At 41.8% G+C, this 144179-nt stretch overlaps 2 protein-coding genes and 1 non-coding gene across 8 annotated transcripts; 1 reads left to right on the top strand and 2 right to left on the bottom strand.

Moving 5' to 3' along the window:
* The first annotated feature begins 79702 nt into the window (after positions 1-79702).
* On the top strand, positions 79703-100890 carry LOC140592637 (NF-kappa-B inhibitor delta-like). Of its 4 annotated transcripts, none has more exons than XM_072716473.1 (12): positions 79703-79771; positions 84701-84843; positions 84961-84991; positions 85122-85381; positions 87228-87451; positions 87825-87930; positions 89799-89945; positions 91442-91493; positions 92414-92577; positions 93492-93608; positions 95381-95545; positions 95714-100890. In XM_072716473.1, exons 4-12 carry the CDS (start codon positions 85148-85150, stop codon positions 95783-95785), a joined length of 1281 nt encoding a protein of 426 aa, XP_072572574.1. In that variant the 5' UTR covers positions 79703-79771; positions 84701-84843; positions 84961-84991; positions 85122-85147; the 3' UTR covers positions 95786-100890. The 4 variants fall into 4 exon arrangements, 3 of the variants coding, with proteins under 3 accessions (XP_072572574.1, XP_072572572.1, XP_072572571.1); XR_011993008.1 differs by lacking the exons at positions 79703-79771; positions 95714-100890 and adding exons at positions 80055-80348; positions 94604-94748 and having other exon boundaries at positions 95381-95513; XM_072716470.1 differs by lacking the exon at positions 79703-79771 and adding an exon at positions 80060-80348.
* A 15563-nt stretch (positions 100891-116453) lies between these two features.
* On the bottom strand, positions 116454-116565 carry LOC140592911 (U5 spliceosomal RNA). Its single transcript, XR_011993363.1, has one exon. It is a non-coding gene; the product is annotated as a U5 spliceosomal RNA (small nuclear RNA).
* Positions 116566-123568: 7003 nt separating this feature from the next.
* On the bottom strand, positions 123569-143261 carry LOC111839115 (sodium/potassium-transporting ATPase subunit gamma-like). 3 transcript variants are annotated; one of them, XM_023802747.2, is made up of 9 exons: positions 142979-143261; positions 141831-141887; positions 141330-141356; positions 139590-139613; positions 132898-132921; positions 132324-132398; positions 127116-127149; positions 125976-126010; positions 123569-125699 (listed from the first exon to the last, which is right to left on the bottom strand). In XM_023802747.2, exons 2-8 carry the CDS (start codon positions 141880-141882, stop codon positions 125992-125994), a joined length of 255 nt encoding a protein of 84 aa, XP_023658515.1. In that variant the 5' UTR covers positions 141883-141887; positions 142979-143261; the 3' UTR covers positions 123569-125699; positions 125976-125991. The 3 variants fall into 3 exon arrangements, with proteins under 3 accessions (XP_023658515.1, XP_023658516.1, XP_023658514.1); XM_023802748.2 differs by lacking the exon at positions 142979-143261 and adding an exon at positions 142163-142283; XM_023802746.2 differs by lacking the exon at positions 142979-143261 and having other exon boundaries at positions 141831-142148.
* Between the last annotated feature and the right edge of the window lie 918 nt (positions 143262-144179).

Genomic DNA, 144179 nt, shown 5'->3' with positions numbered 1-144179 from the left:
ATATATATATATATATATATATATATATATATATGTGTGTGTGTGTGTGTGTGTGTATATATATATATATATATATATATATATATATATATTAGTGCTGGGGAAATAAACTCGTTAATTTTTGTGATTAATTTGGACAAAAATATTAAAGACAAATAAAAAATATTGAAGACGAGGGACTGAAAGAAGTAATTTGAATTGCGTCAGGAAATTCATTTTATAATCTGCCATACAGAAGAACTATTACAGTAAAATCCCGTTATAGTGGACTTGCTTATAACGGAATATCGTCTATAGGCCGTGCGCCTTTAAGAACATGCAGAAAAAGTCGGATTGTCAGGGTCAGCCCCTGTTTGACACTCTTTGACAATTCAAACCCAATGAATCTTGGCATTCTTGTCCTGGAATATGCCCATGCCAACAGGGAAGAAAACAATCCATTGATGATGAATGTAGGTGTAACCTGCTCATTCAGTAGATTCAGGTACTCAGCTGACTTTACTTTATTGGTGCATAGCGTTGCTGAACTGTAATAATGATCCAGTCATTGGCTCTTCAGTATTTGCTGATATAAATTCAAATGATGCCTTTTTTTTTGGCCAGGCAGTGTGCATATAGAGTGGTACCTTGGTTTACGAGCATAATTCGTTCCAGAAACATGCTTGTAATCCAAAGCACTCGTATATCAAAGCGACTTTTCCCATTAGAAATAATGGAAACTCATATGATCCGTTCCACAACTCAAAAATATTCATATAAAAATTATTAATACAAAATATAAAGTAAAAATACATAAAACAAATTAACCTGCGCTTTACCTTTGAAAAGAATCGTGGATGGTGTGAGGGAGACGAGAGAGGAGGGTTATTTTGTAGGACGACTTTCACTATAATTAACGGAATCACTGCTATCTGTTGGCTCACTGGAATCTTTTTCTGTTTGTGCAACTTTAACAAGGAACCCATCCCTCTTTTGCCTCATTTTCAATTTCGCAAAAATGTGGGCATTGCATTGTTCTTAAACAGATTCATCGCTCGCACTGCTACGCCCTTATTCAGGTGGTGCTTTTCTACAAAATTTTGACTATACAAGTGAGGCATGCCGACTGAGACCGAGCATGGGAGATGATTACCCACAATTCCACAGCGTGAGAAAGTGAATAACCATTGGTTCAGTTGTGATGACGTGCACTCGGCATCAAAACAAGAAGCGCACGCATGTGCTTCCTGTTTTGAAGATGAACGCACGTAAAAACAAGAAAAACAAGGAGCGCATGTGTGCCATATGATTTTTGATGATACTTGGCGCTCGTAAACCAGGACTTGCTCGGTTTCCAAGTCAAAATTTATTAAAAATCTTTGCTTGTCTTGCGGAACACTCGTAAACCGCGTTACTCGCAATCCGAGGTTCCACTATATATTTATACAGTGTATATATATATATATATATATATATACACACACACACACACAGAACACGATGACACGCTTCAGCAAGGATTCAGACGTGTATGTGAGTATTTGTCGAGGCAGTTATCTAATGGTGCGTTCGTTTTTCTCTTGGAACTCGGAAATTCCGAGTTGAGTGACATCACGTCCGACAATCTCCCGTTCGAGCTACCACATCTCGGAACAAACATGGCTGCCTACATGAACATGTTGCTGTGTGTTGCTTTATATTTTAGCAGATTTGGAGTGAGATTATTTTTTCAGAGAGACAAACAAACAAGAAACACAAACTAGTCAAGCCACATTAAAAGCTTTATAAAATATTTTAGCACATTCATAGCAATATTCTTTTTTCGAGAGGCAAATAAACTACGAACAAAAGTCTGGTAAAAATCTGATATTGCATGATAGGATACTGTTTACGGTCATGATATGGTATTCTCTAAATCGAACACGTGCAGTTACATTTATAACTATTAATACATTTAACAAAATAAACATTTTTAAAGATTCATAAAATAGAATTACTGTTGAGTGTGTAACTCGGCATGTTGAAATTACGTCACAGAGGCAACTTGGACAACAAAATCTTGTCCGACATCAACGTCATAAAAGAGGAGTGTTCCCGACGGGAAGTGTCGTTTTTCGTGATTTTTTTTATCAGAGTTCCGACTTGGAGAGAAATAATCGAAAGCACCATAAGGTACCCCTGACATACTGAACACACTGTGATGATTTGTACATGATTTGTACATGATAGTCTAATACATAGATATTTTCGCTTATATGTTATTTTTGCAGGCTACAATATTGTTTTGATTGACCTGCTACCCGACCGTGTGTAATGAATTACCCGCCCGTATGCCCACCTGTAAAATTCCAGAACATTAAAATCCGCCTGTTTCAGCAACTATCTGTGGGTACCCGACCCGGTGCAGGACTCTGTATGAAGTATAAGTTATTAAATCAACTAACAGTTAAATACTTTATATAAATACACTGAGCTTGGAGTAAGGGACGGAGTCATAGTGAGTTAGTTAATTATGGGGCCAGCTCATTGTTGTGTTTGCATTATTGACTTGTATGACTTAATCTGCAAGCAATGTCAGCTGGTGGACTCACTCATGGTCAAGGTTTGTGACCTTGAGGAGCAACTGGCTCTCACCTGACATAATACTGAGTATGAGGAGATAATGAGTATGCCACAAGAGGTCGAGAGAGCTGGGTGATCATAGGTCATAAAGGAAACAAAGGGCGTACACACTATGCAGAGACGGCATCACCTGAATTGAGTGTCAAACTGCTTGCACATGCTTCTAGCTTTGGAGCCAGAAGACACTTGGGTACACAGGAAGAGGGAGGTTGTGGTAGTGGGCAATTCAATTATGAAAGGGGTAACACTTTATAATAGTTCCGTAGTTAACAGGTAAATATGCAAGAAGTAAGCAGCAACAAAGGAGTAGTGCTTCATTAACACCTAAATTGGTACTATTAACTACTAAGGAATTATGCTTAATTACTCAATAGGTAATAAGAACATAAGAACTATACAAACAAGAGGAGGCCATTCGGCCCATCGAGCTCGCTTGGGGAGAACTTAACTAATAGCTCAGAGTTGTTAAAATCTTATCTAGCTCTGATTTAAAGGAACCCAAGAATTCAGTAATAGTGAACTAATTATTATAGTAGTTCGCTATTACTTCATTAGGAACTATTGAGTATTGCTGGTCTCATTGGGAATTATGTACTAATTATGGATTATTTCTAATAACTAATAAAAAATAAATAACTAATAAATAATAAAAGTGTTACCATGAAAGGTGTAGACAGTTATGTGTGCATGCATGAAAGAGAGACCCATATGGTGTCTTGCCTGCCTGGTGCCCATGCAGATGACCTTCCGGATCATACGGACAGGCTTTTGCCCCCATCCAGGGTGGATCTAGTGACTGTAGTGCATATTGGCACCAATGGCATAGGCAAGGGTTGGAGGACTGTTCTGCAAGAAAAAATTATAGGACTAGCTGAAATGCTTAAAATCAGAATGTCCACACTGGTATTCTTTGGAATACATCCTGTGCCACGCACAAGTCAGTCTAAGTTAGATGAGATAAGGAGATTAAACTTGTGGCTAAAGGTATGGTGAAGGTGTTTGGTGGTATATGGGGCACTGGAGGATCTTCTGGAACAGGTGGGACCTGAACTGGAGGGGAACCAGTGTACTGGGGAGGCATATGTGTAGAGTAGTCAAGGAATGTTTAAGCTAGGGATGGGGGGAGGGGGCAGGAAGTTTAGTTAAGAATACAGGAGGGAGGAGACAAAAAGCCCAAAATAATGATGGGCACTGTAAAAAGCCTGCCCTTTGCTGTCTGTACTTAAAAACTAGGAGCAAGAAACAAAACTCAAGATTTTATCACAGTCTTACGATATTATGGGAATAAGAGAAACATGGTTGAGTGACAATGATGGAGAAGAATATAATATGTATGGGTATGCGTTGTTCCGTAGGGACCAGGTAAGAAGGGAGATGCTGTTGCAGTATATATAAAAGAAAATGGGTAGGAATGGGAGTTCACTGATAAAAATAGAGCTACAGAAGCTATATGGGTAAAACTAAATGCTAAAAACTCAAATTACCTAACTGTCAGTGTTATAGAGCACCTAATGTAGATGGGAGGAAAGCAGAACGTCATACAACAATATCAGGAGGAGTAACAAAAATGATGTGGCAGTTATGGGTGATTTTAATTTACCTGGGATACAGTAGAACATCTATAGCTCTACTGTAAATGAACTGAAATGAAAGTCCAAAACAAAAATATACAATGTTATGAAGGCTAATTTTAATGGTATGAGACTGAAACTAGAAACTGTAAACTCGATTGAATTAGATAACAAAACTGTAGAAGAGGCATGGGATATTTTTAAAAGCATGTTACTGAAAGCACATACCTCTTTCCTGCAAACCTGAATCAAGGAAATTGCAACCATGGTTTACTACTGAAATCAAGAATAAAGTCATGAGGAAATGGTCTAATTACTAATTATATCAGAATAAAGCAGGAGTGTCTATGTCTACAGGTTGAGTTAAACAATATTATACTTACTAAGAGGTTGCATTAGAGGTTACGGGTTTAAAAGTTTTTTCAATCTTCTAACTATAAAAGAACTCTGAAGAAAGCTGAAGTCACTAATATGCAGAATAGTATGGGTCTTATAATTTAAAATAAAATTAATATAGTCAATAAGTTTAATGATTGCTTTGCACAGGTATTCACTGTAGAGGACACAAGTAACATACTGACTCATTTCTAATCCAGCTTCGTCTTTGACCAATTTATGTATAACTGAAGCTGATGTGCTACAAAGCCCAGCTAAGCTCAAAATAAATCACAGGGCCCTGATGGCATATTAACTATAGTTTTGAAAGAGATGAGGGATATTATTTGCTGACTTTTAACTTTACTATTTCAGAAATCCTTATATGCTGGTGTGGTGCCTTCTGATTCGAAGCATGCTAATATAATGTCCATATTCAAAAAAGGCGATAGAAGTAATCCCTCAAACTATAGGCTAATTAGTTTAACTTTAGTTTAGTTTAACTGGAAAAGTAATGGAAGCTATAATCCAAGTGAAAATGGTCAATTACCTGGAATCAAATAACATTCTGAGGGATAGCCAACATGGATTTAAGAGAGGTAGATCCTGTTTAACTAATCTACTGTGGAAGTAAAATTGGACATTAGTAGGCCCGGGAGGGGAGGCATATTGGGTCTGTTTTGTCTTAGGCCTTAGGCCAGAAGAGATTGTTTGAATACTGTGTGACCTCGCTTTGTGATAGCTGCCTGCAGGTGGCTCCGCAGAAGCTCGGACCTTGGAGGGGCAGACAGTGGAGCAAAGGGGGGGAGAAACCACTTGCAGGAAGAGACTTGAAGTCACCCCAACTGGTGCACAAAGAGTTATAGCTTAATAGAATAGTAGTAGTAGTCAATATATAATATGTTATGCAATTGATCGCATCATGTTAATCATACTTATGTTAATCATACTAATCATATGTTAACCATGTATTTTCAGGGACAATATGTCAACGTGTTAATCATTAATCAATGGAACACCCAAACATTAACAGTGATTCAATGTCATATAATTAGTGCTGTCAAATGATTAAAATTTTTAATCAGATTAATCACAGGGTTCCTGTGGATTAATTTTGATTAATCATGATTAAATATCATTCATTTTTAATCTATATTAATCACATTTCATTTTGCATGAGCAAACAGACTCAAGAAAAAAGGGAATATATATGCACTTAACATGTTTATTGAACATCTTGAACATGAGTCGGATGCATTCCATCTGCCACAGAAGTGCAATACCATAGACCCATATCAAAAAGCTATATTTTTTGCATAGCTGGACAACTTGTCGGATTTAAGGTACCTCAGTTTAAATGGTCTTTATCTTCGTTCGCTTACAATTAGCACGAACTACCGTAAATCCGACAAAAAACTCCACAGCAACACATCCACAGATTCGGACGGTATAGCGTGTGCGACCGATTTAATGAGGCACAAATGAGAAGTAGAGCTTAAACAGTACAAGACTACAACATTGGAGGCTAAGCATGACAGTAAAGGTTTCTTCCAATATTTTAACTCTAAGAGAGCACTAAAAGCTGAAATCACTAATTTGCAGGATAGTAAGGGCCTTATAATTGATAACGAAATTGATATGGTAAACGAGTTTAATGATTATTTTTCAAGGGTGTTCACAATAGAGAACACAAGTAATTTACCACCAATTAATACGAATACAGCATCGTCTATGACCAATATATGTATAACTGAGGTTGATGTGATACTAAGCCTAGCTAAACTCAAAATAAATAAATCGCAGGGGCCTGATGGCATCTTACCTTTAGTCTTGAAAGAGATGAGGGATATTATTAGCCAACCTTTGACTTTAATATTCCAGAAATCGTTATCTGCGGGTGTGGTACCATCAGATTGGAAGCATGCTAATATAACACCCATATTCAAAAAAGGGGATAGAAGTAATCCAGCAAACTATAGGCCAATCAGTTTAACTAGCATTACTGGAAAAATAATGGAAGCTATAATTCAAGTGAAAATGGTAGATTACCTAGATGCAAATAACATTATAAAGGATAGCCAACATGGATTTAGGAGAGGTAGATCCTGCTTAACGAATCTGCTTGAGTTCTTTGAGGAAGCTACAAGTGAAATTGATCACAAAAAGGCCTATGATGTGATTTACTTAGATTTCCAGAAAGCCTTTGATGTTGTCCCCCACAAACGGCTCTTGTTAAAGCTTAAAGCTGCAGGAATTTTAGGAACTGTGGCAGCTTGGATCAAAAACTGGCTAACTGATAGGAAGCAGCGAGTAGTTATTAGAGGCACTATGTCACAGTGGGCCTCCGTTTATAGTGGGGTACCGCAGGGTTCAATTTTAGGACCACTATTGTTCCTAATTTACATTAATGATATTGACACGAATACATACAGTAAACTGGTTAAATTTGCAGACGACACTAAGGTGGGCGGGGTAGCAGATACTAATCAAGCAGCAGAGAGGCTTCAACGGGATCTGGATTTAATTAGCGAATGGGCTGATACTTGGCAGATGAAATTTAACACAGATAAATGTAAGGTAATCCATGCAGGGAGCAGAAATATACAGTACAGATATTTTATGGGTTCCACTGAAATAAAGGTAGCTGATTACGAGAAAGATCTCGGTATGTATGTTGATGCTTCCATGTCCCACTCTCGCCAATGTGGGGAAGCAATAAAAAAGGCGAACAGAATGTTGGGTTATATCTCTAGATGTGTGGAGTTTAAGTCAAGGGAGGTGATGTTACACTTATATAATTCCTTGGTAAGACCCCACCTAGAATACTGTGTGCAGGTTTGGTCACCATACCTCAAGAAGGACATTGCTGCCTTAGAAAAGGTGCAACGAAGAGCTACGAGAATGATTCCTGGTCTTAGAGGAATGTCTTACGAGGAGAGGTTAGCGGAACTGAATCTGTTCAGCCTTGAGCAAAGGAGACTAAGGGGGGATATGATTCAGGTCTATAAGATTCTAACGGGTCTGGATGCTGTTCAGCCAAATGACTATTTCAATATTAGTCTAAATACTAGAACTCGTGGCCATAAGTGGAAATTAGCGGGAGAACATTTTAAAACAAATTTGAGGAAGCACTTCTTTACACAGCGTGTAGTCAGAGTATGGAATAGTCTTCCTGCTATTGTAGTGGAAGCTAAAACCATGGGTTCCTTTAAATCAGAGCTAGATAAGATTTTAACAACTCTGAGATATTAGCTAAGTTCTCCCCAAACGAGCTTGATGGGCCGAATGGCCTCCTCTCGTTTGTAAATTTCTTATGTTCTTATGTTCTTATGTAACTTTCCCTTCTGTTGATAAAGGGCGCAGCCATCTTGGATTCTGAACTCGTGATCCTCTGTGCTGCTCCGAGATATTTCTCGGGTGTCCGAGAAACGGGAGCGCATGTAGTCACTTCCGGCTTCAAAACTACGGAATCCGTCTCGGAATACAAGTTCCGAGGGGAAATAGAACGCACTAAAACTACCTGAAATGGGTTGACAGAGACATTTCAGTGATTTTGAATCATTCTGCGCTGCAGATGGGTTAATTGCGTTAAAAATTTTAATCAGATTAATCATGATGATGGATTAATCCGCGTTAACCCGTTAATTTTGACAGCCCTACATATAATTAATATCTATATACATATCTCATGTAGAGTCTAGAAGCCGAGGCTGTCTCCAGTAAGTTGCGTACAATGGATGGACTTTACCTTGCTTCCAAGGTGAACCAATGGAGCAGGAGAATTGTGTTTGTTATACGTTTCAGCTTAGTTTGTTGATGTTTCATGACCAATCAGGCCTTAGAAGCCCTGGGAGTTATGTTTTATCTACTGGTTGCTCTGTGTGCTGGGTGTGACTTGGTACCAAGTGCTAGAGTGTGATGGGAGCGCTTTGCTGAACTTGCTGGAATAAAAGAGATTTTCTTTACTCACCAAACTAAGAGGTCCAGACTTTTATTCTAAGTCCTTGATTTATAATTTTTCTACCACAGTTTGGTGCCCAACGTGGGCCAGCTGAGTTCTCTGCTTGTTCCAGACAGAGGGATCCTGCAAGAGAAGCGAGTACGGCCATAGCTTAGAGCCGGACGGGACCAGATCCTGAAGAGATTGAGGATTGGCCCAGTCCCTCGTCGAGGAACAACGGAGACCACGCTGTCCCAGACCTGAACATTCCTGAGACTGATTTGGCCGGACCTGTTTTGGTGAGATAAAGGCTTCTCTGTTTATTCATTCTTGCAGCTGCTTTGCTTGTTGCTGAAGGTTATGTGTTTGGTAGTGTTTGAGTGTGTTATGTGAAAGTCCACCTTGACTGAGGGGATCCAAGCACGGGGAAGCGCTGACCATGGTTAGAAAGGCCGGTGGGAGAGCGCTCATCCACCTGTAGTAGGTGTAGGAATTAATAGCTCAAATAAATTTTTATATTCTCCACCAATATGTTTGAATTAATTAAAGCTTAATTAATTATTATTTAATTCTGATTATTAATCAATTGTTATGCCGAATGGTCGGCTCCTCCAAACTCAATTGCGGTATCCCTGTGAGTCTGTTAATGTGAGACTTAAATGGGATTCACTAATTACCAGTATCGCTTAGTACCCTGGGTTAGAAGGCTCGTCCAGCGAGCTGCATCACCAGGTAATGTACACGATTGGTAGCGAAGCTCCCCTCACGGCCAATGAGAGAGAGTCTCGCGATGTTTCAGGCGAGTTTGAGGTTCAGAGCATGTAGCAAGATCGCACAATGGCAGGAACTTATTATGAGACACACAATGACGGAGGCTAAAGTTGTGTAAAAGACATGCATTTATTCCTAGCTAACACTACAACTGACATAAGACAGACATTACACCTAACACAAACAACAAACACGAAATAACGGAATAAAACAAACAATGTAATTATGAAAATGCAATGACCGGATTTAAATGAGTAACCTGAAATGGGAAATACTGTTCTGCAAAGCAAGCACAGTTTGTGGAAATACGACCCTAAAGTCTTATAGCAGGTTAACAGAACAGCTTAAGTTGTTAGAATGAAAGGAAGTTGGTTTACTTGGTTGAAGAGTGGGGGGGGGGGGTCTTGGCAGTTGATGGCAGAGCTGCTGAGCCGATGACACTCAGGAAGGCGCGGCATTTGAAGCAGTGGAGTGGAGCCCCTTTGGATTCTCTCTCCTGGTGATGCCTTTTCTTGGGTGCTGTTCTCTGTTCAGCTGGGCCTTCACCGGAGGGTTTCTGGTGGGCTTCTCTGCTCCCGGGCTGATGGTCTTTTCTGTACGGCTGCTGGGTGTTCTCTGCGCTGCTTTGTTCTGAGGTCCAGGTTTTTATGGTCTAAAGTTCATGAATAGGGATGACCAGGAATTTGAATCCTGGCCCAATGGCTGGCCATCCATTTGGCGGGCTTTCGGAAGGGGGTCTCTATCAGTCCTTTTGGGATTTATGGCCCGCCTGATTCTACCTTTACTGATGATTTTCATTAAGCTGTTATAACTTTTGATACATCCACTTTTATGGTAATCACTGACCAGATTTGGAATCAGGGGTGATTAACAATCAGTGTGATACCAAACATGCCATACCAGCTTCACAGGTACATACCTCATACCATCTGCATTAATTGATTAAACAATTAATTATTGTATCTATGTGACTGATTCACATCAGTATAGGATTCAGGGGTTTTGGGTTGCACCTCAACAGATGTTACACTTTGTGCAGATATTACATTGAATATTCCTATTACAAACAGCACATCTTATCCATAGATAGGCGTGGCCGTTAGTTTGTGGTAATATCAATATAAGTTGCACATCTGGAAACAACATATTTTGTTTGGTGTGGCTTGTGCCAATTCATCTTCTCCAGAATGGATAAGATACACCTTAATTCAGTTCTTTTAACATAGCATGGTAGAAACAAAGAAACCCACCAAGATCAGATAAGGACCACAAAGGAATGTTGGAAGAGAAGGGGGGGTTTTTAACACAGAAGACTCTCTTAAAGTTAGGACACATACAAACATAACGTATCTGTATATTGAGACTAGTAGTCGTGAGTAAATCAATATACAGGGTATACAAAAGCCAAACTTAAATGAAATTTCCTTTAGGGTGTTCATCTGTTGGGTGAGTGAGATGTAAGGCAGAGTGTATGTGGAGGGGGTTGGGTGCCAAGTCGAGGGACCCCTGTCCGTGAAGTCCACTCTGCTTGTCTGTAGGTCCCTAAATCTTTGGGCAATAAAAGTTGGAGTGCTAGCCTCCCTGGTTATCTGTGTGTGTGTGTTTGTGTGTGTAACCCCCCTTTGGTGCCTCTCGTACCAGGCTCGGCCTTGTCTCAGGCCACCTGGAATTTAGGCCCTGTGATATGTACATGTGTGATCCTACATAGGGAAAGGGTGATGTCCAAGTGGAGACCTGAGTGACCTATTACGTGGAAGAGGTGGATGCACGAGACCTTGGGAAAGTCCGTGATTTTGGTGGCGCCACTGTATATTGTGCGACGGGGCACAAGGAAGGCGGCAGGGAAGCCGTCACCCGCAGGGGGTCCAGACATGACGGTGATAAGGCTTGGTGCAGCAGGGGCTGAGGGCAGGGTTGTGTGTGCTCTGCGTGGTGCGGCATTGTGTGGTGAAGGCTGGACAGTGAATGTATTGCATGCGGTAGCACAGCACTGCGTAACAGGCCAAGGACGGGTAAGATTCCTGTGTGAGGACAGGAACAACCTAAGACAGGCGCTGTCATAGACCCCTGGAACTGGGCTGAGGCACTGTTCGGGGTTTGGCCCACTCTCGGTCCCACGGGAGTATAAAGGTGTATGTTGATAGGGTGTTTGGGTTTTGGAGAATGCGTACATGGTAAAGGGTGTGAGGTCTCCCAGGTGCAGTATCCTCAGTGGGAAAAACAATACATGAAGTAACCCAGTAACAAGGTGTCTTGTTTAGTTTAGTGACCACCCAGCAGCTGCGTGCTTTGTACAGACAGCAACTGCCTTGAGAAGGGGAGTTTGTAGGATATCAGGGTCAGAACAGATATTTCATAGGTCTTGTGTTCAACGCCATTTGTTAAAGGGTAGATATTGGGAGTGCGTCAACTAAACATTCACACCCTCCTGAAAGGGACTCAAAGATTGAGGGAGAGATAATGAGGAAATGTAATAAAGGGGTTAAGGGGAAACAATCCCCAAGGCAGATAATTGAACGGGTTACTGGCCTGAGACTAAAGAAGGCTTGTATAAATTGGAACCGTCAGACTGGGGGTAGATGGCCAAAGGAGGGCACTCTAAACATATGGGAAATAGAATGTTGTGAAACATTGCTGGAAAGGAGAGGACATGGTTGTTGTAACAGGGGAATGTACAGGCCAGAATATTATTTTCGGTGGAAATCTGTGGCCTTGTTGAAAGCTAGGAAACCTAGGGAACAGCTAAGTGATAAGGAAAGCCGTGTAATGGTTAGCAGAGAGGAAAGGGGGGCCGATCCAACTGCTGCTGTTTCTCCGCCTGTGGCTGCTGCTGATGCTGAGAGGAGGAGAAAGCCTAACTCTGATCTCCTGTATCCGGTCCTGCTTGAAGTGTCCCCTCTTCCACCGACGCCTCCTGCACCTCACCCTCCTGCCCAGGTCCCACCTCCTCCAGGAAGAGCAGAGCCCTCTGCACCTGCTGCAGAAGGGGGTCCGAGGCCCTCTGTAAAGCAGGAAGAGTCTTCCTATGACGAGGAGGATGAGGAAGATGACCAAGGGGACGAGGAGGAAGTATCCAAAGGCCGGGATAGTAAAGGTCGTTCATGCCGTCTGCAGCGTAAAAGGAAGGAAGAAGGAAAGCACCAATTTCCTCTTGTGGAGGTCCCGAACCCCCGACTCGAAGGTGGGCCTATCATGGTGGTGCAATGGAACTGGGAGCCTGGTGAAATCAAGGATGTGGCAGAGGCTCTGCCCAACCCACGGAAGAGTGGGGGGATTCAGTTCTACGCAGCCGTGAAGGACATGGATGGAGTGTACCAGCCCAGCGCTTGGGAGCTGAGCCAGGTGTTAAAAAAGAAGTTGGGGCCAGCATGGGCTGCTCTGGGAGTATCCTGGGACACTGGGATCCAGAGATTGGACAATGCTAGGTGGGCCCAGCAGATGAACTCTCTGGAGAATGCTTAAGTCCCGTTTTCCCACAACGGTTGACTGGTCCCGTTTGCATGCAGCTCGGCAAGGCGACAAAGAAGATGTGTATGACTGGGAGCTCCGCTTGCAGAGCCTAATGGAACAGTACTCAGGCGCAGGAGTGGAACAGCAGGGACAAATGATGGCTGCCTTCTATGTGGAAGGACTGCAGCCCGAGATCCGAGAGCTCCTGAAGCAAGTTTGCCCCGACTGGAGGGAGAGAAACATGGCTGGTGTGCGAGCTTTTGCCCAGAACATCGAGCGGAATCTGAAAGACACAGAGAAAAGGAAAAGCATCCAGGAAGAGAAGTAAAAAGGGAAAAGGGAGAAGGAACATGAAATGCTCATTCAGACGGTGGCTAACTTGGCTACAGGGAAACCCCAAGGCAGAGGACGAGGGAGAGGCCAGGGTCCACCTGGTCCACCTAGAGGAGGGGACAGGAAATTCTGGAACTGCGGGAGTCCCACTCACTTCTACAGGAACTGCCCTGCTCTGCCTCAGGTTGCACAGGGGAATCAAGCAGGAGGAGGGGGAGAAGTGAGATGTTATGTTTGCAAACAGCAAGGACATCTCGCCAGCCAGTGCCCCACTCTGGGTGCACAAGGCCCTGCATGGCCTACTCCTCCTGCCCCATAGGAGATTGCGGGGACAGGTGGTGAAGAGGGTCAGTTCATCGCCTTAACCCGACACCTAACAGATGATCCATTGCTTAAATTGAGGGTGGAGGGAAGGGAAATCCCTTTCCTCGTGGATACGGGAGCTACAAGGTCTACAATCAGAGAGGTGGAAATGTCGGGAGTCCCCACCACTGGCAGAACTGTAAAAATAATCGGTGCCTCGGGAATCCCCGGATTCCTAGAAGAAACAGAACCTTTCTTAGTGGAACGGAGTCCAGGGTCCATTGTGTGTCAGCACCAGTTCTTAGTGTCCCCCCATTGTCCTGTCAACCTGCTGGGGAGGGACTTAATGGGGAAGCTGGGGATGAAGGTAGAACTAGGGGAGGACGGTCTCACAGTGACCTCAGAGGCTTTGGGACTGTTTTGCTTATCAGAGAAAGTTAACTTTGCCGCTTGGTGGCTAGTGGATGACACAATCATGAGAGACTGTATCCCTGAAGGACAAGATCAGCCTGACAGATTGCATTGCACCGCTCAGTTCTTTGGGAAAGGAGGAGGGGCTGAGTGGACGAGGGATTTTGAGGCTGCAGGAGTGCTGAGAGAGACTGTTGTGCTTGATTATCTCGATGTGGCAGAAGACAAGTCTGCTGCGTCTGTCCGTTTGTCAGCTGGCCAGGACCAGTGGTATGTGGGAGGTTCGGTCCCCCATGTATCATATGGGAAAAAGGGGTCGCTAGAATGGAAGGATTTAGGCCTGACTGACATCCCAATGCAAGGAGGCAACATCCTGTTTGTTGATGGGAGTTCTTTGCGGCTGGAGGATGGATCGCCAGCGACTTCCTATGCTGTGGTGTGGTCCTGCGTTTGTTGCAGAGACCCTGGCTAAATTGTCCCATTGAGATGAATCACTTGTGGATGGGGGGCAGCTGCCTAGACATTGGTCCGCACAGGCGGCTGAGCTGTTTGCACTGCAACAGGCCTGCAAACTGGCTGAAAAACAGAAAGTCACTATCTACACAGACTCAAGATACGCCTTCGGGGTGTGTCACGATCATGGTGCATTGTGGAAGCAGAGAGGTTTTCGCACCAGCACTGGAAAACCCATTCAGCATCATCAATTAGTGGAGCAATTGTTGGACGCTCTCATGCTACCCGAACAGGTGGCAATAGTGAAGTGCCAGGCCCACACAAAGCGGACTGATGAAATCAGTCAGGGGAATGATCTCGCAGACCAGTGGGCTAAAAGTTTAGCTAAAGACTCCACTGGGTTTGGGAATAAGGTTTTGCTAGCAATGGATGTTGACAAACTATGCGTTGATAATGACCTTGTTTTGATTCAAACAGGTGCTACAGAGGGTGAGCTCCGCGGATGGAAATGGAGCGGTGCACGGTGTGATGGGAAAGGCGTATGGCGACATTCTGGGACTTACCGACCTTATCTTCCTAGATCTGCATATCCAGGAATGGCCAAAGCCATTCATGGCCTGGATCATGTGTCTCGTGACGGGATGGTGGCAGCTGTGACTCGGGTGTGGCATGCCCCTGGGTTTGCCGCAGCTGCTGCCCAATTCTGCGGGAGGTGTATGGTGTGCATGGTATTCAATGTGGGGAAGGGCATTCCAACCGACCCGGCAGTGACCCCGAGTCCCCAAAGCCCGTTTGATCACCTGCAGATGGATTTCATTGAGCTAACGCCATGCAGGGGATACAAGTATTGTTTGGTGATTGTAGATCTGTTTTCCAGGTGGGTGGAGGCATTCCCTTGCCGTCGCCCTGATGCTCTGAGTGTGGCTAAATGTCTGCTAAAAGAGGTGATTCCGCAGTGGGGCATCCCATCTAAAATCACCACAGACAATGGTCCTGCGTTTGTTGCAGAGACCCTGGCTAAATTGTCCCATTGGATGCAAGTTGATTTGAAACATTATTGCGCCTATCACCCCTCGAGTGGGGGGATGGTGGGGAGGGTGAATCAAACTCTGAAACTGAAATTGGCAAAAATTTCAGAGACGACTGGCCTGCCCTGGGTTGATGCCCTGCCCCTGGCTTTGTTATTCATGCGAGCCAGGACACACCGCCAAACAGGGTTGGCTCCTTTTGAAGTGTTGACAGGAAGGCCAATGCGTGTTTTGTTTCCCTCGCGATATGTCACACTGGAAACTGTGGATGGGGACTTGCTGACTTATCTTACAGGTTTGCGGCAAGCGATAGGTGCAGCCTGGGACCAGGTTCGTGCCTATTTGAGGACTCCAGAGGGAGAACCACTATGAACTGTGACACCGCTTGACCCAGGGAGCTGGGTGTTAGTTCGTGACCTGAGGAGAAAGAGATGGAACACGCCGAGATGGAGGGGACCACACCAGGTGCTGATGGTGACCCCTCATGCAGTGAAAGTGGAGGGAATCGACGCCTGGGTCCATCAGGTCCACTGCAGACGCGTGTCCGACCCTGGTGGTTCTTTCAAGACTGGCCCCTGAGAGGGTCACAACTGTGTTGCCTTTTTATGATAACTATTTTTATTGTGACTGTTATATTTGGGATTGATGCTATAATGTTTTGGAGAACCGCTTTTTCCAGCTGTGTCACCCACTCTTCTCCGACAGTGCCAGACCCACGGGTTCTGGATCGAGGGAAAAGGGGGGTGATGGATGCCAATGCTGTGGAGCTTTTGTCCCGAGCGGTGACTGCTGAACTGAATGTTTCTGACTGTTGGGTCTGTCATTATATGCCCCACACTGCTGCGGCGTGGCCTTTTTTCGGGGTTTCGTACACCTATAATGATATGGCAGTCCTAAATCAGACATGCTCTGGCCTTATATCTGTTATGGCTGGGCTGCTGACCCGTGAGCTAGGGTCATTGTCCTCGACCCAGCCACCACCTATATGTCGCATATCCGGTATCGCTGTTAAGTCGCGGGCAGTGGAGGAGTTTTTGTCATATACATATTTTAAAAATACCCTCAGAAACCTTGGACGGTCTACTTTTCAAATATATATAGGTAGAAACTAAATATATTTTTACAGCTTCGTAATACGAACAGAAAGAATAAGAGTGACTGACTTAAGCGTCTGCGTCTCGAAGCGGCTCTGATCGCCCACCCACTTGCAAATCGCGCTATTCGCATGATAATAACATGATAATCCGACAGTTAGTATTGGGTAAAGAAATATGTGAATACGCCCATTGTGACCGAAATAAACAAGAGCACATGTCTGGGTAGTGTTTACACTGATCGGCTACAATATAGCACACGGATACGTCTCTGCCGCTGAAGCTTTGCGCCAGTGTTGCCACTTTCAGCAGCGAAGGTCATACCTGCGTTCATGGCTCAGTGGGCTATGCCTGTGTGCCTGCAATCACGTGGTCGCCGATTCAAACGCAGCGTATTTAGAACGTGAATAGCGATCTTCAGCTGAGAGCGGTCCTACACGCTCCCGATACAAGTAAAACAAAGAAAGGTGACACGATGTGCTTTTTTGCCTATTTAACCTAATTTTAAAAACTTTAATACTTCTGACAATGGAAGTTTTGAAAAGAAGACAGATAACGGATTTAGTCAGTTTTTTTTCATGATTTTACATAATGATTTCAGCGAGATATAAACTGAAATACACGAGAAAGATACGCGGTCGACGATGCCCTCGTCCCCAGAGCGTTAATAATAGTCACTGCATCATATTTATCGCTTTCTATATTTATATAGTCACAGTTTTTCATTTTTCATTCCATCTACCAATAAACCGTGAAAGGGATTTTATTGTTGCTACTTTTCTTGCGTTTCAAACTGCCTTTCCAAAGTGATGGGTGTGGGGTGCAGTGACATTCCAGACTGATGGGCCATTGACAGTATGCAAACTACTACAGGTGTGAGGACACGTATCTCATCAATATTCATTGTGAAGGCCACTGACTTTGAGAAAAAGAGTGTCACTCTAAAGTGCTAACACTTTAGTAATCAAACCACATAAAATATCAGAATGTCACTTTCACCTATGTGTAGCCAACCCCTGTGTCTATAAGCTTCAGAGCTCAAAAGTCTTACCTAGAAATGTCTATAATGTGATTTTTTACAATTTCTCAGCATGTCTGAAAATAGGTTTTTGAAAAGTATATGTTTAAAGTTGATTTTAACAAAAAATAGAATAATAACATTCTAAGAGGTCTCAGATTATTGGTGCCGAGATTGTGCTGAATAAAAGCAAATGTAACACTTTGGGATAAATGTTTTTTAGATAGGTGAAATATTTTAAAATGTCAAGGCATGTCAGACTACCCCGAAAGTGGAAAAGAGGCCTCAGACCCCAGGGGGTTAAGGCCACACATGACCAATTACAACAAGAATTTGCTGGGAACAATCCAATCCTCTATCTGACTCAGGCTGATGAGTCCAATCACTGGGGTTTCACTACAGTTCATTTGCTGGTAGGTGTGAATAGTACGGGTGAGGGATGGGTTTGTTCAACCCAGGTAATTATCACATGGACTGTTGATGCAGCATGGGTGGCTGAGGACCCCGAATGCTACGGGGCGCGGGTCCGAGAGCTGACTGTAACTGCTCTACAATGTCGACGAAGCCCTGATAACTGTACTTATTCTGCTGTGTCCTGTCCATCGGACGCACATGTGAGGGCGTAGGGGACGACCCTGCCAGAGGATGGCTTGGCTGACATCCCTGTGAATGAGACTGTGTGTTTCCACCTGTTTAATTCGGCCCAGTCGTTAGCCCTTTCCTCCCCGCCTTTGCACTGTAGGGCTTATGTTAACTTCTCTGTCCTTGGTGATGTCTTGCTAGTGGCACCACCATGTTCAGTGTTTGTCTGTGGTCACAAGGACTCTCTTAAGGGTTACATTGTTTTGTCTATTTCGACGGCGAAGGTTGGTTGGTATTGTTATCTGGCTTATCTTGTTCCTCCGATTCGCGTGGTGCCCAGGGAGCAGATGTCTTTGGCTGTGCGTGCATATTCACGCAGCAAGCGGTCGCTGAGTCGGACTGAACAGTGGTTTGGGGTGTTTATTCCATCCCTTGGAGTGTCAGACCTTCAGACTGAGGTGGCTGCCCTGCAGACTGCAGTAGAGAAGGTGGCCAATCAGACACTTGATACTGTACAGGCCGTTCAGGGTGAATTGTCCACGGTTAAGCAGGTGGCTCTGCAAAACTGTATGGCGTTGGATATTCTGTTAGCTGAGAAAGGTGGTGTTTGTGCTATAGTGGGGAGAGAATGTTGCACGTACATCCCTGATTCCTCTCAGGCTGTGCACAAACAGATGTCCGCGATACATAAGGAGCATGGCCTGTTTGAGTACAGCTGGGACAATTGGTTCTACTCACTGATTCCGGGTTAATCTGGGGTGTTTAGACCTTTAGTTTTTGGTATATTGCTTTTGCTTGTAGTGTTGCTGCTAATCATTTTGCTGTTTAGGTGTTGCTCTAGTGTTCTATCTTCCCAGGCGAGCTCTGTCATGTTCCAGCGAACTTCCCCTTATCCATACGGGGATGATCCTCTCCTCCCGGCCTGGCTCTTCGACCCACAGCCCCAGGTCGTCATCGATATGACCAGCAACGCCAACTCTGCTGGTGACTCGTGGTCCATCCAACTGCCACCAGCGCCCATCGCCCCGCTGCGCTATTGTCCGGAATTTTACTACGCTGTGGACTGATTCTGTGTGAACAGCGCGGATTTCGCGTGTTCAAAAGGGGGGAGTGTGGAAGTAAAATTGGACATTAGTAGGCCCGGGAGGGGAGGCATATTGGGTCTGTTTTGTCTTAGGCCTTAGGCCAGAAGAGATTGTTTGAATACTGTGTGACCTCGCTTTGTGATAGCTGCCTGCAGGTGGCTCCGCAGAAGCTCGGACCTTGGAGGGGCAAAGGGGGGGAGAAACCACTTGCAGGAAGAGACTCGAAGTCACCCCAACTGGTGCACAAAGAGTTATAGCTTAATAGAATAGTAGTAGTAGTCAATATATAATATGTTATGCAATTGATCGCATCATGTTAATCATACTTATGTTAATCATACTAATCATATGTTAACCATGTATTTTCAGTGATTCAGGGACAATATGTCAATGTGTTAATCATTAATCAATGGAATACCCAAACATTAACAGTGATTCAATGTCATATAATTAATATCTATATACATATCTCATGAAGAGTCTAGAAGCCGAGGCTGTCTCCAGTAAGTTGCGTACAATGGGTGGACTTTACCTTCCAAGGTGAACCAATGGAGCAGGAGAATTGTGTTTGTTATACGTTTCAGCTTAGTTTGTTGATGTTTCATGACCAATCAGGCCTTAGAAGCCCTGGGAGTTATGTTTTATCTACTGGTTGCTCTGTGTGCCGGGTGTGACTTGGTACCAAGTGCCAGAGTGTGATGGGAGCGCTTTGCTGAACTTGCTGGAATAAAAGAGATTTTCTTTACTCACCAAACTAAGAGGTCCAGACTTTTATTCTAAGTCCTTGATTTATAATTTTTCTACCACACTACTTGAGTTCTTTGAGGAAGCTACCAGAGAAATTGATCACAAAAAGGCCTACGATGTGATTTCCTTAGATTTCCAGAAGGCGTTTCATGTTGTCTCCTACCAACGCCTCCTGCTTGAGCTAAAAGCAGCAGAGATTTTAGGAACTGTAGCAGCTTGAATTGAAAACTAGTTCACACAGGAAGCAGCAGGTAGTTATTAGAGGCACAATGTCTTAGTGGGCCTGCATTCATAGTGGTGTTCCCCAGGGTTCAATTCTAGAACCAATGTTATTCTTAATTTACATAAATGATATTGACACTAATATCTACAGTAAGTTGGTTTACAGATTACACCAAGGTGGGTGGTGTAGCACAAACTGAACTTCCATCCATCCATCCATCCATTAACTTGCGCTTGTCCGAGATTCGGGTCGTGGGGGTAGCAGCTTCAGGAGAGATATCCAGACCTCCCTCTCCCCAGCTACCTCTACCAGCTCTTCAGGGGGGATGCCGAGGCATTCCCAGGCCAGCTGAGAGATATAATCCCTCCAGCGTGACCTGGGTCTGCCCAGGGGCCTCCTCCGTTTAGGACATGCACAGAAAACCTCACCGGGTAGCCGCCCAGGAGGCATCCACACCAGATGTCCAAACCACCTCAACTGGCTCCTTTTGATGTGGAGAAGCAGCAGTTCTTCTGTGAGATTCTCCCGAATATCCAAACTTCTCACCCTATCCCTAAGGGAGAGCCCAGACACCCTGCGGAGAAACCTCATTTCAGCCACCTGTATTCACAATCTCATTCTTTCGGTCATTACCCATAGCTCATGACCATAGGTGAGGTTAGGGATGAAGATGGACCAATATATGGAGAGCTTTGCTTTTCGGCTCAGTCCTTTCTTAGCCATGACGAACCGGTTAAGCGCCTGCAGAACTGTAGACACGCTCCGATTCGTCTATTCAGCTCCCGATCTCGCCTACCCTCACTCGTGAACAAGACCCCGAGATACTTGAACTCCTCCACTTGACCCCTGACCTGAAGAGGGCAATCCACCCATTTCCGGCTGAGAACCATGGTCTCGGACTTGGAGGTGCTAATCCTCATCCCCGCCGCTTCGCACTCGGCTGCGAACCACCCCAGAGCACACTGGAGATCCCCAGCAGATGAAGCCAACAGGACGACATTGTCCGCAAAAAGCAGCAAGGCAATCCTGAGGCCACCAAACTGGACACCCTCAACACCCTGGCTGTTCCTAGAAATCCTGTCCATAAATACTATAAACAGGACTGATGACAAAGGGCAGCCCTGACGGAGCCCAACCCGCACTTATTACCAGCAATGCAGACCAAGCTTCTGCTCCGTTCATACAGGGACCAAATCGCCCACAACAGTGGACCCCGGACCCCATACTCCTGAAGCATCCCCCACAGAGCACCTCGAGGAACCCAGTTGTAAGCCTTTTCCAAGTCCACAAAACACAGGTAGACTGCATAGGCAAACTGCCAGGCCCCCTCCAGTACCCTCGCAAGGGTATAAAGCTGGTCCAGTATTCCACGGCCAGGACAAAAACAGCATTTTTCCTCCTGAATTCGAGATTCGACTATCGATCTCACCCTCCTCTCCAGTACCCCGGAACAGACTTTCCCAGGAAGGCTGAGAAGTGTGATCCACTTGTAGTTGGAATACACCCTCCGGTCCCCTTTCTTAAATAAGGGGACCACCACCACCACCCCAGTCTGCCAATCCAGCGGCACTGTCCCTGTTGAGAAGGCGTGTCAGCCACAACAGCCCCACAACATCCAGAGCCTTTAGGTACTCCAGGTGGATCTCGTCCGGCCACCACGTAGCTCTTTAACCACCCTGGCCACCTTAGCCCCAGTGATGGCCAAGTCCTCCCCAGCACCCTCAGGCTCTGTGCCCTCAGATGTCTCAAAGGCAGTGTACGTAGATGTATCTGAGGCAGGGTTGAGGAGGTCCTCAAAGTATTCCTTCCACCTCCGGGTGATGTCCCCAGGTGAGGTCAACAGCACCCCCTCCTACACCACTATAAATAGTAGGAACCAGGAGCTGCTTCGCCCTCCTGATATTCCAGATGGTTTGCCAGAACGTTTCTGAGGCCGACTGAAAGTCATTTTCCATAGCCTCGCCAAACTCCTCCCAAGCCTGGGTTTTTGCTTCCGCAACTGCCCGAGCTGCATTCCGCCTGGCCTGCTGATACCCGTCACCTGCCTCCAGAGACCCCCGGGCTAATAATTCCCGGTAAGCCTCCTTCTTCAGCTTGACAGCCCCCCTCTCTTCTGGTGTCCACCATCGGGTACGAGGGTTACCGCCACGACTGGCACCGTCCACCCTACAGCCACAGCTCTGTACGGCCGCTTCCACAATGGAAGTCTGGAACAGTGTCCATTCAGACTCAATGTCTCCAACCTCCCCCGGAATGCAGTTAGAATTCTGCCGGAGGTGTGAGTTAAAGCTCTGGGGAACAGGAGCCTCTGCCAGATGTTCCCAGCAGACCCTCACTATGCGCTTGGGCCTACCACGTCTGGCCGGCTTCCTTCTGAGCCAACTCACCACCAGGTGGTGATCAGTTGACAGTTCTGCCCCTCTCTTTGTGAACTTGCAGCACAAAATAAACAGCAGGATCATGATTTAAGTAGTGACTGGACTGATACCTGCTAGATGAAATTTAATGCAATCAAGTTTAAGGTAATCCATGCAGGGATCAGAAATATTGTGGTACCTCGGTTCTCGAACTTAATCTGTTCCAGACTCCGGATCGAATCCTAAAAAGTTCGAGTTCTGATCAAATTTTTCCCATAAGAAATAATGGAAAACCAATTAATTGGTTCCCGGCCCCCCAAATTTACACCTAAATATGTTTTTTTTTTTTTTTTTAAACATTTAAACACAAAATGAACAGGATAAAACAAGAAGAGCATTTTTTTCTTGATGGCTTCGAAAATGATAAACATCTTATCCCAACATTACCCCTGTCCTGCCCCGATCGTCCGCTCCTTCCGTCTGCCACGCCCCCTCGTTAACCTCGAGTGGGATCCCCATGTGATCAGCTGTTTCTGGTTGTTGTCATTAGTCCTCTGTATTAAGTCCGCATTTCAGTTTGTTTCCCCAGTCTGGTCATTGGGTGCGTTCGACTTGCTTACAGCACTGGCTTAAAGCAACGCATTCTGATCCTGACGCAATGCATTACGGTTAGATGCATTGCTACCTCTCACCTGGCTGCACAAACTGGAACCGCCTCCGTGACGACACACCTTTGCCCTTATTGGCTGAAGAGTTTAGGTACACGCATGACGTTTGTATCCCAGGCAGTTCCAATGTGTAATCTGCTATTTCTCCCGAATATCATGTAAAGCAGTGAGAACTGGTTTTCAGTTAATTTACCTGGTAAAATAAAGTTTAAATAAATGACATAAATGCTCTAATAGTACACGCAAGTGAAGGATCACACATGCACATATCACAGGGCCTAAATTCCAGGTGACCTGAGACAAGGCCGAGCCTGGTACGAGAGGCACCAAAGGGGGGTTACACACATACACACACAGATAACAAGGGAGGCCTGCACTCCAACTTTTATTGCCCAAAGATTTAGGGACCCACAGACAAGCAGAGTGGACCTCAAGGACAGGGGTCCCTCGACTTGGCACACAACCCCCTCCCCATACATTCTGCCTTACATATCACTCACCCAACAGACGAACACCCTAAAGGAAGTTTCATTTAAGTTTGGCTTTTGTATACCCTGTATATTGATTTACTTACGACTACTAGTCTCAATATACAGATAGGTTATGTTTGTATGTGTCCGTAGACAATCTTAGTGTTTTGTGTGCCATAGGTATAGCTACCATTGTATATATGTTCTCATGCTATACCAGAAGAATCTGGAAAATTAGTGTAACCAATGTGTCCTAACTTTTAGAGAGTCTTCTTTGTTAACAACCCCATTCTCTTCCAACATTCCTTTGTGGTCCTTATCTGATCTTGGTGGACCATCACCAAGTTTCTTTGTTCTAACATGCTATGTTAAAAGAACTGAATTAAGGTGTATCTTGTCCATTCTGGAGAAGATGAATTGGCATAAGTCACACCAAACAAAATATGTTGTTTCCAGATGTGCAACTTATATTGATATTACCACAAACTAACGGCCACGCCTATCTATGGATAAGATGTGCTGTTTGTAATATGAATATTTGATGTAATATCTGCACAAAGTGTAACATCTGTAGAGGTGCAACCCAAAACACCTTTATCCTATACTAATGTGAATCAGTCACATAGATAAAATAACTAATTGTTTAATCAATTAATGCAGATGGTATGAGGTATGTACCTGTGAAGCTGGTATGGCATGTTTGGTGTCAAACTGATTGTTAATCACCCCTGATTCCAAATCTGGTCAGTGATTACCATAAAAGTGGATGTATCAAAGGTTATAACAGCTTAATGAAAATCATCAGTAAAGGGAGAATCAGTCAAGTCATAAATCCCAAAAGGACTGATACAGACCCCCTTCCAAAAGCCCGCCAAATGGATGGCCAGCCAATGGGCCAGGAGTCGAATTCCTGGTCATCCCTATTCATGAACTTTACAGCATAAAACCCTGGCACCTCAGAACAAAAAAGAGCAGAACAACCATCAGCCCGGGAGAAGAGAAACCCACAAGAAGCCCTCCGGTGAAGGCCCAGCTGAACAGAGAACAGCACCCAAGACAAAGCTTCACCAGGAGAGAGAATCCAAAGGGGCTCCACTCCACTGCTCCAAACGCCGCGCCTTCCTGAGTGCCATCAGCTCAGCAGCTCTGCCATCAACTGCCAAGACCCCCCCCCCCCCACTCTTCAACCAAGTAAACCAACTTCCTTTCATTCTAACAACTTAAGCTGTTCTGTTAACCTGCTATAAGACTTTAGGGTCGTGTTTCCACAAACTGTGCTTGCTTTGCAGAACAGTATTTCCCATTTAAGGTTACTCATTTAAATCCGGTCATTGCATTTTCATAATTACATCGTTTGTTTTATTCCGTTCTTTCGTGTTTGTTGTTTGTCTTAGGTGTATTGTCTGTCTTATGTTAGTTGTAGTGTTAGCTAGGAATAAATGCATGTCTTTTACACAACTTCAGCCTCCGTCATTGAGTGTTCACAATAAGTCCCTGCCTCTGTGCGATCTTGCTACACGCTCTGAACCTCAAACTCGCCTGAAACATCGCGAGACTCTCTCTCATCGGCCGTGAGGGGAGCTTCGCTACCAATCGTTTACATTACCTGGTGATGCAGCTCGCTGGACGAGCCTTCTAACCCAGGTTACTAAGCGATACTGGTAATTAGTGAATCCCATTTAGGTCTCACATTAACAGATTCACAGGGATACCGCAATTGAGTTTGGAGGAGCCGACCATTCGGCATAAAGATTGGTTAATAATCAGCATTAAATAATAATTAATTAAACTTTAATTAATTTAAAACATATTGGTAGAGATATTAAAAATTACCTGAGCTAATAATTCCTACACAAGTTAGTGTTTTTTTTATTGTGCTGCTTTATTTGGTTTATTTGATCATAACATGGTTAAATTTGAGGTTAAGTTTACTGCCCGAAGAGCAAAGTCCAAATCAAAAATATATAATGTTAGGAAGGCTAACTTCAATTGTATGAATTGTATGATGCTTCCATGTCTCATTCTCGCCAGTGCGGGGAAGCAATAAAAAAGGCCAATAGGATGTTGGGGTATATCTCCAGGTGTGTGGAGTTTAAGTCAAGGGAGGTAATACTAAGATTATACAATTCCTTGGTGAGACCTCACCTAGAATATTGTGTACAGGTTTGGTCACAATATCTTAAAAAGGACATAGTGGCCTTAGAAAAGGTGCAGCGTAGGGCCACAAGAATGATTCCTGGTCTTAGAGGAATGTCATACGAGGAAAGGTTATTTGAGCTAAATCTGTTCAGCCTCAAGCAAAGGAGACTGAGGGGGGACATGATCCAGGTCTATAAGATTCTAACAGGTTTGGATGCTGTTCAACCAAATAGCTACTTCAGCATTAGTTCAAATACAAGAACTCGTGGCCATAGGTGGAAATTAGCGGGAGAACATTTCAAACTGGATTTAAGGAAGCACTTCTTTACGCAGCGTGTAGTCAGAGTATGGAATAGTCTTCCTGATAACGTAGTGCAAGCTGAATCCTTGGGTTCCTTTAAATCAGAGCTAGATAAGATTTTAACAACTCTGAGCTATTAGTTAAGTTCTCCCCAAGCGAGCTCGATGGGCCGAATGGCCTCCTCTCGTTTGTATATTTCTTATGTTCTTATGTTCTTATGGTTAATCGTCCAGTCTGTGAAGAAGGCATTCAAGTAAGAATTGCATTGTAGTATGACTCATTTCCTGGCGCGTACAATTTATATTAGGTCAGCGTTCACGGTTCGACTTCTGATATTCAGATCGAGTTCTAGGTCAAACTGGTTTGTTCGACTTCCAAGAAATTCGAGTTCTAGTGAGTTCGAGAACCGAGGTACCACTCTATGAAGTATAGATATTTTATGGATTCCATTGAAATAAAGGAAGCTGATTATGAGAAAGACCTTGGTGTGTATGTTGATGCTTCCATGTCCCACTCTCACCACTGTGTTGGAGCAATTAAAAAGGCCAATAGGATGTTGGGTTACATATCTAGGTGTGTGGAGTTTAAGTCAAGGGAGTTCATGCTAAGATTATACAATTCCTTGTAAAAACCCCACCTGGAATACTGTGTGCATATTTGGTCACCATACCTAGAAAAGGACATTGCTACCTTAGAAAGGGTTCAACATAGGACTACAAGAATGATTCCTTAGAGGACTGTCTTTTGAGGAGAAGTTAGCAGAGCTAGATCTGTTCAGCCTCGAACAGAGGAGACTAAGGGAGGAAATGATCCATGTATACAAGATTCTAACAGGTCTGGATGCTGTTCAACAATTGTTACATCAGTATTAAAAATTGAGGGGCAGTGGTGGCTTAATGGGTAGGGAAGCACACTTGTGATTGAAAGATGGCTGGTTCAAATCCCTGACCAGCAAGACACCACTGAGGTGTTCTGAGCAAGGTACCACCCCCAAGCACTGCTCTCTAGGTGCTGAATTAGCTGCCCTCTGCTATGTTGCAATGTCACATATGGGTTAAATGCAGCGGACACATTTCATTGTCGTGCACTGTGGTGTTTCAACAATTATCACCTAGTTCTAATTCAATTCTATTGGTTCAAATGCAAGAACTCATGGCCATAGGTGGAAATTAGTGGGAGTACATTTTAAACTGGATTTGAGAAAGCATTTCTTTACACAGTGTGTAGTTATAGAGTATGGAATAGTCTTCCTGTTAGTGTAGTGCAAGCTAAAACCTTGGGTTCCTTTAAATCAGAGCTAGGTAAGATTTTAACAACTTTAAGCTATTAGTTGAATTCTCCCCAAGCGAGCTTGATGGGCCAATTGGCCTCCTCTCATTTGTAAATTTCTTGTGCTCTTGTTAAGCCACATGTCTGAAGCAATTTAGGAAACTATTAATAACACTAGAGTTGGTCAACTATTCCTTTAAATAGGCAGCAAGATTTCCACTTAGAGACATAATACGTTCCACAATTTAAAAATGTGCTTGTGCTGCATCACACTGGGGGCAATAGTTTAACACTCTTCACAAAATAAGCATATTTTGCTATTTAATCTGCTACAGTCGAACCTCGGTACAACGGACCCCGTTTATAACGTTTACTCCAATACAACGTTCAAATTTCAATGTCCCGAATTCGTGTAATGCATTATTCCATTTGCCGGTATCGCTTAGAACGTACACCTTTACAGCGTAAACTTCGATATAACGTATGATTTTCAGAGGAAAATAGGCAAACTGACCGTCGTTACAACGTACAGCCTCATCTTCCGAGCGCGCGCACAAATCAGAATCGGCTGTTGCCGGCCATCTACATCGCTTAGCAACACCTAACTGTATGAACCTATCCTCACGAAGCATTCCGCGCAGGCCGGACTCCTTGCATGCAGCCCCCGTTTTTTCATGGTTTTGCATGGTGTCATGGTATCGAAATTAATTTCAGCCAATTGAATCATACAGGTGCATAATTTCGGTTTGACAATAGATTACAGTAAGGCGATTTGAACGATAAGCCGGCAGTGGATTTTGCGTTATGTCGGCTGTCTATGAGTAACTGATATTAACCTAGTTTGAAGAATATAGTTCCTATTCAGAATATTTAAGTTGCGTTGCGTTCGGTACGTTGTAACGAAGTTCGACTGTATCTGTTTTAAATAATTTGTCTTTAGTTCTGTTGCAGCTGATTTTAATACTCTCAGTAATAATTGAAGATGACCGAGATTGTAGGCCAGGGCCCGCAAAGGGCGCTGGTAAGCCGATATACCTTCTGACGACAAGGAAATCCATTCCAGTGGGGACATGGAACATCAGAACCATGTTTCAGGCTGGCAAGGCTGCAGCCATTGCCAAGGAAATGGAGCGCTACAACCTCTCAGCCCTGGGCCTGGCAGAAACAAGATCGACACAGTCGGGTGAGGTCAGATTTACCAGTGGCCAGTCCATTATTTATTCTGGACATGAAGAGGAGGCAGCAAACCATGCAGAGGGAGTGGCCATCATGCTGACAAAAGATATCAGAAAGGCTCTAACTGCATGGGAACCCATCAGCTCTCGCATCGTCTCAGCAACCCTCAATACTAGAAACAGGAGAGTGAAAGCCCACATAATCCAGTGCTATGCACCGACCAACGACACAGATGATGAGGTCAAGGACAGGTTCTATGACAGCCTAAACCACCTACTCTGTAGCATTGGAGCCAGGAACCTCATTATCCTGATGGGGGACTTTAACAACAAGATTGGAGGCCCAAATGAGGGATATGAGGCAATGATGGATAAACATGGAATGGGGACTATGAATGAAAATGGCGAGATGTTTGCTGATGTTTGTGTGACCAATAATTTGGTGATGGGGGGAGTGTTTTTCCCCACAAGACAATCCACAAAACAACCTGGATGTCACCAGATCATGTCACGGAAAACCAAATTGACCACATTTGTATCAATAAAAAGTTCAGAAGAACTATGGAAGATGTCAGGACAAGACGGGGGCAGACGTAGCCTCGGATCACCATCTCCTGGTGGGAAAATTCAAACTAAGGCTGAAGAGATATCATCAAGCAAAGGGTCAAAGAGCGAAATACAGTACACTGACTACCTCAGCAATGCTCAAGTGACAAAACAGTTTAAAGATATTCTCTCAAAGAAAAATGCGGAGATACTGCTTGGAAAGATGGAAGGATGGACAATAAACAAAGAGTGGGAACATTTAAAAGCTGCTTGGAGCTCAACATGTGAGGAGGCTTTGGGGAGAAGATCCCAATAACACTAAGAATGGATAACACCAGAAACCTTTAACATAATCCAGCAGTGGAGAAAGCTGAAGGAAAAAGTGATCAACGCAAGAACAGGATCTGAAAAAGTGATGGCTCAAAAAGAGTACAACCATTGCAACAATGAAGTACAGCAGAACACCAGCAGTGATAAGAGATCACAGATAGAGAGGCTAGCTAAGGAGGCAGAACTCGCTGCATCTCAAAGAAATATAAAATAACTCTATAACATTACAAGGAAATTGTCTGGGTCAGATGAAATTTAACATAGACAAATGTAAGGTACTCCATGTAGGGAGCAGAAATATAAAGTACAGGTATTTTATGGGACCTACTGAAATAAAGGTAGCTGATTATGAGAAAGACCTTGGTGTGTATGTTGATGCTTCCATGTCTCATTCTCGTCAGTGCGGGGAAGCAATAAAAAAGGCCAATAGGATGTTGGGTTTTATCTCCAGGTGTGTGGAGTTTAAGTCAAGGGAGGTAATGCTAAGATTATACAATTCCTTGGTGAGACCTCACCTAGAATATTGTGTGCAGGTTTGGTCACCATATCTTAAAAAGGACATTGCAGCCTTAGAAAAGCTGCAGCGTAGGGCCACAAGAATGATTCCTGGTCTTAGAGGAATGTCATACAAGGAAAGGTTAGTTGAGCTAAATCTGTTCAGCCTCAAGCAAAGGAGACTGAGGGGGGACATGATCCAGGTCTATAAGATTCTAACAGGTTTGGATGCTGTTCAACCAAATAGTTACTTTAGCATTAGTTCAAATACAAGAACTCGTGGCCATAGGTGGAAATTAGCGGGAGAACATTTCAAACTGGATTTAACGAAGCACTTCTTTACACAGCGTGTAGTCAGAGTATGGAATAGTCTTCCTGATAATGTAGTGCAAGCTGAATCCTTGGGTTCCTTTAAATCAGAGCTAGATAAGATTTTAACAACTCTGAGCTATTAGTTAAGTTCTCCCCAAGCGAGCTTGATGGGCCGAATGGCCTCCTCTCATTTGTATACTGTAGTTCTTATGTTCTTATATCAACAAAATAATAAACCGATTATGGGTAAGAATGGCGAACTACTTTTAACCCCGGAAGAGCAACTCGATAGATGGGTCGAGCACTTCCAAGAGGTTTTGAATAGACCATCACCAGCAGAGAAGACACATATTCTTAAGACAAGGACACTGCTAAAGATCCAGTGTGACAGACCAACAAATTACCCTACTTTCAGTGCCCAGTAAGGTCTTTAATCGGGTCATCCTCAACCATCTTCAGGAAGCTGTAGACAAGAGGCTCCAGGATCAGCAAGCAGGATTCAGGAAAGATCACTCATGCTCAGATCACATAGCAACGCTATGCATCATCATTGAACAGTCTATTGAATGGAACACGTCCCTGTACATGAATTTCATTGACTTTGAGAAGGCTTTTGACAGCTTTGACCGGACAGCACTATGGCAACTAATGGAACACTATGGAATCCCCACCAAGATCATAAACCTAATCAAGAACTCGTATGACGGCACCTTATGTACAGTCATGCATGCAGGCCAGCTTTCCCGGAGCTTTGAAGTCAAGATGGGTGTTAAACAGGGATGTATTTTCTCACCATTCTTCTTCCTCCTCGCAATTGAAGATGAGGGAAATAATGGAGGGGAAGAGAAATGGAATTCAATGGACAATGTGGGAGCAGCTGGATGATCTGGAATTTATGGATGATATAGTTCTCCTTTCACACACACAGACACAAATGCAAGAGAAGACACACAGACTTACACAAAATGCAATAAAACTTGGTCTCACTGCTAATACAATAAAAACACAAGTGATCAAGATCCACTCAAAAATCAGCAACCTCATTTTCATGAACAACACTGCCCTAGAGGAGGTAGGAGCTTTTACCTACCTAGGCAGTGTTGTGGATACCACCGGAGGGATGGATGCAGACATCAGAATCAGAATCAACAAGACTAGAGTGGTGTTTAACATGCTCAGAAAGATGTGGAGCTCAAAAAACATTTCCACCAACACTAAGATACGCATCTTTAATTCCAACGTGAAACAGGTGATGCTGCATGGATCTGAAACATGGAGAACAACAACACACAGACTGCAAACATTCATCAACACATGCCTAAGAAGGATACTAAACATTTGGTGGAAAGACAAGGTGAATAATGTGGACCTGTTAAAAAGAACAAGTCAAGACCCCATAGATTTACAAATCCGAAAGAGAAAATGGAGTTGGCTTGGTCACACCCTCAGAAAACCTGCCACAAATATTACCCGTCAAGCCCTGAAATGGAACCCCCAAGGGAAAAGGAAACGAGGCTGTCCCAGGAACAGTTGGAGAAGAACTGTAGAGGCAGAAATGTCTGAGAGTGGGCTCAACTGGGGAGAACTCGAGCAAAAAGCCATGGATAGAGTGGAGGATATTCGTCAACGGCCTATGCACCCAAGAGGGGCAAAGGGCTTAATGTAATGTAAAATGTAAATGAGATTGTGGGCAGTGAAAAAAAACTGATACTGTTTAAAAATGGCCAAAAACCTGGTCATAGAAAAGACAGAAATCCAAGCATTCATATCAAGTTCCCAGGCAAGTGAACTGGGAGGTCTGTGGTTCAGAGGGCTAAGCCTCTGTGCCTGTGGTCAGAAGGTTGCCAGTTCAAGCCCTACCTCAGCAGAATAGTCACATGTCCATAGGCCCATGATCAAGGTTTTTAATCCCCAGCTGGGCACCAAAGGGTGTCTGGCCATGCACTGTAACAACTACACTTGCTCTCACCTACATATAGAGAGCAAGATGGGGCAAAGCAAAAAGAGAACTTTAACAAGGAAGAGTCTTTAACAAAGAACATGCACTTTACAGCTACTTGGCCAGAGGTCACCAGAGAGTAATCTGGAGGATACAGCGGCAAGGATATCTCCCTCAGAGACAGAAAGAAACTCTGGGAGGAGCCAGACTCAAGGGGGAATCCCCTCCTCCATGGGTGGTGGTGGACCAAAATCACAAGTCCCTTATTACAAACATACAGGCTGAGATGAATGCTCTTCCCTTACACCATGCCAAGTTCATAGTTCATTACACCAGGTCTTGCTATTACGTGCCTGATGCCAGGCCTAATAAATTATTGGCTTTCAGACTGAGGCAATGTGACTCATTTTCAACAATTTCCTCAATTAAGACTAAGAATAGGGTCATCACCACCAACCCTATGGAAATTAACAAATACTTTTTTCAGTTTTATTTGGATTTATTCACCCCACCCTTTGATCCAGATTCGTTTCTTGATGCCTTGCCCCTCTGCTGGGTCTTGGGTCCAAAAGCCTCCATGCTTGATGCTCCACTTTCAATCACTGAACTTAAAGAGGCTTTGGACGCCATGAGTCCTGGGAAATCTCCAGGGCCTATTGGTCACCCTCCTGAAGTCCTTTCTGTCTTCTGGAAGCAGCTCTCTACTCCGCTCTTCCATATGCTATTTCTGCCTCCCATCTCCATTCTTAATCTCCCTTAATTTGTCCTTGGTGACTTTACTACTCTAACAAAGCAAAGACCCCACACACTATTCCAGCTACCACCCGTTGTCCCTGATGAACGCTGTTGTCAAGTTGCTCATGAAAGTGCTTGCTTGTCAGCTGCAGATGGTGAGGCCCAAACTGGCCTCATTAAGTCCCGCCATGCTGCCTACAACATACGTCGCCTGCTGCATGTACTTCATGCTGCTCCCTCCTTTCCCTTCCCTGCTGCCCTTGGGGCTGTTCCACGAAGCGAGCTAACCTCAAAAGGCAGGCTTATTTCGACAATCCTGGCTTAATTTTTCCAAATTCGGTTCCACAAACAAGGCTAACCTGACGCTCCGCTTAGTTACTATGTCAACATATGCTCTTGGACAAGCCTGTTCCGTGGCAGGTTAGCTGTGAAACTTAGCTTAGCTTGATGAATATGATTGGACATGCCATGTGATGTCACAGCACGACATTGTGCAGGGGTGGGATTATTCTGCAGCTGTTCTCTCCCTCTTTCACACATATCGACTCTCCAATATAAAATTATTACAGGTTACATGCAGGCGATTCCAATTACTCAGAAAGTATAAAATGACAAGGAGTGCATTGAAGGCTTTTACATGAATATCCATGGCATGCCCGTTTATTTATAATCCAGTTGATGAGGGAGTGCGGGTCATTCATAGAGCTTTAACCCTCAATGGTTCCTTGGGGTGCGTTCTGCACCCCCTGCCCATTTCTATGGCTACTACCATGTTGTTATTAAAATTACAGCAGTTATCCTCTAGGACATTGTAAGTGCACCAGTTTTACATACGGTCATGCAGAAAATGATAGAAAAAGTGTTTACGTCAATTATCGCTGGCGTACTTTCTTCGGGGGTGCAAAATGCACCCCAAAAAAAACTTAATTTATGACAGATGTCTGTGGAGATTCTCAGTTATCCAGGTCATGGTTATCCTAAAAAAGGGTTATGCAATAGCAACTGGACTTTGTTTTTCATAGAAGAAGTGTTGCACTCCATCCAGAGTGCTTTCTCAATTCTGACTGACTGGTTGGCATAGCAGGTTGATGAACCCTGTAGAATCCTCAAGTCGTTAGCACTAGATGGTCACCTGTGGGTTGTTGTTGTTCCCCCTGGCTTTCATGTGTTTCACTGATACCACCTGAGGCTGAGCGTGAACGACTGTGGAAGCGTCTGGGCAAAGTTGAAAGAACTGCATTGTAGGTAGGTGATAGACGTCTTAGGCCACCTCCTCTGTTCAACGACGGTCATTCATTTGAAGCAGTTGTCCTCCCGGTCCACCTACAATGCAGTTCTTTCAACTTTGCCAAGACGCTTCCAAAGTCGTTCACGCTCGGCCTCAGGTGGTATCAGTGAAACACATGAAAGCCAGGAGGAACAACAAAAACCCACAGGTGACCATCTAGTGCTAACAACTTGAGGATTCCACAGAGTTCATCAACCTGCTATGCCAGTCAGTCACAATTGAGAAAGCACTCTGGATGGAGTGCAAAACGTCTTCTATGAAAAACAAAGTCCAGTTGCTATTACATAACCCTGTTTAGGGTTAATTTATGACATTGATATGATCGACAAATTCAGTTAATTAGTGATAATTGCTACTATAATTTTTTATGTTATTATATTCTAGAACATTTTCGGATATTAAAAAAAGTCAGCCATTTTGTTTTGTTTACATTTCAACTGTTAGAAAAGATATAACACCATGGCTAGGTATTCCACAGCTGAAGCTCTTCGACACATTCTGCAAGAGGATACAGTCGGAATGTGCATTATATGACCAGTCCCCTCTGCTGCCCCCCCCCACTGCCGCAACCCCTTTAACTGCACTATCTCACTGCGTAAGCTGTGCAAGCATCATTCAGTTAACTAATAAATGTATCTTAACTTTAGTTAATTGAATTTGAGCTTGGTACCATTGAATTATATATGCCAATGGATAGGGGTGCAACTTGAACCCCAAGGACCTGGAACGTAACTTTCTGACAAGGACCCATTGAGGGTTAAGGCAACAGGTTCCACAAGTACTTCAGCCCAGAATAGATCCATTGCATTTTCCGGATGATCATTTGTACGAGCGCTATAGATTTAGTAGATACAGTATTACATATTTGTGTCAGTTATTGGAACCTTACATTTCTAAGAACACACGTCGCTCTAAAGCCCTTACGGTTGCACAGTCTATGTGTATCACTTTGCGTTACTTTACCAGTGGTTCATTTCTGTACAGTGTGGGGGATGCTGAACATTTAAGCAAAGCTACAGTGTGCCGTGAAATCAGGAAGGTTTACATTGCATTAAAGTCCTTTTTAAATATACTCATTTCCTTTCCTGGCCACAGAGGCATTCTTGGCATTAAGGAAGCTTTCTTTGGAACTAATGGTGCTGAATCTTTAAATATCTAGTCATGTACAACACATAAATCATTACCTGTACACAGCAAATACTGCATGGGTTTATAAGGAAGAGACAAATGTTATTCGCTGCAAAATTGTTTCAAGTTCATACGGCTAGCATTTCTAAGCAAACAGAAATTATTTCCTCATCCAAAAGTGGGGAGAAAAAGTCACTGAGTCTTATGGTCCGAATATTGCTCTGCTCACATGCTTTAACCTTCTGGGGTCAAGTGCATTGTCGGCGACGCAGCGTACTTATCGCGTCTATTTCAGTTTATATCTCGCTGAAATCTTAATGTAGAATCATGAAAAAACGCTGGCTAAATCCGTAATCTGTCTTTTCAAAATTAGGTTAAATTAAAAAAAATAATAATCAAACCATGTCACCTTACTTTGTTTTACCTGCATCGGGGGCGTGTAGTACCGCTGTCACCCGAAGATCCTTATTTACATTATAATTAGCCGCATTAGCGCGTATTCAAATCGCATTCGCATGGTAATTTGCTGAACAACGCAGCGGTGAAACGCGATCCAGATACATCCCCATCAGCGCCATAAAAGGGGGGAGGGATGTAGCCAGGTAAGGATGGTTGACATAAAATATTTTAGGACACTATTTGGTTCAGAATCTTTTTTTTTCTTCATTTCCCTCCTCTAAAACTAGGTGAGTCTTATGGTCCAAAAAATACTGTGCCTTTAACATAAGATTTCACATGACTGGAAGGAACAACATCTGAGGATGTTCCTCCCTCAGTCCCCTCAATAATAGGCTGGTTATGGTTCTGTGCAAGGGCCATCACCTCGGCTGCGGTACAGGCTGCTGGACGTGGGCCCCCACCGGTTGCAGTAGCCGCAGTTCTCTTTTTGGTGACTAAATTATACAATGCAATGTGGGCTTTAAATGAATTCTTTAAAAATGTAGTCTTTGTAGTCCTCATAGGCTTCCAATAATAAATCTTGCTCTGCTTGGGAGGGAAACGCAGCTCATTCCTTTCCTTCCATTCTTACTTATCCAGCATCGATTAACAAGGCTGCCTTTATATCGTGTGGATGCGCACAAGCCTCACTTGTCAAGCTTGGCTTGAATTAGAGGAGATTAAATACACCTGAATTTTGTTTGTGGAACTCAATGAGCCTGAAGTGAACTGTTAGGCTAACTCAAGCGAGGCTATTACAAATAATCCTTGATTTTATAAGCTTGCTTCGTGGAACAGCCGCCTTTTCTCTTTAGATGCAGAGAAGGCTTTCAATTGGTTGAATTAGACATTTTTGTGGAGGGTACTGGATAGAATGGGCTTCAGTTCTTATTTTACCAACATGGTCCAGACCCTTTACTCCTCCCCATCCTCAGCCATCCTGACTAACGCCACCACTTCTCCTCCCTTTCGACTCGTTCTAGGAGCCAAGCAGGGCTGTCTTCTATTCCCTTTACTCTTTAATCTCTCTTTAGAATCCCTAGCTGCAGCTCTCCGTCATTCAGACCTTATTTCTCCTATCCTGGTTAAAGGTGTCCCTCAAAAAGTCTCTCTATATGCTGATTGTCACGAGGCGTAACGCCCGGAGCGCAGACAAATGGGCAGGAAGCCAGGGATCGGGAACACGGGGTTTAATTGCAGACAAGGCACGCAACAATACAACATCAATGACCGGACTGGGGATACTAACACAGACGTGGACTAAATAAACAAGACAAGTCAAAATCAAATAGGATACAGGTGATAACAATTAGGAAATAACATGAGGTAACGAGGTGGGTGTGGCACACACGAGGATCGTACGGAGCTGGGCGTGACACTGATGATCTGCTCCTTTATCTTGGCATTGCCCCAGTTGATCTTTGTGTTCTTAATTTGTTTCAAACATAGGAATCCCTCTCTGGCTATAAGATTAACTGGGAAAAGTCTTCTCTTCTTCCACAAAATTCTGCCTGCCACTATTCTTCATTTCCTTTTTCTATTCCTCAAGCGAGGTTTTTCAGATAGCAGGGGTCTCATTTATAAAACTTTGCGTATAACTCGTACTAAAAGTGTATGTGTGCTCAAAAGACGAAAATGACGTACGCAAAGAAAAAGTCAGATTTATGAGAAAGTGCGCACGCACACCTCCAAGCAATATATGCTGTATAAATCTCACACTACCTGGGATTGTGCGCACGTGGATTTGCCGCATATTCCGCCCTCTACACGCCCCCATTCAACCATACATGGTCAATGCAAATCACCTCATGCATATTTAAGCATCCGATGTAAACCTGAAAACCTCATGGCATCATGGCAACCGAGAGGAAACGTAAGAAGAGAAATTTTTCTGAAACCGAGATAGATGTGCTTGTGGGTATGGAAGCCCGTTTCTGGTACCATGGAAAAAAATATATATAGTTTAAGTCGAAATTTCAACTTAGTTATCTCGTTATTTCGAGAGAAGTCGAAATTTCGGCTTAAATTATACATATTTTTTTCCACAGTGGCAGAAATGGGCTTCCATAGGTATAACAACCGGCCACCTGATGCATCTAAACATCGGCATCTGCATTTCAGTAAGCCGATCACATGCTCCACAATGGTGCGCGCACAAGCGTGAGCATCGTTATAGTGATGTTTCTGTGCACTCTGGGGGTTTGAAAGGAGCGCTTGAGAGGGTAGCCGCTGTCACCTGCATTTCATAACAGAACGATTCAATACATGAACAATGAATAGTTATTAATTACACAAAGTTTTTATCACCTTACCAAGAAGCCAGCCATCACGCACACCGCCAGCCTGCAGTCTGCTCCCTATATATACTGCTGTGTTCCAGGATAAACAAGCCATGTGTTGCACCAGACCATCGTGCAACCACGTTTGTCAGGAACATATCAGCGTCACAAATAACTTCCTCATTTATAGAATGCACATGTTTTCTATTCATGTAAATAAATTCGTTTTCATATGGAGCCCTCATTGCAACGTGAGTGTAGTCAATTGCACAGATTACATTTGGGAAACCAGACATTGCTGCAAATTGCCTGTTGATGTTAGCCTTTTCTCACACAGTGTAAGGGAACTTAATGTATCTACTAGTCATTTTAATAATCCCATCCAAAACGACAGGTATTATTGAGTTTAGTGATGGTTGTGATAACCCAGACCTAGAATACAATCAAACACAAGGATAAGTGGTTTGGAAAATGGATGGATGGATGTATCGATAGATTATTATTGTATTTCCTAAACAAGCTTTAGAAGAAATGCACATTAATTATAACATATACCTGTCGGCTAATTCCTACTAGTAACAGCCAGTTGCAAGGAACTCCAGAGTCGTCAGTACCTGTATTTGTACTGGGATTGCGTGGTTCCGTCGGGTTGGTCTCTCTAACATTGGACCCAGTTCAGCACATAGCTCCAAAAGCACACATCTAGGTAATCTAAATCGGCTTATGAGCCAGTCATCATCATGGGCCAAAAAATCTTCATGGTCCCTGAACACCGCCAGCACATCCATTATGTTATGTTGCGCATGAATGTGATTGCGGTATTTATGTTTTTTCAGCAATGAGACTAATTGTTTTACACCGTGTCCAAATGATCGTGATATTCACGACCACCAATTATCCATTTACATTTCATCAGCTGTGGCGCATAGATTAAAAGTGTAGATTAAGTTAAGATTTGAGTCTGATTATATATTTTACTTATATATTTATTCACTATTATAAATATGTGACTGAATAAGTGTAATTAAATGTATGGTGTATGACTCACAAGCACAAGGAATTATTATTTATGTACTGATGCCACTCACCCTCTTCACCCGCGGTTGTATTTTTTTCTCCAAAATGTTCACACGCATGAGTCAGAGTTGGCGTATATATGTGCACATTCTGCCATCAAGTTTGTTTCTATAGATTGCTACATTTGTGTAGAAAGAGGTGTACACATCTTTTAGGTCCCTTTTTGTGCGTACGCAATGGTTATAAATGAGACCCCAGGGCTTGAACATCTACCCCTTTGTCCCAGCGCTCACAGCTGCTGGCTTTCACTTCGTTTTGGAAAGTTGTGGTTTTCTCTTTTCATAAGAACATAAGAAATTTACAAACGAGAGGAGGCCATTCGGCCCATCAAGCTCGTTTGGGGAGAACTTAGCTAATAGCTCAGAGTTGTTAAAATCTTATCCAGCTCTGATTTAAAGGAACCCATGGTTTTAGCTTCCACTACAATAGCAGGAAGACTATTCCATACTCTGACTACACGCTGTGTAAAGAAGTGCTTCCTCAAATTTGTTTTAAAATGTTCTCCCGCTAATTTCCACTTATGGCCACGAGTTCTAGTATTTAGACTAATATTGAAATAGTCATTTGGCTGAACAGCATCCAGACCCGTTAGAATCTTATAGACCTGAATCATATCCCCCCTTAGTCTCCTTTGCTCAAGGCTGAACAGATTCAGTTCCGCTAACCTCTCCTCGTAAGACATTCCTCTAAGACCAGGAATCATTCTCGTAGCTCTTCGTTGCACCTTTTCTAAGGCAGCAATGTCCTTCTTGAGGTGTGGTGACCAAACCTGCACACAGTATTCTAGGTGGGGTCTTACCAAGGAATTATATAAGTGTAACATCACCTCCCTTGACTTAAACTCCACACATCTAGAGATATAACCCAACATTCTGTTCGCCTTTTTTATTGCTTCCCCACATTGGCGAGAGTGGGACATGGAAGCATCAACATACATACCGAGATCTTTCTCGTAATCAGCTACCTTTATTTCAGTGGAACCCATAAAATATCTGTACTGTATATTTCTGCTCCCTGCATGGATTACCTTACATTTATCTGTGTTAAATTTCATCTGCCAAGTATCAGCCCATTCGCTAATTAAATCCAGATCCCGTTGAAGCCTCTCTGCTGCTAGATTAGTATCTGCTACCCCGCCCACCTTAGTGTCGTCTGCAAATTTAACCAGTTTACTGTATGTATTCGTGTCAATATCATTAATGTAAATTAGGAACAATAGTGGTCCTAAAATTGAACCCTGCGGTACCCCACTATAAACGGAGGCCCACTGTGACATAGTGCCTCTAATAACTACTCGCTGCTTCCTATCAGTTAGCCAGTTTTTGATCCAAGCTGCCACAGTTCCTAAAATTCCTGCAGCTTTAAGCTTTAACAAGAGCCGTTTGTGGGGGACAACATCAAAGGCTTTCTGGAAATCTAAGTAAATCACATCATAGGCCTTTTTGTGATCAATTTCACTTGTAGCTTCCTCAAAGAATTCAAGCAGATTCGTTAAGCAGGATCTACCTCTCCTAAATCCATGTTGGCTATCCTTTATAATGTTATTTGCATCTAGGTAATCTACCATTTTCACTTGAATTATAGCTTCCATTATTTTTCCAGTAATGCTAGTTAAACTGATTGGCCTATAGTTTGCTGGATTACTTCTATCCCCTTTTTTGAATATGGGTGTTATATTAGCATGCTTCCAATCTGATGGTACCACACCGGCAGATAACGATTTCTGGAATATTAAAGTCAAAGGTTGGCTAATAATATCCCTCATCTCTTTCAAGACTATAGGTAAGATGCCATCAGGCCCCTGCGATTTATTTATTTTGAGTTTAGCTAGGCTTAGTATCACATCAACCTCAGTTATACATATATTGGTCATAGACGATGCTGTATTTGTATTAATTGGTGGCAAGTTACTTGTGTTCTCTATTGTGAACACCCTTGAAAAATAATCATTAAACTCGTTTACCATATCAATTTCGTTATCAATTATAAGGCCCTTACTATCCTGCAAATTTTCCTCTCATTCCAGACAAGGCTGGCCATTATTAAAATGAATGTGCTCCCAAGGATTAATTTTATCTGCTCTATGCTTCCTCTTCCTCCTCCACCCAGATACTGGGCCTCTGTTAATTTCAGCGTTTCTTTCAAATTATGAGACCTTCTCTTAAACATTCTACTCTAATCCGTGACTGGTTAGACGGGGGGATTGCCCTCCTTGATTTGGAAATATACCACCATGCTTTCACCCTAAGGCCAATCTGTAGCTGGATCAATCCTCCCAAAAATCCCCATGCCTGGCTACTTATTGAAGCAGAATATGTCCGATGTTGGGCCCTTTCCCAAAGTGGTACCCCTGCACTCCGTTGTTCCACATCCCTGCCCTGAATACTGGAGCCTGCCCCATCTCTAGCTCACCAGGGTCACACTCCACTATTTCCACTCTGGGTGACATTTTTAGCAGCACTGGTCTCAAATCATTCCAGTCAATTAAGTCGACATTTAATCTTCCTTGCTCTTCATCCATCTATCCATCCATCCATCCATCCATTCATCCATCTCCTACCACTTTTCCGGGTCAGGTCGGGGGGGCAGCAGCCTAAGCAGGGAACCCCAGACTTCCCTCTCCCTCGGTCGCTTTGTCCAGCTCTCCGGGGGAATCCCGAGGCGTTCCCAGGCCAGCCGAGAGACATAGTCCCTCCAGCATGTCCTGGGTCTCCCCCGGGGCCTCCTCCCAGTGGGACATGGCCGAAACACCTCAACAGGGAGGCGTCCAGGAGGCATCCTGACCAGATGCCCGAGCCACCTCATCTGGCTTCTCTCGATGCGGAGGAGCACTACTCTCGGAGGAGTACTACTCTACTCTGAGTCCTTCCCGAATGACTGAGCTTCTCACCCTATCTCCCAGTCACCCTGCAGAGGAATCTCATTTTGGCCGCTAGTATTCGCAACCATATTCTTTCGGTCACTACCCACAGCAACGTAGATCGACTGGTAAATCGAGAGCTTTGCCTTTTGGCTCAGCTCCTTCTTCACCATGACAGACCGATGCAGCGCCCCCATTACTGCTGACACGTGGATCTCCCGTTCCACCTTGCTCTTCATATTTTTTCTAATTCCAGCTGAGGTCTATGCTTAGGGCTTGTAGTCTCCCTTCCTCCTCTTCTCTTCCACCTCACCCACTGTGCAAGTTTGCTTTGACTCTTTCTTTCAGTTCTAAGCCTGTGTGCAGTCTCTATCCCCTCCTCTGTAAATCCTCTCATAAACCTCTCTCTGTCATTTCTGTCTGGCAGGTGGAGCTTTCCCCCACCCCCATGTTATCCAGGAGTATCATTTTTCACAATGTTAAAAAATGTTCTAAAAATCCCAATAATCAGCAAAAACAATTTAAATTTGTTCATAGATTGTACCCCACTTCCAGGAAATGCCATCTGATGAGATTATGTCATCTCTGTCCCCTTTCAATTCCTGGCACTTTTCATCATATGTTCTGGGACTGTTGTCCTGTTGCTGCTCTTTGGGATCATATGGCCAGATTTCTCTCATCAGTTCTTTCCTGTTCCATCCCTCTGTTCCCTGCAGTCCTTCTTCTTTTGGACTTCTCTTCTCTTTCTTTTTCTTGCTCGCAGCAGCGGCTCCTGATGTCCGCCTCCTTGGCGGCTAAGTTGTTATTAGCCTCTCACTGGAAATCTCCTGACCTTGCCATCCCCTCTTTCTGGAAGCCTTTAATTTTGTACTTCTTGAATTCTCTGCAGCTTGGATCAATAATTCTTCTAGCTCAACCAATCAGAATTAACTTCATGATGTTCAACTAGTCCAGAGCTGGCTGGTGGTTATTTCGTGAGACCGTATATCTTGAATCAAATTATTTGACTATTTACTATTTTTTATTTTTTTTGGTTTTCACTTTCAGCTGCACTCTCTCCGAGGATGGTGTGCCACTGATTATTTCTTTTGTTGGGGATTTTGTTTTCCTATTTTTTTTTGGGTACAGGTGGTGGGTGGGTGTTGTGTTTTGTTCTATGTTAATGTTTGCTTAATAAATGTTAGATCACACCCGCCGAGGCGCCCCCTGCTGGCCACGCGACTGCAGCGCCCGCCAAGGCGCCCCTTGCTGGCCATGTGACTGCGGCGCCCGCCGAGGCGCCCCCTGCTGGCCACACGCCCGTGGCCCTGCCTGAGACTGCCACTCTGTCCGTGGCCCTGCCTGAGGCCGCCGCTCTGCCCGCGGCCCTGCCTGAGGCCGCTGCTCCTCCCGTCCAGCCCGGCTCTCTTGTCCAGCCTAGCTCGTCTGTCCTGCCCGGCTCGCCTGTCCTGGCCACGGCTCCGGCTGCCCCGCCTGCGGCCACGCCCGCGGCTCCGGCTGCCCCGCCTGTGGCCACGCCCGCGGCTCCGGCTGCACCGCCTGCCGCCACGCCCGAGCCTCCACCCTCGGGGACCTGCCTTATGACTCCCTTGCCCCGACAAGGCCGACACCCCCCAGGACCCCGCCTTTCGGTATCCCGGAAGGGACGGGGACATAGGCGCCGGGCTCGGGTCCCGCCCGCCCTGCCCCCTGGCTCGCCTGTTCGGCCCCTGGCTGTGGCTAGGTGGCTGCCTGCGGGTCCTCCGGCTCGGGGTCGGCGGTCTCCGCCGGGTCCCCCCCTGGTTCCTCGGTGCCGGTCCTCGGTCCCGCCTCTGGCTCCGTGTCAGCCGCCTCTGGGCCCCCCTGCTCCGGCTTGGCGTCGGACGGCGCCTTCCTCGGCTCCGGCTGCGCCTCCACCTGCCGCGGCTTCCACCTCCTGCCTGCCTGCACCGGTGTCCCCTCCTGCTCCCTCCGTGTCTCCTCCTTCACTCCCTCGACCCGTCCTCTTGGCCCCTGTGTGGTTCCCTGCAGCTCCCTCCTCCCTCTTGCCTGCGGCCCCTCCGGCCGCTGCCCGTCGCCCGCCTGGGCTCCCTCGGGCTCCCCTTTGTCCCCCTTCCGGTCTGGTCTCCCCTGTCTGCTCCTCCTCCCTTCGACCCACCTGTGTCTGTTCCTCGTCCCTCTGTTCCTCCTCTGTTCACTCCTGGCTCCTTCGTGTCACCTGTGGATGTTTCTTCCGTGTCACCCTTTTCCGTTCTTTGTCAGGTTCTGTCCTTCTCCTTTTCTCTGAGTCTCCGTCCTGTTTCCTGTGCCCCATTGATGTCTTGGTTTTTGTCTTCCAGGTCCTGTTCCCCAGTCTCTTCTCGTCCGTCGCCCCCTCTCGGGCGCGCCCGGTGTGCGCGCCTTTGGGGGGGGGGGTTATGTCACGCCCCGCTCCGTCCGATCCTAATGTGTGCCACGCCCACCTCGTTACCTCCTGTTTCTGCCTGATTGTTCCCACCTGTTGCTCGTTACCCTTAGCTTGTCTTTTGTATTTAGTCCGTGTCTCAGTTAGTTTCCCCAGATCCGTCATTGTAGTGTCAGTGGATGTTCGTGCCTGTTTACCCTCCGTTACGAATAAACCCTGTTTGTCCGTCTTCACGGCTCCGCTCACCTGCTTTCCGGCTCGCCTGCCCCGCAACCCTGACAGTTATAAACATCATTGTCACATATTCCTTGGTTTCTGTTATATCAGCAGTATGCAAAGGTAATTACAGACGATGCTTTCACATGCACAGATTAAAGGGGAACAGGTTTGCTACAGGAGTCATGTGGTCAATATGCAAATGACTTCCTTATTTAAAGTCAAATATTGCGAAAATACTGTGGAAATACCACCACTAGGGGGAGCCAAAGGCCTACTTCTCCTTTGGGAAGAGTGTGACCAGGGGGGTATTCCATGAAAGTAGCTAAAGAAATACAGACTCCCCCGAAAAAGTGAGACTCAAACTAGCGCCATCTCCCAATTAAGCCTGAAGTCGTTCAACTAATGCAGTTCAGGCTTTTCTAATCAAGGCTACTTCAAGACAGACTTGCATAGTCTCACTTAGTGCACACACCTGAGATATTTAGGAAGTCCAAATGAATGGATGGCTGTGAGCTAGATGAAATAACGCAGAATGAGAGCAAATTGAGAGCAGCTTTTTTTTCCGCAGCAGAACAAACGCTTCTGATACAGTTATATGAAGAATACAAAAATATTATAACAAAAAAAAGGCAATACTGTAGCCATCAATAAAGCCAGAGTGATGGCTTGGCAGAATATTGCAGACAGACTAAATGCGTAAGTCATGTACATGCTATGAGTATTTGTGACTATAGTGATTCGGTGATACAGTGATTAACACTGTTGCCTCGCAGCAAGAAGTGTCCCGGCTTGAACCTCCCAGCCAACAGGCACCTCTCTATTGGTTTTATATGTTTGTTTTACTTTATAGTGTATTTCTTTATTCTTTGATCTCCATAAAGTACTTTAAATTGCATTTAAATTACACAAATAACTATCTTGTCTTTCCATGTTACTACTAAACTTAAATTGTTGATCTATGTGACTTGGCAGTGGGTTTTTTTTAAGCCATAACTACAAAGACTTTAGGTTGTTAATTAGAGATCTACTGACTTAGGTGTGTGTGTGAGCTCCACTGACCCACTTGTCTAACCCTTGACTTGCATATCCATCCTTTATTATTATATCTCAACAGAAGCACTCTCAGTGGAGAGCGAAGAACCTGGCAGCGAGTGGAAACAAAATATAAAAATATCTTCCAGAGTGGTAAGTATCTTGTAAAGTTTTATCACAATAGTTTACAAAATTCATAAATGTAGCCACGGAGAAAAAGAGCCAGGCTACTGGTTGGTGGGGGGGCTCCACCTGAGGACCTCACACCAGCAGAGGAGCTGTCACTGAGAACCAATCGAGGATGGCCTCAGGTGGAAGGAATAGAAGGGGGGATAACGTCAGAGATCATCCCCCCAGGTGCTCGGGAGAAATATGTAGAAGGTATTGTCCACTTCTTTCACTCTAGGTGTGCATCCCTTAATATTGACGTCTGATAACTGTTGGTATGTCTCTGCAGTGAGAGGAGATGTAATATTTCTGTCTGATGTTACGAACCCCAGTCTAGGGTTGGGGCGTAACAGAGGAAGGGAAAGGGGAATGGGGAATAAGGGAAACACAGGGTGTGGTGCACAAGGGAACACACGTGGACAAAGGGGTATTTTTTAATGTTTTTTATATTTTTGATACACACGACAGACACAGAACAGCAAACCTGGTGCAAGAGCTTCAGGAGTGATAAAGGCCAAAATAATAAACAAAACCCCAACTACCGAACGAAACCCAAATCTAACTGAACTACCAAAGAACACAAACAACAAAACCTATACCTAACTCCCTATCCAAATCAGTGGACACAAAGTATAACAAAACAAAACGGCAACCACTCCCTACGCACCAGATACATACACAAACACACATACAAGCCAAAGCGTAAAGTCCGAGGGGCGCGCGAAGTCGTAAACCAAAAACCGGGCGAAAGATCGAAAACCAGAAAGCAAACAAAACCAGGGCAGAAGTACAGAGAAGGGGCAAAGCGAGAAGTCGTAATCCGAGAAACCAAAACCGTCATACACAATAATCAATCAAATAGTAAACCAAAACACAATCCAAAATATGAGCAGAGCTCTCGAAGGATCTTGCTGTCCGGCTTTTCACTCCGGGAACCAGGAAGTGACGCAGGCGGAGCGATGTCTGGTGGGCGGCGTCCTGGTCGAGGGGGCGGAGCGAGCAGCAGCAGGACGTAACACCCCCCCCCACAAGTGTGAACCTCATAGGTTCCACAAAACACAGTTAATTACAAAATCACAAGCAGGTAGTAACACACAGTATATTACCCCAGTCTATACAAAAAAGGTCACATACGTGAGAGGGCGTCAGCCACCAAGTTACTGGCGCCTTTCTTATGGATAATCCGTAAGTTGAACGCTTGTACGATGAGGGACCAGCGCATTAGTCGTTGGTTGGAATTACACATTTTGTTTAGAAACACAAGTGGGGTGTGATCGGTAAAAACAGTCACAGGCTGGGGACTATCACCTACGTATACTTCGAAGTGCTGCAAAGCGAGTAACATCGCGAGGGCCTCTTTCTCTATCGTGCTGTATCCCAACTGGTGCTTCACGAATTTCTTTGACCAATATGAAATCGGATGGTCTAAACCCGCGGCGTCCTCTTGGAGAAGGACAGCGCCGGCTCCAGTACCGCTGGCATCTACCTCCAATTTGAAGAGTTTACCAAAGTCAGGGGCAGCTAACACGGGGGAACTAGTAAGCAGAGATTTTACCGAGTCGAAAGCAGATTGGCATTCAGCAGACCAAATCACTTGGGCATCCTTACGGAGTAAATTGGTTAGGGGTGAAACGACATCCGAAAAATTTCGGCAGAAACAGCGGTAATAACCCGCCATCCCCAGGAAGCGTCGAAGGTCTTTCTTTGTATTTGGTATGGGGAACAACGTAATAGCTTGGACTTTTGCGTCCACAGGCTTGACTGTTCCGTGTCCCACCAGTTTACCCAAGTAAGTGACAGTGCCCTGTCCGAATTCACACTTCTCGAGGTTTAACACTAACGAAGCCTCCTTTAATCTAGTAAAAACTAGGTCTAACACCGTCATATGGTGTTCCCACCAGTCAGAGTAGACAACCACATCATCTAAGTAAGCTTCACAATGTCTAACATCGCCGAGTACTATATTCATTAGTCGCTGAAATGTGGCTGGGGCATTACGTAATCCGAAGGACATAACCGTATATTGTAGGAAGGTGTCTGGGGTAGTGAAGGCGGAGATCTCCGAAGCACGAGGGGTTAACGGTACCTGCCAATATCCTTTCAGGAGGTCGAGCTTGGTTACGAACCGAGCGGACCCAATGCGGTCCACACAATCTTCCATTCTAGGAAGCGGAAAGGCGTCGGGTTTGGTTACCGCGTTGACTTTCCTATAGTCGGTGCAGAAACGAGACGTACCATCAGGTTTTGGGACAAGCAAACAGGGTGAACTCCAGGGACTGGAACTGGCGAGACCCGTTTCCAGCAGGTAATCAGTCTCCTTCTTCAATAGCTCCCGCTTACGAGGACTAACGCGATAGGGGTGCTGCTTGATGGGGGTATGATCTCCAACATCAATGTCATGCTCTAACACAGGGGTCTGCGAAGGGGTGTCGGAGAATAGCGACGGAAACTTGCGCACTAGGGCCTGGATATCCAATTGGGCGGCTCTGGGTAAGTGAGCAAGCCTTTTCTCGAGGGTTTTAAGGGCTTCTGAATTTGGTAGGCGTGCGCATGGCAAACAATTTCTCCCGAGGTGCAGATCATCGAGTTCGGGCGAGTACTCGCGCACCGGCACCGTAACCACAGCAGAGGGGAGCAAAAGGGAAGCGGACGAAGGAACGGGGTCAGCACGATCAACGTAAGGTTTTAGCATGTTTATATGACACAGGCGAGTTTTCCGCTTGCGGTTTGGGGTCTCAATGATATAATTTGTGGGACTTACTTTTTCCTGTATACTATAAGGACCTGAAAACCGGGCTTGGAGAGACGAGCCAGGCAGGGGTAAAAGGACCAACACGCGATCTCCCTCTTGGAAAGACCGTTCTTTAGCTGTCTTATCGAAACGCGTTTTCATCACCTCCTGTGACGAACCTAACGAGCGCTTGGCCAAGTCCCTGACTGTACCAAGGCGCTCACGCAGAGACTTAACATAGCCTAACACATTCCTAGTCTGAGGAGGTGGATTCGGGGACAACCACTGCTCTTGCAGTACCTTCAAGGGACCACATAGCGTATGCCCAAAAACAAGCTCGGCTGGGCTGAATCCAGTGGATTCCTGTACTGTATCCCGAATTGCGAATAAAAGCAAAGGAACTCCCTCATCCCAATCTTTTCCTGCCTCTGAACAGTAAGTTCGCAACATTGTCTTAAACGTTTGGTGAAAACGCTCGAGGGCACCCTGGGACTCCGGGTGATAAGCACTGGAGACCTGATGTCTAATTTTCAATTCCCGTAATACCTGCGAAAACAACCGGGAAGTAAAGTTTGACCCTTGGTCGGACTGTACATATCTCGGTAAACCAAATGTGGTACAAAATTTTATTAGCGCTTTCACCACCCCTTTTGTTTTTAAGCTCCGCATGGGTATTGCTTCGGGATAACGGGTGGTGGCACACATTAATGTAAAGAGATAACTGTTACCTGAACGGGTTTTGGGTAATGGACCCACACAATCAATAAAGACATGTTCGAATGGTTCCCCAATCGCTGGGACTGGGCGCAGGGGAGCGGGGGGAATAATTTGGTTAGGCTTTCCGACTAACTGGCAAGTGTGGCACGAACGACAGTATCTCTTTATGTCCGAATTTATCCCTGGCCAATAGAAGCACTTGGTTATGCGGGCAAGCGTCTTCCTAATTCCAAGGTGACCTGAACACGGGTGATCATGAGCTAAGGCTAATACTTGAGGTCTGAGGCGGCATGGAACAACAACCTGAAATACCGTAGCCCATTCCTTGGGAGACTGAGGAGGTGTCCACTTCCTCATTAACACACTATGATCCAAGAAGTAAGCTACTGAGTGGTCTGCTAAGTCTGCTTTCTCCACGGCCGGGTCAGCTTCCTGAGCGGAGATTAACTCTCCCTGTGTACACATGCTATCAGTGGCTTGGGGTGGAATAAGTTCTTCTAGTTTAGGTTCTGGACTAGAGCACGGGGGCAAAATGGTGATCTCCTGACCAGCCATAAAGGTGTCAGCTAGCTCAATGTCTGCAAATTTTCGAGCCTGGGACCGAGTGAGAACACAGGTGGGGAATACAGCAGGATATTCAACATCCAAATTGTCAGAGCAGCACCCTGGCTCTGACGCTACCTCGGGTAGTGGAACTACCTTTCCTCCCACTATGTCGTTCCCCAAAATGAATGTCACACCCGAAACAGGAAGACGAGGTCGAACAGCCACTTTAACAAAACCACAGAAATCATCGGTTTTCAAATACACTTGGTGCAGAGGCACTCTCACAGTTCCTAACTCAATCCCTTGCACAAGAACATCATAACCAGTGTACGTCGAGTCAGTAAAGGGTAACACATCGTCTAGTATAAAGGACTGAGCAGCTCCAGTGTCACGCAAAATGGTTACAGGGCACTTAACACCGGCATCATCGAACGAAACAAAACCAGAAAACACAAATGGTTGGAAGGCAGGTTCAACAGAGTGGGCTGGCGGCGAAGCATCAATAACACAATCAGCAACATTTACCTTCCTAACAGCCGAACGGGTATTCTTGCGCCGAAGCGCAGGACAAACAGATATCAGATGACCAACTTCATGGCAATAGAAACATTCCCTGGTTTCTACGCGTGGGGTAGAAACAGCCGTCTCAGGAGTCGACACCGATCTAGGGTGGAGTTTACGAGGCATAGGGGTAGGAACAAACACTGTTCAATGGGTCAGTACGAACAGCTAGGGTGGCGGCTTCCGCAAGAGACGTCACCTTTTGTTCATTCAAGTAGATAACCACACGATCAGGTACACAGTTTTTAAACTCCTCTAACAAAAGCAGCTCTTTAAGATGATCAAAGTCAGTCACACCACTAGCGGTACACCACTTATCAAAGAGGAGTGACTTCTCCCGAGCGAATTCCACGTGGGTTTGCTGGGCGGATTTACAAAGTTTTCGAAAGTTCTGCCGGTATGCTTCGGGCACTAACTCATAAGCCCTTAAAACAGTGGCCTTCACCACATCATAATCTAGACTCTGTTCTAATCCAAGAGCCGAACATACCTCCTGAGCTTTCCCTACGAGTTTGCATTGAAGCAAAAGCGACCAAAGGTGCCTGGGCCAATTCAAAGTGGTCGCGATGCGCTCGAAGATGGGGAAATATGCATCCACTTCATTTTCTCTAAATATGGGCACGAGTCCAATATGGCGACTCACGTCAAATCCAATGTTCTCCCTTTCAGGAGATCGAGTTAAACCCAGCGGAGATTGAGGATTAGGACGCACGTTCTCGTCCGGCGAACCTACACCGGCACGAGCGGTGGAGCGAGCAGTTTCAAGGGGCGAGCTTACCTTCCGCGGCGGAGGAACAGGCTGTGCCTGGCCTACCCTCGCCCTTTGCACGGCAGCGTCCCGCTCTGCTTCCATCTCCAAAGCCCTAATCCGTAAGAGTTGGGCCTGGCAGTCCTGCCTCTTAATCTCCAGTTCGGTTTCTCTCAGCCGAATTGTGAGGAGGATCTCCTCCTTAGACGAGCCGAGATTCTTGGGATCCATGCGAGGCCCTGGCACCGGGCCTCCGGCTTCCGCCGTCGTAGGCGACCGGGCTGGGCTAGGTGCAACACCCGAGAGATCTCCAGGCTCTGGCAGGATTCCTTGCATAACCAACTCGTCCTGCAGGACCTGCTTAATCACCTGCTTCGAGGCACCGACAGGGATCACCACGTTGAAGAATCCCGCTATGGCTACCAGGTCAGACTTCCTGCAAGCCTCAAATTGTTCCGCTGTGGGGTTCAGCGTAAACTCAAGCAGGTCGAACGTAGCCATACTAAACCTAGTTACACAAACTATCCCTACCACAGGTAAACCGCCAAGCAAAGCCGAAAAACACACAGCAATCGAGTGACACAAGCAACACAGGGGAACGATACAAAACAGTGAAATCCCAGATAATATCCCGGTGGGTAATATCCCAAACAATGGGATCCCGGACGAGCCCCCAATTTCTGTTACGAACCCCAGTCTAGGGTTGGGGCGTAACAGAGGAAGGGAAAGGGGAATGGGGAATAAGGGAAACACAGGGTGTGGTGCACAAGGGAACACACGTGGACAAAGGGGTATTTTTTTATGTTTTTTATATTTTTGATACACACGACAGACACAGAACAGCAAACCTGGTGCAAGAGCTTCAGGAGTGATAAAGGCCAAAATAATAAACAAAACCCCAACTACCGAACGAAACCCAAATCTAACTGAACTACCAAAGAACACAAACAACAAAACCTATACCTAACTCCCTATCCAAATCAGTGGACACAAAGTATAACAAAACAAAACGGCAACCACTCCCTACGCACCAGATACATACACAAACACACATACAAGCCAAAGCGTAAAGTCCGAGGGGCGCGCGAAGTCGTAAACCAAAAACCGGGCGAAAGATCGAAAACCAGAAAGCAAACAAAACCAGGGCAGAAGTACAGAGAAGGGGCAAAGCAAGAAGTCGTAATCCGAGAAACCAAAACCGTCATACACAATAATCAATCAAATAGTAAACCAAAACACAATCCAAAATATGAGCAGAGCTCTCGAAGGATCTTGCTGTCCGGCTTTTCACTCCGGGAACCAGGAAGTGACGCAGGCGGAGCGATGTCTGGTGGGCGGCGTCCTGGTCGAGGGGGCGGAGCGAGCAGCAGCAGGACGTAACACTGATCCCACAGCCACATCAGCCACATGAGCTACAGCACAACATCGATGACTGAACTGTAGAGGATGCTGGGATTGCTGCACTGTGCGGGAGTGGTGTAGATGCTGTGTGCACTTGTGTTGTGTTGTGCGCCTGTTGAAGCGGTTGACTGGAATTATTTGGAAGTATATTTGAGTGTTTGTGTGCCAGTACGGTTACGTGGGCGGTTGTTGTTTCATTTTTTACTTGTATATTTATTTATTTATTTATTTCCTCAGTCTTCGTAAGTACTTGTCTGTCCTTGTTAATAGGAAGCGCGAGTGTTATCGATAGCTGCGGGTGTCGCGTGAGTGGCATTTCTGTCTGCGTACCCTCGCTACAAACACCCGCGGGGTAATATTATCTAACACCGGTAACATTAACTCGGAAAGGACAATTGCTCCTGGTCGCCAGTCGGGGCCGGGAGGACACTTTCCACTTTTTTTCCCACTCCGGCAGTAGCCTGCTTTGAGAGGGTTTTTTGTGGTTTTTCGGCCTCCCTAGAGCAACTTCGCTTTATTTTAGTGAAACATGGTTCAGCAGGAAGTTAGTCTCGGATAGGTAATTGTTAATTTGGTTATTTTAAAGTTTAATTTCCAAGGTTGTTATCGCTGACACTGTCAGATAATTTTTTTTTTAAAAGTTCTGTTTTAACGCAAGTGTTAATTTAGTGTTTATTGTACTCAGCACGTTATTGTTTTAACCATACGTTAATTAGATCAACTAAAAGTTTAAATACGCTATATTAATATCCTGGGCTGGGAGTAAAGGATGTGGTCATAGTGAGTTACAGTAGGTAATTATAGGGCCAGCTCAGTGTTGTGTTTGCAAGATGTTTCCCCTTCTGGATGTTTGCGTCCAGTCGGACTTCATCTGCGAGCGATGTAAGTTAGTGGACTCACTCAAGGTCAAAGTTCGTGACCTCGAGGAGCAACTGGCTCTCATCCAACATAACAATGAGTTAAAGGAGAGAGCTAACACGCCTTTTAGGGAGACTGTGTGTATGTCACAAGTGGGGAGGGGGGAGAATGATGAACAGGAAGGTCGAGAGAGCTGGGTGAACGTAGGTCATAGACGTAGAAAAGGGCATACACAGTTCACCGAGGCGATGTTTAACCGCTTTCAGGTGCTTCCAGCTTTAGCGCCAGAAGAGACTGGGGAGGCAGGTGGGCCCTTGGACACCAAGGAGCCGCCTACCCCCAGGAGGAGGGAGGTTGTGGTAGTAGGGGACTCAGTTATTAGAGGTGTAGATAGTTATGTGTGCACCCGTGATAGAGGGTCCCGTATGGTGTCTTGCCTGCCTGGTGCCCAGGTAGGGGACCTTCTGAATCGTGTGGACAGGCTTTTGGCCCCACCCGGGGTGGATCCAGTTGTCGTGGTGCATGTTGGCACCAACGACATAGGAAAGGGCAGGAAGGCTGTTCTGCAGGATAAATTTATAGAAGTCACGGATAAGCTTAGAAGCAGAACATCCATGGTGGTATTCTCTGGAATACTTCCCGTGCCATGTGCAAGCCAGGCTAAGTTAGCTGAGATAAGGGGATTAAATGCATGGCTAAAATGGTGGTTTAGGAAAGAGGAGTTTAGTGTTATGGGGCACTGGAAGACCTTCTGGAACAGGTGGGACCTGTTTAAGCCGGACGGGTTGCATCTGAAACAATTAAGTCATGTACCAAACCTCTTAACTAAGACTCCAGAATGATATCCTCAGCCTCTGCATTCCAGTAAGTTAACAATTTCAGAACACACATTTTGCAAATCAACACACATAGTTCTCTACCTTACAGTTTTCAAAACTGAAATATCTTTTGTGTAAATTGGAAAATGTAACACTGATCAACTGGCTACACCTGATTCTCAGGTGTGAAAACACTTATCTCTGTTCACAGTATTCTGTGATACATTTTTGTCTTGTATGTTTCAAAGAGTCATGGAGTTCATGGGGTCGATTTCAATTTGACAAAAACAAGGCACAGGTCAAAAAATGTTCTAACGCAATGTGCAAGTATCAACGTTGTAGGACAATGAGGGGGTAAAATTACTATACAGTATGTGCTACCATGGGACAGAATGGGGTCATACATTAACATGCCATACTTGGCCAATAGAATACTGACCACATCATCACATTCTTTGACATCTTACGCAATATAATGATTCCCAATGACCATGGGGACAGAGCAGTCCAGGTTTGTCATCAAGTAGTTTATCAGCATCACCATCCACAATTTTCAGTGCTGTGTAAAATGGATGAGATTTTCATACGGTTTCTAGTTCACTGGGGACTCCATTAGGCTTTACCCCAAAAAATCCCAGGTGGCTGCTGTCATACTCATTCAATGTAATTTCATCTATCAGGCAACATAAAGTCACTTGTTTGCCAATATTCCTTGCTGGTTTGTCGGCAAGGAGTCGGTATGTCCTATACCAACACTAGAGGTCGACCGATATTGAATTTTACCGATACCGATAGCTAGGTTGGTCCGTACTTGCCGATAACCGATTAATTAACCGATAGTTTTTAAAATGGATACTGGATAAAAAAAAAAAAAACTAAATTAAAACACAACACTACATGTAAAATAGTACTAAACTTTATTACAAAAACCAAACAAAAAAACAGTACTGAATCATGAAAATGTGCTATATGAAATAAATATGAATATATTAATAAATATTGAGGTAAATTAAAGACATGCTTTCAAACTGAAAGAAAAAGTAACACTCCAAATAAATAAAAAAAAAGTTACATACAAAATGAATTATAATAATAATTATATAATTATATAATATTATAATTATATATAATATTAATTATATAAATGTATATTATATGTGTAGTCTCCCACTATATTTGCTTCTATTTTGAAAACTTTTTTCTCTCTCCATAGGCAGAGGTTGACCAAACTGTTTGTGTAATCTGTTAACATCGCTCATTATATACCCGTCTTTTTAGGCAAGAACCAGATAATGAGTGTCACGTCATGAAATGGTTTTAATACGAAGGGAGCTGTATTACGTGATAACAAATTTAATAAAAACATCGTAAGTTAGGCCTATAATAGTAATGATTTCATTTCAAACAACAAATATATTATATAGAGAAGGTGAGCAAAGTATCAACAGAGCTTTTTGAAACTCCGAATCAGTAAAACACTGCGTCGCAAAAAGATTCACTGTTTCGAAGCGCTCCAGTCGGATCCCCCCATCCCCCCGGCAAATCGCACCCTGTGCCTGAAGATAAAAAGAACTGAAATCGAATGCATTCCTGATGGTAACAATCATGACATTAAACATTTGGGTCGGACTTGCGTGTATTTTTGCCACATTATTTTAACCGCTTGATGTACTGCTAATGTTAGCGTCCTCTCAGCCTTGTCGACAAACATACTGCTGTTCTTTCTCCAATGCAGAATCTAATCAACAAATGAATTACTTTATATTGAGATGAAAACATGTACTGTAGTGTACTGTATACATACCTTTTCGCTGTCTGTGTTTTAAACGTGCATTTGAAGTGTCAGCGTTGTCCGTGCACCGCGCTCTCTCCAGGCAGCTTGCGCTCTCCTTGCAACTAACAGTATCACGTGTCAAAACAAAAACATGTGCTTTACAGCGATTTTCGCCTATAGAGCCGGCTCTTGCCATAGATATATATGTTGGCTCTCGCACTGTATAAGGACAACGGACCGTTCTCAGCCGCTTCAGCTCTGACGCAACCCGGAAAAACTATCGGCATGGATTTTTGCCGATAACCGATAGTTCCGGGAATCAACTATCGGTGCCGATTAATCGGCAAAACCGATACATCGGTCGACCTCTAACCAACACTGACTGAATTTACTCAGTGAGCTCAATTAGGGATCACAGTTTTGACCTGGGTAGTCTACTGAAAAAAAGAGCTGGCATATTTTGTGCATTCACTATAAGTGAATTTTTGAATAAGACGGTAATGCATTTGGATAAGATCTTATCAATGACCAGGGGCGTCGTAGTGGGGGGAAAAAGGGGACTGAGTTACCAGGGCCCCATGTGGGGGGAGGGCCCCTAAGGAATTTGGAATTTTATTTTCCTTTAAACATTAATATTATTCAAAGATCACAATAAATGTTGCTAACTAATGTAAATGTATTTTTTGTGGGAAAATAAATCGGTTGACGGATTGAATTGTGTCCTAGCTTACAGTGCCCGAGGACAAGCACCCTCACCCCTTGCAATGGTTTAGTCTTCACCGGACTTTTTAACTAGGCACATTTAATTTAGCGGTCATTCTGCTGAAACAGCTGAATCCGTGCTGGAAGATGATGCCAAAGAAAGATAAATCCGGTTTTCAAAAAAGAAAAGAGAGGCAGGAAAGAAACAAAAAAAATAAATGAGGGAAAGCAACTGCTTACAAATTTTTTTCCAAAGAAAGGTGAGCCCAAATGTGAAAGCAAATAGCCTACATTATTAAACACTTCAGTATCACCGCGAAATTACACATAGATTAACATGATGTAGTCTAGATAAGTCTAAAGATTTTTTTTGTTGTTTGCTTAACCCCCTGGGTTCTCGTCTATTTCAGTTTATATCTCGCTGAAATGTCCGTGTAGAATCATGGAAAAAACGCTGGCTAAATCTGTAATGTCTTCTTTTCAAAACGTCCATTGTCGGAGGTATTTAAAGTTTTTAAAATTAGATTAAATCGGCAGAAAGTAAAAGTAAACCATGTCACCTTTCTACGTTTTACCTGCGGTCATGGACCGCGTGTAGTACCGCCTTCGCGTGAAGATCGCTATTCACATTCTAAACAGCCGCACTTCCGCGTATTGAAATCGCATTCGCATCGTAATTTGATGAACGACGCAGACGTGAAACGCGATCCAGATACATCCCCGTCAGCGCCGTAAAAAGGGGGGGGGATGTGGCCAGGTGTGAATGGCTCATGCTTACACATGAGAGCTCCTAAATATTCAATGGAAGGAGACCAGAAATAGTGACCTGAGTTTGCTTTTTCTTATTTATTTATCCAACTGAATGTTGCAACTACACCACTTATTCATTTTCATGTAGCCAAGACTTTGGTGATAAGATATCTGGGATCAAAACTGCCACCATTGCATACTATGTACTTTTATAATGTTCCTGTAAGTGTTACAAACTGCATTTTGCAATGTCTATACTTTTGATGTCAAATTACAAACTTAACATAAATCTGACATATTTACAATATACATTAAAATAAAGATGAATGTAAAGACAAAACAAATATATAAGAAATAATTTATTTGCCATGAATTAAGTTTATGATATTTGAAGAAAAGTGTGATCAGTCAGTCAGTGAAAGTGTGTTTCCTACCCATAGGCTCAATAAATAGGCTACTTAATAAAAAGCTGTTCTCTTCAGCCAAATGCATAAGTGTTCAATTTTCATTCCAGTGAAGTCTTGTGTGATTAGGCTGTTTTTTTTGGGGGGGGGGGCATAGGCACTGTTTGTGCATAGGGCCCAGAATTTGGTGCTACGCCCCTGTCAATGACACATTAGCAATAATGCATAATGATTTTATTTCTGTAAAGCTTCTCTGAAAATCACCTGGCCATCATGGAAACACATGACAGGAGGATTGGGAAAGGTAGGATAATTTATTGTGTGGATGAAGTTAATTGACAGGAACAAAGGGGATAAGACTGGGGCAGTGATCAATAAAAAATGTCATTGCAGTAGACATAAATAGAAGAGAATTGGATGCAGTAGGAATTATATCAGGGACAAAAAAAAAACAAAGCGAAATAATATAAACCTTACACAAGAAAGATAGGGCAGGTAAAAGTACCAGAGCGATGTCTGACTCTTCCTCCCAAGATGGGCCTTAGCCATATATTTCTGTTATACTGTAGATACTTAGTGTAGATCTAATGTAACAGCATAGAAACCACACATTACAATTATTGAATTGCTAAAGCACATTTGCTGAAATCTTCCATCATTTTCTCAAAAAGGTAAACACAAAACTTAATTTTAAAACTACATTATGATTATAATGTTTTTTATCATGTTTGTTATTAAAGTTTTTTTCTGAATGCTTAAACACCAACAGTGATTCTTGAAGCACTATCGCTGAAACCAGTACAGCTGATGCATATACCAAGTGTGCCAAACTGAATGCACTTTCTCTGCTTTACACTCAGCTTGCAATTTTATAATACACTTCTAGCAAGACTATAAACATTGGTCTCTACATTATTACACTATTTTGCTAATTGCCTTTCCACTTTGACACGTGAAAACACTTTTAAATAATGAGTTCACTTACAAATCAGACCTTGAGCATTATAAATAGTAAATGTTTTTGTATAGATTATGTACTTATATATACTGTAGATTATGTACAGCTGAATATTTCATTTATTTTTTATCTTATTGTTTTTCCTTATTTTTTCTCTATATTTTGTTATCATGCACAGCTGCTTGGAGTGACCAGGGTTACATGTTGTATGTGTACAACTGTGTATGTGACGAATAAACCTCTTGAATCTTGATGTTTGGTTTGGGCAGCAATCGAGGCCAACTTTGGACAAAGAGTAAGAGGGGTAAAAACTAGAGGACAAGGAGGTGAAGAAGTAAGAGGAGGCGGTGAAGAAGTAAGATGAGGAGGACAAGAAGGAAGAGATGAAGTAGGATGGGGAAGACAAAGAAGACGCAGAAGAGGAAAGGGAGTTAGGAACACAATAACTGATGAAATCAGAATGACTGTGGTTGACCATGTTGTCAACCATGGGATGGGCATGAGGGAGGCTGGGCAACAGGTTTAACCAAATCTGAGCTGCTATACTGTTACAGGGATCATCTGGACATTTTGAAATGAGAATTGCTAAATTACTGTAAGTATTGTAGTCTTACTGGTAAACTGTTATATAATTTAAAAAGGCCAAATTAATATCCTCAAAAGATAAGGCATTGTTTCATTAACAATAACAGTGCAGAGAACTGGTGTTAGGATTTCTCAGACTTTGCAGTTGGCCCTCACATTCATGTAGACTTTGTCTGCTGTAGAGAGAAACACACAAAGGCCTTATTAGAATATTACTTAACTGTTTTTGTTTTATCCTAATACATATATGAAAAAAGTTTTGGATTAATCTCACATATATCAATATAATCAATTGATGAACAACCTGAAAAAGTGTCAGCAATTAAGTACGGAGTGTTAGCAATGCTGATTAATAGCAATTAAGTTATTATTAGATTATTATAATTCCAGATTATTACAAAACATTATAATTCACTGGTTTCAGTAGAATTCCTCTCCATGGTCAATAATTAAGTCTGTACCCATGTTAACAGTAATTATATTAAATGTGTGAAACAAAAAAGATGTTAGTCTTATTTGTATGGTGCCTTCTCATTGATGCTTACAATGGATGTGTACAGTAGGCTACAATCCCTAAAACACTGCTTAGGGAAACTGCATGCAGTCATTGCCTTTGGGATGAATTTTGAGAATCCCTGGGAGAATACTAATTTTAGTTCAGAATAGAAACTGCAGGTAGACCCAGAATAAATACAGCTCTGTTAGTCATAGCTTCATAGCTGAATGAAACAAATATATCTAGAAACTCATTATTTATGTCTTCTCTTTGATGCATAAATATTGAATTAATTCAATTAATAGCACTCATTCATCCATCCATCCATCTTATAAGTTCATCCTGATCAGGGACACTATGGGTTCTGGGGCCTATCCTAGGCAGCATAGGATGTAAGGCTGAGGTGCACCCTAAACAGAATGCCAGTATTTTAATTATTAACATCAAATAAGTGATGAATGAATACAATGTTCGTTTCTGATCCTCAGTCAGATTCGTCATACACCCCACACAGAATCAATGAGTAAGCATTAACATTAAATTTTTGTGTCTCCCGACCCTCATGACCAGCCCATAATCAGAGCGCCCCCCTGGGAATCCCCCCCATTGTCTCAGTTAACCACTGTGATTGGTCTGAAACATTCCCAGTCAGGCAGGCGACTATAGTGCCAATCGAAAGTTTTTGACCATCCTATATTTTAGCATTTTTGGATGAACTCCTTGTAAATATCCTGTCAGAACTTTTTGAAGAATAAGGAAGATGAATGAAAGCTGGCATGCATAATCACCTGACCTTAACCTCGTGGAGGTGATTTGGGGTTAAATGGTTCGAGACTCCAGCAGTGCTAGGGGGTACATTCAGAAAAAAATTACCTTGTCTTTAAGTCATAGAATGTCTAAAGTTGTTCTACAGTGATCCCTGGAAAAATGGTTGTTTGATAAGCCTATTTTCACTGCATAGGTGGTGTTTGTCATTTCATATTTTTCTTTAATGGCCATTCTTTACCATTTACATATACTGTATATGCTAGTGCAAAGTTTTGAACACCTTAAATTACTTAATTAAAGAAGGTAAAGAATGGCCATTAAAGAAAAATACTGAATGACAAACACCACCAGTGGCCTGCTGGAGGTCATTTTGTAGGCCTTTGGCAGTGCTTATCCTGTTCCTACTTGCACAAAGGAGCAGATACCAGTCCTGCTGATGGGTTAAGGACCTTCTATGGCCCTGTCCAGCTCTCCTAGAGTAACTGCCTGTCTCCTGGAATCTCCTCCATGCCCTTGAGACTGTGCTGGGAGACACAGCAAACCTTCTGGCAATGGCATGTATTGATATGTCCATCCTGGAGGAGTTGGACTACCTGTGCAACCTCTGTAGGGTCCAGGTATCGCCTCATGCTACCAGTAGTGACATTGACCGTAGCTAAATGCAAACTAGTGACAAAACAGTCAGAAAAGATGAGGAGGGAAAAATACCAGTTAAACCATTCCATTTAGGGGGTCTCATTGCTGCCCCTCTAGTGCTTTTGTTGTTAATTTCATTAACACCAAAGCAACTAAAATTGATTAACAACCCCCTCTGCTATTTAACTGACCAGATCAATATCACTGAAGTTTAACTGACCTGATGCTACTGTATACTCAGATTAAAAAGTGTTCCTTTAATTGTTTTTTACAGTGTGTGTGTGTGTATTATATATATATATATCTGTACTAAACCTCCGTTTGTGTTTTAATCAACTTGCCACTGGCCCCATCAACAGTCCAGGACAGCAATTTTTAATTTTGGAGATAATATTAATGAAATCACAAATTAATTAATTACAATCTGACAGGGTTGATTTATACAAGAATTCTACACCCCACTTTATTCGAAGCTCACATGCAACAACAAAAGTAAAATTTGCTTCCATTTTAGAACCCTGGCTTAACAAACAGAGCCATTAACTTTGGCTAAGGTATCCTCTAATAACCTTATGGTCCTCCTTCAAAGTATAACTGATTATATTATCTGGGGAAAAAAAGCAATGTTACCACTGAACTACTTAAAGATCTTTTAAAACAAGTAAAATCTCAATTTTCCTGCTTTGTTCCAGAAAGTGGCTACAGGCAGATATTGATTATGTAACCGCTTGTCGTATTCAGGATGGCAGGGAAAATTCTACTCAAGCAGAAATATTAGTTTTGCTTTTGAGAGTATTGACCACTCCAGCTCTAGTTGGGGGGGTGTGTGCAATGCCCCCATAAGAACATGCATGCCCCCCCTCTGCCACCCCCCTAAATTTGCATGCTACTTGGGTCTGAAATAAATGTATTATTATTATTATTGTCACGCCCCGCTCCGTCCGCTCCTAGTGTGTGCCACGCCCCCTCATTATCCACGTGTGCTTTCCTGATTGTGCCCAGCTGTTTCCTGTTTCGTTTGCCTAGTCTTGTGTATGAGTCCGCGTCTCCCCATGTATGCCAGATCCGTCATTGTATTGTTACCGTGTTTATGCCTGTCCGTCATCCCTCCCTTAATAAACCCCTTCTGTCCGTGTATACGGCTCCATTCGCCTGCTTGCCAGTTCGCCGTTGCCCGAACGTGACAGAATGACGGATCTCCACAACAACACGACGCGGGAGACCGAGCACCACCGGCTCGGTCTCCTGCAAGATTTCGTGTATTGGCAATCCCAGCCCGAGGTCCTGGAGGATCCGGTAGCCCTGGAGCTGGCCACCCGGGGCGCGGACCTCCTCAAGGAAGAGCGCCCGCCCGGACAACAGTACCCGCTGCAGAGGGCACGTAAGTGCCTTCGCCGCCTGAGCCAGCGCTTGGTTAGCAGCCGGGAGAAGCGGAGCAGAGAGCTGGCGGAAGCAGCTCCAACGCCCGCCTGCTGCTGATGCCGCCGCTCTGCCCGCGGCACCGCCTGCTGCCTCCGCCGATCTGCCCGCGGCTGCGCTGCCTGCTGCCGCCGCCGATCTGCCTGCAGCACCGCCTGACCCGCCTGTCCAGCCTGACCCGCCTGTCCTGCTTGTCCTGCCTGCTGCAGCTGCCGCCGCTCTGCCCGCGGCACCGCCTGCTGCAGCTTCCGCCGCTTTGCCAGCGGCACCGCCTGACCCACCTGTCCTGCTTGACTCGCCTGTCCTGCTTGACCCACCTGACCCGCCTGTCCTGCCTGCTCTGCCTGCAGTCCCTGCAGCTGCCACCACTCTGGCTGCGGCACCCGCCGCGGTGCCCCCGGCTGGCCGCGAGATGGCGGCACCCGCCGCGGTTGCACCCCCTGCTGGCCGTGTGATGGCGGCACCCGCCGCGGTTGCACCCCCTGCTGGCCGTGTGATGGCGGCGCCCGCTGGGGCGCTCCCTGCTGGTCGCGTGCTGGCGGCGCCCACCGAGGTGCCCCCTGCTGACCGGACGCCCGAGGTGCCTGCCCAGGCGGCCCCTGCTGGTCGCACGCCTGCAGCTACCACCGCTACGCCTACGGTGCCCGCCGAGGCGCCCCCTGCTGGCCGCGTGATGGCGGCGCCCGCTGCGACGCCCCCTGCTGGCCACGTGATGGCGGCGCCCGCTGCGACGCCCCCTGCTGGCCACGTGATGGTGGCGCCTGCTGCGAAGCCCCCTGCTGGCCGCGTGCTGGCGGCGCCCGCTGCGGCGCCCCCTGCTGGCCAAGTGACTGCAGCGCCTGCCGAGGCGCCCCCTGCTGGCCGCACACCCAAGCTGCCCTTCGAGGTGCCCCTTGCTGGCCATGTGACGCCGGCGCCTGTCCTGCCGGCACCTGAACTGCCCGTCTCGCCTGTCCTGCCGGCACCTGAACTGCCCGTCTCGCCTGTCCTGCCGGCACCTGAACTGCCCGTCTCGCCTGTCCTGCCGGCACTTGAACTGCCCGTCTCGCCTGTCCTGCCGGCACCTGAACTGCCTGTTTTGCCTGTCCTGCCGGCACCTGAACTGCCTGTTTTGCCTGTCCTGCCGGCACCTGAACTGCCTGTTTTGCCTGTCCTGCCGGCACCTGAACTGCCTGTTTTGCCTGTCCTGCCGGCACCTGAACTGCCTGTTTTGCCGGTCCTGCCGGCACCTGAACTGCCTGTCCTGCCCGCGGCCCTGCCTGAAGCCGCTTCTCCGGTCCTGCCCGCGGCCCTGGCTGCCCCGCCTGCAGCCACGCCCGCGGCCCTGGCTGCCCCGCCTGCGGCCACGCCCGCGGCTCTGGCTGCCCCGCCCGCGGCTCCGGCTGCATCACCTACGGCCACGCCCCCTGCTCTGCCCGAGTCTACACCCTCGGGCACCTCCTTCCTGACTCCCTCGCCCTTGCCCCGACAAGGCCAACACCACCCAGGACCCCACCTTTCAGTGTCCCGTAAGGGCAGAGGACACAGGCGTCGGGTCCGGGTCCCGCCCTCCCTGCCCCCTGGCTCGCCCGTTCGGCCCCTGGCTGTAGCTCGGTGGCTGCCTGCGGGTCCTCCGGCTCGGGGTCGGCGGTCGCCGCCGGGTCCCCCCCTGGATCCTCGGTGCCGGTCCTCGGTCCCTCCTCCGGCTCCATGTCGGTCGCCTCCGGGCCCCCCTGCTCCGACTGGGCGTCGGACGGCGCCTTCGCCGGCTCCGGCTGCGCCTCCGCCTGCCGCGGCTTCCCCCTCCTGCCCGCCTGCACTGGTGTTCCCTCCTGCTCCCTCCGTGTCCCCTCCGTCACTCCCTCGTCCCGTTCCCTTGGCCCCTGGGTGGTCCCCTCCTGCTCCCTCCTCCCTCTCCCCTGCGGCCCCTCCGGCCGCTGCCCGTCGCCCGCCTGGGCTCCCTCGGGCTCCCCTTTGTCCCCCTTCCGTTCCTGTCTGGTCTCCCCTGTCTGCTCCTCCTCCCTTCGTCCCGCCTGTGTCTGTTCCTCGTCCCTTTGTTCCTCCTCTGTACACTCCTGGCCCCTTCGTGTCGCCTGTGGGTGTCCCCTCTGTGTCCCTCTTCTCTGTTTGCTTGTCTGCGTTTCCTGTCCTTTGTCGGGTCTTGTCGTTTTTCTCGTCTTTGTTCCTGTTTTGTGTCTCTGTCTTGTTCCCTGGTTTTGGTTGATGTTTTGCTTTGTCTTTCAGGTCCTGTTCCCCGGTTTCGTCCCGTCCGTCGCCTCCTCTCGGGCGCGCCTGGTGTGCGCGCCTTTGGGGGGGGGTTATGTCACACCCCGCTCCGTCCGCTCCTAGTGTGTGCCACGCCCCCTCATTATCCACGTGTGCTTTCCTGATTGTGCCCAGCTGTTTCCTGTTTCGTTTGCCTAGTCTTGTGTATATGAGTCCGCGTCTCCCCATGTATGCCAGATCCGTCATTGTATTGTTACCGTGTTTATGCCTGTCCGTCATCCCTCCCTTAATAAACCCCTTCTGTCCGTGTATACGGCTCCATTCGCCTGCTTGCCAGTTCGCCGTTGCCCGAACGTGACAATTATCATTATTTACCTTTATTTATGTGGGCTAAAATTTTCTGCGCTGTGAATAGGCAAAACACAAACGTAAGCACATTTTCTTGATGGACTCTTAACATGGGGTTTGCCAGGTGGTCGAGTCGCGTCAATTGGTAAAAAGCAATGTTAACAACAGAAAAAAATAATCAAGCTTGAAATCAGAGTTAGTTACATATTTGTTAAAACAGTAAAATGTGACTGCAAACCATTGCATAAATAACTTATCGGTTTTCAAAATTGTCTTTTGCTTCTTAATGCTGGCAATTTAGTGTAAGTAATGCTTGGAGGACATAAAGTTCAAATGCATCTTCGGCCCCCTAACAGAACGACTGGCCCCAGTCTGACCCCCCCCCAACCCCCTTTGAAATCATCTTGAATTGCTGGGAATACACAGGGAATAAATATAACTCTGGAAAAAAATAAGATACCACAGCACAATTTTTTGTTTCACTCATTTCTCAGTTTATAGGAATGTGTCTGTGTGAAATATTCTTTTTTTTTTCTTTGCAAACGGCAGCCTGGTTCTGTTCTGTTTCTAATTCATGAAGTGCTTCTTCCTTACTTTATGGGATTTCAGTCTTACTTCTAGGAGCTGTAACTGTCTTAGCAGTGCACTTCACACCTGCACTTAATGTGTCACATTCCTTTTGAAGGTCACTTGATGTCATCCTACGATTCATGACAAAACTGTCAGAAAACGTAAAGGTAATTTCAGCCATTTGAAAATAGCTTCTGATCTCAACCTGGTTGTTTTTTGTTGTTCTTCTGTTTCACCTTGTTCTTGTGTAGTGCTGACTTAGAAATTTTGATCATGGAAGCAACCTGTCATGTAGCCTTCTACCAGTGGAACCAGGATTAAACCAGGATTTAAAAATGCAGTTTTTCTAAGAAATATGGAATGGTCTCTTAATTATTTCCAGAGCTGTCTATATATAAAGATACACTTATTAAAATGTTTCATTTTTTTCTGCCTAATGGCCTGAAATCATTCAGCCATTAAATCCAGTTTTTTTTTTCCAATCAGAGATGGTAACCACAAAAATCATACTCCTAACAAGTGTAACACTACAACACTCCCAAGACCTTAGACAGGATAGGCAGTTGAAAGATGGGTTGGATTTATGCGTAGAACTAACCAAATGTTCCAAATTCCATGGATAGTTTTCTAATTATCACCAAATATGATCTGATTCTGATTAAATCACAATAAAAGGCTATTCTTTGTAGACTACAAGTACTTTGACCTTGCTTACCTAATGCTTCTGGCAATGTCTGTCAAATTTCAGCATTGCTACTAGCAGTGCACCCTGTCCAAAATCTTGACCAATAGCGCAATGTCATAAGCTAACCCACTAGTCATCACTGGCTGTCCTAATAGAGAACCAAACACAGGCCCGTTGTTACGGTCCTAATGTTACCAGTTACGTTCAGCATGCCAAGGAGAATTTATGCTCCCTTACCCTAAGATGCTTATATCTGCTGTGTCTTTTAATTCCAGCTTTTTAAATATTCTATAAGCAAGGAAGCATGTATCTGATACACAAGAAATTAGTATGCATTTTAACCTTTAGACAACTAATTATTACTTCATTTGTGGTATAAAGGTTAAAATGCGAGGTGACATGGTGGTGCAGTGGTTCGCACTGTTGCCTCACACCTCTGGGACCTGGGTTCAAGTCTCCAGCTGCTTTACATGTGTGTGGAGTTTGCATGTTCTTCCCATGTCGTTGTGGGGTTTCCCCCCTCAGTCCAAAAACATGCTGAGGCTAATTGGCATTACTAAATTGCCCATAGGTGTGTGAGTGAATGGTGTGTGAGTGTGCCCTGCAATGGGCTGGCCCCCTGTCCAGGGTTGTGCCCATTGCTTCTGGGATAGGCTCCGGACCCCCCACGACCCAGTAGGATAAGTGGGTTGGATAATGGATGGATGGATGGAGGTTAAAATAAGCTGCTAGACTTATATGAGTCATGATAAGTTAGATACACGTATATAATCATATTCTGAAATGTGATTATATTCAAGTTAAGAAGAGAATGTCTTTCTGGGTATCAACTTCAAACTAAAAACTGTTTTGTAAGAATAATGTGAACTATGAGGATACAGAATGGACATGGACACAAAAGACCTGGCAAAATGTAGGAAAACCAAGGCATGGTGGAATCAAGAAAAACTTCTTAAGCAATGACAAACAAGCACAATTCCCAGAGTAATGGGCCAGTGCTGTCTTAATAAGTCAGTATAAAGACATTAATATGAAAATGTCTTAGTATTACTCACATCTCTGCTGTTGTTTCTCAATAGATGTGTATGGATTTGCAGAATTTTAGCTACCTTTAAATAATTATGCCTTTTCAATAGCTTTTTATTGCAACATTTCATTCAGTATTAATTATTAAATGAATTTAATTTCTCTCATATAGCTTATCTGTTAAGGAAGGTTAAATGTCCATCAACATCAAAGAAACCAGTTGCCTTGTTTCATGAAATTATTCTAAATAAGTCTACCAGAGATGTAGGATGGCTAATAGATTATTGCTGTACTGTATGACTTTTGTGAGATATTACATTCCAGTCAGGATTGGATGTGATATTTAATAAGAGCAGGCCACTATCTGGATTGCACTGAAATTGCAGGTACAAAAGCTGAGTCTTACCCTTCTCCTTCTGGCGTCTGCGGTGACGAGCACAGTGATATGCAATACTGACCAACAGCACAGTCAGAGCCAAATCACCAATAACGATGCCCACCATTGTGACGGGCTCAATCCTGTAGCAGTTGACATTATCGAGTTCTGCATAATAAATTGTTTTTAAAAAAGAAACATTAAATACCTCATTCTTTACTGGCAACTGGAAAGATAAGTTGGAAACTTGTTAACCCAATAATCTTTATTGTGGGTAGTAATAATAATATGGAAGGCTACATTGTATAACTCCACATTGTCAATAGAATAGTTTATACTTTATGCTAACTAGAATGTCCAGTCTTTAATGAATCACTCTTTAGGCTTTATGTTGACAGCTGTATTATACATATATGTAATAACCAGATACCTACCCGTACTTCCTTTAACCACATTTATTACCACTGAAAGGGAGTGAAAGGATTTATTGGAGAGAATAGAGAAAAAAGAAATATTAGTTAACACAGATTATGTTTTCTGCTGGAGATCTATACTTTCAAAAGTTACTAAACCCCTTTTCCTGTAAGACACACTAATTGCGTTGTGGTTTCTTTTTCCTGTGTGGGTTAGGTATGTGCAAAAAATTCAAAACTGCACTGCATTGAAGCAACCTCGCTATCTTTTGTGTTAACGCTGTCTCAGTAAAGTAGGGAACAGTTTAGCGATGTTTTAATCTGCATTTCATAAGTCTGTTTCTGTACTAATATATATATATATACATATATATACTGTATATATATATATATATATATATATTCCTTATGAACATGTCCTTGGCATTCATAACCATTGATGTTCATTTATAGATAAGCGCCATCACATTGTAGTAATGGGGTATATACTTTACCTCGTTTACCCTGTATGTGTGTTTTTAATGATTCACATCTGATGATTTTTATATAGTACAACTACCTTGGTGTTGGTAGGAAACAGGGTTGGACTGGAGTGGATTGAAGTACCACTTACCACAAAGAAAAATGAACGGGTACAAAAACAAAACATCTGCCATTTCCTGTGTGCTCACTTAAAAATGGGTTCCTTGAACATGAACAAAAACAATCCAATTAGACTTCATAATAATACTTACATGTTTACTTAGAAGTACACCAGGTAGCTAATTACAGGATGCCATTTATCAATCAGTATGATGTTTACAGTAAAAGTTGCATTAATACTAATGCTAACACTTTACTTGACAGGGCATAAATACTTAGCAAGTTACTACTGAAGTACAAATTGAGAACAAGAAATGAACAAATATAGCTGCTATTTCGGATAAAAGATGTCATGATTAATTAATGATTAATTAACATGAGATAAGTATGGAACAGACTTAGTTTGTAGTTTATTAATACATAAGTAATAGTTTTATAGCATAATACTATAATATTTATGCCCCGTCAAGTGTTACCATAACAACAACAATAATAATAATAGTTCTAAGAAGAGTACTAACTGCAACAGTACTAGTTCTACAATTACGGATTCCGCTTTACTTTAATAAGAACAAGTAACTTAGTTACTCAATTTCTACTAAAGTACAAATCATGAACAAATGTTGTAAGTGCATGACATATATTAACCGTCATGATTAATGACAAACGAACATGGGATAGGTACGTAAATCACAAATAGTTTCTGGTTAATTAACCCATTAAGTAAGAGTGTACTACTATACATTATTTGCGCCCCTCAGGTGTTACCCAATTACATAATAATTTAACTGGATATGAAAGTAATCCGCGATACGACTTACCTCAAAATATCAATTTAATACAGAGTCTAATTTAAAAATGTATAACAAAAAAAACTATAGACTGTTAAATGCTACGAACCAAAGAAGCCAGCCGTTAGTGCTGTCGGCGTAGGAAGTATTAACTTTCCAGCGAAGGTGTCAAAACATCATAGGCTATGTAACAGGCAGTTCTGACGGAAATGAAACCGATGAACAGTATTTAAGTAAAGTCGTAGGTTGTTGATATGGCTGGAATATAACTGAGGGTTTTAAATTATATGTAAAGTAATATGCAAAACTTAAAAGCGAAGTTTTTGATTTAGCCTACCAGTAATGGAACCAATAATGTCAGTTCGTGTTCGTCAAGAAATGTGTGAAGATGTGTGCTAAATGTCGATCACCGATTCAGATATCTCTGAATGTTAATCTTCCGTTTTGTGAGGTCATGACCAAAATCGGGATTATGAAAATATGGATCATCCATCCATCCATCCATCCATCTAAACGCTTATTCTGGCGAGGGTCGCAGGAGCGAATATGGATTTGTTTTTATTTCAGTCCTGTTTTTAAAAGCTAGTCCCAGATTATAAGCGTGTAGTTAATGTAACATTTTTCCCAAAATAAATGTTAAGAAAATATCATTAGGCTTTTTCATAGCCTAATTCTCACACATCCTTGAGAGAGTGTTTTAATTGACATTTTATTAAATTTAGATTTAAAACGAGACGTCAGGTTCAGATATCAAAAAGAATGTATCAGATATACAAGAAACTTTATCAGCTAATAATGTACATTTGAGGGAAAGCAGAAGGATGACTTACTTTTTACTACAGTATTGTTTATTTATTGGTTGGTTGCCTATCGAGGCTTTGAAGGTCCTAAGTTTCAAAGCTTTTGCTCACATTAGGTAACTAGCTCAATCGGCCTTATGGTGGCACTAAGACGCTCCTCAACTATGATGCAGCATTGTGATATTAAATGGAGAGAAATGTTCAGAGAAAATAGACAGCATAAAAGATATTCTGTTGATTAATTGGACTGGTAGTCTAATAGCCCAAATTATATCAAATTCATAGTTTTTGGATATTAATTTGATTAATTTGTTATATCAGTTTGTAAAGTTTAGCAAATCAAACTTTAAATAATAAATGACCCACTTGAAAGGCCATAACAATAAACAGTTTGGTCTAAACAGTTTGTGTGTATTTAATATTTATTTGTTTCCTATAAAATACAGATATACCCAGAGGTATCACTAGGCTGAGGCACTGGGGGCAGAAGCCCCAAATAAATCCAAATGAGCCTGAAGGATTTGTTTAGCTCAGATGTTTTAACACCTATGTTTGCAGTTTGAGAACCGGGGCTAAGCCCCAGATGTCTTAGGGTCCTAGCAACAGTCCTGGATTTACTTTATCGTATTTATGTACTAGTTTGATTAATAGTTTTTCGTACAGGTTTTGTGGTCTAGGGTGGTGATGATGTGCACAGTGGTTAGCACTGTTGCCTCACAACAGGACCAGCCCAAGGTGTTTTGGTGCCCTAGGCAGTTTGCCATTAAACTTTCTTACATTTTTTTTGCTTGTTCTTTTGCACATCCTAATCAAATTAAATTTAGGTCTATCTGGCATTTTCCCTCACCATCTGATCAAACTCACCACTACAGTAGGTAGCGATCAGTTAACATCTCAGCTCCTCTCGTCATCCAAGTGCCCAAAACATGCGGACTGATGATATAATTACAAAATCGATCATCAAGCTGTGGCCTAGGGTGCTCTGGCGCACTAATGTACACCCTTATTGTTGTGAATTCTTCCGATTTGAGACTCTTGCTCTGATAAAGTGGACTGTATTGTTTCTGTATGGGGCTTTTATTACAGCGGGTTGCCGGGTAAAACTGAAGGGTTTCCGTCTCTCTCTTTACTGCGCCGAGCTGAAGCAGAAGAAACTGCTAGTGTAAGCACTAAATGTTTAATTATATGAGTGTTACACAATTGCCAATACGAAGTTTATATGTGTTAGGGGAGATTGTTAAAGTTGTATAAGTGCTTGCCGCAAGTTTGCCTGGCAAATGAATATAACCCAGCCCGCGTTCGCCAACTGAATGCATCTAGTGTTAGGTATGCCAATGTTCTGATGAATGGATGAGTTGGTTAATGTCTGTATAAGTTAATGAATATAGGCTGTTCATATAGATATTGTGTAGTTCTAATTATAGTGATTTGTGCTTCAGTGCTGAATGTATCGCTGTAATAGTGGCACGTGCATCAATGTCTTTATTCTGTTTATGTCTATTATAGAGAATTCTGTCCTCAATTCAATCCACCTCGCACTCCTGTTCCTTTTGTGCTCCATCTTGTATGTGGGATTGTAATCAGCTACGGAGTAAAGAACCTGTGTCTGACGACTCAGTGCTCTCTGACCAGAGCCCTCCAGCGGTCGATCACACCACACACCGGCATCAGGGGGGTAGAATCCCCAACACTTATGTTCGAACTTCATGTTCGTTATGGACAAACTATGGCTAGCACTGAAGTCGATTATCAGAGCACCACTCGGATTCAGATTGGGCAAGCCATTCCTCCCATTCACAGCCTTCCAGGTTTCACTCTCATTACTCACGTTTAAATCCCCCAGCTAAATAATAGAGTTCCCAGAGGGGGCACCTTACAGATCCCCATCCAAAGACTCCAAGAAGATCGGATAGTCTGAAATGGTGTTCGATACATAAGCACAGACAACATTCAGAGCCTATCCCCCAAAATGAAATTGATGGAAGGCGACCCTCTCATTCACCAGAGTAAACTCCAACATACTGGCACCAAACCGGAGAGATATAAGTAGACTCACACCTGCCCAGCACCTATCACCAGGGGCAACTGGTCCAGCTCCTCTCCAGGAGTTTGGTTCCAGAGCCCGAGCTGTGCATTGCGGTGAGCTTCACCATATCTAGTCAGTATTTCTCTGCCTTCTGCACCAGGTCAGGCTCCTTTCCCAACAGAGAAGTTACGTTCCATTTGCCTATAGACAGATTTGGTCACTGATGATCGGTCCACCGAGGCCCCAGCCTTTGACTGCTATCCAATCTACTGTGGTATGCAAAAGTTTGGGCACCCTTCGATAAATAACATATTTTGGTCATTTTTTAATGGAAAAGATGTAAACACAGTCTCTGAGGAAATGAGAAAAATGCACTATATTTTCACCAAACATTGATGCATAGTTACTTTTTATGCCATAAATTGAAAAAAAGATAAAAAATTAAAACATTATTGTGGCACTCTGCAAAAGTTTTGGCACCCTACATAATCAGTACTTAGTAACACCTCCTCTGGCAGATATAACAGCTTGCAAATGCTTTTTATAGCCAGCTAAAAGTGTTTCAATTCTCGTACTTGGGATTTTCTCCCATTCTTCCTTGCAAAAGGCTTCTAGTTCTGTAATATTCTTTGGTCATCTTGCATGCACAGCTCTTTAAAGATCTACCCACAAATTTTCAATGATGTTTAAATCAGGGGACTGTGATGGCCATTCCAAAACCTTCAGCTTGCGTCTCTTGAGGTAGTCCATGGTGGATTTCGAGGTATATTTAGGATCATTGTCCTGTTGTAGAAGCCATCCTTTTTTCATCTTCAGCTTTTTTACAGATGGTGTGATGTTTGCTTCCAGAATTTGTTGGTATTTAGTGGAATCCATTCTTCCCTCCACCCGTGCAATGTTTCCTGTGCCACTGGCTGCAACACAACCCCAAAGCATGATAGATCCACCCCCATGCTTATTAGTTGGCAAGGTGTTCTTTTCATGAAATGCTGCTCCTTTTTTTCTCCAAACATGCCTTGTGGCCAAAGAGTTCTATTTTAACTTCATCAGTCCACAGCACTTGTTTCCAAAATGCATCAGGCTTCTGTAGATGTTCTGTTGCATACTTCTCATGTTGGATTTCATGATGGGGATGCAGGTAAGGTTTTCTTCTGCTAACTCTTCCATGAAGGTCTTGTGGAACAGTGCACCACCACTCCTGAGTCTGCTAAATGTTCCTGCAGGATTTTTTGCAGTCAAATGGGGGTTTTCATTTGTCTTTCTGACCAGCATACGAGCAGTTCTCTCCGAGAGTTGTCTTGGTCTTCCAGATCTCATCTTGACCTCCACAGTTCCCCTGAACTGCCATCTCTTAATTACATTTCTCACTGTGGAAACTGCAAGATGACAACGCTTTTCTATCTTCTTGTAGCCTTCTCCTGCATTGTGGACATCAATAACTTTCATTTTCAGAGTCTTACACAGCTGCTTAGAGGAACCCAGTGTCAGTGTCCACAAGTGTGTGTACAAGGTTTGAAGAGTCAGAGTATTTGTAAAGCTTTGCAATTGGCACCAGCTAACATTTACTAATGACAGCTGTTGCCATGCATCAGATCTAATGAACTGAATAAGGTCTGAAACCTCGTAAAAAGAGTCTGAGACTTTGGAACTCTTAGGGTGCCCAAACTTTTGCAGAGTGCCACAATAATGTTTTTATTTTTTTATCTTTGTTCAATTTATGAATGTATAAAAAGTAACTATGCATCAATGTTTGGTGAAAATATTGTGCATGTTTTCCATTTCCTACAGAGACTGTGTTTACATCTTTTCAATTAAAAAATGACCAAAATATGTTATTTATTGAGGGGTGCCCAAACTTTTGCATACCACTGTATATTGCACCTGACCCTTATGGTCCCTCATGCCAGTGGTGGGTCCACAGGAGGACGGAGACCTCAGGCTATGCCCTGCTGGGCCCCATGGGTAGAGGTCTGGCCACCAGGCGCTTCCGAACGACCTCCCCCTCCAAATCTGGCTCCAGAGTGGGGCCCCAGTCTGGCCAGGGTCACATGGTCCTTTGTGGTCTTTTGAATGTCACACTCCTAAAGTTGCTTGAACAGCATCATTCCATTATGAGGAATAAAGCTTTGCTCAGGAAGTTGTAGTCTACGGCTATGTGATATTGAAAAAAAATTACATTGTGATATTTGAAATTTTTGCTATTAATACTACAATATTTATAAAAAAAAAGGAGATGAAATTGACCTGAAATAAAGTATAGCTAAATAGAACATATTATCTACCAGTGTTTGCCAAATAAGTTGGTGGTGTTGCTTTTAGTTGTGCCAACAAACACAAAGCAGTGCAGACGAATCACTTGCTTTTGTTCAATATCCAAAATATTTCCTTATAACAGAAGATGACTCACTGTCTGTGAGTGAGTCTGATAACAAGGACAAAAATTATTATGACTGGCTCAAAGTGTGAATCCGGAGCTCATGCAAACGGACTGACATTAAAGTTTTAAATGATTTTTAAGATATACTTCATTATCTTGAAACGATCACTAAAATATAGTTTTGTACCCTATGACGGAGTAAACATGTTTTAGTGTAACTTATTGTCTTATCCTAGTTGCCAATCACAGTTCGTGTGACCTGAAAATTGCATGTGTATAACATGCAATGTTAATATTAATATTGCACATTCAGCACTATTGTGGTCCATCCATGATATGGAAAAAGTAAATCATGACAAGATTCTGACTGGACTACTGTAATGGGTTGTCTTCTGGATGTAACTGGCTACATAAACAGATCAGTCAGTGCAGAATGCTGCAGCCAGTTTTTGCCAGGACCAGGAAATCTGAGCATATTAGTCCTGTCTTGTTGTTGTTGTATAGGTTTCCTGTTAAGTTTTGCATTGATTTAAGATTCTGCTGCTAAACAATAAAGCTCTAAATGGCCTTGCCCACAGGTTACCTGTGTGAAGCTTTATATCCATACAACCCCCTCATTTGTTTCTATCAAGGGGTAGGTTATCAATTAGGGCGCTTTTCCACCGCACCAGGTACCGTACTTTCGGTACTTCCATAAAGTACCAAAAGTATGGTACTTCTTTTCTGTCGGTTTTCCACTGGCGTAAAAACTGGTACCGGCGCCAAATGACATCATCAGTGATCTCCCCCGACTGACATCATCACAAAGCGAGATGCGGTATTTCTTTCGCTGAATTCAAACATGTTATTATGATCCGTCACTTTCCTGTAGTCCTGCTTAAGTTTTTTGATTTTCAAGCGGCATTGTTCGGTGTTTCGCGTGTGCTCCATTTCTTCCAAGCGGCTTGCTATTACGGAAAATACTTTTTTATTCCGAGTTGTGTCATCCAAATCCCGCTGGATCTGTTCATCCGACCATATGGCGATTAAAGCCTGTGTTTCCTCGTTTGTCCATCCTTCCGTTTTACTTTTTAAATTTTTTTGTTTCTACTGCTTTTTATTTAGTTTCTCGCCGTTCGCTGTGTGTATTTTGTGTTTCAGCGGCAGGCTATTTGCATAACCAATCGACAGCAAATATGTTTGTAAGTCCCACCCCAAAGTACCAAAGAAGTACCCCAGCTGGTTTGGCACTTTCGGTACTGGTACTAGACCGGAAGTCAATGGAAAAGCGAAAGTGCCGAAAGTACTGTACCAAAAGTACCGTACTTTGTGCGGTGGAAAAGCGCCCTTAGTTCCTGGAATGGGAGGTATGTGGCTCTCAGGGCCTAGGCCTCTGTTCCTGTGATCAGAAGCTTGCTGATTCAAATTCCATGGCTGGTAGACGAATACCCTTGAGCAAGGCCCATAACTCCAAGTGGTCCTGGGACACTGTAGCCTGGCTGACGCAGCAATGTGACTCTCAAACTTGCTCTTACCTGTATATGTTTCTGTCAGTCTCATGGTAAGCAAGATTGATCGGTGAAAAAAACTATTTCCCGCTGAGGATGAATTGCCCCCCTGCAGCCAGTGTCTCCACTCCTTGAGTGCCAATTTTATGTCTAGACATACCCTGTCTCTGATATAGTGTTTCCTTCCTGCAAAGGAATATTTGTGTAAATAGAAGGCACAGGGGAAGAGCTTAGGGAGTGTTCCATATCGTTGCAATCTTCTGAAGCATCCACCTCCACAATTGTTGAGTCCCTGGAAGGCTGCGTCATTCCTTGTAATCCTTTATTAACCTTGAAAAGGAGGCCAGCTGATGGAACAGAAACTGAGACAAAGTTTCATATGAAACATATTCTCATGAAGTTACAGGCACTGCACAGATCTAACTTAGCAAAAAAGGTAGCCACCCTGACCTGTTCCAAAGCAGTAGGATCAGAGAAAGAGGGCAATGAAATTTAACCATTATCTTCCTGAGACAAAAAGACAATGCAGGGTTAAAGTAGGGTGACAATATATCCTCTTTTTTCTGGACTTGTCCTCTTTTTGGGGACCTGATTATGCGTGATATGTCTAGAATTTCATGTTGTTTCATGCTGACATTTCCTTTCTACAGTCAGAATACTTTTTGCATGCATGTATATTTGCATTGCTTTCACTTGTCTATTTGCATCCTGCCCCCATTGTCCTCTTTTTCACAAAGCATAATATGGTCACTCTGGTTAAAGTCCACCATCCTGGTACTCCACAAAGATAATCACTGAAACACCCAGGGCTGTTGATGGCTGAGTGACACCTAAATAAAGGGCCTCCTCAATGGGTCTATAGTTTCTGATTTGGGGAGAGATAGTAGATAAACCTGATTATTATGAGAAGGGTCTCCTCATGGAAAAAAAACCATGACCTAATTGCAGATGGTCAATTTCATGACTGACATGCCCTGTCCTCAGGGGACATCCATCTAAGTCCTTAACAAAGATGTTAATAAAGGAGACACTTCAAGTCAGCTGCACAGGAGTCAATTAACACTGCAATAGACAGAAGCCGGTTACTACACAATATCACAACTGGCTCTGAAAGCTTTTTATGTCATATACGCTCTCACCATGGTTCTTAAGTACTCTCTGTCTCTCAGGGGACTGTAAGCTTGGGTGTCCAGGACCCCTACAGTGCAGACACTGGTGTACCTGCAAGTGTCTTTGGAGTTCCTCCTGTTATAATTGCATGGATTCTGGTTCTAGAGGTGCCAACCTGGGCTGGATGGTAAAAGGTGAGTTTGTAGAGAGAAGCTATTGTCTCCTGTCCAGTAACAATAATAAACATGCATGGAGCACTGCAAGAGGAAACCCTTACATTTATTAGGATTACTGTAATATCTTTCTGGCTTATCAGTGAAGACAACTAAAGGCAATGGATGGGGAGTGGCAGTGACTACAGCACCAGGATGTTCTGAGGTGGAGATGTTCACAGGATATGTCTGACCTGAGGGAGCAATTGGACTAGACAAACAAGTGAAATCATAGGAAAGGCAAAATTGTTTGAAAAAGTTTCTGACAACCAGGACAGTTTAATGCCTTAGCCTGCCATGCTGCTGTTTGGGGGTCATAACTCTGCTGTCTTACTCATTGTGTAATGGATCCCACTGCCCTTCAGGCCTGGCACCTCCTACCCTGTTTAATGCCATGATTTCCTGTTCCTGGGTTCTTTTCCTACATAAAGAATGTATACGTGTTAGTCTTACAGACCACTTATCACAACCTGATCGTCTGATCCTCCTGTGTGCCAGGCCCCCTTGTTAACCTCGTGTGAAAACCCTATGTTTTCAGCTGTTTTCAATCCTGTGTAATGGAATATCTGTATTTAAGTCCGCATTCAAGTATGTTTCCCCAGTCCTGTCATTGAAGTCTAGTGTTTTAGTCTGATGTCCTATGGCGAAGTCGTTTTTGTTTTGCCCTAAATCTCGCTCCCAAACACATCTTAGAGAGGCCATGAGTTTATTCTCAATTTTCTCTAACAGCTTGTAACATTTAGAAGTTTTCTTTCTTCCCCCAGATTCTAATATATTTTTTTAAATAATTGATCCTATATAGAATGGTGATGTAGAATGACCAGTACCAAATCACAAACAGTTAACAACATACAGTTAGTTATTTTGGGTAATAAAAGTGTCAGGCACAATCTCTGACTTCCTGGAGTTTTTCATTTTTGTTTTACTATAAAAGTAATATGACAGCACACCTATTCTCACATATGTTTTCCTCGGTAGATCAAAAGGAAAGTGTGTATTTGTTTGTTTGGCTATTTATTATGTTACTGTTCAGCTGAATTTTCATTCCTGAGTAATTAATTTATCCTGCATACAGTTTTTACTGTCCTGCAACCTTGTACTGGATATGAAACTGAAGAAGACGGATGGGTTGATGGATGAATATACTATTTACTGGAGTAGGAGTCAATAACATTAAGAATTTTAACATTTTTATTAAAATGCCATTTTTACCACGGACATGGTATTTGAAAACGTAGCCTGCATAGTTTTTTGGTACCACTTTACAATATGCTACCCTTATACATTATTTATGAGTTATTATAGTTAGGTTTTAACACTTCATACATCATTAATAGCCAATTATAAACATCTTATAACAGTTTTATTTTTATTAATGAGTTACTACCGTTTATAACTGGCCAAACCCGGGAAATTATACCATTTAATTATTTTTTTTCTCATTTTTGCCACAGACACTTTAGTCCGTGTACGCACAGGTAGACTATCCCTGCACTAAAGCAGTACAAGTTATCTGGTGTACCCTTAATTAGCTACCTCTATCGGTAAACAGGGAACTGACAGCTTCTAGCCCTCACCCCTTTAACAGTTCTGTGTCTTTAACATCTTACCGAGTGGTAATGTGATAATAAACTCTCTCTTTCTTACTCTCTCTCCACACATACACACACAAACAGTGTCACCAACTTTGGTCAGCTGGCTGGCGTGAGACGTTCAATTCGAGACCAGTCAGCACACTAATAATACATGTATATAATAGTTTTATTAACCTGTAAATGGGTCTGCAGGGTTTGCAAACTACCACAACGAAATTGATGCAGCTGATTTTTATAATTTTATAATGAAATAATATAAATTTGACATAAGATTTCTTGTGAGACCATCAGATCTGACTCAGTCAGAAAGCGTGAGTTTGCAACCCTGTATATATAATTAATAAACTTGATTCATTCGTGGAGCGGTGAAAAAAAAAAGAAAAGAAAGGTGCAGTAGAAACATTTTTCATCTACCCATGCAATTCTCCAATCTATTTTAGCTCTTCAAATAAAAATATGTAATTCCTCTACCTCGGTTCAACAGTCTTCTTCCATATATCAAAGCCTCACCCTTACGTAAATATAAAAGTTGAGTGGAGGCGGTACTTAGTGACTACTGGTCCAATAAGAGAGCCGAACACAATTACGATGGAAAATTGGCCAATGGGAGGAACAGTTCTCTTAAGCGTGGTTTCCTGTATTAGTGGCAGGCTATAATAAAACCGCTGTTTGTCTACTACAAAAGGAAAATGTTGGGAGGCTCGTAAGTACTGGAAGTTTCCTTTCTCCTCTATTTAATAATAAACGTAATAGCGAACGCATAAATAATTTGTCTACATTTTATCATACTTTGTCATGCAAGCAAAGTAAATACTTTGTAGTAAATATGATACTTCATACATATATATTACACTTGTGACAAGAATAATAACAGGCTTTACTAAAGGTAAATTTTTTTAAAAATCACCGCGACCCTGACAATAGTAATTAGATGGATTGATAAAAATCAAAAGTTTTTTTGAATGCTTAACATATATGTACAATTACAACAAATTCTATCTTCTATTTCAGTATAATATCGCGCTGTTTACTGACGTAGGCGTTCTTGGGGGCGGGTTGTAGACTGCGGTATGTGGGTAGGCTACTAGGTGACAGCTAAGCAGAACGTCAAACAAAATAGGCGGAGAAGTCATACGAGCCTAAAACTCGCCGTAAGCCAGAGACAGCGACACACTTAACGACAATCTTAAGAAGTAACAGTTAATTATAATTATCAGTCAAGAGGTATTGCCTGGGAGTCATACATCGCGAAAGGGATTCTGACATGCACTGGCCGAAACGTGAGTCATGTAGCATATTATTATTATTATTATTATTATTATTATTATTAGTAGTAGTAGTAGTAGTAGTAGTAGTAGTAGTAGCAGTAGTAGTTATATAATACTAATGACCGTATTGTTGTTGTTGTTGTAATGGCTTATTAAGTTCTGCATTGTTGAGGTTATTAAAATACTCGTTTTAATAATTTAAGTACACTTGAGACATCGATGTCGTAAAAAATGTGTTTCCTTTGAAGCTTCTTGGTATATATCTATTATATCTATAAGATATAAATTAACGTGACATCGTGTTTATGTTGAACGTATCATTTGTATTGACGTTTAGATGTAAGAAACCTGATTCACTAAGAGTCCGTATTTGATAAGGTGGTATTGATATAAGTCTGAAAAGAGTTATGCACGATACAAAGCTGTATTTTGGGGAAACCCTTTCAACCACCGCCCAGTCCTACCTCTGTCACTGCAGCTGTTGACTGAATTCCCCTATTCTTGGGTGGGTGTGAAACAGGAGACAAGGGTTTTCACTTTAATCCCCTTGGGGAATTAGTGTACAGGTCTACGGGGCTCACAGGAATGGGACTCGTGGTAACTGATTTAAACAGACTTTGCACCTTTAAATATGTGCACGTGCTCCTCCAGGTTCCCGTTTCTGTAATAATCGAGTCAACGTAAGAAAAAGGTCGCTGGAATCCCCGTCTACCCACGCTTTCTGACTCATAAGGGATTTCCGACAGTATTTGAATACTGTTACAACAAGTGGTCACGCACCCATGAAAGGGTATCCCAACAGCACATCGCCCACTCGCCTTATCTATACACAACAGAAGATCAGTGGCTTAACTTCAAGGAAGCTATATGTCAAGGTCTTCTAGTCACGTCATAACGTGTTTTTAGTAAACGTGTAGCCAAAACGATTGATGAAAAGAATCCAGTGAGGTGTTTGGATATGTGTGTAGCGTGTGTGTGTGAGTGAGCGGTTGTACCTTACCTTATGTTGACACAATGTCCCCACAACGTGATGAATACCCGTTTTTTTCCCCTTATGGCTCCCCATAAGGGAAAACTCAATTTAATAGAAATCTATGACTGCAATGAAAGGTTGTAATAGTCAGTGTTAGCATTTTTCCCATAGAAATTAATGAGTGGTCCCCATAAAGATATGTTTACCCAACATGTGTGTGTGTGTGTGTGTGTGTGTGTGTGTGTGTGACTAATGTAACATTTTTTCCAAATGTGAAGGTAATGTGAAGTTTGAAAGGAGAAGTTTAAAACATTGCTTTATGGTGGCTTATCAGAAACCCTGGAATTAAACAGACTACAAACAGCTGGTGTATTGGAGTTTACTAGATGCTATAGTAGCACTTTGCAGATGAAATTGAAAGTAAAAAGACTTAAAGAAACAGAAAGACTGGGGTATTACAGGGTGATTCAGCCAGGAAATTACTGAAACTACTAACATGCTGAAGTAAAGTGTATAGATAGTGTAATGTCTAATGGTGACCTTGATGAGAACAATCTCTTAAAAGAAGGATAGATGGATGTAAAACCTGAGATTGAATGTCAGTTTCTATTTTATAACACTGTAGTGAAATTATAGACTAAAGAAAGCTTTTAAAGTACATAAGATATGGAAATAAAACTTTTTTTTTTTCCTGGTGTTTATTACTCCTTTGGGACAATGATTCCTAGGATCAGTGAATAATATCCACTAAACACCCATATACAGGACTAATTATTTTTTTGCTGTCTAATTGGCAGTACTGTAATAGTACAAATATTCATCAAACACAGTGATGGCCCTGTGGCTATTTTCAAGTTAATATTGTAACTAGTATTAAGGTAATTTTAGAAGATATACCTTAAGCTAGCAGTTCGGCCTTCCTTACCATATGTTGCCCTTACCAGATACCTGTTATAATGGCTCACACAATTTCTAAATAAGCTGCAACACATTGAACATGACAGAGAAAGTTCACTATTCTCTTTTTAGGAAATTCCTGTAATCCTAAAAATCTTGCTTCCCCAAGTCCGCTTCTGATGTCTTTATAAGAGGATTCCGGTTACCTTTTACAGTAAAAAGAATGTGAATGTACTGCTGGTGGCTTTAATATTCAACGTAAGACTCTTCAACATCTCCACGAGCTCAGCGGTGTTGTTTTGTCAGTGTATCGCATAATACGGCAGTTAGGGCATGAGTAGTTACTAAAGCATAGGCAATATTGTTGTGTTCCGGGGTGAAGGCAGGAAGATGTGTGGTTTGCTGCAGTAAGCGTAACGGAGCCCGCAAGAAGGAGCGTCACAGAAAAAGAGTGAGAACATCCTCCATAGAGAGCTTCTTGTGAAGCGCAGGTGTCTCTCGCCACTGTTCCTACTGGAATACGTTCCTCACCGTCACTCCGCAGGCGGTTTCGTCTTTGCCGGAAATGTATCTTATCTCTCTTTGTTGGGGTCTAAATTTCAGAGAAACTTTGTTGGCGTCTGGAAACCTCCGATACTGGCGTTTTGTAACAAATTTGTATTTTCTTTTATCATTGGATGGAAATGAAACGTACAGACGAGACAATGCAAACAGTTATTGAAATGGAGGATGGGAAATTGCAGTCACGGAGGAAAAGGTAGTTTTTTTCGTTAACTGAAGAAGAATTTTTCGAAGTAGCGAAATGAAGTGTCTGAATGTAACCCAGAAAAATGTGTTTATGTTATGGAGAATATGTGTTACCAAACAGTGTACCAGTATGGTAGCATGTATGCAGTCATTGTCTAGCTATTAAACCAGTTACATATAAACACCTTTGTCATCAAAATATAATTAGTGGTTAGGACTATAAAATAATATTTCCAAATGTGAATATATTAAAGACACAGGCTTTCTAAACTAGACTGCTGGCTATAGCCATAGTAAGTTCTTCAGCGACATTGAAAAAGGGGCTTGAGGGTAAAATAGTTAAGTACCATACTGTAATACTGAAAGCGAGTTTTTTTTCTGCGTTTACCTATTTTAAAAAATGAAGAGGTCTACAAGACTATCTGCAGGGATCTAATTCATAGGTCCAGCATTCAATATTACAGAATAGCAGAAGCGCACTCCGCAGCCTTCATCTAGTGTATGGACATAAAAACTCTTAGTGAATGTTCTTTTATTGACATGTGTACAAAGCACAACAAAATTTCTTTCTGTTAATTAAAGTTATTACTGACGTCAAGCTAAACCTAAAAGTTCACGTCGTATACATATTAATAGCCTATTGTTATATACTTGCTTACTCAATGTAAATTAGGACTTCCAATGATCGCTAATGAAGAGCACCCACCTGGGTGCTTGTCTGTTTATCTTTCTATGTAGCTATATAATTTTTTTGTTGTTTAGTAAATGGTCGATTTATTTTTATTACATAGTAATTTAGAGAAGTCCCGGTCATTGTCCATACAGTAGACTGTACTTGAAGAGAAGTATGACATGCTGGCAGCAGAGGTTTAACCCCTGAATCAAGGGTATCTTTGTAATTTCCCCTTGATCGTTATTCTGGTCTGCTTGATCTTTGAGTAGCCTATAGCATTTATTGTAAAAGGGTTCTTTGTGAAAACCTACAGGACTCACTGCATTCTCAAACTAACCATCAGATTTTCAGTACCAAAATGCTGTTAGGGTATTTGACAATAACTCTGAGTAACTGCACTTCTCAAAATATTATTTTTATGGCAAATTTTATGTTTAATTGGAAATTATTAGTAGTATGTGATACAAGCAATATAATACAGTAGTATTTTAATTCTATGTTTTTAAATTCCTGGAAAGAATACTCAGTGACTACTATGATGTCACCCAGATGGAGAGGGGATCTGTTTGTACATATGATTTTTTATCTTTATGTGTATGATCTTTTATTTTAATAAAAAATACATTATATTGAAAGCAACCTGGTCAGGGTCATGGATTATTTAAAAAAACAATTCATTTTAATAAGTAACATCTTTGAAAGGCTACCTAGGAGAGAGTTAAACAACAATATTCTCTTTCTATTAATATTGTTCTAAATATGTAAATATTCTATTTACATTAATATTAGTAAGAATTTGAAATCTTTGCTGTAAGTATGGAAGTTTTTGGACTTATTTGTCCCAAACAGTTTTTACATTTTACATGTTAATATATTCAAAGTTTTAATGAATGCCCAGTGACCCTGTACTGAATAAGTGGTTGGAAGATGGATGGATGGATGGATGAGCTTTTTAGCAATAAGAAATGACAAACAACAACTCATATTAACATGAACATGTCTAAAATGAAACAGGCTAATGGATTGATTTGTACCTAGATGACATTCTAGACTGACTTTTAATTACTTCTGCAGCGCCAAAGGAAAATTCGTGTTCACTGCCCACTGTTAAGAAACTCCTGGAGCAGAAGAGGAAGCGAGAAACAGCTACTTCCCCATCTTCCTCAACCTCCTCATTCTCATTAGTGACCACTTCAATTGCCACTGCTTCTGTCCCTGTGAGTAGATATACCATATAGGCTATAGAGATGTAGACTATTTCTCTTCATTGCATGTATGTGTGTGAATTTGACTGAAACAATCAGTACCTTGTATGTTCTGCTGTTTGTTTGTAGGTGTCACTGCCAGAACAGGAAACCCAAACAGGTAATCACAAAATGCAATGCCAGGATAGCATTTTCACATATCATACAGTGAATATACACACTCTTTCGTCCAACTCTTTGCAAATGCACTATAATGAATCACAATTATACAGAAGTGTCTGCATTTTTAGGTGGTAACTGCAGCTATCAGGGCATCATGGGAGCTGTGGGGCCCATGTTGCCACCACCCAATAGCGCATGGAACCATCCCATCTCCCCTCAGTGCTCAAACTTGCAACAGGACTGCCTCATTCCTTCTGTGGGAGGCTACTTTAACACTGTGGCAACCTCGCTGGATTGTGGCCAGAGTCAGGCCTACAGCCCTGGGCTGACCCCAAGCTTCACAACACAGCAACCAGATTACAGTTGTGCCATGAGCATCCATCGCTATGTAAGTGCCTGCCATTGCATGTTACATGAATATATTTTTTTTGAATTCTTACAATCATAAGAATATGTGTGTGTGCGTGCACACGTGTATATACTGTGTGTGTGTATATATAATGTATGTACATAGTGCCTGACAAAAGTCTTGTCACTTAACCAAGTTGTAGGAACAACAAATAATAACTTGACCTGTAGTTAATCAGTTGGAATCAGAAATGGCTTATAAGAAAAGGCAAAGCCCTCTAGATTATGCTTATTATACCAAAATAAAGTTTTGCATCATTCATTGAGTTTTGTCATGGAATTAGGACAGAAAGGTCAACTTTTGCCGGGACAAAAGTCTTGTCATATACAAAAATAATGTAGAAATTATACATATACTTCATTTAGAATACACAAACATGCTACATTAACATCAGAACATAAAGTCATGGTGCCTTGGAAGAAAGAATTAATAACATATATGACTTCCATGAGCTTGGAGGACCGCATCCATACGTCTTGGCAACGACTGAAATAACTTGTTGATGAAGTCATCTGGAATGGCAAAGAAAGCAGTCTTGCAGGACTCCCAGAGTTGGTCTAGATTCTTTGGTTTCGTCTTCCAAGTCTCCTCCTTCATCCTACCCCAGACATGCTCAATAATGTTCATGTCTGGTGACTGGGCTGTCCAATCCTGGAACACCTTGATCCTCTTCAGTTTCAGGAACTTCAATGTGGAGGCTGAAGTATGAGAAAGAGCGCCATCCTTCTGCAGAATTTGCCCTCTCTTATGGTTTGGAATGTAATAGCTTCAGGCTGTTGATGTTGCCATCTACTCTGCAGATCTCTTGAACACCCCCATGCTGGATGTAACCCCAAACCATGATTTTTCCTCCACTAACTTGACTGTTTTCTGTGTGAATTTTGAGTTCATGCGGGTTCCAACAGGTCTCCTGCAGTATTTGCGGCATTTGGTATGTAGTTCAATGGATGATTCGTCAGAAAAATCAACCTTCTGCCACTTTGCCACTGTCCATCCTTGCTGCAAGCTGTGGGCCTTGGCAAATTCAACATGCTTTTTATGTTGCGTTCTCGTTAATGCTGGTTTCTGAGCACTAATTTGGCCATGGAGACCACTGCGTGCGAGAATTCGAGAAACTGTTCTTGTAGACACAGCGGTTTCTGGTGACCGGTTCTGATGTAGCTATGCTGCAATTGAAAAAGGGTTGGCCCTGGACTTTCGAAGCAACAAACGGTCCTCTCAAAGAGTTGTCTTACAGGGTCTTCCTGACTTGGGCTTGTCATGAACATCACCAGTTTTTTCAAATATTTTTTGAATCCTCTCCACTTGACGTTTGGACACATTAACGATGTCTGCCACCTCAGCAGCAGACTTGGTCTGTGGTTGAATCTTTGGCATGTTGTCAGAAGTTAGGTTGCACTTCAAGTGAAGGTCTGGTGTTCTTGGGGTTCTTTTTATACACACCTGGGATTATGTTAATTACAATATTTGTCACAGGTGAACCTCTAATCTGTGATTGGTTGAATCATTAAAAGACATGACAAGACTTTTGTCCTTGCAAAAACAGGTTTTATGGACTTTAACAAGCTGTGAACATCAGGACACTTTTTGACTGTTTCATTTTGCACCCAGTTATTAATGTGAAAGCCCTTGGCATTAAATTGATCCATTCATTGTAACAATTGATTGATTAGAAATAAAGTTATATGTCTTTTTAAATTACTATGTCCTTATGTGACAATACCTTTGTCAATGACTATATATATATATATATATATATATATATGTATGTATATGTATGTATATATATATGTATTCCTATGTTGTTTTTTGGTTCTCTCCTTAGTTAGAATGCCCCATGACAGTGACCCTCTCTGGTTCAGTTCACTCGGGGGTGCAGCAGTCTCTGAGTTACTCTTGGACACCTGTAAGTAGCCTCCATAGTCATGGGGCTCCAAGCCCTCAGGGATTCGGGGAAGAGATGGATGCTGGGAAACTGGATGAGGCACGAATGTCCCTTCAGGCAATGGACTACAGTAAGAAGATGTGGCAGGATGAAGATGGAGACACGTAAGTGGCAGAGATAGTTAAGCAGGATTAATTCACATTCCAAAATAGAGCATGGTCTGAGGTAGACTTAAAGTAAAGTTCTAGATACTTCTCTAAGCCAATTTAAAGTTAATTTCAGGTCAAGGATGCATATACTCAAATTTGAGTCCAAAAGGTAAATTTCTCTGTGTATGAAGCATAAGAGACTTTCCCGTTTTAGAGATATAACTGTTGATGAATCTTTGTGTCACGCAGTTTTACTCCTCAACAAAGGTATATGAGGAATAAAGGTGTCAATAGAAGGAAAAATGAATTACCCCAATTTAACTCATGGGGACCTTTGCCATGTTGGGATGGTACAGCTTCAGATAACCAGTTATTTGGCTCCTTTCAGGATCCTGCATATCTACACGGCAAAGGGGCTGAGGGAGTATGCTTTTGCAGCTGCGGAAAACTTGCGGGACCTCGGCAAGCTAGATTCCAAAGAACATAAAGGAAAGGTATGTCCCATATGTGAGCATCCATACAGAAGTACAAGTAATAAGACTGAAAATTTACAGAAATTATGTTACTGCAAAGTAGCAAAAGTATGTAAGTAAATTAATAACAAATGTCGTTCACGCAAATTACCATGAATTAAACAAATCCAGTAAAAATGCATTGTTTTTAATAATGCTTGACTAACAATGCATTACATTTAATAATGTTTCAATGTTTAGAGGCTGTTATTTCATGTTAATGTACATCTAAACATCAAATATTTCAATTGAAAATGTTTGAGCTGTAATTTCGTTGGTAAAATAATCAATGCAAAAATATTTGGTTTCAACAATTCAGCTACAAAATATACAGTTTATTTTACCAACTAAAAAAGTTCATTTTTATAATTCAATCACCTGAAATCAATTCATTCCCTTTCGCCTCGAAATAAATTTCAAGACACCAAATTCAGTTGGAAACATTCGAAGTGTTTTAATTCCATCTTCATAATTCAAGAGATAACATTCAGTCCTTTTATTTTTGCTTTACAATTACGCCACCAAAAATTCAGTGATTTAAAAAACGGGGTGAAATTCAACTTTCTACATCTGGGACTAGCAGGATGAGCAGTTGAGTGCTGATAGAGTTCTTGGTCAGATCCAGACTCAACAGTGAGCGTATGATAAGCACAAGGTCAGTTGCACTATTTGAGAGAACGGTAAATTTTCTTTGTGTTATCGCGGACATGAGTGTCCCAAAGTCAGCTACTGTCCTCTCCCTTCAATCCAGCTAGTTATAAAACTTACCAGCACAAATTAATGGAATGATGTTGTATGCGGAAAACGAAAGATCGATCTGCTAGACAGATTATTTATATATTTAAATGTCACCAGTTGTATCAATGTACCTTGCGAGGCCAGTACTTTGAAAACTCTTTAACATACAGCTGCCATCCGTCACATATTTTATGAAACGGACTGCAGCTGTTTACTTATCTCCTATTGTAAAATATGTTGCGTCCCATTTTGAACCAATACTGGATGTGAGTTATCTGTATTTTTGGATCGGTAAAGTTTATGATTGGGGACCCCAGAGGAAGACGTGTCCCTTATTTCTTGAGATAATGTTGAATGCGCCACTGAAATTTCTTGCCCCTCACTATGGAGAATGGCTAGTTGTCCAATGCAGTCATTTCCATTATTTTAATAGTTTTGTCTTTTGCTCTGTACCAGGGGACCAGCCCATTAGTGCTAAACACCTCTTATTATGCAGGTTCTAGATTCTCAGTTATGGAACACAGCTCCAATGATACTTAAAGCTAACTTATTCAATCTCCAGCACAAAAACATTTAGCAGGTAAGCTTACAAACAACAAAGAATAGTACAACCAAAAATCCTACAATGCTGTCGCATGATAATAGGAAATGACCATATCAGAAATAACTAATAAACCGTAATTTCAATTTTGTTGTTCAAGTGACAATGACAATAAAGATTATATCTTTATCTTTATCTTTAATTAATGGGCCTATGATAAAACACCCTATAGGAAATACTGTACCATTATGTCCCTTGATTTGGGCTGATCGTCAGCAGGTCCCTTGCAACGACATTGTGCAGTCTTGAACCAAACCATGGTGTTTTGTGCCTGTATGTTTTCCTTCCACTAAAACCAAAATAATGTTTATAGTTTCTAAGTAGGGAATTTTTCAGATTTGATTTTCAAAATGTAATCTCTGGACTTTGAAGATTAGTTTATTTTTTTTTCCTGCTAAGTGCATGACTAGAATTTTTTACACCATTTCCTCATAGACTGTATATGTAAAGTAAATTCATGATTGCATTTGCATTTAATCTTTTTTTTCTTTTTTTCTTTTTCTTCCCCCAGACTGCTCTGCTGGTAGCGGCGACAGCAAATCAGCCACTAATTGTCCAGGACCTTCTTTTGCTGGGGGCGGACGTCAATGCCTGTGATGATAAGGGTCAGACTGCACTCCACCTAGCAGCTACCTATGGATTCCCCAGAGTAATGCAGGTGAGGCAAGTGACAAGTATACAAACATCGAAGACTTTTAATTTAGTTGATGAAGAATATTTCTTTTTTCTATTTTTCTCACCCATATTACTCCAGAGTCTCATGCTTTCAACTTATACATATTTAGCATTATTAGGAATAAAATAATAGGAATTTTATTAGCCATTCATTTTTTTCCATATTGTACCTCTTGTATTGTTTTGTGCATACCATATCTATACTAGCAGTCCTTCCTTCATTTTTATACATTTATCATTAAAGTGCAGGCTTCATTCCTAATGATATAGCAGTATATAAGAGTGCTGACCGCAAAGAAGAATCTATTAAAAATAACAAAACAGGTCATACATTGCTTGATATTGTTTAATTAATTGAACATCACAGCAGATACATCAAAACACATCTATGCTGTGACATTCAGTTAATTAATATCAAGCAAAATGCAACCTGTTTTTATTATTCTTCATACATTTATCAGTAACACATCCACTGTGTATTTAACAACTGGATTGTATATGACCCTTGTCTTGTCTTAAGTGTGTACTGTATGTATCTGCTGTATGCACAAGAGCTATTGACAACTGAAGACAATTTCCTGTGTGTGCAAACACTGGCCAAATAAAACTGATTTTTGATAAATCTGAAATATTGTAACAGAGATTATGTAGGTAATAAATGTATTTTTATGCACTTTAACTATTTGGTTCAGTGCCATGTTTAGCACTGTTGCCTCACACCTCTGGGGTTTGAGCCTTCTCCATGGCTCTATGTTTGAGGAATTGGCATGTTTTTCCTGTGTCATTGTGGGGTTTATTCTGGGTGCTCCAGTTTTCCCCCACAGCCCAAAAACATGTTGAAATTAAGTGGAGTGGCCAAATTGCATACAGGTATGAATTGAATTGAATTTTGAATTAGGTGAGCAGTGTCAACACACCACAGCACACAGTGCACAACAACGAAATGTGTCCTCTGCATTTAACCCATATGTGACTTTCGTGACATAGCAAGGGGCAGCTAATTCAGCGCCCGGGGAGCAGTGCTTGGGGGCGGTACCTTGCTCAGGGTACCTCAGTGGTGCCTTGCTGGTCGGGGATTTGAACCTGCAATCTTTCAATTACAAGTGCGCTTCCTTAACCATCAAGCCACCACTGCCAATGGTGTTAGTGTACCCTGTGATGGGTTGTCGCCCCATCCTGGGTTATTACCTGCCTTGCACCCGTAATCTCTGGGATAGGCTCCAGACCCCCTGCGACCCTGTACAGGACAAACAGTTTCAGAAAATAGATGGATGGATGGATGGATGGATGGATGGATAGATGGATGGATGGCTATTTGGTTGAACTAAGGGATAACTAATAACTGGCAGTTTACAAATGCAGCAAACATCTCAAAATGTGTCTTGACAAAGATTGACTAGTCTTAATTTACAGGCCAGTAACTCAACATTTAAAAGTGGCATGTAGAAAAATATTATTAATACTGATTGTATTTCTCAGACAATTCTTTCCACGGGACTGAATGTGAACCTGGAGGCTCGCAATTTTGAAGGTAAATGCTTATTTGTATATTTATTTACAAAATATGAAATACTGTTTGTATTTGTACAGCATTTAATAAATAACACTTGTTAAATGCTTCAGTGGTAAACATACCTGCTATCTCTCTCATTCTCCTACACATATTTTATGTCATAATGAAAGCTGATGTTTCTTCGAAAACTGATGGGTCACAGATGTAATGATCCATTAAGGCTGAATTTGCCAACAGGTTACATTGGCCATTTTAAGGTTTTGTTTGTCCTTTGACTGCCTAATAACACACATAATAAAAGACCAGGATTCAAAGGCAGGACAATCACCAAGAATCACATCACCAAGGAATATTTAGTAGCGAGGAAATTTCACGAATGGATTAATGAATTGCACAGGTGGCATCCTATCACGGTGCCACGCTTGAATTCACTGAGCTCCTGAGAGCGACCCATTCTTTTGCAAAGGCTTGTAGAAGCAGTCTGCATGCCTAGGTGCTCTATTTTACACACCTGTGGCTATGGAAGTGATTGGAACACCTGAATTAAATTTTTTGGAGGGTTGTCCCAATACTTTTCGCAATGTAGTGTATGATGATCATTGCATTTATTTCAATTTATCTGTCAGGCAATCAAAGAGTATTTCTGGTTTCATAATAAAGTATGTAAGTATAAATTTCTGCCATGTAACATAAAATAATATGCATGCATTATGTGATTATGAATTTGAATATCCAAATGAGTTCAAAGCTGGTGCAGTGTGTAATGTCTCTGTCATATGCTAAATATCACAAATGTTTTTGGTTTGACCCCATTTATATGCAGTTCTTCCAATGTTATGATTTTATTTGTCATATTGTACAGCATGACAGATCCATGACACTATGCTTGATAGAGTCTGTTCATCAATTCTCTGTTTTTCTGTCTTTCTTTACCCCAGGGCTGACTCCCCTGCACTGTGCAGCCATCTCCCACAGTGCCACCATGAAGTCCTTTTTTGCCCCAATGACTGACCTGTCTGACTCCAGCTTGCACAGCCTGGCTGAAGACAAACTCTCTTGCATCCAGCTTCTGCTCAGTTCTGGAGCCTCCCTGCTCAGCCAGGTGAGGCCATGCATCCTGGGGGACACCCAGACAGTCCCCAGTTTGGAACTGAAATGAAGCAAAAATGTGGACTATCTGGGGGGAGCCTTTTTTAACCTAAACTAGCACCAGTGAACTGCATGCTGCCATTGTGAAAATGAAAGCAGTGCTGACTAAGCCAAACCCAGATATTTCATGTATCATGGAACAATTATTGTCCCTGTTGGACACTAGAGTAGTCTGTGAGGCCTAGTCACCTTTAGGGACAGCATTTGGTACAAACTACATGATTTATATTCGATTAATGAACCCTTGACCAAGGCCCTTTATGACATTTGTTCCAGGAGTGCTGCACCCTGGCGAACCCTGCAGTCTGACCCCATATCTCTCACCTGTTTATGTGTCTTTGTATTTAATGGATAACTAGATGGGATAGTTTCCCCATAAGGATGAATGAATTATCTTTAGTCTATTCCAGTGGTTTTCAACCTGTGGGCCGCGACGGTATTGCAGGGGGGCCGCCAATTATTATTAATAGAAATTGTAATATTGTTAATATAATAAAAAATGTCTAGTCAAAATCAAATAAATCATAATTTGATATATAATTAAAATTTATTCAATACATTACCAGTTTATTCAATAAAGACCATTAACAGCCTTGCTTCCAAGTACTTAGTTAACCCGACACAAAAAGCGGGATCGTTTAAATTCTTTTGCAGTGGGCCGCGGAAACATATGAGTTTGGCTGTGTGGGCCGTGAGTTAAAAAAGGTTGGGAACCACTGGTCTATTCTATTCTATTCTATTCTATTCTAAAAATGACATGATGTGAGTGACATGCCTCTGTATATGGTATATGATGTGCAGCTCATGCAGTTTGTGCATCCAGTGCCTTTCTTGTCTTTAGTCATAATAGTGTCTGTCATTTACCAGGACATCAAGAGCAACAAGACAGTTCTACACCTGGCTGTGAAGGAAGGCAATGTAATGCTGGTGCGAATCCTGCTGCAGATTAACCTGGCAGACACACAGGCTTTCGTTAATATGAAGGTTAGTGGCTATCACGTAGTGTTGTAGTTCTCGAGACCGGTCTTGGTCTCGAGACCAATTTTTTGTGGTCTCGGTCTTGTCTTGGTCTCGACTCTATTTGGTCTCGGTCTTGTCTTGGTCTCGACTCTATTTGGTCTCGGTCTTGTCTTGGTCTCGGACATAGCGGTCTCGATGGGATGGGGAAAAAAAGAGAAAACTGCACATCCTCACAGAACAGTATCATTATTTATTACGCGCCTCAATTCAAATGCAACCAGTCAGATGCATCCATTTCAAAAACGTTACATTTTATACATTTTCTCCACGGACACTGCCAGTGCTTCACAGTCCACAAACATCATACACATCGTATCATACATCGGCAAAAAAATGTCCGAAAATGTCCGTGAAGTCTATAGCATAGTTATTATTCAAATAAATTAGGTATTTTACATTGATTAGAAAGCACGGTCTTGGAGGTGCAAGTCAATCTGGAGGCTCATTCTCTTCAATTCAAAGCAAAGGATCATTACATAGCTGTATTCATAGCTTACCCGAGGCCTCTGTCCCTGGTATAAGAGACTTAATATGAACATCTTTCTGGTACATCCCATCTCTTTCCCTTGACGAGGTCTGATAAAATGGTTATAGGAGAGGATTGCTGAGAATATTATTTTCCATCAGGTCTCGTAACTATGACAAATCTGGGAGATTTTAAATGAGAGACATATGGACATACGGACAATATAATTGAAAAGATAACATGAATTTGATTTAACGAGTAATGACACTTTACAGCAATGCCTTTTTTCTCTATAGTTGATCTGGGTAATGTGATGTCGATTCTAGCCCTAGTCTGTTTTCGGTCTTGGTCTTGGTCTCGACCAGTCTTGGTCTTGGTCTCGCCTTAGTGTGTCTTGGTCTTGGTCTTGGACTTGGTCTTGGTACCCTCAAGTCTCGGCAGTGTCTTGGTCTTGATACCCTCCGGTCTCGGCAATGTCTTGGTCTCGGTTTAGGCGGTCTTGACTACAACACTACTATCACGGTACTGGAACAAAGACCACTGAATGCAAGCTAGACTGAAGATTCAAGACCAGGGACCAGCATTCACCAATCTGCAGGGATGTTTTATGTGAAAGTCTGTACGGCACGGAAATTTAGGTGAGGTTCATTTAACATGCCACATATTCCCCATCTCAGAAGTGGAAATTATAAGGTCCAGAAAGTAAAAATTTAGACCAAGGTTTTGAATTGAGTACTCTATTCAAATCTTGGTTTGAATTTTTACTTTCAGGTCCTGAAATCTCTACTTCTGCCATGTCCTAATTTAAGATGTTCTTTCCTCTTGGCCCCAACACATTCTCTCGACTATAACTTTTCCCTAATTGGTCCAGCATGCTCAATAAAGGTTCCAACAGTAGCCTCACTGACAGTCTTCAGTTTAGAGTTACTAAGAAAAGACAGACAAACCTCCAGAGTTTGATACAGGAGGAAAAAAACCCTCAGGAAAGTCAAAGGTCAACTGGCCTTTGACTAGTGCTGTGTTTTATCAAGCTGTCTGCTGGTCAGCATTCTCTCTTCCCCCCATACATACAGCCCCCACTTGTTTTCGTTCCTCTTTCCCAGTGTTATTCTCATTTCCACTTCACACTCCCCTTCCCCTGAAAGAGTACCTATTCCTTCCTCATACCTCCACATCACATGACTTTGTTAGCTGTCTCACCCAGAGCAGTTCTTCACATTACACTCTAAGGGTGATGCTTTCTCATTTCTCTCTCTGCCCCCTACTGTAGGCGCATGGTAACACTGCTCTGCACATGGCAGCCGGCTTGCACAGTAGCTGCCACCAGGAGGAGATGATCCGCTTACTGCTGAATCACGGAGCTGATCCCAGCATCCGCAACCTGGAGAACGACCAGCCCGCGCACCTGCTGCAGAGTGGGGAAAAGGGAGAACAGGTGAGCCACCCCACCCATTTCAGCGCAAAGATTGTGATCTTTGCTATCCTTGTTATCTGCAAGAAAGGAAATTATCATTTAAGCTTTATGGTCTTTGACTAATTGGACTGTCTAGTCATTTTGTTGGATATGACTGATTATCTGAATTTTTTCTTGTTTTCTGATTAGCTGAAGTTCCTCCTCAAAAAGCGAAATGCTGCCTCTCGACGGCGTATTACATCCTTACAGGACCAAGAGTGACATGGACTGCTTTCCAGTCCCATCGTTTTTCCCTCTTCCCTACTAAAGAAGGGGGATCTAATCGTATCTTCTTATGAGGACCATTTTCATACACCTCTAATTTATTCTAGAGTGTATTTCCACAGTGTATGATCAGACAGTTATATTCTTTTTTCTTTTTTGAAGAAAAGTTACTTAAAATTTTCTGTCTGAAATATAGTGTATCTAGTGAAATTTCAAACTGACCTTTCAGTTATTTGGCTGCACTTTGTTTTTTCTAAAGGTTAAATCTACTGTCAGTCCTGTGTTTTTTTTCCAAAGAACAAGTAATGTTAATGGGCTGATTATCATGTGAGTGATTCATTAGTACTAGATTTTTTCTTAGAATTTCTTCATGTTCACATCAATTGATAATGTTTGCTTTATTTATTGGCTAAAACATACTTTAGTTTTATAGGAATATGTCAAAATATATATTGAGGTGAAAGGGACATGGACAATATGTCCAAAATAAATCATTTGAAGTCATATGTTAGGACTTTTACAGAGAGAAACTCTGGGTTTTGTATTCTATGTCTGATTTCTGAGAAATCGCTGAATAATGGCAAGTATCATTATTACTATCTGAAACCATATTGGTTCATTGAAATAATGTATCATAAGCATGCATCACACTGTATCAGTGTGCTAGTGCTTCACAAATCAAACCTCAATTGTTAAATACAATTATTTTTATTTAAATCAAGGGAACCTGTGCCTTAGTTCTTTAACTTTTCCAATTTTTCCTGTGGGATCCATGTTATTTATAACATCCTTGTGGTGTGACTGCATTTGCATGATTTTAGGAGGCACGAGAATCTTTGGTTCGGCAATTCCAATCCTACCTTGTCTGCCGCTAGGAAATGTAATATACTGTGCCCTCCACAATTATTGGCACCCCCTCTAAAGATTTGTAAAAAGGGTTAGTAAAAATCCACCTTTTGGTGAAGTAGTTTCATATCACACTGAAAAAATTAGAAAAATCCAACCTTTTCTTAAAATAAATTTATTGAAAGAAAAACAAATCCTTCATCAAGAAATAATTATTATCAACAAAAACACATATGTGCTACGATTAATGGAACCCCTGCTTTTAATTTTATAAGGTTAGAGAATACCAAGCAGAGCACCTGAGTCCATTCCTCTTTACAGAATCTCTCCAGATCATCCAGGGTCCTAAGCCATCTCTTGTGCACTATCCTCTTCAGCTCAGCCCACAGGTTTTCTGTGGGGTTCAGGTCAGGGGACCATGGCAGAAGCTTGATTCTGCGGTCAGCTAACCATTTCGACATGTGCTTAGGATCACTGTCTAGCTGGAAGATCCAATGACGGCCCAATTTTTCTTTCCTGGCAGAGGCAGCCAAATTTTGATTTAAAATGTCCTGGTATTTCATGGAGTCCATAATGCCATGTACCCTAGCGAGGTCTCCAGGGCCTTTGGAGGAAAAACAGCCCCACAGCATCACAAAACCTCCACCATATTTTGCATTTGGGATAAGGTTCATTTCATTATAGTTATCTTTGTTTTTACGCCAAACCGAACTTATGTTTATTGCCAAAAAGCTCCATTTTTGTTTCATCAGACCATTGAATTTGGTTGCAGTCAAAGTTGTAGTAGTGTTTCGCAAACTCCAGGTGCTTAAGTTTGTGGTTAACTGACAAAAAAAGCTTTTTCTGGCATACCTTCCAAATACTCTGTTAGCAAGAAGGGGGAGTCTGATAGTTTTTTTAGAGACGTGGTAACCCCAAGATTTTACTTGGTCTTGTAATTCACCAACAGTCATCCTTGGGGGAAAAATAAACTTGGTTCCTCTTCCAGGCAGGTTTGTAACAGTTCAAGTTGTCCAATATCTCTTATCTTTCCCATGTTGATGGATGACTAAGGGAATTTGGGCTCAGTGTCACCTCATGTTCATATCCCTGTTAAGCAGGAAGTCATGGATTACAGCTTGATGGTTCCTATTCACTCCACTCAGCTCAAAGATGTACAATTTACAGGAGAAACATGCTTCAGTTACATTGTGTTCACTATAATTTCCATGGGGGCCAATAATCGTGGCAAATGTGTTTTTGTTAAAGATATTTTTTTTTTTTTCTTGGAATGAATTTGTGTTAGTGAAAGGTTGGATATTTCTAAATTTTTCAGTGTGACACGAAACTGCTTCATCAAGGTGGATTTTTCTTAACCCTTTTTACAAATCTTTACAAGGGGTGGCAATAATTGTGGAGGGTGCTGTATAAAGGTGAAATTCGTTTTGATGGAGAAAAAGGAAAAATCTTTGATCTCCCTTGAGATTAGGCAGGTATGATTCTTGTACATAACAATCAAGTTTTACCTGTTTCTATCTTATGATTTCTGAATTTAAGATTACTTGTTAATTTGCATAATCTTTTTGTGCAGTGTTAATATTGTCATGCAAGGGCTAAGCATAGGTATCAGCTTAATTATACAGAAGATAAACCATTCATTTGTGATGAAGTACATAAAGTGAGCTTTATAACATTTAGGGTGTTCTTATACCTATGTTGAAAGGATGCTAAGATCTGTGCAACCTAAGGTAAATTAGATGTCTATATCCATCCATCCATCTATTCATCAAACTGTAGTTTCAGTGGTACACTACTGATTGTCTATGATTGTGTTTGAGTCCTTTTACACATTAATTATGTATCGAATAACGTGCATGTTATGCATGCATAATTTCTTTGTTCTGGACAGAAATTAATCAGTTTTGACACTGAACAAAAAGTGAGTCTAGACAGCAGTACAGACAAACTAAATGTCAGTTTTTTGACATATATTTATTATGCATAAAGTAAAGAAATAGAAATAAGAAGAGCATTCTAGGAATTTAATAGTTAAACATGAAACAATACATTTTTAGTGCAGCTTGGGGAAAAAATATGTTTTACAAAAATTGCAATTTTCCTTGAAATTATACACTGCCCGGTCAAAAAAAAAAAAGTTGCCTTTTGAATTTTGCCTTTAGCTTTGATTATGGTGGACATTTGTCATGGCATTTTTTCCACTGGCTTATGCAACATCTCACCCTTTATTTTCATCCAGATTTGCATATATTTCTCATCAAGATCCTGTATTGACAAGTGAGTTGAACCACTCCATAAAACCTCCTTTATCACATCCCAAAGACTTTCAATGAGGTTAAGGTCACAACTCTGTGGTAACCAAGTCATACGTAAAAATGATTCCTTATGCCCCCTAACCAGTCTTTGACAATTCAAACCGAATGTATCTTGGTATTCTTGTCCTGGAATATGCCCATGCCAACGGAAGAAAAAAATGGATGGAGGTGTAACCTGGCCATTCAGTAGATTCAGGTACTCAGCTGACTTTATTGCTGCATAACGTTGCTGGACTATAATAATGATCCTCTCATTGGCTCTTAAGTATTTGCTGATATAAATTCAAATGGCGACCTTTTTTTTTGGCTAGGCAGTGTATAAGAAGGATGCTGTGTTATAAGAACGTTTGGTCTTCCAATGCAAATTTCTTATCTGTGGTTGCAAAATTAAATGTTGAAATGCTTAATTTACAGTAAGTTTATATTATAATGCTGAATGTATTCCTAGCATAATCAATCTTCACCAGCAGCATTAAAATTTCTTCAGTAATACGATTGCTTTGTGTTTCCTCAGTTCCTTTATTTTCTCATGCTTTTGATATATTCTCTTTTTTTGGCTAGTCTCATGGCCCATTTGTTCTGAAGTACCAGTTCTGAAGGTACATCCAAGATATACGAATATGCTTGGAATCATGTCACTTCTGTTCCAAAACTAGCTTAAGTTGTACACAATTTTAGCTCATGCACAGTAGTAATTATTTAGGTTACGATATGTACAGTATGTGAGCCCTTACATTCATAAACATGCCATCTTGATGAAAAGTTGTCTGTTGAAAATGCATTTATATCATTTAAGCTTTGCGTGTCCAATATTAGATGCAATACTTAATAAATGTATGGTTATAAAACATAAAACATCCCACAACTTTGTATTATATAACAACAGCAGTGACTCAGTTAACCAACACTCACTTTCATGTGTAGATAAATGGTGATTTCATTACATATTTACTAATTTGCCAAAAGAGGTATAGCAGCATGAAGGGAAGGGAAAATGTGACTCCTTTTCCAGCAATAAAAATCATGACATTACTTAGTTTTCCTCTGGGGCCACCAAAACCTCCCAGAAATGAGTAATGCGATAGCTCAAAACACAGTTCATAAGTATTAGGACAGACATGGAGCTTGTAGTGTACTTAATCCAAAGAGGCTTTATAATAATGAATATTTGCTAGTAGGGCTGGGCATTTAATCAAATTTTAGTTTCAGTTACGTTTTGGCTTTCAATGATTATCAAAAAAAATAATTGTGATAAAACAACTATTGTACCACATTTCATTTCACAATGATTTTGTCTTGTGTTATAAATTTAGTGCACCCCTTTCCAGCTCCTTTTGATTTGTTTCTCGTACATATTTAGTGTTTTGTCAGGGTCATCTGACCCTGTCCTACAAGTTCTGTTTTGACCAGGAGGTCCCTGGTCATCCCGTTCCTTCTTCCATCTTTTAGTCCCTTAGCCTAATGGGTTGAGTGTGTCGCTCAGAAACCATTAACCTTCTGGTCATGGGTTTAAGGCTGGTCAGGGGCCAGTCTCACCTGTTTATTTTTATTTACTGTTTTTGTTACCTTGTTTTGTTTCCAGTTACAGGTTTGCCCTGCTTTTTGTCCTGTTCACTTCCAGGCCTGTTTGTATTTTAGTTCCATGTTACTTATCCTAGTGTAGTATTCCCAGTGTGGTTAGTGTTTCCTAGTTTCAGCGTTTGTTCAGCGTTTGTTAGAAATCCCTAGTTCTGTGCTCATTATTGTAACTCACCCCACCTGTTGCTTGTTGCTCTCTCGGTTGATTGTTTAATTGTCATGTTCCACACCTGCCCTCTCGTTAGACAGTTACCTGTTTCCATTTAAATGCCTGCATCTGCTCTGTTCCTGTTTAGTTTTGACCCCCTGTGGTCCTTCTGTTTTGTAGTCATTTTTTAATTTCAATAAATGAATGATATTTCCAAAGTCAATGTGTAATTGTGTTAAGTAAATGTGACTAAGATTTTTGCCATAATCTAGCAGCCCTAGCCACTACATTATTGCTTAAAGTAAGACTCTCAGATTATGAAATGACTAATGATCAGCACAAGGGAATGCATGGTTTAGCTGGGGCAGTGTCTGCCTCTGCAGGTTAGGGATCTGTGTCCTTGTTGAAAAGCTCAGTGGTTAAAATCACATGGTTGGGATATTAAGCATGTTGGGCCCTTTTGCAGCCATGTTTGTCTATATTTCACATAGAGCATGATATGATATGTAAGAATCAAAGAATTCCTATGTAGTTGTACAAATTACAAAACATAGCATGATATTTGACTGCAGAATTGATGCTCGTCTGTATGTTGTGGATCTCCAGCCCGATGAAATCAACAAAATGCTGATATCTGATCTTCCACACTCCAGTCATCTGCTCCCTTTGCACACCTGTGTCATTATACTGTCTGAGGAGGGACTGCAAGAAACGAAGTGGTTAGTGGTTCTAAAGCAACTGGTGGTGGCTCTATAATGACTCGCTCAATCACCACAAGATCTCACCTTCTGTCTTTGGTGGCAGGGAGCCTTCGACAGGGCTTGTGCTGTAACACAAAAAATTGCTTATTTTGATTGTGCATGGCTACTTCAAGAGCAATGTCTTGAATGGGAAGCAATGTGATTTGAGGTAGCCTAGTAGTGTTAATAAAGACAGTAACTCGAGTCACATTCACAGGGGATCTACTTCAGGCAAGCCATTAATAATTAAAACAACCCTACGTGTATCTCCAATACATATTTAAATAAATATGTGTGTATTACTGTTAAGTCATCCAAATTTAATACGATTTAGTTATTGAGAGAGTTTTTCCTCATACTGTATATCAACACAGCAGTTCAACTGCATTATATTTGTCAGTGTCTGTTTTTGCGTGATTTGTATGAGTGCAAAATGTTCCACAATTATGAGAACTTCTCAACACACATATGATTCATCTCAAAACACATATATGATTTTAGAAGGTGGTAGCAATGAGTCTGAGAAGGATGTCTTTGCACTCAGAGATATTGGCTTAATATACTGTATGCTCTGACTTGAAGATTAGTAGATTTCATTTATAGTATACCATTTTGCCAGAATTATGTGGGCACCAGCTAGTGAGATATGAAGGCCATACACTCTTTATTGTTACCATAGCCTCTAATCTTCTATGAAGGCTTTCCGTTAGATGTTGCACCATTGCTGATGGGAATTGCTGCAATTTATATTGGGAATTGATGCTGGGTGATCAGATACCTTGCTGTGAGATTGTGTTGCCCACCACTTCACAACTGCCACTTGGCAAACTGAAATGATGGAAAGATAGCATCCTCTAATGGTACCAAACTGAAGGTTACTATACTGTCATGAATGATTAGGCATATGGTTTAATTTCTATATTTATAAGGGGTGTCCACATGATTTTGACCGCATAGTATATTTTGGAGTTTTGTAGTTCTCTAAAAAACAAAGTATCTTTCAGGTGAAACTTGCATGTCAGTCCCAAATGTGATAAATTTCCTATTATGAATTCATAAGCTATTTGAGTTACTCTTCCTGGAAACAATTGTGCTGTAGATGAAAGAATTGCATTCCTTTTTTCTAAAGGTAAAAAAAATGGTCAGGCTGACCATTTTTACATAGTTTTTGGTCTCTGAAGTGGGGCTGCAGTTCTTAAACTGAGGGACAAGCAGGCTAAGGCAGTGGCTCTCAAACCTTTTCTGTCATGTCCCCCTTTGGAAGCAGTTGACCTTTCATCAAATTCCTCTCTATATATATACAGTGTATATATACTGTACATATATATATTAGGGCTGTCAAAATTAACGGGTTAACGCGGATTAATCCATCATCATGATTAATCTGATTAAAATTTTTAACGCAATTAACCCATCTGCAGCGCAGAATGATTCAAAATCACTGAAATGTCTCTGTCAACCCATTTCGGGTAGTTTTAGTGCGTTCCATTTCCCCTCGGAACTTGTATTCCGAGTCGGATTCCGGAGTTTTGAAGCCGGAAGTGACTACATGCGCTCCCGTTTCTCGAACATCCGAAAAATTTCTCGGAGCAGCACAGAGGATCCCGAGTTCAGAATCCAAGATGGCTGCGACCTTTATCAACAGAAGGGAAAGTTGTAGTCTTATACTGTTTAAGCACTACTTCTCATTTGTGGCTCATTAAATCGGTTGCACACGCTATACCGTCCAACTTATCTGTGGATGTGTTGCTACGGAGTTTTATATGTAAAGCAACGCACGTAATATGTTATCATCTGATATTGCTAAGAATGGCAATTAACCGGGCTAGAATTGGACTTCATGATTAGTTGGATTATTTGTCGGATTTACGGTAGTTCGTGCTAATTGTAAGCGAACGAAGATAAAGACCATTTAAACTGAGGTACCTTAAATCCGACAAGTTGTCCGGCTACGCAAAAAATCTTGCTTTTTGATATGGGTCTATGGTATTGCACTTCTGTGGCAGATGGAATGCATCCGACTCATGTTCAAGATGTTCAATAAACATGTTAAGTGCATATATATTCCTTTTTTCTTGAGTCTGTTTGCTCATGCAAAATGAAATGTGATTAATATAGATTAAAAATGAATGATATTTAATCATGATTAATCAAAATTAATCCACAGGAACCCTGTGATTAATCTGATAAAAATTTTTAATCATATATATATATATATATATCTATATATATATATATTTATTATTATTTATTTATTTATTTTTTAACCTGGAATATATGGAATGAATACCGATATATAAACAATAAAACCTGATGTATATGGAATGAAAGCAGATATATATCCTCCTGAGACCCGACCTATTCATTTATGTCCATTGTAGTGGACATTGTATTTTTGCATTTATTTTTTCACTGATGTTGGGCAACGTTTTTATTCTTGTTGTGCACTAAAGAGGACATGCTGTGAAATTAAAATAAGAATACATTTTTAAAAATCTAAATTGTAAGATGTCTTATTTCCTCCAAAGACAAATAACCTACAATTGAAGGACCCTTTTTTTCCTTGGGTCTCAGGAGGATATACAATGAAATCTGATATATATGGAATAAATTGTGTGTGTGTGTGTGTGTGTATGTATACACACACAATGAAACCTGGTATATGTACAATGAAATAAAATCACCATTGGTGAATAGAGTGAATGATGAAATCAGCTAAAAAAGAAATTAAACATTTTTAAAATTACCTATACTTTGTATGATGGGCAATTTTTTACACTGAATTTCAGTATAGTTTATATTTTGAAGAACCGCTCTTTGTATGCTAAAAGCTAGGATGATATTGAATGAAAAATATGATACATATACAATGAATGTGCAATTACAGATAGGCACTGCTTTGGTAAAATTCCTTGAGTCTTCCATTACAAGGCGCCAGATGAGGGGGGTTGTCACTCGGATGCCAAAAGTTTAAATATGGCAGAAAGTAGTGATGGGAAATTCGATTCAATTTATAAAACTGATTCTGTCAAATTGTTCATTTAAATTAATCTAACGTTCAATTCAAAGAATCAATGGAGGGTACATGCTTTCATTCTTGCAGTTTCATCCGTGCTGTTTAAATCACTCCTAGATGGGTTTGTGAGAAAAGTATGAACTCCTTTTTGCTTTATGAATGCCCCAATATTTTTACAACAAAATCAAAAAACAGCACGCTAGGCCTATATACATGCTGTCGTAGTATATTAAACAAAAACATTTTAAATTTCTTGTCATGCTATTTTGATCTTTTTGTTGTATCTGTCCTTCTGACCAGATCGCAATTTTAATTTTTTTATTTAATTTTTCATTGTTTTCTCAGATTGTAACTGTTTTCAAGGCACCATTTGTATTTTGTTTCAGAGACAGGCTATTTGCAAAGAAAGCTCCTGCAAGTAGCACTCCAAAGTACCAAAGAAGTACCCCAGATGGTTCGCACTTTTGGTACTGGAACTTTTGGTACTGGTCTTCCATTGGTACTCGACTGGCAGTCGATGGAAAAGGGAAAGCACCAAAAAGTGTGGTGAAAAGGCACGCTTTGTTTAGTTATTTGTAATGAAACTGCGTGTTTATTAAACTCTTATTTTCATTAAAGTATTGATCATCTCCAAGTCTTGTGAATGTATATCGATTGCCTCAGGTCTATTTAACATGAAAAACATTCACGTAAACAAGTTTTAGCTATTTAAAAATATTTACGGACAGTCAGCCTCCAAACGCCTGATAAAATCTTGAGCATCTTAAGAAATTTGCAAACATATTGTCTAAAACACTTTAAGTAAAGGATGAAAACCAACACCAAAGCCACAACATACAGTATATAACAAATGCTGTTGGCAAAGGCTATTGGGATCGGCACTTTACCAACCAGTCCTTTTATATTTGAAAATCGGTTCGACCAGTTCGCTGAAAAAAAAAACAATTCAAAAGAATGTTTTGTTTTACAAATCGGACATCACTAGCAGAAGAGAGCCCTTGTGCAGTATTTCCCAACCGACAAAGATTTCATTGGTGCTTTTACAAGTACATGCAGCAACAGCCATCATTTGAGAGAGTAAATGATGGTGTACACACAGTGGTAGTTAGCCTCAAATTCCATATTCAGATTTCTGGCTTTGATATCTTTTTACGAAAGCATGCTATGCAGTTTCATAATGATGTTTGATGTTCGGTACACAGACAGCGATGTACACTGCCATTTTCAAAATTTTTTTAATCTATTTTTATTTTATTTTTTGTGGTTTGAACCGTATTACACTATTTGTGCAAAATCTTGATAATAGCTACAAGAATAGGTTATTTAAACTGTAATGAGATATTGGTTTAGCATTTTGAGTTCATGGTAACTTGCACAATCCTTGGTTTTCCAGATTTCTTTACTGGCAAATTTTAACTAATTTTTTTATTTTCCCATGCGCACTTCCTATTCTCTTGCAGTCAAATAACTCTAAACTCTAAAATTAAAAAAGACAAACGCATCTAGTGAATTGTGCTTAGAGCAGTGTACTATCTTGGATAATGCACACAATTCAGATCTGGTACTCCTATAGATCTTTATATTGTACATTATGCACATTTCACTTTTCAAAACACACTTTGAAGGACATGTCTGTCTCGTTCGGTTTTAGAGCTATTGACCCATTTATGTATCGCCCAAATGCACATTATATGGATACAGTATAATAATACACACGTTTTTTAACCAATTCACACGTTCACATGCCACACCTTGTGTTTCTCACACTGAGAAGTAAGGGATAATGCCCACCAAGGTGGACGACCAACAGGCATATGGAGTGGAGTTCTAGAACATAAGAACATAAGAAAATAAGAACTATACAAACGAGAGGAGGCCATTCGGCCCATCGAGCTCGCTTGGGGAGACCTTAACTAATAGCTCAGAGTTGTTAAATCTTATCTAGCTCTGATTTAAAGGAACCCAAGGATTCAGCTTGCACTACGTTATCAGGAAGACTATTCCATACTCTGACTACACGCTGTGTAAAGAAGTGCTTCCTTAAATCCAGTTTGAAATGTTCTCCCGCTAATTTCCACCTATGGCCACGAGTTCTTGTATTTGAACTAATGCTGAAGTAACTATTCGGTTGAACAACATCCAAACCTGTTAGAATCTTATAGACCTGGATCATGTCCCCCCTCAGTCTCCTTTGCTTGAGGCTGAACAGATTTAGCTCAAATAACCTTTCCTCGTATGACATTCCTCATCATTCTTGTGGCCCTACGCTGCACCTTTTCTAAGGCCGCAATGTCCTTTTTCAGATATGGTGACCAAACCTGCACACAATATTCTAGGTAAGGTCTCACCAAGGAATTGTATAATCTTAGCATTACCTCCCTTGACTTAAACTCCACACACCTGGAGATATACCCCAACATCCTATTGGCCTTTTTTATTGCTTCCCCGCACTGGCGAGAATGAGACATGGAAGCATCAACATACACACCAAGGTCTTTCTCATAATCAGCTACCTTTATTTCAGTAGGTCCCATAAAATACCTGTACTTTATATTTCTGCTCCCTACATGGAGTACCTTACATTTGTCTATGTTAAATTTCATCTGCCAGGTGTCGGCCCAGTCACTAATTAAATTAAATCTTTCATTGTAAGATCTCCGCAGAGTTCATAACTGTCCCGAGTTATACTGAGTTAATAGCCACCTCCCAACAATTGTAAAATAGCATTTGTTGTTTCCGGTTAAATTCCAAAGTAAAAAACGTGTGATCCCACTGCAAGCACATAAATACATGGATGCACACACAGATGGAGTGCAGAAAAGGTAGAAGAGTAAGAGCAAGATTCGATGAGTGTGGTATGCAGGGTGCTCAGGTGTCGTGCATTGACCATGAGACGCATGTTTTGCCCCTAATGTAATCTCACTCCAAGCTTTTTATGAAACTTCTCCATGTTTTACTTTACATTAATTTCACTGTCTGAAAGAAAAAACAAAGGCTCCCACTTGAAAAACTTTGGTTCCGTGGTTCCGCTCAGAGCATGTGAGCAGAGCGCAGCGGGAGTGACCGCGGAAGGATTTTGGCCAGAGCGGGAATAAGCGCAGAGCGACATATTTCCATAAAACTAGAGCATCCCTGTATCTCTCACTCTGCTTTCACAGGGTTCCCAAATCTAATCAATTTGGGGCGACACGCAAGAAATCTCACGGCAAATCTATATTATTCCATTAGAAACCTAAAATTAGCTATATCAATAACGTTGGGGTAGTTTGGAAACTCTACAATCTATTTAGAAAGGAATCAAACTATTACATACACATAAATACATGTACAGACTTGTCTTGAATTGAAAATCACACGCCAGCCAACTAACCAAAGTTGGCAACCCACTCACATCTTGAAATAAATCATTTCTGCTTGAATGTGGACTTGGCTGCTTAGTTATTTAGATAGCAGGCTACAGTTTAAGCTAAAATTAAAATACAATGCAGATTGTTTTCTTTTTTGGAGCAAGTGGTGAGCGATTTAATTGGAGCAGGGTGAAAATCGATTGCGGTGGGGAGCGATATTGAGCATAGCGGCTTGCAGTGGTTGCGAGCAAGGGAGAGTGTACCGATCCGTGTGCGATAAGCAGAAATCCTCATTGCTCCACTCCATCCACATGCTCTGGCTCTGCTACATGTTTTAGCAACACTTTCTACCTAGGATTTGTTGTTCTTCGTGCCCCCGTGCAGACTTTGAGAATCACTGGGCTAAGGCAAGATTGGCAGCTCACGTATGCTCAGTTGTGATTTGTTGGAAATAGCTGCCCCCCTGCATAATAAGCATAAAGCATTCCACATGCATAGCTGAAACTGTGTATTCTTACTTGGAGGATGATTTCGAGCATTTTAATTTTTTACCTGTTGGAGAAAAATGTACGGGGATTAGGAGGTGCAATTAAATGGAGAACGAAGAAGAATGGAGAACAGCATAAGAAATCTCAAAATTTGGGGCCATATTTAGAAATACTTACATATTTATTTGCAATTTTCTGACTACCTCATAATTTGAGATAGGTATATTTTTTGGATAATTAGTGCAGTTCACAGTTTTTAGGTTGCCAGGTTGAGACCATACCCAAATATTTATGACCTTTAGTTACCTATAAGTAAATAAAATTCTGTCTTATCCTTATCCATTTTGTCATTTCACCATGCCCCATTTCATAATTAATCCAATTATACAGACCATCAACCGCTGCTTCCCAGTTGAAACTTTGTGATGGTGATATACTCACCCAGAGCGATGAGGATTCCAGACACGAACATGACCACAGCCAGAATAACTCCAGTAGTCCTCAGTGTGTCGTAGTCTAAGGAATATGACAAGTCACTTAGCTTTAAACAGCAGCTGCTCGGTTGTCTAATATTTATTACATGCTGTTGTCTTGATCAAGGTGTTCTCACTGGCCAACTAATGGAATGCAAAATTACAAAGATTCTCAATTTCTTCACTAAATTTACAGTATTTTGCTGGAATACATATCCCAGAATCTGTAAAGTTTATTTTTTCTAAAATTAAGTAAGATGTGGTAAATGCACAGTTAATGATACTTACCATAATAGAAGTCGCTGTCCCCTGTATATTGTTGGTCTGTGAGGAACAAACGTATATATATATATATATATATATATATATATATATATATATATATATATATATATATATATATATATATAGACACACATACATATACACTCACCTAAAGGATTATTAGGAACACCATACTGATATGGTGTTTGACCCCCTTTCGCCTTCAGAACTGCCTTAATTCTACGTGGCATTGATTCAACAAGGTGCTGAAAGCATTCTTTAGAAATGTTGGCCCATATTGATAGGATAGCATCTTGCAGTTGATGGAGATTTGTGGGATGCACATCCAGGGCATGAAGCTCCCATTCCACCACATCCCAAAGATGCTCTGTTGGGTTGAGATCTGGTGACTGTGGGGGCCATTGTAGTACAGTGAACTCATTGTCATGTTCAAGAAACCAATTTGAAATGATTCCAGCTTTGTGACATGGTGCATTATCCTGCTGGAAGTAGCCATCAGAGGATGGGTACATGGTCATAAAGGGATGGACATGGTCAGAAACAATGCTCAGGTAGGCCGTGGCATTTAAACGATGCCCAATTGGCACTAAGGGGCCTAAAGTGTGCCAAGAAAACATCCCCCACACCATTACACCACCACCACCAGCCTGCACAGTGGTAACAAGGCATGATGGATCCATGTTCTCATTCAGTTTACGCCAAATTCTGACTCTACCATTTGAATGTCTCAACAGAAATCGAGACTCATCAGACCAGGCAACATTTTTCCAGTCTTCAACTGTCCAATTTTGGTGAGCTCGTGCAAATTGTAGCCTTTTTTTCCTATTTGTAGTGGAGATGAGTGGTACCCAGTGGGGTCTTCTGCTGTTGTAGCCCATCCGCCTCAAGGTTGTGCGTGTTGTGGCTTCACAAATGCTTTGCTGCATACCTCGGTTGTAACGAGTGGTTATTTCAGTCAAAGTTGCTCTTCTATCAGCTTGAATCAGTCGGCCCATTCTCCTCTGACCTCTAGCATCAACAAGGCATTTTCGCCCACAGGACTGCCGCATACTGGATGTTTTTCCCTTTGCACACCATTCTTTGTAAACCCTAGAAATGGTTGTGCGTGAAAATCCCAGTAACTGGGCAGATTGTGAAATACTCAGACCGGCCTGTCTGGCACCAACAACCATGCCACACTCAAAATTGCTTAAATCACCTTTCTTTCCCATTCTGACATTCAGTTTGGAGTTCAGGAGATTGTCTTGACCAGGACCACACCCCTAAATGCATTGAAGCAACTGCCATGTGATTTGTTGATTAGATAATTGCATTAATGAGAAATTGAACAGGTGTTCCTAATAATCCTTTAGGTGAGTGTATATGTACACACTGAGATTTATATTTGCATGCTACTCACTTACCATTTACTAGAAATACAAAATACACTCAATATTCTTTGCTAACAAATAAAATTACAGTATGTTCACCATTTGAGTACCTTTGATAGCAAGAAACTGTTATTTTGATTCAACTTCCGCTAGCAGTTATAAGAACAGAGAAAATTTGAGGCATTCTTTCTACAAGGGACATTAACTATTGCATTTAAAGTTAAAGAACAGCCTAGAATTTGACTATGCCATCACCACACAGCCAGGTGCTAGGATGTCAGGCATGCACTGTTACATACTCTTTCCATGTTATAAAGGAAACTTGTTTATGACCTTCCAATGCTTAACAATAATTTAAAATGATGAATTACGAAATAAAAGAAAAAGTGGTAAACACCTGTGGTGTGCACAGACTTTTGACTGGTAGCAGGCTAGTTAGCACCAGGAACAGATGGGATGGGTTCCCTTCAGATTCAGAGTGACCTCGATCCGTCACCCCCACTTACAGGACAAAAAAACAGCATCTGCCATCTTTGCATAAGGCAAAAATATCCTTGGTCCCCTCCAATTCAAAAATCCTATCTGTGCCACTGACTGACTGCGCAACCCATCATTACACAGCAGCCTAAGTCCGTTGTTTTCAACCAACTGAGAAAGATGAAACCGGCAACCTTAGCCTGCTACCGTCTTAAGTGAATAAAATGATGACACAATAACATACAACTAGGGTAACCAGATAATCCACGTCAGGGAGGACACTTTGAGCTAGGACAGGATTTGTAAACAACCATTTCAATGAAAAGGACCTGGATTTCACTTAAGTACTATGTGCTGATTGGTCAGTCTCCTATAATCATGCATGTGTCACTAATGCTAATGTGCTAGATAAGTCTTCCAGTCAAGAAAGCAGACCAGTTAAAGCAACAGAAAAACTCAACTACTTAGGCAAGCACAGGAGCCTTTCACTTTTCAAGTAGTGTGTAAAATCGGATGTAGGCTCAGTGCATCCTCCCTGACATAGATTATCTGGTCACTCTAATAGTAACACATTTTATTTAGCTTCCCACAGGGCATAAAACTCCAGCATCAATAAAATAGTCATCTAAATTGTGGTGTGAAATTAAGCAAACAACTGATGATTAGATAGCTCACATAGGCTAACCTACATATAATTGCGCAAAACTTAAACAACATCATGCCATTAAATGCCTTTGGTTTAGACTATGTCAACTTATGCTTGGGCAGTATTATATTTTTCATACCATCAAACTGCCCATACATTATACCATGGTATATCGTATCTTGGCGGTATTTTCAAAAGCGTGACAAAGATATTACTTATCGGATGCATACATAAACTATTTGTCTAGGCCTACCTATACGCAATGCTCATAGTACCAGCACATCTATGTTTTTTTCTTCAAAGAACAGGTGTTCTGCCCTTTTTTCCTATCCAACAACAATTGCTCCTAAGTACTACAGTACATTACATCACACGTTTACAATCGCTGAAAATTTTTGCTACTTTTGCATTTTAACATGGTTTATCTTAAATGTTATTTATATTTTGTTTATATTTGTGTTCATTACAAACAATCCATGTGTATATTGTTTGCATTCCTCTGAATTCCATAAATATAGGACCAGATTTTAGTTAAACGATTTCCCAAAACCATAGTTCGAACGAGCGTTTGCAAACACTGTTGTTAAGTTGTGTAGTTTGAACTACAACTCTCGAGCTATACTTAGAAGCTTAGTTCTGGGTTACTACATCATCAATGGTGGAAAATGCAATCAAAGGAGGGTAGTCACCATGTAAGTAAGGTGAAAATATTAATCTTGCTGTAGACATCTATAACGTCAGGTGCTTTGAAAATGTAGTTGTAGAAGTGCTTTGAAGATGGTGGGGCGGGAGGTAGTGCTATTGTTCGGCAACCAGAGGGTTACAGGTTCGAGCCCTTGTTCTTCCTGACCCCATCAAAGTGTCCTTGAGCAAGACACTAAACCCCAAATTGCCCCCGGTGTGCAGGTTGGTGCCTTGCATGGCAGCCTCTGCCACCGATGTATGAATCTGTGGTAAGCATGGGTGAATGTGAGACATTTATTGTAAAGCGCTTTGAGTACTCGTAGGAGTAGAAAAGTGCTATATGAATGCAGTCCATTTACCATTCATCTCAGGTCACTGGGTAGCATCCATATCTCACAGCAAAACAGAGAGCCCCAGGACTCTAAAAACTTGGACTTTTGTCCTCTTACATCTACTGACTTTATAGGAAGAGTCACTAGAGACATGAATGTCACTGCTGAGTTAAGTGGACCTCGTGGTCAACATTGTCTCCACAGACAGACACACTGCTGATGGCTGTGCCCAAGTGATCATTAAAGCCCTGGACCTTGGTTTTTATCCAGGACATTCACAAGCCCCGATCAGAGCCTCCATGGACCCCGCAAAGATCACAGCATCATCGGAGAAGTCAAGATCAGTGAATCTTTCTTCACATACCGATGCTCCACAGCCCCTGGACCCCACGACCCTGCCCAACACCCAATCCATGCAAGCACTGAACAGAGTAGGAGCAAGAACACACCCCTGATGAACCCCAAATTCAACTAGGAAGAACACAGAAGTTCTGCCTCCATTTTGCACAGCACTCACACTACCAATGTATAGGCCAGCTATGAAGTCCAGCAACTTCGGGGGGATCCCACAAATCCTCAGGATGTCTCACAGTGTTGCTTGATCAATTGAATCAAACGTTTTATGAAAAGCAACAAAGGCTGCAAAGAAATTTTATTCTTGTTTGCACTCGATGAAAACCATCAATACCAGGATGCGGTCAATGGTAGACTTAGGTGTAATACCAGCCTGTTTTGGTCACTGGTAGGAGAGTATGTGATCATGGATCCTGTTGAGGATGACCCTAGCAAGGACCTTACCCGGCACTGAGAGCAGTGTTATCCCCCTATAGCTGTCGCAATCCAGGCAATCACCCGTCCCTTTCCAGTTTGGGACAACAAGTCCTGTTTTCTAGTCAGTTGGGATGACACCCAAATGGAAGCAAAGATTGCCTGCAATGCCAGGAGGACAGCCTTACCACCCATGTGGAGAAGTTCATCCCAGATATCACAGATCCCTACAAGGTTCCCTACCCTCAGCTGGTTCACCATGTGTGCATTCTCATTAAGATGTGGTGGTTCATAACTAATCAGAGGATCAGCCTCAATAACTATGGACCCAGAGATGTCCAACATCCTAGCCAAAGGATTAGCTTTATACAGCTGCTCAAAGTAGCCAGTCTAGTAGGTCCAAACTGCAGTGTCATCCATATGGACTATTCCATCATCCTCCCTGATTGCAGATGTGTGTAAAGCTTTAATCTTTCAGTAAGGCTGTACTGCAGGATGTAGGTTACTAGACCATAATTGGTCACAGATTCTTCTAACAAAAGCCTCCCAGCTGTCCTACTCAATTCCCAGTACAGAACAGAATTTCCATCAAGCCGTGTGCTGCAGCTCTTCTAGATAATATCCAAGGCACCCTGTGAGATGAAACACCTCCTTCTGGGAACACCAGCAATATCAACCCTCAGCAACTTTAAGGGTCTCATTCTCCTAGTAGGTGGTAGCCTATTAGACCTATGCTGAATCTATAGAGTAGCAACAACAAGTCTATGATCAGAATTCCCATACTTGGCACTCCTGTAGACCCTGCAGTTCCATAGGAGTCTTCAGCACCTGCCCCCAAGAATGTGATTGATCCTTCACTGCACCACCAGTATTAGAGTACCAAGTCCAATGATGTGGAACCAGGATCCAGTGTCTCGCAGCCCCTGACCTTTTGCAATGTCAAGGAATATGGATCCATTTTTACCACGATTATCAGATCCATGGGGACTGACACAATCCTCATAACCAGCCCTGTCAGTGCCAGTGGTTGCATTGAAGTCACCCATGACTAGAGGCGTGTCACCTCGTGGGCCCCCCTCAACAACCAAGTGAAGTTCCAAATACAATGTCTCCCTCATCGGGACATCACTCACCGTGGTCAGAACATACACTGACAGCAGACAAGACACCCAGAGAGTGCCTTTGGCTGAACCTCATAATATACTCGTTGAAAGGAGTGACATTGAACACCATTGAGAGGAGCTGATCTGCCACAGTACCAGCCATTCCTTGAGTATGGTAGCCTTCAAAGTGACCAGATTAATAATAGGTGTACCCACCTACAGAGATCTGGCTACTCCCTGGTCTGTGTACCTCAGAGAGTGCCGCAACTAAAATGCATGTTTATGAAGCTCCTCCAGGAGAGGAAGATGGTCATCATGGCAGAGAGACAAGACATTCCACGTACCTACCCGGATTGGCCCTCCCAGGTTAGGGCCCGAGTGCTGCCCTGCAATGAGCGACACCTCAGCACCACCCCAGTCCCAGTCCCCAATAGGTCTCACCCCATTGGCTCTCCTATGGTTTCGTCTGTTCCAGGGATGAGGCTCCCCCATCCCCTTAATCATGTGTTCAGCATTCCCGTGGGCAGCTGCAGCAGGGCTACTCCCACGGAGAGCTCAACAGAGTCCTGTCTGCTTTGTCAGAGCTGTATGAAGTTTTTACGGTAGCTGGAATGCCAATCCCACCACCAATCCCCAAATTTTTCCTTGTTAGTTGGAGGATCGCTTGCAGGGCTGGATGCAGTTTCCCATCATACCCAGGACCATACCCAAAATTTCTGGTATGGTAGTAAATTCGCGCAAGGCATCAAAAAAATAACAGAACACTGGCACCTCTCAATATCTGCTGATACTGAACAACAAGGGGAGTACCAGCACCTGGTTTGCCCCACTTCAGTGGTTAATTTGTGCCGGACCAATCAGGGTTAGCAACTGTCCTACACTGCCCTTCATGTCTCCTCCTCATTTAGTCAGCAGGTGTTGCTGGCCATCTTGTCCTCCTCAATGTCTCTTGCCCTTCAACCTCAGTGTGCTTTCTCAATTCCCCAGATGGCCACGTAACTCTATGAGCTCTATGAGTGTGTGGTTTAGAAACTGTTAACCTCCTGACATGGGTTTGAGGCTGGTTAAAGACTAACCTCATCTGTTTAATTATATTTAGTTGGTTTTCTGTTCCCTAGTGTTTTGTTTGTCTTAGTTTTACTATGTTTGTCCTCTTTGTCTTCTGTTATGGTTTTGTATTGTACTTTTTTTTCTTGTTTAATTTTCCTAGTGTAGTATTTCCCGGTGTTTCCTTAGTTTCAGGTTTGTAGTTCTTTAGTTCTGTGCCTATTAGCGTTACTGAGGGATTTCCCTATAGTTAATTTGTAGTTATTTAATTATTTTCATTCAGTTCACTCATTTATTGGTTTTATATTTCTTACTTTTTATATTTCTTTCAGTCCTTGCTACTTGCTTCCTCACATCATGTTCTTTGCGTATCTCATACAACTCACTCTCACCAAGGCCATCAGACCCCAGGCTCCAGGAGTTTGTATGAAGACCATAGATAAAGGCTCTGCTTCCCCCATTGGGGGCACAGACAGAGGCAGACAGACACTGAACCAGCCACGTGTGAACATCTTTCTATAACATCCTCATTCTGTCTTAATAAAGAGGTTCCAAGTACCAGTTCCATCAACGGCATAGGTGCAGGTCAGGTAGAGGGGCAGGTTAGTTCTCTGTTTCCTGAAGGGGGAGACAGGGAACTCCAGTCAGGCCAGCCTCTCAGTCCGAGGTCCCTCAATGCTCTCTGGTCCCAGTTCCCATTTCAGTCTTGCTGTCCCCTCGTCATTCTCCCATTCCTGTCCTGCAGTCTCCTTGGTATCCTCTGGCTTCCATCCAGCCGTACTGCCTTTCACCCCAGCCAATCCTTCATCTGGGACTGCAATGGTCCACTCACCCAGTCCTTTTATGTCCTGTCCCCAGTCTGTCAACCCTCCAGTATCTCTTTGACCCCAGTCTGATCCTACCCAGTTCCTTCTTCCTCTGTTCCCGAACCTGCCACCCTGTCAAACTCCTTTTGTACCTTTCCCTTCCCTTCTAGTTTCCCTACTCCATTCTGGTCCTCACTTCATGTACCTCTTTGTATACTCCAAAAGTACTGTGAAGTCATCACAATCCCACTTCATGGAAATCTTTAGTAAAAAGCAAAAGATTTATACGAGATGAAGAGAGATCCGAGTTGATATGGAACCATCACATAGCGAGCCATCCCTAGCCGGGCCTGCGATGCTAGAATATTGGTCTTTTGTCATTTTTTTTCTTATGTGCAGTACTTACCCATCGTGTTCTCATTTATTTTGTGGTTCTTCTTTTGGTGTTCATTTTTTTCCAATAAACCCCTTCTGTCTCGGAGTTACAAGTGGATCGTCACCTTCATTCCACCTGGCCCCTTCCAGTTCATAACAGAATGACTGAATTAACACGACAATTCCTAGGCTCTGTGATGTCCCTCATGCTAGGATTTTTTATCCCTTGTACCCACTGCTGGTGTAACATGGATAATAATTATTTTCACTTGCCACTGTGTCAGAGCTGTATATACGTGTGCGCATTTTGGTTTAGTGTTCTGTCACTTTAAAATATTTGTGCAGTTGCCTTTAAGAAAACGATGCACACACCTTACATTTTCTTCAGTTTGGAACTGCCCGCACGAGCATGCTTATTGTGCCTGTCATTTTAGAACATTGTTTACTTTTATCGACAATTTTGTTATATTAAAGTATATGTACCTGGACGAGTTTAAATATGGACAAAGTTTTGTGAGGTTGAACAACTGTACAGTGGTACCTCAGAACTCGAATTTAATCCGTTCAGAACTCCGGATCGAATCCTAAAAAGTTCGAGTTCTGATCGAATTTTCCCCAAAAGAAATAATGGAAAACCAATTAATTGGTTCCCGGCCCCAAAAAATTACACCGAAATTTGTTTTTTTAGCATTTAAACACAAAATGAACTGGACAAAACAAGCAAAACATAACTAAACACATCTAAGCACATTTATCAAAACAGTAATTTTTAAAGTAAGAAAATAAATGTATCTAAACAATGTGTCCTGCCCCGATCGTCTGCTCCTTCCGTGTGCCATGCCCCATCGTTAACCCCGTGTGGAATCCCTGTGTGATCAGCTGTTTCTGTTTGTTGTCATTAGTCCTCAGTATTTAGTCCGCGTTTCAGTTTGTTTCCCCAGTCCGGTCATTGTATTGTCCGTCTGCGTTTTGCCTGCGTTACCTGTAATTAAACCCTGTATTCCCCGATACCCTGACGTCTGCGCCTTTGTCTCCGTTCCGTCCCCGCTGGGCACGCCAATATTATTATAATTAAATGTATTAATGGTTTATTATTAATATTAAAATAATTAGAAATCTTTATTTTAAAATATATTTTATTATAATAATAATTACTGTTATCATTGTCTAAAGGTATTTTTACTGTCTAAATATATGTATTCAGCTAGTGTAAACATGCACGATGCTATCACAACGAATGCGAGGCTGTGACTGAAGCGTTACCCTTTGTTTCTGCTGAGAGTCGTGCCGCATCACTCATTTCCCCGCGCGTACAAAATATCTTAGGTTGGCATTCACGGTTTGACTTCTGAGATTCAGATCGAGTTCTAGGTCATTTTTTTCGAACTGGTTGGTTCGACTTTTAAGAAATTCGAATTCTAATGAGTTCGAGAACTAAGGTACCACTGTATATGCATTCTATCTGTTCTGTGAACCTCGGCCCGTAGGCTATGTTGCTTGACAAGTAGCCAGCCACCAAGATATGTGTGTGTGTGTGGTACAGTGAGTGTTTTTGTATTTCCAGAACAGTGCTGTGATTGCAGTATTCATATTTTCCACTGGTACATATTTACACTGTAATTGATATTGCTATACCTCTGCAGTTTGGAACTGCCCGAGCGAGTGAACAGTGTTGTGATCGCAGTGTTCATCTTTTCCACAGAATAAACCAGTTCGATTAGGAATTTTGAGTTGCGGTGCATTCAATTAACACAACGCAAGATCACACCGGTTACACTGAACTAGTGGAACTTGGGTGTGAGTACCTGCCCCCGAGATCTGTGATGGCCCTAGTCCTGTTGGTCTGCCAACCAAATCTTCAGTAGCGCTCCAAATGTATGGCTTGGGATGTGCTGCGCCCTGAAGTGTTCCAGGGCTCCTGAACATGCTAATCCTTGGATCCCTAAAATCCTTAGGAGGGGAAGGCAAGCTCCTGTTTCCGGCCTAGCTCAGCCCAATCTGCCTCCAGGTGTAGCGGCTTAGCCCAGTCTGCTTCCAGGTGTTCCAGCTCGGCCCAGTCTGCTTCCAGGTGTTCCGGCTTGTCCCCCTCTGCCTCCACATGTCTTGGTGGAGGAGCTTGCATCTCATTCTCCTTCATCCCAGATCCCCAGAGCTTAACCCATGGGAGGCATCGCATCCCGCATCCGCTTTTCCCAAACCTCTAGTCCCTGGCCCAACAGAGGGAATCACTTCTGCAGTCTGGCTGAACAACATCTGTGTCCTTCAGATGATCTGGTAGAGTCTTTTTCACCACCCTGATATATCTCTATGTTCCTTGTCCTGTGCCCAATTCGTGTGTTCCTGCTCCCGAGGGTCTGTTCCCTGCCTTGTTCCCTCATCTGGTCATCTTCTCCCAATTCTTTGTCTTCACCCTGTCTGTCCTGTCACCCTGTTTCACCTTCTGACTTTTTCTGTCCAGATCACCGGTGTTTTCACGTTTGGTGGAGGGTACTGGCAGGGTCAGTGCCCATCCAACCCTATCCTTCATGTCTCCTCCCCATTTGGCCAGCAAATGTTGATGGCCATCCTGTCCTCCTCTCTGTCTCTTGCCCTTCAGTCTGAGCATATTTTCCCCGTTCTACGGGCTCTATAGGCTAAGCATGCAGCTTGGAGACTATTACTCTCCTGTCATGGGTTTAAGGCCAGTTAAAGACTAACCTGACCTGTCTAATTATATTTATCTGGTTTTCTTAGTTTTCCTGTTCTGGGTTTGCCCTACTTGTGTTCTGTTTTGGTTTTGTATTATACTTTTGTTTCATGTTAATTTTCCTAGTGTAGTATTTCCCCATGTTTCTTTAGTTTGAGGTTTGTAGTTCCTTTAGTTCTGTGGTTATTAGTGTTAGTTTCTTCAACCATGTCTTGCTGCTAGTATCCTTTAGGATTGGTTGTCTTATGTTCCACCTGCCCTTTGCTAATCTGACTTTTGATTTTAAAGGGTAAAACCACACTGCACACACAGAAAAATCCACTATTTCCCCACTAAAATAGATAAGGTTACACACCAGGTTGTTACAGCAAAACAATTCAAAGAAAATGTAAAAAAAAAAAAAAATTCAAGAAATATTTCATTCTCTTTTTTTCAAAGCAACAGAGCCATTGGAACCTAAGCAGACCAAAAATGAACCAGAAAATCTGACAGAAGAACAAGCAGATGCTAATGAGAAGGACTGTAAAAAGAAGCAACACAAGTACAACACAGTTGAAAAATTGGATGCAACTAACTGGTGAATAGAAATAGAAAATATTGCATTGTTGTCAAAGACCGAGTTTTGTGTATGATGTTATCAAGTCTATATGTATATAGAGTGTTTTGTGACAATATTCAATAAATATTTCATTGAAATGATTATTTAAATTAGAATTTTAATTGTCATTTCAATGATTGTTTATAAAAATGCGATTTAAATAATTATTTAAACAGTCAAACCAGCCACCATTAAAGTTATCTGTCAAAGTCACCCATCAAACTCAGTAGGCAGGCTCTAAACAAAACACAAGATCTGACTGGTTATATTGCAACCTAAGTCACAACAGATTGATCTTGCCTAGCCGATTGAATTCTCATTTATAACCTCGTTTTGTCTGTTCTGTCTTGGAGTTGTATACATCCTAACTTCCCCAAATCCTAAATAATCTCCTAAGCAGTTAAGCTGTCTTAACTTTAATTGGTCACCACATAGTGCTAGTTATAGCTAAAATTATTTATTCCATATGGCTGCTCCTTTATTGCTTTTACCCAACCAATGAGCTGTACGGAGCTACGGAGCTCATAATATAATGAAAAAAGTGTTGCATATTGTGGCCACCTTATACTGTAACTGTCATGCCCACAGGGGCGGGGCAACACAGCTGTTAGCAATTGTCACAATTCCAACACGCTAGGTAAATCCAAATCGTACTACAGAGTGTTGCGAAATATTGTTGCCATGCGAATGACATCTACTGAGCTTTTTTTTTTTTTGTCTCGTGTATTCCCTGACTGCCTCATCGTACCCTGCTGCTTGCCTGCCCTGCTTCTCTGGTCCGCCCTACCTCCCTGCCTGGTCCTGCCTGCCCCGCTTGCCTGTCCTGCCCTGCCTTCCCGGTCTGCCTTCGTCCTCTCTCCCATCCCATCATCTCCACGTTCTGTCTCTGCCTGTAGGACTGACCTTCCTGGTTTTTAACCTTCTGCGCTCGACCCGACTACCCACTTGGATTTCCCCTTTAGCTCTTGGTGCACTCGGCTTACTACTCAATAAATGCTTCTCCCGCATTACAGGGTCTGCCTCTTTTCTAGTGTCCAAACGTCACAATAATACATGATGTGAATGAATCATACAAGTCCCGCTGAATCCGCGGTTTCAGTTATCCGTGGTTTACCTCGGTCAGAAAAAAAAATGTTAAATGCATGACTGTGATTTTTCATAGTTATCTCATCCTGTGATGGGTATATAAAAGCATGACTTACATTGCTCTGTTACACCTTAATGCATAGTTTTTTTTTCATTGCTCCATCATCTCTTGGGAATTAGGCTAAAACGTCATGATCCCTTTCATTAAAGAGAGGACAGTACTGTACAATAATATGCAATATAGGCTACTTTATTCTGATTGTATTTAATGCTGGTAATGTCTTACTCTGCGTGATATATCAAACTTTACCATATGCATGTACACGAAAATCACGCTATATATATATATATACAGTATATTTGTTCTGCAGATTGTTTCGGCTATCTTTGTTAGATCTTTGAACGTATCATCCCCAGATACGGGGAAGCACTGTAGTAAAATGTATTCACGACATACATAATTTTTATTCATATGTCATGATCATGGCTGTGTAGTTATTCTAAAGTTAGGAGAGTTTAAGATTTTAGGAAGTTATGAAGCTTGCGTAATACTCATTTCCTGTCTTAAGTTAGGATAGGAACAGTGACTTAGGAAATGTTCACCTGTAATAGCTTTTTCATAAATCAGGTTCTAATCCTAGTCAGCATAGTAACCAAACTGCTAAGACAGGATCTACAAGTTCGGAAGGTTCTGTAATGCAACCCCAGGATGAAACAGACAAAATGCAGGAGAAATCAGTCGACTGGGTGAGAACGATCTGATGTGACTGGTTCATACTTCCCTGCTCTAGCGCAACACTCATGCATCCCTTCTGCGTATGCTTACACAGAAACCTTCATACTTCTCTGGTCTAGCCGCATACTCTGTACATGTGCACAGCATGTTGGATTTATATTATTCTTAATGATAATAATATAAATTATTATTCTGATAATCCCCGCACACGTACCACAGCAGTGAGGTTTATGTCCGTTTCTTTATGTTGCCTCTCACGTCAGCCAGCTGACCAAAGTTGGCAACCCTGTGTGCACGTGTGCAGGGAATATCAGAATTAGAATTTATATTATTAATAAAAATATAAGTACAACACGTCATATACTTGAGCAAAGCACACGGCTTGACCGGAGAACTATGAACGTTTCCAAAAAAAAAAAAAATTTAATCTTTCCCCTTACCTTGTACCAATACGCACAATGCATACGTGAGTGTTGCGCATGTGCGGAGAAGTATGAACCAGCCTTACTTTGCAATGTAACCAATCAGATATTTTAATGGTTGCTGGTAGCCTATAATTTAAATAGTGATATAAACATTCTTTTAAATTACAATTTAAATTCTAGTTTAAATAATCATTTTAATTACATATACAAATAATCATTTAAATGACATATTTTTGTATTAAATATTGTCACAAACACCCCCCCCCGCCGACTCTGCCCATGGTTGGGTGTTTGATTGATCTGGCCAGATGTAATCCAATATCGAATGGATTCTGCAGTTTTAGTGATGTGAGGAAGGCAGGGTACTTCTATTGCAGCCATAAGAAAGCAGAGGACCCGGAGGAAGGCCGCACACATAAAAAAGTACAGGGAGGTTTGACCTGGAGCTGGTGGCAAACATATCTGGATCTTCGATAACGATTTTCAGCACCATGGAGAGAAAAGTATAGTTCCAAATACATTTTATTTTGATTATAGCTTCAATGTATGCATAAGCAAACCCTCATGTAATAGCCTTAAAAGTGATTACACCTAAATGCCACTTAAGGAGACTCATTTAAAATGAGAAAAAGACTTCTGAAAGCAATATTTTTACAGACTTGGCTGATGGATTCTCTTAGCAATTCAATTATAGTGACTGAAGAACTGACTAATGCATGACCTGCACTCAGCAGGAAAAAAGTCTACGAGGATTACCCAGTACTGTCTTGCTGAATGTATGTACTGATGTGTAGGCCTATATATGACTGTTCGCATAGGAAAAGCATTGAGGTTTAGGATTATAACTTCGCAACCGAACCAATGTGGTGCCCCCTCTGTGCGAGGCAAAGTGAAACTGGCTGGTCGCCTAGCATTGGCTGGCTCTCGGACTATCTATCAAATATTCAAAAGCTGTTTCATTATTAAATAATAATAATAATAATCAAAGTGTCGTTATTGTTAAAACAAAAAAATATTCTGTTAAGTTTTCTTTTTTTCTTCTTCTTTTTTTACATATTAAGTTCGCTGGTAATGCGGCTTTATGTTGCAGAACCCATATGTTTCATTATGGCTTACTTAGCATTGTGCACTTCCTCGCCCTCCCCCATTCAAACACACCCTCGACAAGTTCTTATGTACATTCATTAAAATTAGAAAGAAAATGATTGTACCCATTCTGAATTGAATTAGCACAATAAAATAAACAGCCAGATAAAAAAATCTTCCGTATATATAGCCTAGTTACACGAATCCAGCGATAGCATTATAATCATTACATTCCATTAGTTATTTTTAGTCACCTGAAATACAATTGTAAAGTGAGTTTGATAGCATAATGCCAGACTTTAAAACTTTATATGTGTCAATGTTAATGGAATATGCAAGTTCTTTTATTCTTAATGCACCTTTACAGAGCTTTACTATTTACACAAAAGCAATAATCAATAGCAACAAAATGTACAGAAAATGCTAAAGTTTAAGAATATCCCACGTAAAAAGAAAAAAGCATCCTAAACAAATCGACAAACCTTTTTCAGTTGACATGTCTGCAGTGTATGGAGTTGCCGCCTGATCGCGCTGCAGGGATGCGAATAGGGAATTCACGTAGAGCCGGTACCAGACTTACAGAATACAGAAAAACTGCAGTTCGAGGTTGCAGCGTATTAGATGGGGTAAGGGGCGGGGAGGGCTCTAAAGATCTGCAATCTGCAGTTCCATTACCTGAGGAATGCTGACGCTAGCAGTGGGAAAAGGTCTTCCCCTGAGATGCAGCAAGCGATGCGCATGCAGGCAATGCGGAGGGAATTTCCTCCGTTTGTGTCTCGGTGCGTACATGCTTAAAGAGGAACCTGGAAACAACAGGTTTCCATCAAGGTTTTATCCCCTGTTTTCGCCAATGCGGTACAAGAAGCGAGTTGTATCCATGGTAGCAAAGCTGTTCGGAGGCGCTGCATTCATGGAAGAAAGATGACTAATCAGTTTTACTAAGTATTCTCAGTCAGTGGTGTAATGATGCATGGACAGTAACAATTTCATTTTGGGCGTTTTCTTTAATACATTCTAGGATTGCGTTAATTACTGGATACTTCGTTATTCTGTCTTACTTAGCCAGTTACATTGCCATGTTGAAATATGTTATTCACACTCTGTTTGAAGTACTGAGAAAATGTAACAGAAACAAATGTTGAAAGTTAAATGGTGAATATAAATTATTTTTTCATGTAATGTACCTATAGGCATTCGTATTGTCCAGCGAACCTCCAGTGGATAAGCGTTCGGAAAAAGCATGGATGGAAAATGTTTATCTATCACCTTTTTTACATTGCAGTTTTAAGAAAAAATATAGCGTTATCAGCAATTTTAACAGAACTGAAATACTAAATGTTTGTTTTAAATTATCCCTGTGTATCATAGGTCTTTTTAAGCGGACGGGATGGATAGCAAGTTATAAGCAAAAATCTGATAAGAAACTGGATTTCTTAGGCAATATACATGAAAACAGAACGCATTTTGAACATGTAAAAGTGTATATGTTTGCCCTGTCGTTATTAGATCAAAACAGTAAATTCTATTCCTAATATTTTAAAAATAATAATGAATTTTATTTTGGTTAACAGTATGGTAAATTTATATTTTAGTGTAAAACAGTATGGTGAATGTGGATTGATGAGCAACTTAATTAAGGTAAGATGACAACATACTCGATTTGAGTAACATGCAAAGTAATGTGAAGAGCCAAGTCATTTGGCTTGAATAAAAATAAATATCATGAATGTATACATTGCTGACACTTCAAATTAAATAGAAAAATGAGGCTTTCAGCAAATGACTGGTATGGTTATAGTGATCTGACATACTGACGGGAGTATTGTGCATTTCCCAATACCTTCTAATCCAAATTGGTTACTTCTCATTGCATCCCTATTCCCATTAAGTCAAGCAGTGATTTGTACTTCAAGATCATCACACATACTGTGGTTTTTAAAGATTTGAAGCCTCATTTTTCCTGGTTATATTAACCCAGGATAAATTATTTCACAAAGCAGGGAATTCTATTATAATTATACAATTCCTAGAGATTAGGAAACCAAATTGATGAATTGCTCTCTGGCTCAAATGTTGCCTGACTACTGGAGAACTCATCTGAAATAAATGAGCAACTGATACATCCATATAACCAATACCCATGAATAACAAAAAAATGACCAAAGTAAGAAAATTAAAATAAAAACAACAAAAAACAACAAAGTAGTTTATACAAAAGGAGCATCCAAAGTATTTTATTGCAGCTCCCATTATGAATTTCTTTAAATTTGCCTCCCCCCCAAAAATCAAATCTTTCTCAAAACTTTTATACTTTTGAAAACTCAGACAACATAAGGTAGGAAATTACAGAAGTATCTTGCATTCTAAATTAATGTTGCTTAGAAAGGGAAATCACTCCACTTCAACCCTCTGAGACTGCAGTCTAGTGAAAAACTCTGACTCTGCAGGAAAGCCTGGAACGTGAGATTGAGAAGAATTGAAATTCATTATACAGTGCAAATTAAATATAAAGAAATGGAAAAAGGCAAAAATATGCAACCTTTATAATGTTCTACAGTAGCAACTGACTCACCTGACTGAGTCAAAAAAGTGATTACTGTATCTTCAACATCCATATCCATCCCCCTTCCCCAAATACCATACATTCATTTCATTATGTAAAGAAATACAACAGAAAGTCTGCCTTTTACAGTAAGTCTAGTAGAAAAAAAGAAGTGAAATAATCTCACTTTTTATGCTTCCTGCTCATGCGTCATTCCCATTCCTAGAAATAAAACAGACCATTAGGTAAAATGTTAAATTCATCTACCTTCCAACTGCTTCTCCAGTAAAGGTTTGCTAGGGGGCCTGGAGCCTATATCACATTCACACATACAAAGTCATATACTATGAGCAAACCAGAGATGTCAGCTGACTCAGCTGCATGCCTTTGCACCATGGTAGGAAACAGGAGTATCCAGAAGAGGGCACACTAACTCCAGACACATACAAACAATGGAGGCAAGATCAAAACCCCCCAATCAGTGGGATGAGAAAAAAAGTTTTGGTGAGTGTTTACACCAGTAAAATATGTTTGTGAGTGTTTTAAGAAAAGCGGCGTTTTTTCTTAATTATTATTGTCATTTAGCTTGATAGCATAACCAACATGTTTTATTACTCGATAGCGACTTTTATGAATTACAGTAATATATTCAGCTTGCTAAGAATTGTTTAGTTGATGTGTTTTATTAGATTAATAATGTACTATATTTAGCTAGATAGCAACATGTTTTATTGATTTTTATCTAATTAGCGATAAAAAAAATCCTGCTGATTTTTCCCTTCTAATTTCTGTTGTTCAAACAGATGTACAGCTTTCCTATTTGTTTAATTTATTTTCAAAAATAGTTTTTACAAATACTTCCATTAAAAAAAAATCAGTTATAGTTTCAGCTTTAAAAAAAGCATTTGTTCAACAAAATACATTTGTTTTCATTAATTTATGGGTCATTGTAGCTGATAATACTACTAGTACTACTACTGCTATTGCTGCTACTACTAATAATAATAAAAACAATAATAATAATTTTGAAATACCATATACCATCATGCAGTGAAACCGTGCTATTTCTTGAGACAGTCACCATAATGTGAAAATCTCATATCGTTGCAACCCTACTGACTATGAACCACCCCACCCTTGAAAATTTCAAATGAAATTGTCATCGTTTCATTTCATAATAATGTCATTTGTTTCATTTGAAAGGCTTTTGCATTGTCTTTTTTTCTGGTCAGCAAGTTAACCCAGCAGAAATGGTGTAGAAGCTAAACACAGACCAGTCTTGCATATATGTATATGTTTTATAAAAGTTTGTAATTTTAATACTTACCTTTGTTTCTTGGATGCACACCGGCATTTTTTGCCTAAATGGAAAAAAGGAAAAATGCTGAAGACAGGGCAATCAAAAGACACCATATTCAAAACAAATATTTATCTTAAATAATTCTTTATATATTTGTATGTAAATGTTAAATTATGTTTTTAATTTGGGAATAGATAATCCTGTTTAATTATTTTGATTTGTGCTTAGTTTTTAAATTGGCATGTACATCCTTTTGCAAAGTTTACTTATAAGCAGAATTTGATATTTTCACCCCTGTGTACATAGCATATACACTTGTTGAAGAATCCTGGCAGAGATTAGAGGGATATATATGTGCACAGTTGTTGTGCTTGGAATTGAATTTGAAACATCCAAGCAGCTATCTTCTAGGGTGTCATAGCTGAACATAGAGACTGTCCAGGAAATACAATATTTTGGTGGGAGGGTCAGCTCTGCTCCTAATGTGGCTTCTTGGGTAATACATATGTCTGAACTCACTTGAACTTGAATTCACACACACAGACACACATTTGGGAAGCTCTTAGTGCCTGAAATCTTTCACAATGATAAACTATCAGGGAAGATACTTAATATTTACCATTTACTGTATAATTTCTTAGTTTAAACAAACACTGAATTGATGTCTTGAAGGCTTCATATTAGACAGGTGTATGATCAGTTTATGGGCTGGTGTTGATTATGGAGTAGCAGTGACTAGGATTACAAGATCAGAGCTGATTTGTGGGACTAAATGCAATAGTGGCCGGGTGTGGGGTGGAGGGTGAGTGTCAAGTGTCAAGGCCATGCCCACACTCACTCAATTGCTCAGAGAATTGCATGGGAAACTATGATAAACTATCACGGAGTCACATATAAGAATTACAATACTTGATCACAGTACCAACAATTAAGCAATATGTAAGCTCTGTAAATCATTAGAATAATTCTTTATGAAATTAAACCCCTCCTTGGATTGCCACCTTATCGTGGTGGAGGGGTTTGCGTACCTCAGTGACCCTGGGGGCTATGTTGTCAGGGGCAATAGCCCCTGGTAGGGTCTCCCAAGGCAAAAAGGTCCCAGGGGAGGGGCCAGACAAAGAGCAATCCAAAAGAACCCTATGATAAGGTATTCAAACGAAGTCCCGTTTCCCGTTTGGAAAAGGCTTACGACCAGGTTCCCCGAGGAAATCTGTGGGGGGTGCTTCGGGAGTATGGGATCCGGGGTCCACTGTTGTGGGCGATTCAGTCCCTGTATGAACGGAGCAGAAGCTTGGTCCGCATTGCCGGTAATAAGTCGGACGTGTTCCCAGTGCGGGATGGGCTTCGCCAGGGCTGCCCTTTGTCATCGGTCCTGTTTATAATATTTATGGACAGGATTTCTAGGCGCAGCCAGGGTGTTGAGGGTGTCCAGTGTGGTGGCCTCAGGATTGCCTCGCTGCTTTTTGCAGACAATGTCATCCTGTTGGCTTCACTTGCCAACAGATGAAGTCCATCAGACTTCAATGGACTACCCAGTGTGAATTCAGAGATTGCTGTGTCTTTGATTTATGGAGACATGGCTCAGCGACAGAGTTCCGGACGCCGCCATTCAGCTAGCCGGGCTAACCGCATTTCGCGCTGACAGAAGCGCAGCACTGTGTGGTAAGTCTCGCGGCGGTGGTTTGTGTGTTTATATCAACACGGAATGGTGCAAGAACTCTGTTTTACTGTCCAGCTTCTGCTCACCGCTGGTGGAGTTAGTGACTGTTAGATGTAGACCTTTTTATTTACCACAGGAATTCACCACTGTGTTCATTGTTGGAGTGTATATTCCCCCAAGTGCTAATGCGAAACAGGCGCTTTGTGAGATATACACGGCTATCAGTGGATTACAGAACGCACACCCGGATGGACTGTTTATTATCACCAGAGATTTCAACCATGCAAACTTCAAGACAGTTCTCCCGAAATTCCATCAGTATGTGGACTTTGCAACGAGAGGGGAGAACGCGCTGGATCATGTTTACACAAACATTCCTGGCACGTACTGCGCGGAGCCACGCCCCCACCTCGGATACTTAGACCACATCTCTGTTATGCTAATTCCAGCATACAGACCGTTCGTCAGACGCTCAAAACCGGTTCTGAAGCAGGTGAGAACTTGGCCTGCAGGAGCCAACTCTGCTCTTCATGACTGTTTTGAGCACACTGATTGGCACATGTTTAGGGAGGCTGCATCCAACGGCGACATCATCAACTTGGAGTACACGTCATCAGTGACTAGCTACATCAGCAAGTGCATCGATGACATCACTATCTCCAAGATCATCACCGCGAGGACAAACCAGAAGCCGTGGATGACTGCGGAGGTGCGTGAGCTGCTGAAGATTCTGCCTTTAAAGCAGGAGACAAGGCGGCCTTAAGAACAGCGAGGGCTCAACTGTCTCGGGCCATCAGAGCAGCGAAACGCGCCCACGGGCAGGAAATCCAGAGTCACTTCAGGGACAGCGGTGACACACGGCGCATGTGGCAAGGTATCCAGGCCATCACCAACTACAAGAAAACAACACCTGCCTGTGATGGTGATGCCACCCTACCAGATATGCTAAATGACGTCTACACACGGTTCGATGCACAGAACGACGTAGCCGCAAAGAAATTCTCCCCTTCTCCCAACGACCAGGTGATATGTCTGACCATGGCTGATGTGAGGAAAACTCTTCGCAGAGTTAACCCACGGAAGGCTGCGGGGCCAGATAACATCTCGGGGAGAGTGCTCAGAGAATGTGCAGACCAGCTAGCAGATGTATTCACTGACATCTTCAACATGTCGCTGAGCACCGCCATCGTTCCCACATGCTTCAAGACCACCACAATCGTTCATGTGCCGAAGAAGTCTCCAGTGCCCTGCCTCAACGACTACCGTCCCGTAGCACTCACACCTATAATCATGAAATGCTTCAAGAGGCTCGTCATGAAGCATGTTAAAACCCTGCTGCCACCTACTCTGGATCCTCTACAGTTCGCCTATTGTCCCAACCGCTCCACGGACGATGCCATCGCAACCACCCTTCACCTGGCACTCACCCACCTAGACAAAAAGGACACATGTTCGAATGCTGTTCATAGACTTCAGTTCAGCATTCAACACAATCATTCCTCAGCACCTGACAGAAAAGCTAAGCCTGTTGGGCCTGAACACCTCCCTCTGTAACTGGATCCTGGACTTCCTGACTGATAGACCTCAGACAGATCGGGAACAGCATCTCCAGCACCACCACACTGAGCACTGGGGCCCCTCAGGGCTGTGTGCTTAGCCCGCTGCTGTTCACTCTGCTGACTCAAGACTGTGCAGCAATGTACAGTTCAAACCACATCATCAAGTTCGCCGATGACACGACCGTGGTGGGTCTCATCAGCAAGAACAACGAGTCAGCATACAGGGAGGAGGTGAAACGGCTAACGGACTGGTGCAAAGTCAACAACCTGTCTCTGAATGTGGACAAAACAAAAGAGATGATTGTTGACTTCAGGAGACCACGGAGCGTCCACTCACCGCTGAACATCGACGGATCCTCTGTGGAGATCGTCAAGAGCATCAAATTCCTCGGTGTTCACCTGGCGGAGAACCTCTCCTGGTCCCTCAACACCAGCTCCATAGCCAAGAAAGCCAAACAGTGTCTCTACTTTCTGCGGAGGCTGAGGAAAGCCCATCTGCCACCACCCATCCTCACCACTTTCTACAAGGGGACGATCGAGAGCATCCTGAGCAGCTGTCTGGTATGGGAATTGCACTGTAACAGACCGCAAGACCCTACAACGGATAGTGAGAACGGCTGAGAAGATCATCGGCGTCTCTCTCTCCTCCATAACCGACATTCATCAAACACCCTGCATCCGCAAAGCCACCAGCATTGTGGATGACCCCACGCACCCCTCACACAAACTCTTCACCCTCCTGCCATCTGGTAAGAGGTACCGAAGCATTGGGGCCCTCACTACCAGACTCTGCAACAGTTTCTTCCCGCAAGCCATCAGGCTTCTAAACACACAGAGACTGGACTGAGTCACACACACACACACTGTTGCACTTGTCTCGTGTTTGTTTATCTGCTGTTTTTGCACATGTCTGCACACGTGCACTTTACATACGTGCAATTTACGTTTTTTTGTATTGTTCCAGTGCTTTTATGTAGCACTTTACTACATGCAATTTACGTTTTTTTTGTATTGTCCCAGTCCTTTTATGTAGCACCATGGTCCCGTTATTTCATTTCACTTTGTACTGTACCACGTATATTGCTGAAATGACAATAAAAGCAACCTTGAACCTTGAACCTTGCTGGGGATCTCCAGCGTGCTCTGGGGCGCTTCGCAGCCGAGTGCGAAGCGGGGATGAGGATTAGCACCTCCAAGTCCGAGACCATGGTTCTCAGCCGGAAACAGGTGGATTGCCCTCCTCAGGTCAGGGAAGACGTACTGCCTCAAGTGGAGGAGTTCAAGTATCTCGGTCTTGTTCACGAATGAGGGTAGGCAAGATCGGGAGCTGGATAGACAAATTGGAGTGGCTTCTACAGTTTTGCAGGCGCTTAACCGGTTCGTCGTGGTTAAGAAAGAACTGATCTGAAAAGCAAAGCTCTTGATCTATTGGTCCATCTTGTCCCGACCCTCACCTATGGTCATGAGCTATGGGTAATGACCGAAAGAATGAGATCGTGAATACAGGCGGCCAAAATGAGGTTTCTCCTCAGGGTGTCTGGGCTCTCCCTTAGGGATAGGGGTGAGAAGTTTGGATATCCGGGAGGGCCTCAGAGTAGAACCGCTGCTTCTTCACGTCAAAAGGAGCCAGTTGAGGTGGTTTGGACACCTGGTGCGGATGCCTCCTGGGCGGCTACCCGGAGAGGTTTTCCGTGCATGTCCTACAGGGAGGAGGCCCCGGGGCAGACCTAGGACTCGCTGGAGGGATTATATCTCTCGGCTGGCCTGGGAACACCTCGGCATCCTCCCCGAGGAGCTGGTAAAGGTAGCTGGGGAGAGGGAGGTCTGGGTATCTCTCCTGAAGCTGCTACCCCAGCGACCCGAACCCCGGACAAATGGCAGATAATGCATGGATGGAAATTAAACTAGTCCATTTGCAAATGCTTGCATGGATAACTACATAGCTTGAATGAAAATCCAAGAAACATAATTGTGACACTGATGCAAAAGGTGTTCAAAAGGAGCACACAGACTTACTGAGGATCAGAATAATTCCCAAAAGAAAGAGAACCAGGGCAAAGATCAGTCCTCCAATTCGCAGGGATTCATAATCTGAAAGGCAGCACAGGTTATGTGATCCATGCGCAATCACAAGTTACTGGGCATATGCAGTAACCACTAATTCCTGGGTATGTAAATTTATGAGGAGATTTTATAGTAAAAATTATGGGGAAAGATGCAAATGAAGGTACACAAATCAGTCAACAATAAAATGACATTTACATAAATAATAAATATGTGAAATATTTTGTAGTAATACTTAAACATTCAGTATGATATATTTTAAGTATTTAGTGAAATTACAAAATAACATGAATCTGCTAGAGATCATAAGACATTAGGCTAAATGGAAAATCTTTAGGAGTAATGTTTGCTCAAAGTGTACATTCCCCTTGGAAAAGAATTTTGGGTAAATAAAAAGGAAAAAACTGAACCCAGATTGACCTCTCAAACTTTTCCACAGACATTTTAGTCCATGCAAAACTGCAAAGGAGGCCTGAGGGTGGGAAAAGGTCAAGATGGATTTGCTTTTCGTTGGTTTATAACCTACCATATTCAAATGCACTGTCATACTCTGAGAAAGAGCAAAGAGAAAACAGCAAATATTAATTCATGGAGGGTTCACAAAACAAGGGTCAAAGGAATGTTTGAACAATTACCATTCAGTGTTAGAAAAAATGCAAGCAAACAGTGAGCCTACATTCTATAGAACCTTTAAATTAAATACCCCGAATTATACCGCAACTTTGGTAAATACAATGTTTTAGATTATTAAATGCAAAATGAAATTGAATTGAAAAATTAATAATAGTAGTATTCTATTATTATTTTTTGTTCGTTAGCAAAACAAAACCACTTCGAGGTGTGCCGTTAAACAAAAATAATCCCAACTTGGTCAGCAGCGCTCCTGTTTGTGTTGGGCGACATTAGACCAAGTTGTCATTGATAATTTTTGGTGTAACTACACATCTTGTCGTGATTTATCCCTTACATAATCTGCCATGTCAGCATGTAAATGTGATTATGAAACAGACACCTATTGACACCTGGAGTAGGTTCCAGCTAACCCCAGCAACCCTGCTCAGGAAGATGAATAGATGCTCAAGAATGCATTTACTTATTCAAAACACCACCCAATTCAATCTATGTTAGAGTCTCTCAACCAACCTGGTCAATTGCCCAACTGGACCAAATTTACCGATGAGATAGGCCTGGGCAATATAAATGACAAATCTTCTTATTGTTATAAATGAGAAACTATGATAAACTGTCAATAAGGAGCAATGCTTGATAGCACACATCAGGCTATCACGTCGCAAGAACTAACACAATTCTAGCCAATCACATGGTTGCCTTTTAAGAATGGATAACACGCATAGCAAGATTGGTTGAGTTAGAGGACCACGAATGCTAGTTTTAATAATATTAAGGAGGAAATAAGGTCTAATTCAGAGTAGGCACACACGTCCCGGCATTTTCCGTATTTTAAAAGAAGAAAGCACTTAAACTCATTATATTTATCCAACATGTTTTATTTGGGTGTAAGTTTGAAGAAAGCATTTAACCAGCAAACTTTTAGGGGGAATTACCTTTAGGTCTACACTCGACGGTGGTTGAAGTTGAAATGAGCGATCCACCCAGAATGCACTCAATGAGCCTGTAGCGCATAGAGCCATATTCCAGCATGCACTCGATAAGCCTGTAGTGCGGCTACCATCCACGGTGCCGTGAGACCAATGACCCATTTAACAGATGGCCCTGTGTATGGGAAGCACTCAGCCAGCAACCCTTCCTGGCAGAAAACTCATTAACTCTATTTGTTAATCTGCCTTATTTGTAAATAGTATAAAATAATCTATTTCTAATATAAATAAAAGTTGAGCTCTAACACCGCAGCCCGGTTTGTTTAGCTACATTTAGCCAAATTTATCTACATTTGGTTAATCAAATGGAATAAAGCACTATAACTTGAAAAGATGTATGACACATTGGTATAATATTTTAAACCAATAAGATTTAAGGAATAAAACAATTTAGTTGTATTTTGTTAGTCTATTTTAAATAAGTTGGACCGGTTTATTTAATTACCTTTAATAGCTGTAGGAACTAGTGAGCGGTATTTAGAGCATACATCAAAAACATTTAAAAAATTTTGGCAGAATAAAGCCTTAGTCATTTTAATGAACCACTCTATGGTCGTTACAGGACGCCCCAGACCTACAGAGGTGTGATAGCTTATCGCACGGACCATGGGCCAGGCAGCTATGGCCACAGCACGGGAACGGGGCTTAGCACTATCTATCGTGTTGTGATCGATAAGACCAGCTGTTTTCAGGGTGTCGTATGGTGAAACAACATGGCGGCCAGTCGCCATACCATATACAGTACAGCATATGCCAGCAAAATGGGGTCATTAGTCTTTAAAAGAAGAAAAATACATTGCACATGTTTAGTAATGTACTGGTTTAAAAGTGTTTTAAGGAATAATAAAACTTTTAGCAGCATAATTTTAACGGGGCTCCGGACTCATCGATTTTTTCTAGCTAGAGATGAAAGAGGGTCGAGCAGTTTTAAATGGTAAAAACAGTAGCTGTGTTTTGTTAGCGTGTTATTTTAAGCAAATTCGTTATTTCCTAATGGCAAAAGCACTGTCATCATGTTTAGACATGTCAGACAGCTAATGTCCGCAGCGGGGGAACGGGACCTAGCACTATCTATCGTGTCGTGATCGATAAGACCAGCTGTTTTCAGGGTGTGGGGTGGTGAATCGCAAGGAGTTTTACAATGTATACAGCTTGAAAAGTTAAGATTTTCATTGCAGGGGTCCTCCCATCTAGTACTTAAACAGCATCAGTCTACTCTAGTATGAGAACCTGGTCTTTGAAAAACGTCAGGACAGGGCCCCAAGTCTGATGAAAATCACAACTTTTATAGCTGTATACATCGTAAAACTATTTGTATCCATCCATCATATATTGAAAGGGCTAATTAAATCATACGTGACAGAGATAAGCTGTTTACGGTTTGCGTTTAAGGGTTAGAAGCTCATCGATCTCTGATCCTCGTGGCCGGTTAGGGAAATGAGGATACAGCTTTTACACAAAGTGTCTGCTTTGAAATAAATGAAACAGATGTTTCTTTGGCAGGTTATACTTGACTGATAGGGTCTCTGCAACATCCACATTCCTACCTTCATATAAACTATTAATTATATAAACTATTAAGATAAGCCAATTTTTTGCCCATTTAAGAAAGGCCGCTAAAGTTTTTTGTACCTTTAAAACATTAACAAAAACAGTTAATGTCTTTTATTTAAAATTTACAAGTTTATTTCTGTCTGGTTTTGAGCGATAAGGCGCATAAACGCCTTATTAAAAAAACTAAGGCTTTATTCTGTCAAAGTTTTTTTTAAAACAAGGACCAACAGCTAAATGGGACATTATAGTTACTCTCTGGTCTCGCTGCAAAGTGGATGACCTTTGACACTGTTGAATTTGGACTATGTTTCATTAACTATCAAGCAACTTAGCATGCTACTCCCGCAAGCATCTCAAATCAAGCTTGTCGATGATATAAGCAGTGGCCGTGGGGACACCTTGTAGGATGTCTGACATTTACTGAAGAATGTCTTTATTAAAATAACTAAGGCATTATTTAAAGTTTTTTAATGTGTATTTGATGCATGATGCTAAATGCAGCTTACTAGTTCCTATTAAATTTAATTAAACAATCATGTCCACCTTCTTTAAAATAACAAAAACATGTCCTAAATTCTTACCCCCCTTGCCTGATTCCACAGTTCCTACCACACTTATGTGTCATCCCCAACCCTTCCATGGCTTGTGCGATAAGAAAGCACACTTCTGCCTGCCTGGTCGATCATTTCTAGCCACTATTTAGGTTCTTCCTCAATTCTTGTTGTCTAAATGATATATATCCCAATAAACTAATTTAATATAACTCATACTAATTAAAAATTTCGCTATATCAAAATGATCCTTATACATTTTAAGAAAAAACGTAAACACACGCCTGGTATTTTTGACTGAGTTTGATTATCAAATGCTGAAGGCCAGCCTTTGGGTGCACGCTTGTGCACATGTCTGGGGCTTTGCTCTGTGTGCACGTGTGTGTAGGGTGTTCATCAAGTGTCAAAAGTTAAGGTTATAGTTTTTTACTAATTTAAACTAACACATCTTTGTTTGCCTATTTAACAAATACATCTAAAGTTTTTATACCTTTAAACATTAATAAAAGCCCTTAATGTCTTTTCTTTAAAATTTACAAGTTTATTTCTGTCTGTTTTTTCACAATAAGTTAGTCGTTCACTAAGTTAGAGTGTTTTGGGGGCTTGGATACACATCGTGATCCTACTTTCACAGACCTAAAGATAAACTCTAAAGCCTCTGACCTCCGTGGTGTGTTTTTGCACATGGGCATGAACAACCATTACTGAAAAAGCGTGTTCATTAAAATAACTAAGGCCTTATTCTGTCAAAGTTTTAAAAAATATGTTTTTGATGCTTGCTGCTAAATGCTGCTTACTAGTTCCTATCCGGACCTAACTCCCCTTCGTCAACCTCTTGACATAATCATGTTGCGAGAATATGTTTCCCTGAGCCCAATGCTTGCACTGTCTCGCAAGTTTGCGCTGTGACCATGTCGGGTTTAGCTGTGTTAAGTTGATCGGCGGAGGTTCCAATGGGTCGAACTCTTTGCGGGTACTGTTTGTTAGTGGTGGGCGGATCCATCCAAGTATTGATAATATAGATAATAATGTTGGTATTGATATTGATCAATACCAGCTTAATGAGATCGATACTTCAGTTTCAGTTTCTCTCCTGAATGCGCTGCTGCTCTCAGTCGCTGCTCCCGGCTGTCACGTGACTCAGCGGGCGCCAGGCAAACAAACAGGCTCACTTGTGCGCGTGTACACACACTATAATATTTATAATAAATAGTGCTGTCAAATGATTAAAATTTTTAATCAGATTAATCACAGGGTTCCTGTGGATTAATTTTGATTAATCATGATTAAATATCATTCATTTTTAATCTATATTAATCACATTTCATTTTGCATGAGCAAACAGACTCAAGAAAAAAGGGAATATATATGCACTTAACATGTTTATTGAACATCTTGAACATGAGTCGGATGCATTCCATCTGCCACAGAAGTGCAATACCATAGACCCATATCAAAAAGCAAGATTTTTTGCGTAGCCGGACAACTTGTCGGATTTAAGGTACCTCAGTTTAAATGGTCTTTATCTTCGTTCGCTTACAATTAGCACGAACTACCGTAAATCCGACAAATAACGCTTGCAAAATAACGCTTTTAAACCAGTTTATTAATAAACAATGTATTTTTCTTCATTAAAGACTAATGACCCCCCGTTTTGCTTGCATATGCTGTACTGTATATGGTATGGCGACTGGCCACCGTGTTTTTTCACCACACAACACCCTGAAAACAGCTGGTCTTATCGATCACGACAGGATAGATAGTGCTAGGCCACGTTCCCCTGCTGCGGCCATAGCTGCCTGGCCCATGGTCCGTGCGATAAGATATCACACCTCTGTAGGTCTGGGGTGTCATGTAATGGCGTGTTTCCAACGGGAAGTGACATTTTTCGTGACGTTTCGTGACGTTTTCATCCGAGTTCCGACTTGGAGAGAAATAATCGAACGCACCAGAAGGCTTTATTCTGCCAAAGTTTTTAAAATGTTTTTGATGTATGCTGCTAATATCGCTCACTAGTTCCTACAGCTATTAAAGGTAATTAAATAAACCGGTCCAACTTATTTAAAATAGACTAACAAAATACAACTAAATTGTTTTATTCCTTAAATCTTATTGGTTTAAAAATTTATACTAATTTGTCATACATCTTTTTAAGTTATAATGCTTTTTTCCATTTGATTAACCAAATGTAGATAAATTTGGCTAAATGTAGCTAAACAAACTGGGCTGCAGTGTTAGAGATCGACATTTATTTAAAATAGATTATTTTAGAATATTTACAAATGAGTCAGATTAACAAATAGAGTTCATGTGTTTTCTGCCAGGAAGGGTTGCTGGCTGGGTGCTTCCCATACACAGGGCCATCGGTTAAACGAGTTGTCGGTCTCACGGCACAGTGGATGGCAGTCGTGCTAATGGCTTATCGAGTGCATCCTGGGATATGTCTCTACGTGCATGTGCTACAGGTTCATCCAGTGCATTCTGGGCGGATCGCTCATTTCGACTTCAACCACTGTCGAGTGTGGACCTAAACGTAATTCCTCCTAAAAGTTTGTTGGTTAAATTCTTTCTTCAAACTTATACTGAAATAAAACATTGGTAAATACTGCTAAAGTTTTTCTTCTTCTTTAAACATGCTGGTTAAATATAATGAGTTTAAGTGCTTTTTTCTTTTAAAATATGGAAAGTGCCGGGGCGCGTGTGCCTACTCCTAACAGCAGGTGACTGCGGCCTGCGTGTATGCGCTAGTTTACATTCATCCTGCTATACATTTTTATTATTCCTTAAAACGTAAAAATAACACATTAATAAATACATGTAACATATTTTTATTCTATTAAAGTTTAACGACCTCACTATCTCCCAAACCACATGTTCCCCTTATCAGCATATACACACCACGTGGCCCTATCGGCACATCTGCTACCATATATGGACATAACCCCTGGGCCAATCAGAATAAAGGAATACGCCCCCTCCCACCAATGATGTCATAAGCGGACCCCTACTGAGCTCTGCCCAAAGTGCCATGTAACCTCTCTGGTGGGGATCGATCGGGGACTGCAAGCTGAAATCTAATTTTATTTAATATTTCATGGAAAAATAAGCTGCTGCATGTCAGACTTCAAACTGCAAAAAATATTGCCACAAAACCCACATCTTTTTACCTTGTTTATCCACACATAGTTCTGGTTGCATATATCACCGTCTGGGAGTGTATCCCAGGAAACACAGGGCGCACAATGGAGATGATACGAACCAATTGCACACACTAGCGCACAACTGCACAACAGCGTCAGTTTAAAGGCATCAAATGACACGTTTTAGGACTATGGGAGGAAAACCCATTGAAACACTAAGCTAGAAATTGGACACAAACCCACTAGAGGTGGAATACAAACCACGTATATGGATTATATAATTCACCGTTATAGTTATCAACTGCTTTAAAAATCAAGAAGAAAAAAACATCAAGGATAAAGTAAAGATCTTACCTTTTCCCTCATCATTTGTTGATGCTGAAAAAGAAAACATTTTGAAATCACTTCATGAAGGACAGGGGCCATTTATTAGATTTCAACAGGCCTAAATGAAATTTTAGTGGAATGTCCCAAGAATCGTTTAGACCCAAGCCATGCTCTCCACATACATCTGGCTATGCAAAATGCTTGTGTACAGTGGCTGCATCTTCAAGAGAGAAATTTAACAGGCATCTGCATAAGTCAGCTTGTGGAGATATATGTAAAAATATTTTTTTAGTATCAGTGATAAATTTGTATTGGAAGCGCTTTCCTCTAACCAACACATTACAGCCACAAAATTTTACCAAAAGTCTATGATTCATAACAGCACATTTTAATTTAAGTACCGGTGCTGCCGTGAACCCTTCAGTCAGCATGGCAGTTTCTGGGAAAACTGCACAATTTCTCAGGATCCAGCATGGAAACCACATCACTAAGTACCCTTAAGGAAGACTGTCTGCTATTACCTATCTTCCTTGTAGCACTAACAGCATTTTTCAGATTCATTTTTCAGATTCATTCCAAACCACCCATTTCTACATATTCTTAATATATTCAGGAGTAATTCAGGTATACCTCCTGAGGTTCATTGCAGCACAGTCCCTGATATTGGTACTGTGTTTAAATGTTTTTTTAATATATGTTTTAGATTGTTGAGATAAATGCTTAGTTACTGTCTAGAGCCAAAAATACCAGTTACATGCCTTGCCTTTTTCTGATGCAGTAAAAATCTTTGCCTGGCTTTGCCTCTTGGAATATTTTTGCTTTATCTTAGGGGCTTTTTTGGGTTAATAATAAATCAGTCTGCTTTGCCCAGAGAGTCAAATCAAGTGCAAATAATAAACATGTTTAGGGAAATACATATAAACACAGATTTTAAGAATACTGTGACAGAATAGAAATAACCTACACTATGCCATGAAACAACATTGCAGAATTTCATTTCCAACAAAACTGCCATTAATTCTTTCAGTAGATTAGAAAAACATTTAAAAAAAAAACATGTATCGTGTTACAATATACAGATTTTACATCAGAAAAATGAATATTACTTTTAGAAAAAATATTTTAATAATGCATTTAAGAAAATCTTTCAAAAGCAACTAAAAACAAATATATTTAAAGATAATATTTAAACTTTAATATTTCATTCATCCATCAACCCATCCCTTTTCTGTACCTACTCATCCTATGCAGGGTCATGGACCAGAGCCAGTCCAGGAAATTATGGGCACAAGGCAGGGAATAATCCAGGATGGAGCACAGTACCTTTCATTCATATATGTGTAAAACTTATTGACAGTAGTAAAGAATCTTGAATATATTGAATCCTTTATATATGTTTTGGAATGCATATACAGAAACCCATACATGACATACTGTACAACTGCCTTTAATGTAATAGCTGAAGGATGTGTATCAAACCAAGTAAGACACTATTACAGAATAACTGTTACATTGATTTTAACAAATAGTAAAAAAATAAACTCAGAAAAATCTTCAGAAATGCAGCACATTACACTTTTTGAAATCATACATCAATAGTAGGAAGTTCAAAAACAATTGTATAAAAATCCTCTAAAGAAACTTGATACGTGTCAAATTTTTTCAGAAGCACACAGCACAGTACAAACCCTCCAAAACAGAGCAGGCAATGCGAGCACTTCCACTCCTTGTCCACTGCAAGCTATGCAGCATATAGCATGAACTTACCCATCATTTCCCTGCCAAAAGCAGATCCTGTTGATGCACAGATGCACACGAAATCAGCTCAGTTATACCTACAGGACTTATGCACTTGAAAAGTCTCCTTTGTAACACTTTATGCAAATGACGTTTGTTTAAAACAAGCAACAGCTGAGACCATCAGATCATTTACAACTTAGATGGAGAGTTCAACCAGGCTCAGACTAAATTATCTTCATTATTAATAATGTGATCATTTTATAGTCATACAGACTGGATCCAATCTATGAACTTTGATCTGACTTATTTTATATTATGAGTACAGATCTCAAGTTTCACTATGGAAGCTGGCACTGCTGACACTAAGTAACATAGTTTTTCATATTTATTTTCTGTTTCCTTCTGTATAATTCACTTTTTCTGTATAATTGTTTTTTAATGCAGATTATCTGTCATGAATGTCAGAAACAAAATGGAAGAACATTAAGTTTAAGGATGTAAAGAACAGAAAATCTTTCAAGCACTCACCCACGGTCAATGCCACAGTGGAACAGAGCACTAAAACCACAGACAGATCCATGTCTTCTACAAACAAGAATAAGAACATACTAATATTGGTATGAAGGATTTTTATTTGTAGATGACACTACTGGCACTACTAATATGGCAACATTGAGAAATATTACTTAGCCATCAATAAAATGTAAATTCTAGAGACTGATCCCAAAGCAAAAACAGTGGGTTGCTCATCTAGTTGTTTGATAATTTTTTCATGGAAATCCTGGCTTTGTTTCTGGCAGATGGATCACAGCGCACATGCTTTTATTCCCATCTAAAGGGGTGTTATTCCTTAACCCTACCCTTTCAGCTGGAGGCAGTCAGCCGCTTATGCAATCAGCAAGATGTTCTCTGACACCCAAGAAGGTCTGAGGAGGCTATTTCAGGCAGAGTGCATCAGAAGTAATAGTAGTGTTGACGGGTGTTGTGTTGCATTTGGTTAGTAGGTTGTGTATATATATATAAATAACTAGAAATATATAAATATATATATATTTAAATTACAATCACATGACCAACTAAATGTTTATTAACTGGTAAAAAATTTACGGTTAAATTAAAATCATCTGTGAAATTTGCTTTAGACAATGTGCATTCAATCTCAAGGTTTGTTTTGGATGCCATCTGCTGCTTTTGAGGTGGAATTACTACGTAATGTGTCACACGGTAGTCAGGTTACTTTTTTTTAAAGAAATGGAATGTTTAAAGAAAATAAACTCTTTCCCATGGGTACCAAGCACAAATTTATTATTATTATTATTATTATTATTAATAATAATAATAGATTAAAGTAAATATCTCAAAACAAGTAATATATCCAGGATCGTCACTAGAGATTTATGGAAAGTGGGGCTAAGCCTTTACTAGAGAAGTTCCATTTTAATGAAAATGACACACTATTTAGACTAATTTAGTGCATATTAGTGTTGGCTCAAGTCCCCCTAAAACAACCCTACTAACGCCCATGTAGGCCTATACATGTTTACAAACATGTAAAATGCAACATAAAGTAAAATGAAACATATGTCCCCTAATATAAAGGTTTTTAAAGCCTATTAAAAATAAGTAATTTAAAAATAAATATTAATAAAAATAAAAAGTCTAATTAGCTGACTTACCTGATAAGGCGTCTTTAAAATGAATATCACAAAGCTCCCACAAATAAAATAAAACAAAACAAACAATTTTAAAATTCCAAGAAAAACAGTGATGATGTAGTATTCGTCGAAAAAGTTTCCAGTTGTTACCATTTATAATGTCTTGCAGTTTAATTGGAGCAAACTGACTAAATCTAACTCTAAACTAACTGAATGAGTTCATGATGGCTAGGGACAGCTGATAGTCTGAACTGTAGTCCAGTTCCTGAAATGGACACTTAAGATCCTGACAAGGTTCTGTGGTCTCCGGAGTTGGGTGTAAACGTTAGGGGAGGTTGGACTTGCTGACACATTGTTTGACCGATACTAGGACAACCAACACCTTTTTATTTATTAAATAAGAACTTAAAAGAGATCTATAAAATACACTGTTTGTTGGGCTCACTTGCGCTCTATGGTGATTGACAAACAAACATTAAAAATTGAGCAGGAGTAACAGACCACAAGATGTCCCTTTCATCTATTCATCTGTTCATTCATTGATTGATTTATACAATTTTATTACTCTGAAGAAGTTACCAGAATGACCCTTTCATCAATCACATATGGATAATTATTTTATAATCCATCTATTGTGTTAGACGTGAGTGTGAAGTGGTAGTGTTGTTAAGTAAAGTGGTTGTGTTGTTAGGGCACATTAAAGTTTAAAATAAGTGTCTACAAGAGAATAAAAGAAGCAGTCAATTAAATTACCTCCATACTGCATTTAAGGTAAACAAATTCTGGGATCTCAATTCACAATTTGGAAGAATTGGATTGTGGGCAAATCCGGGCCCCAATCCTGGTTTCAGCATCATCATAGTGATGTGCACATGCACAGTAATCACATTGCAGGATGTGCAATGTCATGTAAGGCAAATTGACTCAAACACTTCTATGGTAAAACTTCTTTGTTGCTTTGATATGAAAAGATAACTCACACTGTTCTCATTTTCCAAGATTAATCTATAAGAAAAGTGTCTGATATAATACCAATTACTCTGATTTAAATGTTTTTGGATACATGGCATTTGTTGCTATTCAGTAACATGCAAGCTCTGCATGCACAGCGAACCAGCAATCTCAATTATGGCGGAGGTATGTGCAATATTAATATCGGCATCATAAGAACATAAGAACTATACAAACGAGAGGAGGCCATTCGGCCCATCGAGCTCGCTTG

This window comes from Paramormyrops kingsleyae, chromosome 9 (genome assembly GCF_048594095.1).
Source record: "Paramormyrops kingsleyae isolate MSU_618 chromosome 9, PKINGS_0.4, whole genome shotgun sequence".
NCBI classification, from domain to species: domain Eukaryota; kingdom Metazoa; phylum Chordata; class Actinopteri; order Osteoglossiformes; family Mormyridae; genus Paramormyrops; species Paramormyrops kingsleyae.
Note: the sequence above shows the minus strand (reverse complement) of the source record. Positions and strands in the feature narration are given on the sequence as shown.

What these genes read in the sequence shown, in the direction of transcription:
- LOC140592637 (XM_072716470.1), top strand. An exon ending in CCATGAGCATCCATCGCTAT is followed by an intron (nt 85,382 to 87,227) that starts GTAAGTGCCTGC and finishes TTCTCTCCTTAG; the next exon opens with TTAGAATGCCCCATGACAGT. An exon ending in CCAAAGAACATAAAGGAAAG is followed by an intron (nt 87,931 to 89,798) that starts GTATGTCCCATA and finishes TTCTTCCCCCAG; the next exon opens with ACTGCTCTGCTGGTAGCGGC.
- LOC111839115 (XM_023802746.2), bottom strand. Translation starts at nt 141,909, where the DNA reads ATGTTCTTATTCTTGTTTGTAGAAGACATGGATCTGTCTGTGGTTTTA. An exon ending in CACTGTGGCATTGACCGTGG is followed by an intron (nt 141,357 to 141,830) that starts GTGAGTGCTTGA and finishes GTGCATCAACAG; the next exon opens with GATCTGCTTTTGGCAGGGAA. An exon ending in GGGAATTATTCTGATCCTCA is followed by an intron (nt 127,150 to 132,323) that starts GTAAGTCTGTGT and finishes TTTTCCATTTAG; the next exon opens with GCAAAAAATGCCGGTGTGCA.